This window comes from Sebastes umbrosus, chromosome 7 (assembly GCF_015220745.1).
Source record: "Sebastes umbrosus isolate fSebUmb1 chromosome 7, fSebUmb1.pri, whole genome shotgun sequence".
Taxonomy (NCBI): domain Eukaryota; kingdom Metazoa; phylum Chordata; class Actinopteri; order Perciformes; family Sebastidae; genus Sebastes; species Sebastes umbrosus.
In genome coordinates this window covers 23,126,406-23,247,006 of record NC_051275.1, presented here as the reverse complement: position 1 = coordinate 23,247,006, position 120,601 = coordinate 23,126,406, and the positions used below count along the sequence as shown (strand labels likewise).

The window sequence follows — 120,601 nt, the reverse complement described above, 5'->3', positions numbered from 1 at the left end:
TTGGCTTGGTCAGTAGGTACTTGTAGAGATAACAAACTGTAGAGGTTATACTGAAAATAGCCATGGGGTAAGTCAGGTTCAGGTTCAGATTCAGGTGACTTTATTTGTACCCGTAGGTCGATTTGTTTTGCAGCAAAAATAGAGGATGGCATCCGTATTGACAATAAAGTAGAGCACAGACAAAAGACAGACACACCAAAAACATGACAAAGAGTACTCAAAGGCTTACTGGGATCAGGACCCAGCAAAAAGAAGGCAACAAGAACAATATAAGAAACCACTGAAATATCAGGATAAAAGACACAATGAAACGACAAAAGATAAACTTTCCATAAATATGTGCAAATGTTGCTACTTATTTAAATGAACAATTGCAGTTAAAACAAAGCTGTCCCTGTAGCGCTTTGATCTACACCTTGGCACCCTAAACCTCCGACCAGATGGGAGAGGCTGGAACTCACCACACTGAGGATGAGAGTCATCGTGTGAGATGTAGCTGGCTATCCGCTGTAACTGCCTGGTATACAGGGACTCTAAACTCAGCTGTGACTTACTAATCAGCCGACTGGACCATTAAACTATCTGACTCAGTCTACTTCTGTCCTTCAGAAGCATATTACACTAGACACTAGAGAAAAGGATAAAACAGACTCAATAAAAGCACGATAAAATAATGTCATCATGGTTTTTGCCCCTTCTTGCACACAGCTTCACAATTTGCCTCAAATTTCAGTGATGCGTCCATGATAGTCCCGAGGTATTTATATGACTGTACATGTTCCACAGTTTGACCCTTAATGGTTGTGACTTCAGGTTTACAGGCATGTCTTCTAAAATCAAAGATCATATCTTTGGTTTTTGATATGTTAAAGGTCCCATATTATAAAAAAGTGAGATTTTCATGTTTTTTTTATTATAAAGCAGGCTTTAGTCCTATATAAATACTGTGAAAGTATCGAAATACTCAATCCACAGGGAAATTCACACAGTCCGTATTCAGAAACTCTGTATTTGAAACAAGCCGTTAGGATTTCTGCCCATTCGTGATGTCACGAATATACAATATTTAGATCCTTGACACAATTTTAAACGTAAAACATTCTAAATGTGTCCCAGTTTATTCCTGGTTGCAGTGAATGTGAATGTCATCAGCTGACAAGAAGTACACATGGACCCAAGCTGTTGACTAACAATTTTATTGCAATTCTTTTGCAATTCCATCAAAATGCGCTAAAACGGAGCGTTTCAGACAGAGGGTAAATACAGGTATATTCAGGTTGACAGTATGAGGAAAATAAGTTTTTTTACATATAACATGTTTATGTTCTAGTAGAAACACAAAATACAAGTATGAACCTGAAAATGAGCATGATATGGGACCTTTAAGTTGCAGATATGATTCCTCACACCATTTGACAAAGTCTTCAATTATAGGGCCATGGCTGTTCTCATTGCCCTGAAGCAGACTAACAATTACTCAGTCATCCGCATACTTTAAAATAGTTGATTTTTAAAAGTGCTCTGACACATACTGTATTAGTGTAAAGGATAAATAGCAAGGGTGAGAGCACGTACCCTTGTGGGGAGTGAAGGGAAATCCCCTCAGGGATGTCTCACCTTCTGCGTGTTGGTTTGTCTTCTAAGCAGCTACAAGCTCAAAGATAAATCATACACAAGATATTATGTTAGTTAAAGTCAAACAATTTATTCCGAAGATATACTCATCAATAGTTGCACAGAGTTATTACAACAGATCTGGATTCATCAATGTGTCTCTGACGTCACGCAGCACGGAGGTCAGTTCGCAGAGAATGAATGAATAGTCGTTCTTTACACTTGATATTTATGCACCTTTAGGGTCTGAAGGAGGGACAGGGCGTTCTTAATGGGCAAGACCCAGTACTTTTCCATAGCTTTGTTATGTTACTTTTCTTGTGACCTAGATGACCTCTCACTTCTGCTACTTCTGACTCCATTCTACGTTATCCATTCTGCAAGAACACCCTGTTCCCTACCCCCTTCCTCCCTCTGTCCCAGGCTCGATAAGATATAAAGATGACACTTGTACACACATACCATAAATGCTATTACCCAGTCCTACAATTGAATTACTATTACATATAAAACAGATGTTCTACATACATTATCCCTTTATTAGTATGATCAATTATAATTCTATGTTCTTACACCCTTATGTTATTTACCTCTACTTCTACTTGATTGTATTGGTGTATAGACTCAGACAAAAACAAAGATAGACTATCTTTGTTTCATAAATACATACATTCCTTGCAAGTCATTATCCAATTTCAACCGGTTTTCTGATAGCTAGGCGTCTACCAGTCTGCTAGTGAGATTAGACCCAGTTACTTCATACGTAACACTAGATTTTCTACTTACGCAGAGACATATCTTAAAATACATCCTGAGATATTTCCAACATTTCCTCTTTTGAACTTATTAAAGTTCACCCTTGGCACACTGAAATATCAAAGAACGGTACAATCCTTGTATTATCTGTTCCTGTAACATAATTAAAATGAAATCACACCATCCCTTCTGCGGAACCCTCGGTTTCTTGATACAGAAACTCCATGTTGAGGAACCCTGGCCCTCCCCACGTTCCCTAAACTATAGTTGTTATATGACGGAGAACAAGGAGCACGAAAAGTACTACAACCTTTATATTGTAAAGCAGTAAAAAATAAAAAATAATGGAATATATGTCCACCTGAAGAGTTACCTATTCATTCTTGTAAGCCGTATTTTAACTGTAAAATCAGCAAGACCTTGAAACCTTCTTACCCTGTTGTATCTCTTTCAACTCATTTACATGCAATTTTATTTTACTGGAAATGCAAAAAGTCAACCAGTTACTCAATGTTTTTGACCGTGATGTTGTTATCTCACGTGTCTGTCAGTTGGTCTTCTCTGGTGTCCCTGCAGAGAAGCTTGCATCTACCCCAGGTGCTGTTCCGATGACTGGTGTCCCTGCAGTGAAGCTTGCATCTACCCCAGGTGCTGTTCCGATGACTGGTGTCCCTGCAGTGAAGCTTGCATCTACCCCAGGTGCTGTTCCGATGACTGGTGTCCCTGCAGAGCGATTTCCGGCGGTGTTGGCTCCCCTGTATCGATGCCGCCGGAGATGAGATCGCCTCCTGGTGGTGGACCGTTGGTGGAACAGCACTGTGTCAAGTGCCACCAGACGCAGCCTTTCCCTTTCAGTTGAACCGCTGTGGAGGTCCTTGCTGTCACCTGATGTGGTCCCGTCCAACGTGGTTCCGACCACTTCCTCTTTAACACCTTCAACCAGAGGTGTTCAGGGGGACCCGCCTTGAGTTCTGACCTCTGAGGTGGAGCAGGATAAGGAGCACCTGGACAGGAGAAAGCTGAAACAATAGCATTAACCGACTGATAATAGGGGCGGTACCCAACAGCGGGAAGCACACAGAAAGGATGCAAAGGACCGGGAAAGGGTCTGCCACAGGTAAGCTCAAACGGAGTCAGCCCTGTTGACGAGTTAACGGAAGAGCGAATTGATAATAGAACAACAGGGAGTGCATCAGGCCAGGACATTCCTGTGGTCTTACAGACTTTTAACAACTTCCCTTTAATGGTTCTATTAGCCCTCTCGACCTTTCCCTGCGATTCCGGGTGGTACACCGAGCCATATTTGTGTTCCAGACCCAAAACAGTCTCTACTTCTCCCAAATGTTTGTTTTTAAAATGAGAGCCATTATCAGTCCGAATGAGTTTTGGGAAACCGTGTTTAGGAATGTAGTCATTCACCAGACATTTTATGACCGCTTTTGCATCCTCTTTTCCAGTCGGATAGGCTTCTATCCACCTGGAGAAGGCATCCACTATGACTAACAAAAATCGTTTCCCTCCCACCCGGACACCCATATCCGTGAAATCCATGACCATCTGTTCCCCAGGTCCCTGGGGTTTAGGGTATTTGCCCACCGGTGGTTTGTCTGTAGGTCTGATGTTACACGCTTGACATATTTCACACCTTTGGACATAGTCCACAACAGTCTTCCTTTTCTGCGGGAACCACCACGCATCAAGGGCAAACATCATAATGGCCACACCAGCATGGCATAGCCCATGGGTTTGTTTCAACATAGTTGGAATCCAACTGTTTGGCATAACTGTTTTACCATCCTTTGTCCAAAGTTCTGACACACAGTTAGTGGCACCTGCATCTTCCCAGGCTTTTCTTTCATGCCCAGGAGCGTCCTCCTGAGCCTTTTTCACATCATCTAAAAAGGTACCCAGTTCATCAAACGAATTAAACTGTAACATCATCATACTATTAACAACATAGCCTGCAGCTCCCTTAGCTGCTTCATCGGCGGCATTATTCCCAATGCTTTCCGGGTCACTCCCTTCTGAGTGCCCTTTAACCTTAATCACAGCCACCTTCTCCGGAAGGTGGACGGCAGCCAATAAATCCCTCATGAGGCCTTCATGAGCCATGGATTTATTCCCACTCGTTTTGAACCCTGCCTGAACCCAGCCAGACATGTCCCTGTGTATAGCATTACAAACATAGGCAGAATCAGTAAAGATATTCACAGTTTTACCCTCGGCAATACGAAGCGCACACACCACAGCAGTTAGCTCAGCCGCCTGTGCAGATTGTTTACCCTCCAATGGGGACGCACATAGAGTAACTGGTTGATTACCGGGATTGACAAGTGAGATAACAGCATATCCTGCTTTTAGTCCCTCAGTAGGATGCCTAAAGCAACAACCGTCTGTGTAAAGGTCGAGCTGTGGTTCTGGCAGTGGGAGGGCTTCCAGCCCTGGTCTTAGTTTTACAAATGGTTCTGATTTCTCCATACAGGAATGCTTCTCCGCTATTCCTTCTCCCATACCATCTGCCATGTTGCAACCTTCATGTACGAATGACACATTTGGTTTGGAAAGGATCTGTAAGATCTTGGTCTGTCTTAGTGGTGTGAGAGTAAAACACGAAGAGGTGACGTAAGCCACAGTACTATGTGACGTGAGAATGTGCAATGGATGATGCATGACAATGTGTCCGACTTTCTCTACTATTTTAGCTAGGGCTGCTGCATATCTGACACAGGGACTTGCTCTTTGTTCTGGAGTATCCAAAAGGATACTACAATAGTATAGCACCTTTCTTTCTCCTCTTTGTTTCTGATATAGTACACCGTGAGCAGTTGACAGTTGCTCGGATACGTCTAAATGGAAAGGCTGCGTATAATCCGGAAGAGCCAAAGCTGCTGCCGCCGCCATTTCCTGTTTAAGCCGTATGAACCCCTCCTCCCCTTCTTGTGACCATTCTAACTCAGCAGTAAGGTTTCTCATTCCCGCCATAGTGACCATTTGTCGCAACAACTGTGTGTCCCCCGCGTAATTAGGAATATATTGTCTGGAATAGCCAGTTAGTCCTAAAAATGACAACATTTCCTTCACTGTTTGTGGTTTTGGATGATGCAAAATCGACTCTCTGTGTGCAGGTGACATAGCAGTGCCTTTGGCTGTAATCACTCTTCCCAGGAATGATACCTGCGCTCTGCAACACTGGAGTTTTTCTTTAGAGACCTTATAGCCACAACTATGTAGTCTCAACAATAACGCATGCGTCAAGGACAGACATACCTCGGCCGAGGGTGCTGCCACCAACAAGTCATCAACATACTGTACAATAAAACATCCTTCCGGGAGTTCCAACCCTTTTAGGTGTTGTCTCAATGTTTCATTAAAAATAGAGGGTGAGAGGATAAAACCTTGTGGTAAGACATTATAGGTCAATCTTTGTCCCTCATAGGTAAAAGAAAAAATATCCTGTAAGTGTTCCGCTAGAGGGAGGCAGAAAAAAGCATTAGCCAAATCTATGCACGTGAAAAAAGTGTGAGCCGGAGTCAACATGGAGAGAGCAGAGTGGGGGTTGGGTACTGGTGTAACTGGTGTGGATACAACTTCATTTATGGCTCTTAGATCATGAGCCATTCGGTAAGAACCACTAGGCTTCTTTACCGGGAGTATGGGTGTGTTCCATTGAGAGTAAGATGTTCTTAACACCCCTGCCTGACACAGTCCCTGTATTGTAGGAGAAATACCTTGGGTTGCTGCCAACTCTGCCTCTACCCTCTGTATTTGGTGTTCCCACTCTGTTCGTCTGTCTAGTTCATCTAGTAATTCTTTCGATACTGGTTTACCCATAGGGCCAAGACGTAGCCCCCCTGTGGAGGTCGCTTTACTGCTAACCCCCCCAGCCCATTGTGCAACAGCTGCCTATTTTTGTTTCTCCCCCTCCTCCTCCAATGCCTGTGCTTCCCTTCTCTCCTGTTCCATTTTTTCCCTGTCGTTAGGTGCCCTAGTTGCTGCTCTAATGCCTGGAGGCGTTGATCATTGGTCTCCCTGTCTCTTTTATCTGCTGGAGATTCTTCATAAAACACTTTCCCCCCCCATTAGCGTTACTACAGGCATTTGTATCGGGATAGGTTGTGGAGGGTCGGGTTCATTCGGCGTTCGTGTGGGTTCCTCATATGAAGGAGGGGCTGTAGGTTTTTCTCTTACCACCATCTGGTGTTGAGAAGTGGGGGGAGGATCGGGAAACGGTCCGGGATAACCACCTAAGGAAGGATAGAGCGAGGCCTCGCTCTTCTCCTTTTTTTTAGTCTGTTGTCCCAATTCAGCTACTGCGGCGAGGTAAACGCAATTGGCCTGAGCCAGTAAACTGGCCTGCTGTTCAACATGTTTTTTTTGCTTTTGCTCGTGTAAATATGTTACTATTTTGGACTCTCTTTAGTCCATCAGCCAACTGAGTCTGCTGTTTTAATACGTACTTCTTTATTGCCGGGGTAACAGCTGCGGTGGAATCCTTGGATGGAAACACTTTAGTTTTAACCATTTCATTATACCAGTCATCTAAATCCTTGGCCTTCTCATCTACCTTCCTCGGACTGAAAGTACAGATGACATTTGTCCGCACCTTGGCCCACTGTTGGCCAAAGGTCAGACCTGTTTTATTACAACCACCGAGTTCCTCACATTCTCTATCAAATTCCCCATCCATTTTATCCAGTACTATTTCACACAGGTTTATTCAGTTTATGACAGTAACTAGATTCAGAGTAAATGGGTCGTTATGCCCCCACCACAGATCCCACCAACACAAGCTTCTACTAACGGTCTCCCGTCAGCGGTGCTGGCCCGGTATCTGAGGCAGTTTTAATTTTCCTCTGAATACTAGTTATTAATGTACACTCATACAGGCGCTCCAAGCGCTATTTTTACTAAACTCTAACGTCCCAGACGTTACTAAAAGGGCAACAAACAGTAGTGATATCAGAGTAATTGGGTCGTCATGCCCCCACCACAGATCCCACCAACACAAGCTTCTACTAACGGTCTCCCGTCAGCGGTGCTGGCCCGGTATCTGAGGCAGTTTTAAATTTCCTCTGATGTACACTATCAATACAGTTTATTAGTATTCCAAATACCACAGTACGGATCCCAGATCCTTTTTAACTAAGATCCCAGATCATTAGCGGATCCCAGATCCTTTAGGATCCCAGATCCTTTCAACTATGCAACTTGATGTTTTTAAATAAACAGAGATGTGTCTTACTCAGCAAGAGAGATTAAATTTAGAGCCTATGCCAATATGCAGATTTGATTTAACAGGTTCTGCTTACCTTTTGCCTTGTAGTCAGGGATCCCTTATTCTCTCTCTCACTGAGTCGTCCAGTCTCTGGCTCGCGTCACTCTTTCTGAAGATCACGTCGGGGTCACCAATTGAAGGGAAATCCCCTCAGGGATGTCTCACCTTCTGCGTGTTGGTTTGTCTTCTAAGCAGCTACAAGCTCAAAGATAAATCATACACAAGATATTATGTTAGTTAAAGTCAAACAATTTATTCCGAAGATATACTCATCAATAGTTGCACAGAGTTATTACAACAGATCTGGATTCATCAATGTGTCTCTGACGTCACGCAGCACGGAGGTCAGTTCGCAGAGAATGAATGAATAGTCGTTCTTTACACTTGATATTTATGCACCTTTAGGGTCTGAAGGAGGGACAGGGCGTTCTTAATGGGCAAGACCCAGTACTTTTCCATAGCTTTGTTATGTTACTTTTCTTGTGACCTAGATGACCTCTCACTTCTGCTACTTCTGACTCCATTCTACGTTATCCATTCTGCAAGAACACCCTGTTCCCTACCCCCTTCCTCCCTCTGTCCCAGGCTCGATAAGATATAAAGATGACACTTGTACACACATACCATAAATGCTATTACCCAGTCCTACAATTGAATTACTATTACATATAAAACAGATGTTCTACATACATTATCCCTTTATTAGTATGATCAATTATAATTCTATGTTCTTACACCCTTATGTTATTTACCTCTACTTCTACTTGATTGTATTGGTGTATAGACTCAGACAAAAACAAAGATAGACTATCTTTGTTTCATAAATACATACATTCCTTGCAAGCCATTTATCCAATTTCAACCGGTTTTCTGATAGCTAGGCGTCTACCAGTCTGCTAGTGAGATTAGACCCAGTTACTTCATACGTAACACTAGATTTTCTACTTACGCAGAGACATATCTTAAAATACATCCTGAGATATTTCCAACAGGAGCCAGTTGAAGAGCACACTTTGTTTGATTAAAACCCATTGACTCTGACTCTCTGTGTTCTGATTGTTAAAAAGTCTAAAATCCAGCCCACAAGATTGTTACTTAAGTTAAAATGTTCTAAAAGCCTGTGGGTTAAAATGTTGGGGCATGACACCCATTTTCCTCCAGGTGTTTAAAAAGCAGGTGTGATTGTGGCATCCTCCACTCCTCTGTTAGGCTGATATATGAAACTGCAGCGGATCAAGTGCATGTTTGGTGTTTTTCTTAGTCGGCAACTAAGAGCCACTGTTGTATCTAGGGGCACCATTTTGGAGGCAATAAGAAGCTCAGTTTTACACTCATTACAGTAATACTGTTGAAGTATGATTATTTTATTCCCTATAAAAAAAATGGAACAATAATCTTCTCATTTAGTGTTGTGAAGACTTTGTTGACCTTTGGTCAGAAACGCTCAGAAGATATCACCTCCACAGTGGACTCAGGATTGCGTTGCTTTCTACAGGCGGTGTAGGTCCCTCGAATCAGAAAGAGCACTGAGATGATGGCGTAGTAGCTGCCGTAGATGATGAACTGCAGAGAAAAGCCCTCAGTCATCCTCAACATTATCGTTTTAGTCATGCTATGGATCATCAAACCTGTCTGCATGCAACAGTGAATTATAACCACCAGGTGTCGCCCTCTCCTCACATTTTAGTGTTTGTTATCCAACAGAAATCTTACATTCTTGATTCAGAGTTGTTTTTTCACCCAGAGTTAGTGGGTGTTAAATCCCCTGTGTTCTGCAATTTAATTAAAGCAATAAATTAATACTTTGTAAGCACATACCTGTGTAACTACGTCCAGTCCCAATGCAGCTTCATCAACTACTATGACCGTTACGATGGTCTGCAGTGAAAGGGCCACAAAAGTGTTGATCCCAAAATTCAAGGCGTAGCACTCCATGGATAGGTTGGATGCAATCTGAAATCTAAAATACCAAAGCGCTTATAATTTCTGAATGTCACAGATATTTATAAGCAATACAAAATAGAGCTGAGGAAAGTAATCAACTTTTTTAATAGCCATTTAATAGTTTGGGTCACTTTTCAAGCAAAAGTGAGTGGCAAAAACTCACATTAACACTGTTGGAGATATTCTACAGTGAACTTACGTTGTGATGGTGATGAGAAGCATATAGCAGGACTTGAATATGACATAACCAGCATAGCATGCCCAGATACTGCTGGTGAGCGCCATCAGAAACACAGCACCTGACCCTACGGCTGAGAACAACCCCAATGCCAGCTCTCCCCACACGTCCCAGGACACCTTGATGTGGCCCACGGAGAAGGCCGCTGCAGCACCTGGCCCAGTGGAAGAGAAGGATGAAGTGATTAATCTGTGCATCCTTCCAGTGATTCATTCATTAATCCTATAACAACAACATTTATTTCCTTGAACGATGGCACAAACAGCAATGCGGCTTCTGAAACAAAACCTTATGCACACACATGCCTTTGCTGGCCTCCGCAGCACCTGCCTATTATGATGTACCACTTTCACCCGGCTCTTGGAATCAACTATCAGCAATAATCTGAGAATCCATTACCTCCTAACTCTATCTCCTTAATTGAAGCAATTACTCTTCTTCTTCTCATGCTGAGCCAGGTTGATAGTAAGCCAGCTGGACCACGATGCTGCTATTCCCTTTTTAAAATCAATACACATTTTCCATTTAATCAGGTATCCTGTATAACTAAGACTGGCATGGTTGTTTTCTTTTAATTGCAAGTTTTTATAGGTATATGGGCCATCAGACAAGGCAGCTTTTAATAACATTGTTACATTTTATTTCGCTCCATATAATGTGGTTGTGCTGCAGTCTTCTGCCCTCGCTTGTTAGATTAGTGTCCAAAAGCAACTTTCACTCTCTGATTAAATGTGCTTGTGTACACATTATTCTTAGAAAACTCAAATCTTTAGTTTATGAGTGCTGAATCCTGTTTCCACAATACTGTTTTTGGAGGTTAATGTTTATTTAAAGCTGGTGATATTCTATATTCCCGTTGTCAAATAAAAAAGTATAAGAGGAATAAGCTCTATCAAGCCTCAGCTACACAGACAATACTTGTTAGTAGGATAATTTCATTGTTTATTTTGGTCTTTTCATGGGATTTGTTGACATTAAACAAAATCTATAATATCACCAGATTTATGCTTTAAGAACTGCACTTGATTCTGAATCAGACAGAAGTTGTGATTGTCCTGGGTTTTTGGTTGTCGTTTGTTTCCTGTTTTATTTTGAAAGTCACTCTCCTCTTGTGTCATGCTTGGTTTTACTTCTTGAAATGAGAACCACAATTTTTTTTTTTTTTTTTGTGTCTTTTTCTTTCTGTATGGATTTCTCTCTTGTACACACACATCTACATATAATCTCACCTACAAGGGAGCATGCAGCCTCTACACCTCCATTGTAGATGGATGATGTGGCAGATGGTTCTATATGGTTCCACATTAGCTGGATGTAGTTGAAAACCTGCACATAGCCAGCTGTGGCCAAAGCCCACCACAAGGACCAGTAGATTAAAGTCCTGCATGGTGGTCATATTTAAAACACATTATAATCATGATTGTAATTAGATATCCTACTATCTAAAAAAAGTACTACTATGAATACATTATAGAAATGCACCACATTGAATAATCATATCATTTGTTCATTTGCTGCAATAAAATACATTAAACTATGATACAGGGCAGAATGTGTGCTCAGCAGATCTGTACATAAAGTGTAGTGTGTATTGATTAAAAAAACAAAACAGAAAGACAATGCCTGGAAGAATAGGACTCCCTGAAGCTTTGCCAAAGTAGATGGGCTGCAGAGGCCACATTTTCCCTGCTGCACCAGCCAGCACTGCCATTATGCTCCATCTTCTCTCTCCCTGAGCCAGCTTCATCCTTATCCACCTCTGGTTCCTCAGGCCCGTCTGCTCCCAGAGGCCCCTCCTGCTGGGACTGCAAGCCCACAGCTGCTGCCTGTTTCCCTTTGAAGAACAGGCTCCTCTGGGGCATTGGCAACCAGAAGGAGATGAGAAAAGCCATGCTTACAGTCCCCAGAGTGATGACATTGATGTAGAAGTAATCCAATCCTGTTGATTAGAGTTCATACGTCATCGGCGCATGCTCAAATTGCTCAAGTCTTTTTGAAATGGAAGATATACATTATCTGTCTTGCAGAGTATGCTTCATCATAATGTGGAGAATTTTTTTTTTTTAGTATTGTTTATATTTAGGCTTGAAAACCTTACCTGCCAGAGATACCAGCAGTTGGCCCAGGCTTGCACCAAATGTATACCCAGCCAGCATTGCACTGCGCAGGTAACCAGTGGCTCTTTGGTAATTCTCAACTGGAATCAAGGTGTAAATGTAGGAAAAGTAGGCCACCTCTGTGGAAGTCACTACAGCATAGATGACCTGTTGTGGGGTGGAACAGTTTTAAAGAGATTGCAGCCTATGATTAAGCATATTGTACCAGTAATGTGTAACATAATGCAGTCAATCTTTAGAAGTTCTTCTTGAGTAATATGCTACAATACTGAATTATGTCTGTTTACTTTTTTTTGATAAACTTGTATGTCAGGAAATGCAACACCAAGTGCTGCATCTTTGATTATTCGGAATAAAACTAACGTGTTATGAAGAACATTATTACTACAGTCTTTTCAAACATATTTATAATGTTTTTTTCAGTGGACCTGAAGGAAGACCATAGCGGGCAGAGCCGTGGCAAAGCAGAGCAGGACATAGTTGGTGACCAGGAAGAGCCCCTGTACCACAATGAGGGGCTTGTGCCTCAGGAAGTCACTCAGGAGGAAGACGGGGAAAAGGCAGGCCAGGTATGAGTACGTCCAGATAGGGAACAGGTAGTTGGTCACCTGTAGGGAACAATAATCTTGATCAAGACACAGTTTCTGCCTCTTCATGTCCATGGCATGTATCTCATTGTCAATCAAAACAAAGGAGTGGTTGGTCTCAGATAAGAGCTCCTAATAAGATATTTGATATATGCAGGCTTAGGAGTAACTATGTGTACATGTCTGTACATAGCAGTACAGTATGTATGTGTCTGCGAAGCTTACCACTTCTCCAGAGATGTTCTTGTGTGGTCCAATTAGATATGGTATGAGGAAGGGCTCTGCTGGTCTGCAGTTAGCAAAAAACCCATAGAGTGACAGGACAGCGGTAGGATACGTCCAGCTGGTGGACTTCAGTGTGGTCCAACTGCTCATGCTTTTACCTCAGCAGAATTTCCCAGAGATCGTCTTTTGTTTTTCTTTCCAGGAGCACTTTCCTGAGCACTTTGTTCTATATTTGAAGTCTGACTACCTGGACTATCCCTTGGTTCATTAACTGTTCTTGCAGCTATCAGTATGCATAGTAGCTAGAATATACACACATTGTCTAATCTTTATGATCTGCATGTGCCTTAGTCACAGTTTATGAGCAATAGACTTCAACCTGTTAGGAAACAGAAGAATAGCTGAGAGGTGATGGCAGTAGACTTTCTTTGGGCTTGGCCAACAGTACAATCCTTAAGTCAAACAAGACAGGAGACAATTTAACAGAGAGAAACCTATTATTGGGCAAAGGCAGGCAAAATTGAGCCTGGGAATAAACTGACTCCCCTTCTGCAGAATAAGGGTATTTATTTATAAGAAGTTATTATCAAGTGATTAATCAGTTCTCTAACTGTATAAAAGTAAATTCAAGAGCATTTATATCAGCTCATTCACCATATAAAACCCCAAAACAAGTTAATGAGTTTGTATTCTATGAGTCTCCTGAAGCAGCTGGACTGACATTGGCATGAGAAATATGTAGCAAAATAAAAAATAATTAAAATAAAAATATGTATTCCTCACTTACCTAATATAACCTGCATCACTGACTTACTAGCACAATGTGAAAATAAAGGTGCAGTAATATAACATTGTAGCTTGGGTTATTTGTTTTACTCATATGTATATAACAAACTTGTCATTCAAGTTCTGGGGTGATGTTTATGTTCGTACTGCGCATGCGCGGTGAGCGAGTCTGTCGTCATAGCAACGGTTTGTTGCTAGAGGATGTGAAGTTACATGACAACATGAAACTCAAGCGGTTCCTTCTCAGATATTATCCACCAGGTAATACCAATGATTTCATTTGACTTTAGTCCTTTTTAAGGGAATATGCCACTGCCATAGAGGAATGTTTTCAACTTTGACAACTTGCTGTAACTGTACTGTAGCACTATAGCTCCAAAGTTTAATTATTGTCTCTGCTCTCAGGTATAATCTTGGAATATGAAAAAGGAGGATATTTGAGGACCAAATCAATCGACCTTTTGGATTTGACCCCAGAGTACGTGAGTTGTACCATACAGTAAAGATAAGATATACCGTTATTAGATAGTTAGATAGATAGATAGTAACTTTATTGATCCCGAGGGAAATTCAAGTTTCCAGCATCACAGTTCCATAGTGCAAAACATAAAGGCATATATATAGTAAAAAGGCAGTAAAAAAGTTAGTGGTGCAAAGTACAAAACAAATATACCAGATATATAAATACAAGGAGATGAAGAAAACTGTTAAAACTGAATATAGTGCAAGGTAACAGCTGTGATACACGACTAAGATCTAAAAAAAGTCTGAAAAAAAGATCTGAAAAAATGTCTGAAAAAAAAGTCTAAAAAAAAAGATCTGAAAAATGTCTGAAAAAATGTCTGAAAAAAAGTCTGACAAAATAGATCTGAAAAAATATCAGAAATAAAAGTCTGAAAAAAAAGATCTGAAAAATGTCTGAAAAAAAAGTCTGAAAAAAAAAGTCTGAAAAATGTCTGAAAAAATGTCTGAAAAAAAGTCCGAAAAAATATCAGAAATAAAAGTCTGAAAAAAAAGATCTGAAAAATGTCTGAAAAAAAGATCTGAAAAATGTCTGAAAAAAAGTCTAAAAAAAAGTCCGAAAAAATATCAGAAATAAAAGTCTGAAAAAAAAGATCTGAAAAATGTCTGAAAAAAAGATCTGAAAAATGTCTGAAAAAAAGTCTAAAAAAAAGTCCGAAAAAATAGATCTGAAAAAATATCAGAAATAAAAGTCTGAAAAAAAAGATCTGAAAAATGTCTGAAAAAAAAGTCTAAAAAAAAAAGATCTGAAAAATGTCTGAAAAAATGTCTGAAAAAAGATGTGAAAAAAGTCTGAAAAAATGTCTGAAAAAAAGATCTGAAAAATGTCTGAAAAAATGTCTGAAAAAAAGTCCGAAAAAATAGATCTGAAAAAATATCAGAAATAAAAGTCTGAAAAAAAAGATCTGAAAAATGTCTGAAAAAAAAGTCTGAAAAATGTCTGAAAAAAAAGTCTAAAAAAAAAAGATCTGAAAAATGTCTGAAAAAAAGTCTGAAAAAAAAGTCTGAAAAATGTCTGAAAAAAAAGTCTAAAAAAAAAAGATCTGAAAAATGTCTGAAAAAAAGTCTGAAAAAAAAGTCTGAAAAATGTCTGAAAAAAAAGTCTAAAAAAAAAAGATCTGAAAAATGTCTGAAAAAATGTCTGAAAAAAAAGATCTGAAAAATGTCTGAAAAAAAAGTCTGAAAAAAAAGTCTGAAAAATGTCTGAAAAAATGTCTGAAAAAAAGTCCGAAAAAATATCAGAAATAAAAGTCTGAAAAAAAAGATCTGAAAAATGTCTGAAAAAAAGATCTGAAAAATGTCTGAAAAAAAGTCTAAAAAAAAGTCCGAAAAAATATCAGAAATAAAAGTCTGAAAAAAAAGATCTGAAAAATGTCTGAAAAAAAGATCTGAAAAATGTCTGAAAAAAAGTCTAAAAAAAAGTCCGAAAAAATAGATCTGAAAAAATATCAGAAATAAAAGTCTGAAAAAAAAGATCTGAAAAATGTCTGAAAAAAAAGTCTAAAAAAAAAAGATCTGAAAAATGTCTGAAAAAATGTCTGAAAAAAGATGTGAAAAATGTCTGAAAAAATGTCTGAAAAAAAGATCTGAAAAATGTCTGAAAAAATGTCTGAAAAAAAGTCCGAAAAAATAGATCTGAAAAAATATCAGAAATAAAAGTCTGAAAAAAAAGATCTGAAAAATGTCTGAAAAAAAAGTCTGAAAAATGTCTGAAAAAAAAGTCTAAAAAAAAAAGATCTGAAAAATGTCTGAAAAAAAGTCTGAAAAAAAAGTCTGAAAAATGTCTTAAAAAAAAGTCTAAAAAAAAAAGATCTGAAAAATGTCTGAAAAAAAGTCTGAAAAAAAAGTCTGAAAAATGTCTGAAAAAAAAGTCTAAAAAAAAAAGATCTGAAAAATGTCTGAAAAAATGTCTGAAAAAAAAGATCTGAAAAATGTCTGAAAAAAAGTCTAAAAAATATCTGAAAAAAAAGATCTGAAAAATGTCTGAAAAAAAGTCTGAAAAAAGTCTGAAAAAAAATATGTGAAAAAAGTCTGAAAAAAAGATCTGAAAAATGTCTGAAAAAAAGTCCGAAAAAAAAGTCCGAAAAAATAGATCTGAAAAAAGTCTGAAAAAATATCAGAAAAAAAGTCTGAAAAAAAAGATCTGAAAAAAGTCTGAAAAAAAAGATCTGAAAAATGTCTGAAAAAAATGTCTAAAAAAAAGATGTGAAAAAAAAGTTTGAAAAAAACGTCTGAAAAAAAGTCTGAAAAAAAAGATCTGAAAAAAGTCTGAAAAAATAGATCTGAAAAAAGTCTGAAAAAATGTCTGAAAAAAAGATCTGAAAAATGTCTGAAAAAAAGATGTGAAAAAAGTCTGAAAAAAAGTCTGAAAAAAAGATCTGAAAAATGTCTGAAAAAATGTCTGAAAAAAAGTCCGAAAAAATAGATCTGAAAAAATATCAGAAATAAAAGTCTGAAAAAAAAGATCTGAAAAATGTCTGAAAAAAAAGTCTGAAAAATGTCTGAAAAAAAAGTCTAAAAAAAAAAGATCTAAAAAATGTCTGAAAAAAAAGATCTGAAAAATGTCTGAAAAAAAAGTCTAAAAAATATCTGAAAAAAAAAGATCTGAAAAATGTCTGAAAAAAAGTCTGAAAAAAGTCTGAAAAAAAATATGTGAAAAAAGTCTGAAAAAAAGATCTGAAAAATGTCTGAAAAAAAGTCCGAAAAAAAAGTCCGAAAAAATAGATCTGAAAAAAGTCTGAAAAAATATCAGAAAAAAAAGTCTGAAAAAAAAGATCTGAAAAAAGTCTGAAAAAAAAGATCTGAAAAATGTCTGAAAAAAATGTCTAAAAAAAAGATGTGAAAAAAAAGTTTGAAAAAAACGTCTGAAAAAAAGTCTGAAAAAAAAGATCTGAAAAAATAGATCTGAAAAAAGTCTGAAAAAATGTCTGAAAAAAAGATCTGAAAAATGTCTGAAAAAAAGATGTGAAAAAAGTCTGAAAAAAAGTCTGAAAAAATGATCTGAAAAATGTCTGAAAAAATGTCTGAAAAAAAGTCCGAAAAAAAGTCCGAAAAAAGTCTGAAAAAATATCAGAAAAAAAAGTCTGAAAAAAAAGATCTGAAAAAAGTCTGAAAAAAAAGATCTGAAAAATGTCTGAAAAAAAAGTCTAAAAAACAAAGATCTGAAAAATGTCTGAAAAAAAGTCTGAAAAAAAAGTCTGAAAAATGTCTGAAAAAAAAGTCTAAAAAAAAAGATCTGAAAAATGTCTGAAAAAAAGTCTGAAAAAAAAGTCTGAAAAATGTCTGAAAAAAAAGTCTAAAAAAAAAGATCTGAAAAATGTCTGAAAAAATGTCTGAAAAAAAAGATCTGAAAAATGTCTGAAAAAAAAGTCTAAAAAATATCTGAAAAAAAAGATCTGAAAAATGTCTGAAAAAAAGTCTGAAAAAAGTCTGAAAAAATATCAGAAAAAAAAGTCTGAAAAAAAAGATCTGAAAAAAGTCTGAAAAAAAAGATCTGAAAAATGTCTGAAAAAAATGTCTAAAAAAAAGATGTGAAAAAAAAGTTTGAAAAAAACGTCTGAAAAAAAGTCTGAAAAAAAAGATCTGAAAAAAGTCTGAAAAAATAGATCTGAAAAAAGTCTGAAAAAATGTCTGAAAAAAAGATCTGAAAAATGTCTGAAAAAAGATGTGAAAAAAGTCTGAAAAAAAGTCTGAAAAAATGATCTGAAAAATGTCTGAAAAAATGTCTGAAAAAAAGTCCGAAAAAAAGTCCGAAAAAAGTCTGAAAAAATATCAGAAAAAAAAGTCTGAAAAAAAAGATCTGAAAAAAGTCTGAAAAAAAAGATCTGAAAAATGTCTGAAAAAAAAGTCTAAAAAACAAAGATCTGAAAAATGTCTGAAAAAATGTCTGAAAAAAAGATGTGAAAAAAGTCTGAAAAAAAGTCTGAAAAAAAAGATCTGAAAAATGTCTGAAAAAATGTCTGAAAAAAAGATCTGAAAAATGTCTGAAAAAAAAGTCTGAAAAATGTCTGAAAAAATGTCTGAAAAAAAGATCTGAAAAATGTCTGAAAAAAAAGTCTGAAAAATGTCTGAAAAAAAAGTCTAAAAAAAAAAGATCTGAAAAATGTCTGAAAAAATGTCTGAAAAAAAAGTCTGAAAAATGTCTGAAAAAAAATCTGAAAAATGTCTGAAAAAAAAGATCTGAAAAATGTCTGAAAAAAAAGTCTAAAAAAAAAAGATCTGAAAAATGTCTGAAAAAATGTCTGAAAAAAGATGTGAAAAAAGTCTGAAAAAATGTCTGAAAAAAAGATCTGAAAAATGTCTGAAAAAAAGATCTGAAAAATGTCTGAAAAAATGTCTGAAAAAAAAGTCTGAAAAATGTCTGAAAAAAAGATCTGAAAAATGACTGAAAAAAAAGTCTAAAAAAAAAAGATCTGAAAAATGTCTGAAAAAAAAGTCTGAAAAAAAAGTCTGAAAAATATCTGAAAAAAAAGATCTGAAAAATGTCTGATAAAAAGTCTGAAAAAAGTCTGAAAAAAAAGATCTGAAAAAAGTCTGAAAAAAAAGATCTGAAAAATGTCTGAAAAAAAAGTCTAAAAAAAAAAGATCTGAAAAATGTCTGAAAAAAAGTCTGAAAAAAAGTCTGAAAAATGTCTGAAAAAATGTCTGAAAAAAAGATCTGAAAAATGTCTGAAAAAAAAGTCTGAAAAATGTCTGAAAAAAAAGTCTAAAAAAAAAAGATCTGAAAAAAGTCTGAAAAAAAAGATCTGAAAAAAGTCTGAAAAAAAAGATCTGAAAAATGTCTGAAAAAAAAGTCTAAAAAAAAAAGATCTGAAAAATGTCTGAAAAAAAGTCTGAAAAAAAAGTCTGAAAAATGTCTGAAAAAATGTCTGAAAAAAAGATCTGAAAAATGTCTTAAAAAAAAGTCTGAAAAATGTCTGAAAAAAAAGTCTAAAAAAAAAAGATCTGAAAAATGTCTGAAAAAATGTCTGAAAAAAAAGTCTGGAAAATGTCTGAAAAAAAAGATCTGAAAAATGTCTGAAAAAAAAGTCTAAAAAATATCTGAAAAAAAAGATCTGAAAAATGTCTGAAAAAAAGTCTGAAAAAAGTCTGAAAAAAAAGATCTGAAAAAAGTCTGAAAAAAAAGATCTGAAAAATGTCTGAAAAAATGTCTGAAAAAAAAGTCTGAAAAATGTCTGAAAAAAAAGATCTGAAAAATGACTGAAAAAAAAGTCTAAAAAAAAAAGATCTGAAAAATGTCTGAAAAAAAGTCTGAAAAAAAAGTCTGAAAAATGTCTGAAAAAATGTCTGAAAAAAAGATCTGAAAAATGTCTGAAAAAAAAGTCTGAAAAATGTCTGAAAAAAAAGTCTAAAAAAAAAAGATCTGAAAAATGTCTGAAAAAATGTCTGAAAAAAAAGTCTGGAAAATGTCTGAAAAAAAGATCTGAAAAATGTCTGAAAAAAAAGTCTAAAAAATATCTGAAAAAAAAGATCTGAAAAATGTCTGAAAAAAAGTCTGAAAAAAGTCTGAAAAAAAAGATCTGAAAAAAGTCTGAAAAAAAAGATCTGAAAAATGTCTGAAAAAATGTCTGAAAAAAAAGTCTGAAAAATGTCTGAAAAAAAAGATCTGAAAAATGACTGAAAAAAAAGTCTAAAAAAAAAAGATCTGAAAAATGTCTGAAAAAAAGTCTGAAAAAAAAGTCTGAAAAATATCTGAAAAAAAAGATCTGAAAAATGTCTGAAAAAAAGTCTGAAAAAAAAAGATCTGAAAAATGTCTGAAAAAATGTCTGAAAAAAAAGTCTGAAAAATGTCTGAAAAAAAATCTGAAAAATGTCTGAAAAAAAAGATCTGAAAAATGTCTGAAAAAAAAGTCTAAAAAAAAAAGATCTGAAAAATGTCTGAAAAAATGTCTGAAAAAAGATGTGAAAAAAGTCTGAAAAAATGTCTGAAAAAAAGATCTGAAAAATGTCTGAAAAAAAGATCTGAAAAATGTCTGAAAAAATGTCTGAAAAAAAAGTCTGAAAAATGTCTGAAAAAAAAGATCTGAAAAATGACTGAAAAAAAAGTCTAAAAAAAAAAGATCTGAAAAATGTCTGAAAAAAAGTCTGAAAAAAAAGTCTGAAAAATATCTGAAAAAAAAGATCTGAAAAATGTCTGATAAAAAGTCTGAAAAAAGTCTGAAAAAAAAGATCTGAAAAAAGTCTGAAAAAAAAGATCTGAAAAATGTCTGAAAAAAAAGTCTAAAAAAAAAAGATCTGAAAAATGTCTGAAAAAAAGTCTGAAAAAAAAGTCTGAAAAATGTCTGAAAAAATGTCTGAAAAAAAGTCCGAAAAAATAGATCTGAAAAAATATCAGAAATAAAAGTCTGAAAAAAAAGATCTGAAAAATGTCTGAAAAAAAGATCTGAAAAATGTCTGAAAAAAAGTCTGAAAAAAAAGTCTGAAAAATGTCTGAAAAAATGTCTGAAAAAAAGATCTGAAAAATGTCTGAAAAAAAAGTCTGAGAAATGTCTGAAAAAAAAGTCTAAAAAAAAAAGATCTGAAAAATGTCTGAAAAAATGTCTGAAAAAAAAGTCTGGAAAATGTCTGAAAAAAAAGATCTGAAAAATGTCTGAAAAAAAAGTCTAAAAAATATCTGAAAAAAAAGATCTGAAAAATGTCTGAAAAAAAGTCTGAAAAAAGTCTGAAAAAAAAGATCTGAAAAAAGTCTGAAAAAAAAGATCTGAAAAATGTCTGAAAAAATGTCTGAAAAAAAAGATCTGAAAAAAGTCTGAAAAAAAAGATCTGAAAAATGTCTGAAAAAATGTCTGAAAAAAAAGTCTGAAAAATGTCTGAAAAAAAAGATCTGAAAAATGACTGAAAAAAAAGTCTAAAAAAAAAAGATCTGAAAAATGTCTGAAAAAAAGTCTGAAAAAAAAGATCTGAAAAAAGTCTGAAAAAAAAGATCTGAAAAATGTCTGAAAAAATGTCTGAAAAAAAAGTCTGAAAAATGTCTGAAAAAAAAGATCTGAAAAATGACTGAAAAAAAATTCTAAAAAAAAAAGATCTGAAAAATGTCTGAAAAAAAGTCTGAAAAAAAAGTCTGAAAAATATCTGAAAAAAAAGATCTGAAAAATGTCTGAAAAAAAGTCTGAAAAAAGTCTGAAAAAAAAGATCTGAAAAAAGTCTGAAAAAAAAGATCTGAAAAATGTCTGAAAAAAAAGTCTAAAAAAAAAGATCTGAAAAATGTCTGAAAAAATGTCTGAAAAAAGATGTGAAAAAAGTCTGAAAAAATGTCTGAAAAAAAGATCTGAAAAAAGTCTGAAAAAAAAGATCTGAAAAAAGTCTGAAAAAAAAGATCTGAAAAATGTCTGAAAAAAAGTCTAAAAAAAAAGATCTGAAAAATGTCTGAAAAAATGTCTGAAAAAAGATGTGAAAAAAGTCTGAAAAAATGTCTGAAAAAAAGATCTGAAAAATGTCTGAAAAAAAGTCCGAAAAAATAGAACTGAAAAAATATCAGAAATAAAAGTCTGAAAAAAAAGATCTGAAAAATGTCTGAAAAAAAAGTCTAAAAAAAAAGAACTGAAAAATGTCTGAAAAAATGTCTGAAAAAAGATGTGAAAAAAGTCTGAAAAAATGTCTGAAAAAAAATCTGAAAAATGTCTGAAAAAATGTCTGAAAAAAAGTCCGAAAAAATAGATCTGAAAAAATATCAGAAATAAAAGTCTGAAAAAAAAGATCTGAAAAATGTGTGAAAAAAAGATCTGAAAAATGTCTGAAAAAAAGTCTGAAAAAAAAGTCTGAAAAATGTCTGAAAAAATGTCTGAAAAAAAGATCTGAAAAATGTCTGAAAAAAAAGTCTGAAAAATGTCTGAAAAAAAGTCTAAAAAAAAAGAACTGAAAAATGTCTGAAAAAATGTCTGAAAAAAGATGTGAAAAAAGTCTGAAAAAATGTCTGAAAAAAAGATCTGAAAAATGTCTGAAAAAATGTCTGAAAAAAAGTCCGAAAAAATAGATCTGAAAAAATATCAGAAATAAAAGTCTGAAAAAAAAGATCTGAAAAATGTCTGAAAAAAAGATCTGAAAAATGTCTGAAAAAAAGTCTGAAAAAAAAGTCTGAAAAATGTCTGAAAAAATGTCTGAAAAAAAGATCTGAAAAATGTCTGAAAAAAAAGTCTGAGAAATGTCTGAAAAAAAAGTCTAAAAAAAAAAGATCTGAAAAATGTCTGAAAAAATGTCTGAAAAAAAAGTCTGAAAAATGTCTGAAAAAAAAGATCTGAAAAATGTCTGAAAAAAAGTCTGAAAAAAAAGTCTGAAAAATGTCTGAAAAAAAGTCTGAAAAAAAGATCTGAAAAATGTCTGAAAAAAAGTCTGAAAAAAAAGTCTGAAAAAAAAGATCTGAAAAATGTCTGAAAAAAAGTCTGAAAAATGTCTGAAAAAAAAGATCTGAAAAATGTCTGAAAAAAAAGTCTAAAAAAAAAAGATCTGAAAAATGTCTGAAAAAAAAGTCTGAAAAATGTCTGGAAAAAAAGATCTGAAAAATGTCTGAAAAAAAAGTCTAAAAAAAAAAGATTTGAAAAATGTCTGAAAAAAAGATCTGAAAAATGTCTGAAAAAAAAGTCTGAAAAAATAGATCTGAAAAAAGTCTGAAAAAATATCAGAAAAAAAGTCTGAAAAAAAAGATCTGAAAAATGTCTGAAAAAAATGTCTAAAAAAAAAGATGTGAAAAAAAAGTTTGAAAAAAACGTCTGAAAAAAAGTCTGAAAAAAAAGATCTGAAAAAAGTCTGAAAAAATAGATCTGAAAAAAGTCTGAAAAAATGTCTGAAAAAAAGATCTGAAAAATGTCTGAAAAAAAGATGTGAAAAAAGTCTGAAAAAATGTCTGAAAAAAAGATCTGAAAAATGTCTGAAAAAATGTCTGAAAAAAAGTCCGAAAAAATAGAACTGAAAAAATATCAGAAATAAAAGTCTGAAAAAAAAGATCTGAAAAATGTCTGAAAAAAAAGTCTAAAAAAAAAGAACTGAAAAATGTCTGAAAAAATGTCTGAAAAAAGATGTGAAAAAAGTCTGAAAAAATGTCTGAAAAAAAATCTGAAAAATGTCTGAAAAAATGTCTGAAAAAAAGTCCGAAAAAATAGATCTGAAAAAATATCAGAAATAAAAGTCTGAAAAAAAAGATCTGAAAAATGTGTGAAAAAAAGATCTGAAAAATGTCTGAAAAAAAGTCTGAAAAAAAGTCTGAAAAATGTCTGAAAAAATGTCTGAAAAAAAGATCTGAAAAATGTCTGAAAAAAAAGTCTGAAAAATGTCTGAAAAAAAGTCTAAAAAAAAAGAACTGAAAAATGTCTGAAAAAATGTCTGAAAAAAGATGTTAAAAAAGTCTGAAAAAATGTCTGAAAAAAAGATCTGAAAAATGTCTGAAAAAATGTCTGAAAAAAAGTCCGAAAAAATAGATCTGAAAAAATATCAGAAATAAAAGTCTGAAAAAAAAGATCTGAAAAATGTCTGAAAAAAAGATCTGAAAAATGTCTGAAAAAAAGTCTGAAAAAAAAGTCTGAAAAATGTCTGAAAAAAAAGATCTGAAAAATGTCTGAAAAAAAGTCTGAAAAATGTCTGAAAAAAAAGATCTGAAAAATGTCTGAAAAAAAAGTCTAAAAAAAAAGATCTGAAAAATGTCTGAAAAAAAAGTCTGAAAAATGTCTGGAAAAAAAGATCTGAAAAATGTCTGAAAAAAAAGTCTAAAAAAAAAAGATCTGAAAAATGTCTGAAAAAAAGTCTGAAAAAAAAGTCTGAAAAATGTCTGAAAAAAAAGATCTGAAAAATGTCTGAAAAAAAAGTCTAAAAAAAAAAGATCTGAAAAATGTCTGAAAAAATGTCTGAAAAAAAGATGTGAAAAAAGTCTGAAAAAATGTCTGAAAAAAAGATCTGAAAAATGTCTGAAAAAAAGATGTGAAAAAAGTCTGAAAAAAAGTCTGAAAAAATGATCTGAAAAATGTCTGAAAAAATGTCTGAAAAAAAGTCCGAAAAAAAGTCCGAAAAAATAGATCTGAAAAAAGTCTGAAAAAATATCAGAAAAAAAAGTCTGAAAAAAAAGATCTGAAAAAAGTCTGAAAAAAAAGATCTGAAAAAAAGATCTGAAAAATGTCTGAAAAAAAGATCTGAAAAATGTCTGAAAAAAATGTCTAAAAAAAAAAGATGTGAAAAAAAAGTCAGAAAAAATTGATCTGAAAAAAGTCTGAAAAAATATCAGAAAAAAAGTCTGAAAAAAAAGATTTGAAAAATGTCTGAAAAAAAAGTCTAAAAAAAAAAGATCTGAAAAATGTCTGAAAAAAAGATGTGAAAAATGTCCGAAAAAAAAGATGTGAAAAATATCTGAAAAAAATGTTTAAAAAAAAAGATCTACTACAAATCAATTCATATTGGCACTCATGAGTGTACTTAAATCAACAAGAGTAATGTTTTTTTCTATGCATATATCATATATATATAAGAGCTGAGTGAATTTAATGTTGAGCTGTATTTAATCTCCAACAATGTCTCATTAATACATGTTTGTACCTAAAATTTGACGTAAGATTTACTGAAATGATTATCATTTTGTATTTAATTTATCAGGTTATCACTTTTTAAATTATCCTTATCAGGTGAGTTTAAGTCTAAAAATGTGTCAAAATTTGCATTTTCCACTATGCAGAGCAAACCCAGATGAGTTGCTGGTAGAAATCAGGCAATCGGAACCTCTGATCACAGAGTCCCGGGTTGATCAGGTCAAACAGCTGATCCTTCGACTTCAGCAGAAACAGGGCCAGCAGGACCACCACAGGTTCTGCTTCTTCAAGGTCAGACACCGGACTCATACTTACATTACTGGCCAATAATATATAAATCAACACAGTGCCATGACATCTAGATTCAATAAAGTAGCTCCAAGACATTCATTAATTTTCCATTAAAGTGTATTGATACCAGGACAGGTTGTAAAATGTATGTTTTTATAAAACAAAAGTAGAAAGCTTCGTCTTTTTTATCGGTAAAAACATTTAAGACGTGACAGGCAATGGTTATTATATATTTATAAAGCCCTTAAAGGCAACTTGCCTTCATACATCATGTCCTTAAATTGGTCCTATAGTCATTATTCGACTCGCTGAAGTGATAACGCTTGAAGTCCAGTGTGAAAACAGTAAATTTGGGGAAACTGCTTTTAGTGTTTGTGCTGCAAAAACTTGGAACAGTTTACAAAACACATTAGAACTTAACACAATTATACCTGTAGGTAATTTTAAATCCGTGATTACAAATTACTCTGCTCTTGAATATAACTGTTTTTAACAGTTTTCTGTTGTTGTCTGGCTGTTGTAATTTTGTTCTTGTGTGTATTTATTCTGTTTTATTTTACTCACAAATTCATTGAAAATAAGGGCATACCCTCAATGATTCCTCGAGATTTAAATAAAGGTTGAATGAATTTTTGGCACATATATTTTGCGTTAGATTAAGGGACTAAAATGTACACTGGTGGATTTTGACTTTTGGAAAGTTGTTCTACTCTATTACACACAGGCAGTTGAAAATATTTTGGATGATATTTTTGGCAACATCAACTAACTACAGCAGTCTATTAATTTCCTGATTTTTGCTCTTTGTGAATGTTATTTACATCCATGAAAAGTTAAGAGTTTTAAGTATTGAAATTAGCCAGTGCTCCAAAGAGGCACTAGAGAGCAGCAGTGGTTAGGTTACTAAATCTTAGAATTAGAAGCCAAGCAAGCATGTCAGCAGTCTAATAACATGATGACAACAGGTGCTTCATGAGTGTCTTAGTGTGTTAAGGAATACACCCAACATAATTGGTAAGAGTTCAGGGTTGATTAGGTGTCTGGAGGTCAGATGAATGTTTTCTGTCTGTGTCTAAAACTGGTAAGAGACTTGTTTTGCACAAGGAGAGAAAATCCTACCAGCACTGGTGGGCTGGGAGGAAGAGGTCTTCCCATTATATCAAAGTAATTATATATGGGTATTACATGGGTAACCTTAAAGATGAATGTAGTACATGACTATTTTACCTTGGAGGTTATATTTTCTAATCTTTTTCTGGTCTTTTTTTGGTAGGAGCTCAAGGCACACATACTGCCACTGACAAACATTGCCTTTGACAAATCCGGGTCAAGGTAGGTTTATGTGCACCACACAAAAGTCTGGCACTTTGGAGTTCAGGAAAAGCTACATATTCTTGTTGTATTTTTCTTAACTCTTCTTTCTAATACTCTGCAGGTTTATAACTGGGAGCTATGACAGGACATGCAGAGTTTGGGACACGGCCTCAGGCACGGAGCTGCACACGCTAGAGGGTCACAGAAACGTGGTGTATGCAGTCGCATTCAACAACCCCTACGGGTAATGAGCTGTTTCAGCAAAACTCTCATAGCACCTGAGACCACTGCTCTATTTGACTGTTTCGTTGCTTTATTTTATCTTTCTGAAACATAGAGACAAGATTGCCACCGCCTCATTTGATAAGACCTGCAAACTGTGGTGTGCTGAGACGGGCAAATGTTTTCATACCTTTCGCGGACACATGGCAGAAATAGTATGTATGACCATCTGTTTTAACTGGAAATCATTCAGTTAACTGTTTTTAAGTCAATTGTTGCTTCATAGTCAGTGTTTATGCACATTTTTACACTGGCCAACTGAGCATTTAAATTGCAAAGTTTAATGGTTGTACTGGTATTGTGTTCTAGTGCTTGGATAATAAATAAGTTAGCCAAATCCTTTCTTACCATGTACAACACTAGTAATTGTTAAAGAGAGTTTTGTATCGTGTAGGTGTGCCTGGCATTCAACCCCCAGAGTACGCTGGTGGCCACAGCCAGCATGGATGCCACTGCCAAGCTGTGGGATGTGGAGACTGGGGAGGAGGTGGCCACTCTGACTGTGAGTAATCTTTTCTTTACTTACTATATCCCAATGCCTCTCTTACTCTTTTTTTCTAGTATCCAGGCTCACATCCATTCATTAATAATGCATTGATTAACTGTTCATTCACTTCTAAGAGTAATTAGTCCTGAATTGAGTGTTGTTACCCCTGCTGGTCAGGTCAGGGCCTTTTCTACACCACATATCCACCCATGATATGTAATTGCAACTCTTTAACAAGGCCACTGATAACCCATTCTGAGGGGAGCATTGAGCTCTCTTTGATGTGCAGACTGCACGTGGGTCCGTGGTGTGACTGGTTGGTTGGTTGGTTGGCTCTGTCTCAGTGAGAAGCAGCTCTCTCTGTTCTGTTAGTACTTCACACCACAAACAATCCATCATGCTGACAGCAGTCAATTGAGCATATAATCTTAAGCACGTGCTCATCATTATTTATATATTTCAAGAGTTTAAGAATCTACCTTTTAAGGGTTTAGTCTGTATGTTTATTTTAATAAATAATGTGTGTTTGATGTGCAATTCCATCCATAGAGGGAGAGAAAGAGAAGTACCTTTTTATAAGAGAAAATAATTTAAGCAGTGAGGGATAATGCTCTCTTTTTCCATTTCATCCAGGGTCACACTGCGGAGGTCCTCTCTCTGTGCTTTAACACAGTGGGAAATCAGCTTGTCACTGGCTCCTTTGACCACACTGTTGCTATATGGGATGTTGCTTCAGGAAGGTCAGTCATCATCATTGTTATCGCAATGTATTCATGGATTTCTGCATGTGTGTCATAATCTATACTGTACGGTACATGCATAACACTTATAGATTCTGCACACTTGAGTGCACAACTGAATCATTGCTGCTTTTTCTGTTTTTTTTGCAGACGTGTCCACACTCTGATTGGTCACAGGGGGGAAATCAGCAATGTTCAGTTTAACTGGGATTGCTCACTCATCGTCTCAGGCTCCATGGACAAAACCTGCAAGGTGAGCCCAAAGACTTAAAAATTGTGTTTGTGCATGTGTGTTTTATTTAACTCTTCCAAGTACAATTATTTTGCCAAAAAGTATCTTTCAGACTGGAATTATATTAGCTATAGTTTGTTCATTTAACAATTTAAACTTTTGCAAAACAAGGTATGTGAGATGGATGGCTCTTGTCATTCATATTCACCCTCCTCCATTTCCCACTCTCCGTCTCTCCCCAACTCCGGTCTCCATCATTTAAAAGGAGAAAAATTGAATCCTAATATCTTAATTATGCCAAGATGAGTCATGCTCTGGTGAATTATCACCCTCACGGCATTCCTCTAGGAGATAGTTAAAGTAATGCCACTTAATACAGCTGCATGCAAGCATATTTTATGTGACTGTGTATGTGTTAACATGTATGTGTCCTAGTTTTTGTGCTTATTTGTTTCCTGCCTGTGTTTATGTGTAATTATGTCACTGAGGGTTATGTGTTATGTATTTGCAGTTGTGGGAGGCAGTCAGTGGGAAGTGTGTGGCCACCCTAGTTGGACACAAGGAAGAGGTGCTGGATGTGTGTTTTGATTTAAGTGGTCAGCTCATTGCAACCGCCTCTGCTGATGGTGAGACTAACAATTAATTTACTAAAAGTTTACATTACTAGTAGAGTTATACTCGTATAGTAGTGTATGTATGTATATATATACAAAAAATTGCAAAAATGTAATTACATTTTTTCTACTGCCATGCATCCTCCATATTTCTACCTGTTGTGTACATGCTGGTTTACTGAGGCCTAAATGCAACAAAATCCATATTTTGAAATGTAAAAAAAGTAGAGTACACTAACAAGCCTGCCCATCCCTGTCTCCCGTCAGGTACAGCACGAGTGTTCAGTGCAACCACACATCAGTGTCTCGTGACCCTAGCAGGCCATGATGGAGAGATTTCCAAGGTAAGTCACTGGACCCATAATAGCTTCTGTCTGTGAACGTTATTTAACGTCACCATAGAAAGCCAAAGTCTCACCCCATTTGCGACTAGCTTTTGTTTCACTACACTTCGTACTCTGCAACTATGAATATATCCCATAGGATTAGTACGAGTGTGTCTCTCTAAGGCTTTAGCTTTATAAAGGAAACAGCATTGGCCACATTTACTTCTTGTCAATCTTTGATATTAACAAACATGGCAACAGGAAATACAATTTTACCCATTATTAGAACATTATCTCACTGGCCTTTTTGGGATTAAGTATTAAGATAATGGGCCAGGGGGCACAACCACAAGTTTGTGAATGCACCAGGCAACTAGCAGCTCTGAATGGGTGATTTTTGTGTAACTCTGTGTCTAGCTACAGCTCTCCTGGCCAGTGCTGTTAATAGGATATTAAGTTGCCTTGTTAACATGGGATAACGCATGATGCTGACGTAGAGGGGCAGGAGTTCAGGCTTCAGACTGTTTTCTCTACTCTGCAAGTAGGACATAGGACTGTAGTGATGCTTCTGTTGATCTGACTAATAGAATCTCTAGCTTCTAAACCAGATGTTTTCTAGGTAGCTCTTTATGAGAAAGTACAAATACCCCCTGTCATCTCTGACCATAAGTTAGCATGGTCTGACCTTGCACCCATGCCATCACATGTAATCACACATCCTCAAAAAATAACTTTTACCCTGGTATAACATTGCCTGGCATTAGCTGAGTCCAACAAACTAATGCTCTGGCATGAGGTGTGTTTGTTTTTTTAATACACTATATTGACCTTGCAATTTAATGGGAGCGATTTTACCCATGTACCATTTTCCAGATGCCATGCTCTGCATGAGTGTGTGCGTCCTGCAGGTTCTGGCTCAGAGCCTTTCGATGTATGAGTTGCTTAGAAGTTACCTCTGTTTACTGAAACATCATGCAGTCAGTAATAAGTAGGCGGGATAGAGGATCATTCCAGAGGATTATGACACTAATCTCTCCCTAACAGGACACCTCTCCCCCTCCCTTCCATGCTTCTTAACCATGAACAGGTTTTTATGCCTTTGCGCCAGCCTTGGCCAGAGGCATTATGTTGTCGGATTGTCCGTCTGTCCGTCCGTCCGTCCGTCCGTCCGTCCGTCCCATTCTCGTGAAAGAGATATCTCAGGAACCCTTGAAGGGAATTTCTTCAAATTTGGCATAAACATATTATTCAATGACCATGATTTATTTTATGACATACCGTATGAGCTTTTAATGACATAACACATAACATACTATACTATTTTTTTTTCGACATTTTCATGACTTTTTTCAACATACTTTACTATGACTTTTTTTAATGACTTTTTTCAACATACTTTACTATGACTTTTTTTAATGACTTTTTTCAACATACTTTACTATGACTTTCCGACATGCTATACTATGACTTTTTGTCATGACATTTTCGACATACTATACACGACTTTTTCGGGACTTTTTTCGACATACTTTACTATGACTTTCCGAAATGCTATACTTTGACTTTTTTTCATGACTTTTTTTCATGACTTTTTTCGACATGCTATACCATGACTTTTTTTTCATGACTTTTTCGACATGCTATACTTTGACTTTTTTTATGACTTTTTCGACATGCTATACTTTGACTTTTTTTATGACTTTTTTTCACAACTTTTTTCGACATACTATACTATGACTTTTCGACATTGTATACTATGACTTTTTTTCATGTTTTTTTTTTTACATAATTTACTATGACTTTTTTTGACATGCTCTACTATGACTTTTTTCAACATACTATACTATAACTTTTTTCGACATAATATACTTTGACTTTTTATGATTTTGTTAAAAAAAATGTTTCCAAATGTTTTCTCTATTAGCTTTGTTTTTGCACTTAACACAGACTAGAATGACATGTTCGCACAGAAGATTTTTCATAATCCAAATGCCACATTGTTGAGCACAGTACAGTGCTTCAACGCTGAAGGGGAAGAAACAAGATGGCTGAGTAACTGGCACTTTTTAGGGCCTGGTAGAAAGTTATTTTTGGTCCTAAAATTTTTACCGTGAAGTTAAAATTGCCAATGAGGCCATTTTAATACGATTTAAGTCTTAATTTGGAGATTAAGAAGATGACTCAAATGTCTAAAACAGAATCAACAGTTCTCAACAGAAAATGTAAAAAGGATAATGACTCCTTGAGGCAGTTGTACCAAAGAACATACAACAAAATCAAGCAGCTTTAGTAGGTATGCTGACAACTTTGAGTGTACATCATTTTGTAACTTTTGCAGTGTTAACCCACTATTTAGGAAATGAGGTTAGAATTAGTATGCAGTCTAGAATTGGGACACAGCTTTAGTCTTGTTTATTTATACCTCTTTCCTGATGTTTTTTTCTCTCTCTCCTCTCCGTCCATTTAAACAGTTTTCTTTCCATTTCTGTTCCTGTCACAGCTTCCACTTTCATCTTCTTCCTCCGGTTTTCTATCTTTGTCAGCTCCTTCTTTAGTCATTTTCCATTTCCTGTCTAGGGTCACTCCTTTGTGCTCAGTTTAGAGTTTTAATAAAAACATACTTTACTTTCATGGCCATCTAGAGCCAGCTTCATTTAATCATCTCTTCTTTTACCTCACTATGGGGATAGAAAACCATTCAGGGAACTGTAAACTCTGGCTCTAACACAATCAGCTTCAGCCATGATTTCCATAATACTCTATTGGAAAAAACTAAGTACTGCCACTGGTGCCTTTACCCTCCTTAAGTATTTAAAGTTGAATGACCTCTGTGGAATAATGTTGCTGATGTGGTAAAAGTGTTCTAAACTCACTCACTTTCCCCTCCCTCTTTGTCATTTCAACCACTTCTGGCATAATCTCTTATTCAGCACTCTCTATTGCTCATGTATCACACACCCACACACATACCTCTGAAGAAGACTAACTCTCCTTCCTCTCTTGGTAGATCTGTTTCAGCCCCCAAGGCAGCAGGATCCTGACTGCCAGCTCAGACAAGACAGCTCGTCTGTGGGATGTTCAGTCTGGAGTCTGCCTGCAAGTCCTGGAGGGGCACACCGACGAGATCTTCTCCTGCGTCTTCAACTATGAGGGGGACACAATCATTACAGGTATACACTCACACACACGTCTGACAATCACGTACTGTTAAAACGTACCTTTGAGCAGCGAATTAAACTGCTTTTCTAGATTGAAAAGCGTGCAGCTGTGTCTTTCTGTGCAAACCCCCCGTTCTTGTTTGTGCTCTCCTGCAGGCAGCAAGGATAACACATGCCGGATCTGGTACTGACCCTTCAGAGGTTCAGATGGGCAGATACATGGACACAACATTCAGTTCACCAAGTATATCACTGTAAATCTAGTCACATTGAGGTAAAAATGTTGTATGCTTGGACAAAGCTGGGAGTGGTGATTATCTTAGCTTAGCATAAAGACTAGAAGCAGCAGGACACAGCTAGCCTAGGTCTGTCCAAAGTTAATAAAAATACCCCTACCAGCGCATGTAAAACTCAGTTAACACGTTACATAGTTACAGGACATAACTCCCGTAAGACCACAACTTCTCATCTAATACTTGGCTAAACCGTAGGTAAGCATATTTCCCAAAATAGTTGGCGAGTTCTTTGAAGCTTGTTGTTAAAATCCAACTTGAACAGGCTTTTGTAAAGATAACTGGTTCTAAATTAAGCTGTGTAGAGACTTCTAGCAAGTGGGAGCTAGATAGGGCTGTAAAAATTGACGTTCATATTTGTTCAAAAATAAACCACATAGGTTTGAACTATTCAAATGCCCCTCATCTGTTAGCTATTTAAAATGACACATACATGGACCCCAAAAAAAACAGCGATGTAAATCAGCCAATAACTTATTGCTATATATTCGTCCAACACCTAAATTAGGGGGCAGCTGGCTGGAGGGAGATCGCCTGAAAGTCATTTCCAGTAAATATCACAATATAAAAGTGTGTCTTCTGTTTAAAAAGTACACAAGTCAGAAGATAGCAAGTACTACTCACCCATCTTTTAAGTGGTTACGTCTCCATTGTTGATTGTTGTTGACGTAACGTAATGCGTGCCGTAGGGACACGGTGTCACTCTCTCTGCGGCCGAGTTCTCTGCCATCATTACGGCTGTTGTTGAATTATTCCTCGTTCAGCTTGACCTAACGTTATATTTCATTTTCAATTAATGATAGTGTGACTCCAGTCATGCGGTGCATTAAGTGTGCGCGGGACAGACAGCCGTGGTAGTGCTGCTGTTGTTTTTTACAATTGGAATATATTTTCAAATTCAGAATATTTCACACCCGTAGAACTAGACTCGGCTATCTGAGCTGTAAACATCCCACATTTTTATGTTTTATTGTATTCATACATGATCATTACTGTAAATGTTGCCTATGTTTCATCTTCCTGAGCCCATTATCAAATCATCTTTTGATATTTCTGTTCCCACTGCCTTCTAAGTTTCTATGATGTGTACTACGCAATATTTTCTGAAAGCACAATATTACAGTATGATGAGTGTTTATTCAGTAGCTTCAAGATCATACGGCTGTTGGTTTAATGTAATACTGATGTGGATAAATGTGCTTCTAAAGTGTTCAGTTCTGCTGAATGTTACGAGCGATCAAGACTGCTTGTATTTCACATCACAGAAATTTATTGATGTCAAAAGATAAATACATTCAGTTCTACCGTGACAGAGTTTACAGCTGAATTGTGTGCTTGCTTTCCCGATGCTGATGTAACACTATAGTACCACTAAGTAGAGAAATAAACAGACCAAATCCACATACAAATTCAACATTACAAACCTTACTCTGTCTTCCTGACATAGTAAAAGCTAAAGAGAGCAGTCCACTACTCAAGGTGCAGCAGTTCCAAATCTACAGTATATACAGTACAGCTATCCAAAATAATCAGTTCTCAAGTAACATGAACAAGATAACTTACTTACTTAGAACTCAAGGTCAAGGTCACAACAGAGGTGGTATGTTGGCCGATGAACACGACAAAGAAATGGGCATTTTGCTTACTTTAAGCAAATGTGTACCTCTAAGTGGCTATCAGAAGAAAGTGAAAGAGCTTTTCGTGGGCTTACATTTCAACAGCCTCTTTTACAAAGTAGTTTTGATACAAAAGGTTTGAGCATGTTGAGTTGTGGGGATGATTTAACCTGATTTTCCTATCTTCTATTGGTACTTTGCGTCATGTATGTTCATTTGGAATAAATAAACATTTGGTTGTGAGAATCTGTAAATATATATATATATATATAATCTGGAGCAGTTAAAACCTGCTGACTATAATCTCTTGAATGCTAGTCCATCCCCATCAGGAATGTCCAACCCGTATACCTACAGTTTGCTCTGTTTGTCTCACTAGAGAGGTGAATCTGAAAACAAAAACATGCTTGTATTAAAGGGAGACTGGTCCATTCATGGCTGCCAATAGATAAAAAAAACAAAAACTTCCATGGACAGATTGAGGTGGATGAATTTCTCAAGTATGCTGATCGCGTTGTGCTTGCAGTGACAGACACTTGGTGTGATGAGACAGGATCGGGCAAACAGTTAGGAACATGATATAAGTGTGAGCGAATGAGTGTCTTTTTTGTTTGCAGTATGAGGAAAGTACAGGACCCTATAGGGTCTGCAACAGCCAATCAAAAAGGCTGGACAAAGACCGGCCCTCCTCTTCCTCTTTCTCATGTAGCTTACAGAACTGGACCACAGCGCTGAACAAGTCCGCAATCCGCCACGCCTTCTGAGACATCAGGTGAACCACCCTCTGGAACTGAGGGAAGACAATGAATCCAACATTACCGGAATGAATAAATGTCTGCAAAAAAAAAATCCTGCATCCTCATTTTAAGACCTCATTTAACCGTTTACATCAGCGACACAATTTAACTTCCATTTACTGTAAATTGATTGTAAGATAGCACAACAAAACCGTCTTAGTTTGGGATAAATGTCACAGTATAGTCTGTTATTATAGTATGCTGCAAAAATGTCATAGTAGCTATAGTGTATCATAAAAGGTTATAGTGTATCATATGAAAATGTGATAAAAACGTATAGTGTGTCAGTCCGTATCATAAAAACAGTAATAGTACAGTAAACCATTAAAATATCATCAAGTCATGATATAATATGTCATAATAGGTCATAAAGTCATAGTATAATATATCATAGAATATGATAAAAATGTCACGGTATAGTATGTCATAAGAAAGTCAAAACGTCATAGTATAGTATGTCATAAGAATAAGCTCATGACCTCAGTATCTCTAAAATCCCGTCTACAGCCCTGTAACAGGGTTATAATAATCAAATAAAACTATACAATCGGTAACATTTGAGGGATAAATGAGTCCCCTGCTCTCATGTGTTTGAGTTGAAAGCTGTGCCTACCTTGGCAACCCTCTTCTCTTTGGACTTCCTGAAGTAGAGAGCAGGGAGGCCCAGCTCGGAGGCAGCGATCCACTGCAGGGCCACTCTCAGCTCCGAGTCCACGCACTCAGGCTCAAGGTCGCAGTTCACCACCAACAGCACCCTGAGGTTACTACTGCCGCCTGCTGTCCTCTCTGAAAAATAAAAAGGAGACAGGAATGCACTATTGTTTTTGTGTTTTTCTTGTGTAGAATAAAGGGACTATAACTGCATTTCATTGTGCAACAAAGTGATGTACAATGACAGCAAATGAACCTTGATATTGTAGTAGGAGGGCGTCCCTACATAACACACCTTGAATGATAACTGTGTTGTCTACACCACCAAAGCGCTGTATTAATGCACAGACATTTCAATCTTTCATACTTGCTTGGACATCAAAAGCCAACGTGCCAAACCTTTGCATATGATCATACGGCGCCAGGTTCATAAAATAGAAATATCCTGGGCTCAGTTTTGCTTCGAGATAATCTTTGTTGGAGTGTAAGACATTAAACAAAGATGAACTTTGTGTTGAGACACTTCTGGAACTACGGGCCCTTTTTCAATTATTGATTGATTGATTAATTCAGAGCGGAGAATCGCCTCTATTCAAACACATCCATTTGAGGGATTAATCACAGATAGCTCTACGTTAGTAGGGAGATGTTCAAGCTGACGAAGGAGGTGAACAATTAAGAAATTGATAACTTTGAGATGACATGAGAAGCCATCACTACACTTACCAAAGACATTTTCCTTTGTTCCTGCTAGACGTCCTTTCTCTGTCTCCTCACTGTGAGAAATAAAAAAATACCAATTTAAAGTTACAGGAACAAACAGTATCACTTTAATAGTTCAACATTTTGGGAGCTTATTCACTTTCTTGCCAAAAGTTAGATGAGAAAATCGATACCACTCTTATGTCTGTACGGTAAATACGAAACTACCGCCAACAGCTGGTGAGCTTAGCTTAGCATAAAGACTGGAAACCGAGGGAAACACCTAGCCTGTCTGTCCGAAGGTTAAAAAAAATCTGCCAACCAGCACCTCTAACGCTCACCAAGTAACACGTTATATCTTGTTTGTTTAATCCGTACAAAAAACAAAATGTAAAAATGTAAACCCACATTATGGGTTTATGGCGCAAAAACACAAAAATGTCTATTGCTATTTACTAGGGCTGTTGATCGATTAAAATATTTAATTGCGATTAATCGCATGATTGTCCATAGTTAATCACAAATTTTGTATCTGTTCAAAATGTACCTTAAAGGAAGATTTGTCAGGTATTTAATACTCTTATCAACATGGGAGTGGGCAAATATGCTGCTGTATGCAAATGTATATATTTATTATTTGAAATCAATTAACACAAAACAATGACAAATATTGTCCAGAAACCCTCACAGGTTCTGCATTTTGCATAAAAAAATAGGCTGAAATCATAACATGGCAAACTCAAACCCAACAGGCAACAACAGCTGTCAGTGTGTCAGTGTGCTGACTTGACTAAGACTTGCCCCAAAACTCCATGTGATTATTATAAAGTGGGCATGTCTGTAAAGGGGAGACTCGTGGGTACTCATAGAACCCATTTTCATTCACACATCTTGAGGTCAGAGGTCAAGGGACACATTTGAAAATGGCTATGCCAGTTCTTACTCGCCACATTTTTGTGTAAGTTTGGTGGGTTATTTAGCCTCCTTCATGACAAGCTAGTAACTATAACTATAACCTTACTTATTACTTAATTAAACTCCTGTAGGGCTGTGGGTAGAACAAGAGCACGGGGAGAGCTTGGTCTGTTCAACAGGATCCCCTTTTTAATCACTCCACTCAGCGTAGGACAACTCAAAAGGTGGCACCTCACTTCATATCCCTCCGCCAATCTTAACCATCGCTCATCCCACAAGCACGCAAGGTGCGCCAAACCATATAGCTCCATCTCTAACTTAAAGAGCAGAATACAATATGTACACTGTATAAAATATGTCTTTACAAAAATAAATCTAATCTTACATTCTTCCCCCTCTTCATATGAAATGTCCTCATTTCAGAGTTTAAGAAAAATAAATCTAGTCTTAAACTAGTATGACCAATGGATTCTTCAGGTTTTCTAGTTTCATACGATGCCAGTATCTTCACTCTCGCTGAAAACTGAGCCCGCTACAACCTAAAAATCACAAGTCTATTAAAACAGAACATTATTATCTGTGCCAGAATGACGAAATATGTAATTAGCTAGATGTCATGTGTATGAGTGTTAGTCCAGCAGCTCATTACAGTCACATGACACCTGACCGCTGTGCTCTAGGTGAGAAAATGAGAAAAAGCAATATACCTTCTACAGATTTTCTGTCCTAATAGAAAAAATGTCATTATAGGGCATCAGAGAGACATTAATGAGAAATATTTCAGCTCCGGCCCGCGACAGTGACAGTTACCTGATTACTGTGATCTGAGTGGGCACGTCAGAAAAAGCATCCAGGTCTGCCAGGCCTAGGCTGGACGCGCTGCTGGTTCCGTTCCTGTTAACCAATAGAAAAAACAACAGACAGCGTCACTCGCATGTTATCTCAAGACGTCCGACATGATCACTGACTTGTGAAGAGAACAATAACCAGGCGCAGCGATGCAGATCATGTTGTTCATTAGCTGGTGATTAACATATAAATAGCAGCTGCAGTGGAATCAGACGCTCAAGGTGGGAGAGCTGGTGATTTTAGTCCAGCAGCAAAGCCTGTCTGAATATGAGGATGAGGAGATTTGGAGGTAGTTTAGGCGGGTAGGGTGGACGGGCAGGGCTGGCAGCCGCGCCCTTGTGTGTCACAACATGGATCGGGGGGATGAGGTGAAGTTAAAGTAAGCAGGTAGATGGAAAGGTTGCAAGGAGCAGCGAGTGTTATGGTGGTGCAGACAACTACTAACTAAGGTTAATTAAGCAAAAAGCAAGTATCTCATATCAGGGCTTCTCAAAGTCTGGACCGAACAGAAAGTCAATCCGGACCCGGCCCATACCTTGTGTTAAGAATACAATATGCTATGAAGTGTAGCGTTTTCTAAATAAATGTTTCTATTGATCAATAAATTGTTAGTGACATTTCACAATGTGTAGCTGGAGGTCATTCACAGCGATCCTGTCACCAGATGAATGTGGTTTTAATGTGGCTTACGTATGGCAAGCCGTTTTAACATTTAATAGCTAAGCTTACCTATCCGGTGTGAACATTAGAGATATCCACAACTGCATTTTTGACTAGTCGTAATTACATTGTGAATAGTTCGGTAAAGTTGTAAAGATATTCCCAGATTCAAACTTCTGGGATCAATAACTCATAAGCGAAATATTGTTAAAACACAAACGACGGCTCTTTCTATCCGTAGTCAGGTAGACAACGAGCTACTACCTCATTTTAATCAAAACGAGCCGCGCTCCGAGCTGGACACATAACATTAATTATCATATCATATCTAAATTACGACTAGTTATAATTCAGTTGTGGATATCCGCGATGTGAACTGCGGATATCCGCAACTGAATTGTGGATATCTGTAATGAAAAAAAAAACTCCATACACATGAATGGCAAAAGTAGTTTGAATTGTACTAGTCAAAATGTAATTACGGATATCTAAAATTAGAGTTTTGCCTAGTCAAAATGACGTTGCAGATATCTTTAATGAATATCCTGTCTAGCTATTAAATGTTAAAACAGCTTGCCATACTTACATTACACCGGAGAATTTTCTATCAGCTCCTAAGTCGCAGATACTGAAACTGTCTCGTTTTTGCTAGTACACAATCTCTACAACTAGTTTTAGAGTCAGAAATAACAACTGTCTGCCTCGGTTTTGCGCTGGCCCAATCACAAGAGATGTGACATTAATTAATTGCGATAATGAGTAGCCTACACATACGCAGAGTAGGGCAGGACTTAAGCGAGTTGATCGAAATTTTTTGTTATCGCCAATTGTACCGGACCTCTGACCTTGAATAAAAAAATCAGACGCGGACCTTTGAGTAATACGTTTGAGAACCCCTGTCCTATATCATTGCCACACTGAACAGTTTCCCTTTCCTCTCTAATCTGCACGTCAGTATCTTTAGAAATAAATGCATTTAAATATGCAGTTTAAAAGGCTTATTTTGGTGTTTGTAATATCATTTGGTCCATAATCACAAGCTGTTTTAACATAAAGTGAAAACAGGGCCATTTCTACTGTTAGTATATTTCAACTAGCAAGCACAGAGCAGTGACTCAAAGTAAAAAAAAAAATTGGTGTAGTTGGCTAGAACGAATGACAATTTGATGAAGCAGAGAATGGTGCAGCAAAATGTTCTGAACTAGAGGCTTTTGATGTGAGAGGTCAGAGCCCCGAAACCACTGCAGCCTACGACTGCATGTAGTCGTGCGTGGGGGTGCAGAGGCAGGGTCTAAAGCCCCGTATGCGAGCTATGGAGAGGGCTTTGTGGAGTAAGCTCTCTGCCATACACCGCCTAAGCAGGCGTGGATATTGCAGCAGCGGGGAGTAAAAACTAGCATTGGCACAGGAGGGCACAGGTGTCAGTAGCAATGGGCCAATGAGAGTGGGGTGAGGGTGGGAGCAGCAGCGTTTGGAGCGGCATCAAGGAGCAACGGTTACTGACCCCTCGCTCAGCTGGATAAAACTACTGGTCTCCTCGTGGGGGTCATCCTCGGGGGTTATATGGGACCAGCTCCCCATGCTCTCTTCACTGCTAGCACTCATAGAACGCTTGTCGCTCTTCACTACTGCAGCCACCGCCACAGCTGGCCTGTCCCTCTCACTGCTGGGGAGAGCAAACCGCAAGATGGTGGGAATGGCCATCGAATAGTTTTGCACAGTGTCTGCTGGAATGTGTGGTTACTTTGGCTGTTTTCCTCATAGATATATATATATAGAGACATATAGATATAGATATAGATATATATATCTATATCTATATATATATATATATATATATACGTAGTTGCAGCATTGGTCTTTGGATTGTACGTCAATGTTGCTGCCATAGTTGGAAGGTCAGGACTGGCCTGTAAACACATACAAGTGAATGGGGAAGCTGACTGTATGTTGAAAAACAGTTCAGTTACGTAACTGCTTCCAGTTCATGGATCAGCGGCCGGTCCGTCTGTTGATACCATATTAAAAAGTCAAACTCTCATAACACATTATTACCTTTGGTAGCAAGGGTTTGTTATTGTTAGCTAATCCTCGACCAAAGCTGATGTTAGCATATAGATCTTAATGTCTAACATAATCGTGTGTTTAAAACTTAAAAATGTACGTGTGTACATGTGTGTCTAATATCGCAAACAATATAGCTGATGTCATGTCTTGGGGTTTTGGAACAGTAACTTTAATTCTCAGCAAAATTAATTATTTTCCACCATGCCAGTAATTCAGTTCATGTAATGTTAAGCTTAGCTAACGTTGATATACACTCTTTTGAGTGTCTAGCAGCAAATATAACCTAGTATCGAGATTCTAAAAAACTGGAGACAAAACTGTCTTTTCTTACTCATAGATCATAAATCCTTGAATATTAAAAACAGCTTATTGAAATCGGCTGAGAAATGTAACCGTTATAGTGCTTTTTTATCAAAAAGCAGCAGCTCCCCCATTCATTTGTATGTGTTTACAGGCCTGTCCTGCCTTCCCCAATATGGCGGCGACGCTGACGTATCTCAGCAACAGGCTGAAGCAGCCAATGCGATATCTACGTATATACATCTGTGGTTTCCCCCAATGTTGTTCCTCTGTTCACTACTCATGTAAACAGTTTTCCTAAAACACATTCTAAGTAATGAAGCCAGTATCGGGACAGTATCTAAAAATTATAGATACAGTACAGTAACTTCATACAAATGACAAGCCTTTGGAACTTGAAATAACTTTGCACCACATAAAAATAACGCTAATTTCAATATCTTTAACGCATCAGCAAACTGCACTCTCGGAGGATTTTCAGTGTTTCTCTGGAAACTGATTAAATTAAGTTATAATCAGATGATTGAGGGCTGCCATCCTCGACAACTCCAGAGGGAAATCAGCTTTTATTGACTAGGCGACTGATTGAGATTCCACTCTTACACAAGGGACAAACAGATCCACTCCACTTGTTCCTGGATTACATGTATTGTCAAGTGAAGAGGAGCGTGTCTAGTGACTCTCCTGTGGCCCGGGAGCCTTTCAGCAGTTTTACTCTCATTCACTATTGAACAAGTCTTATTTACTTTAAAACACTCAATATAAGACCCACAAATCACAACTCATTCTACACATATCATATAGATGTTACATTTTCCTCTTCCTATCTTACACATTAGCATCTCTTTCCACATACATTTTCCAGACTGAGACGCACTATGAACTGCTCCAGTCTTCATCAGAATATCCACAAAAATGTCTTGTGGCAGAGTTTACGCTCTCCTGCCTCCTCTGAAAGGCCACTCAGACATTTTGAGTTTCTAAAATTAGCGTGAATTTTGCTTGTCTTGCTAAAATGTCAGTCTGGTTTGAATAAGACATGTAAGACTGACCATGTCTTAATATATATTAATCACTACATACCCTTATTACAAATGAACTGACTTCATATAAACACCATTCTTCAGCTAAACTGCTGCCAAAACAACTTCTCTCAAGCACGCTTTAATCTAATGTGTCAATGTAATCTAAACACCTATCGAGTTTCTTGTGGTTTTAGTGCAGTTTGTACCGATCAAGGTGAGACGAAAAGGCCTCGAGGCGGATAAAAGATGAAGCCACTAAAAGCTTTCTGCGCACACAGTTCATCACCCAGACAGTGTGAGTCAAAGCCGAGCCAAAGGTTTGTCAAACCTCACACGCTGCTAAAATAGATCCCTTTTCACAGTGAATGGATCGTCTGTGTACCTGACATCTCTTTGATCAAACTCTAAAAATAGCTTTATACTTCATTCGTTTAGTGCTAATTTTTCTTCCACAACTTTTAATGTTTACCTTAAAAATAAGGTTTGATTCTTCATTTCTCACTCTTAGACAGATTAATCTCTACTTTTCACCTCTACAGCATGATGATTCTGGTGATGGGTTATAGAAAAAGGTCTGACTCTAACACAGAGGGATTGTGAGCAGTGTACTACCTGCTGCCGTTGGCCGTAACTCTCTCCGTACGCTTGGTAGCTGACACATCTGGGGGTGTTTCCTGAGGTCCTCCTCCTGTCCTTTCAGGGTTTAAAAGAGTCTCTTCATCCCTTTGATCTCCCTCGATGTGGATCAGTGGCACATCTCTGGGGCCCCTCACCCGGGGTGCACTGCTGTCACTAGTCCCAGACCCTACTCCAGCGCTACTTTGCTCCTGGCTGGATTTACTCCGACTACAACTTAGATGAGATTGTTTGTACCCCCTCCTTCTTTCGCCAACGGGCATGTGCGGCTGTGAGTATGACCCAGGTGTACCCCCAGCTACATCTTGCTGGCCCCCCAAGGCAGACCTGCCAATATCTACAATGTCAGCTGCCAGGCGGTTGGCAAACTGCTGCACATGGGGCTGGAAGTCTGCCGCCTCCAGATCAATACTGTCCTCTGGATCAGCAATGATTTTGTTCTTTCTCATCAAGGACTCGATGGAGCTCGACCAGGTCTCGTGAATCAGCATATCGGTAATGTGGTCGGTCTTACCCCTTTGATAGAGGCAGGAGTCTGACTTACACAGTCCACTGGACGACACGGAGTTGGTGGGGAAGATATTCAGCGTGTCTCCGTGCACGTTGCGGGCGAATCCGTCAAAGGAGTTTGCTTTAATGGGCGAGTTGACGGTCAGTCGCGAGTCGGAGGAGCGCCGGTCGGGGACGGAGGACTGTCGTATACAGAAGGGTGTTCTGGGAGAAGGGGGGAACAGGCTGTTGCTCCACTCCTTTGTCTTGGCGATGCCATACTCTCTGTTTTCCTTGTCCGTGTCCCGAAGCATGAACCTGTAGAACTCCTCTGTGATGCTCTCCGTGCTCGACTGTTTGGAAAGGCAGGATGTGGCCCTGACATTAAGGTGGCCGTTTTTCTTTGATGCAGCCTGTTGTACGGCTGCAGTCAGAATGCTGCTGGCATTTTTCCCTGCGTAGTAGTCCAGTAGAAGGTCAAAGCCCCTGCCCTCCGTCTCCATCTGGTTCACCATGAACCGTGAGAACTCGTCTGTGATGCTCTCGCAGCTCGACTGCTTAGAGATTGAGCTGCCGCGGCTCAAGTTCTGACCTAAACGATTGCCAAGGCCCAGGGTGTTGGGTGTGCCTGAGGAGTCTGCGTCTTCTTCTGGGATGCTCTCATAGCTAGACGCCTTCCCACGGCTCCACCTCTCACACTGCAACCTGCTGCGTGGCTGGCCTGTTTTGGAGGTATCCACCACATTAAGCTCGGGGCAGTTCATGATCCTGGCCGTGACCTCCGAGGCAAAGAGGGCAAACGGGTCCTGTGGTTCATCTAGGTTTACCGATTCGTCCACCACCCGGTTCACCAGCCGCTCCATCAGCTCTGGTTGCTCCTCCGTTTTCCTTTTGATCTCACTGAGGCGTGGTGCCCGGTGTTTTTTGGAGGCAGCGTTGCTGCTCTGAGCCTCTTTCCTCCTGAGCACTGTGCGGCACGCAGGGATCAAGTAGGCCTCCGGCCCTTCAGTAGACGTCCCTTTCAGAGCACAGAACCAGGGTTGTTTCCCAGTGTTGTTTTCCAGGCAGATGGCTGCCAGTTCTGTGGCCATGGACACCACTGTAGCAGCCAAATCATCAGCGTAGCAGGTAATAGGTGTCCTGGACTCTGAATCCATTCTCCAGGAGAGCAGAGAGCTGCAGGAGTTGAGAGAGGACTGGGGTGTGAGGGAGGCCTGTCTGCTGTCGCTGCCAGTCACTAGACGTCCCCTCCTGTCGGTGCTATGAACTTGGATTTCACTCAACGGTTCTCTGATGGCGCCGCTGCCCTGCTGGATCTGCTGGTAGTCAGAGTAGTCCTTGGCAGGCAGAGAGGTGGACTTAAACTGACTTTGCCTGCATGATGACTGCTGCTCTTTGCTGTGTGCTGTGAATGAAGATGGAATGAGATCACTCTCCTCAAGCACATATTTCTCCTTCAGCCCAGGACCCATGCTGAGCTTATCTGTGAAGTGTAGTACGCTGCAGTGGTTCTCACTATTAGTGGACTGGCCATGGCCAACTAAGCACTGTAATTGACTTAATGGATCCTTGCTCTCCTTGATGGTAGCAGGCTCCCTAGCACAAGTATCCCCCTCTTGTGTCTCAAATGACCCTTGGTCACATCTAGAGATGTGACAGATTTTCTTCTGTGTCAGACAAAGGATATCGAACAGCAAAGTGTTCACACTGTCCTGCAGAAAAACCTGAAGGCCCGGTGCATCTTTCCCAGCACCCTCCAGCTCTTTTTTCTTTTTCGCCTTCTCTAAAGCATGCTTGAAGAGGCTGTCTGCCACTTCATTTATTAGGTCATCCACCTCTCTTTCATCCATGTAGGATTGCTTTGGACAAGTAATGCCATCTACTATCTTGTTATGCGTGGCCTCCAGCAGGTGGGCTACACTCCTGTAACCTTGCGGCTGAGTCAGCACCTCAGCTGCTTCCCTGTGTAGGACCTCAGCGATGTTGGCACGAAACGCTTCGACACTGGTTCCCTCTGCCACACTGCAGTGCAGCGTGATGGCTGCGGAGGCTTCGGCAGCAGACATCAGACCGCGGGATGCCGTGTAGACGTCAGCGGAATCTGCGTCAGAATTGCCGCACTCCCCCGACTCCTCCGTTAGCTCCACAGCTGCTACAGCACCAGCTACCTGAGCCATGCCACACATGGCTGAGGAGAAGGAGTAGTCGCTTCTCTCCTCTGGTTCCTGCAGCTCCTCCTCGGTGTCTTCCTCTGAGGCCGATTCCATCGCGAGCTGTTCTGTCAGCTGTGGGTTTGTAATGGTGCCGATGACACTGGCGGCACAGGCCAAAGCCACCTCTACATGTTTGGATGGGTGTCCTCCATTGTGGTGGTGGGTGTGAGCCTGTGTCCCATCCTCTGGAGTCTCTCTGACTTTGGCAGTGATATCCTGTTCAGGCACATGAGACGCCTGAGTCTCTGGCCACTCGGCCGCCCCGTCAGAACTGTCCGGACTTTGAACTATAACAATCTTGGGGAGTTCAAAAGAGCAGGTGCGCTGTTGGGAAGGCCCTTTGGTCGTTGAAGGAACGGTGGCGTTGGAACTAGAGAGGGACAAGCTTACAGCAGCCTCAGAAACAAAGGAGGTTTCATCTTGAGAGAGGCGTATGAAGGCATCTTGCAGTACTGACTCGGCCAGATTGGTGGCGTAGTAACCGGCTGATTCCTTAGTATGGAGGCTTGCTCGCCGATGCCCTTCCCTTTTCACCTCGGCATCCTCCCTGTTCTGATGATGGGCCAGCTGTCCCCTCTGACATGCGAGTCTGACACAGTGTTTCTGGGCAGCCTCTACCAAGCTCTCTGTCAGGTCACCACTCTCCGGTTCTGTGAAGAGACGGGGGAAACAGAGAAAGACAGGGAATGAAACATGTCCCCACTGATTAGAAAGCAGCTCCATCAGTTTCCAAAGTGTCACAGCAAGAGCAGAACATTACCCTGTTTTACCCTTCACTGAATCTTGGAGCTGGCTTATGTCTTGTTTGTCATATTCAATTCCCCCTTGGACAAAACTCCAGAGAATTATTTCCATCTAACAGATTTCATTCATGACCGGGGTAACACAATAACAATAAATACATACTTCTTTTTTCTTGTGTTATACATTCTCAGTTACGACAGAAATCTTTCAGTGCTTGCTGCACTCCCTCCGTAACCCCAGGAGGAAACACAGGGTTTAATTCAACTCAATATTTGTTTTTTAAACTTGACGTCAACTCAATAAAAACAAATGCAATATTAAATAGAGTTCTAGTTTGAAGTCAGCAATAATGTCAGAGTAGTTAATATATTTTTTAACCTTGTCGACGTCTTACTTTGCAATTTAAGTATTTTGCTAGTCTTAAACTTCTACAGTATCTAAGTGAGATAAGTAGTGTAGTAGGACTACCATCACTTCCACTGTCATCATTCGATGGGCTAAGACCTAACCAGTGAGCCAGTCATGCCTCAACACTACAGCCATTGTAAACATTACAGTTACAAGAAACTGAACAAAGCACTGTTCGAATGGATGTGGATAATGGTGGTTGTACTTGATGGACATGTGTTGTCTGTTTTTAATTTATTTATATAGCACATTTAAAGTTGACCAAAGTGCTGAACAGTCAAAATATAGCAAAAAAACATAAAAACAACACAGTAAAAAAACAAAACACATGTTTAAAACACAAAGTACAATAATAAAGAAAGGCAACTCTCACAGTGATTTAAAAGCCAGAGAATAGAAATGTGTTTTAAGACAGGATTTTAAAACAGGAGTTTGGGGGCTGCAGCTACAAAAGGCCCGGTCTCCCCTGCGCTTCAGCCTGGATCTAGGGACAACAAGGAGCAGCTGGTCAGCGGACCTGAGTGACCTTGATGGGATGTATGGTTGTTAAAGGTCGAAGAGATAGGTTGGAGCTAGCCCATTTAAGGATTTGTAGGTAAACAATAAAACCTTAAAATCAATCCTAAAACAAACAGGGAGCCAGTAAAGGGAGGCCAGTATGGGGGAAATGTGCTCACGCCTGCGTGTTCCTGTTAAAAGACGCTCTGCAGCATTCTGGACCAACTACAACCGTGAGAGGGAGGGAGTCCAGGGAGGGAGTCCAGTCAGGTCGAGATAAAAGCATGTATAAGCGTTTCAAAATCACTAAAAGATCAAAAGGATTTGACCTTAGCTAACGGCTTCAGCTGGAAAAAGGTAGATTCTATCACAGCATTTATCTGTCCAATTAAAAAAAATCCCTGTTCATTATCACACTCAGCTTTTTAACAGTAGATTTTGCATATGGCTCCAGGGAACACAGGTCCACGTGAGGGGCATCACAGACACTTGGTTCAAATATCAGGACTTCCGTTTTACTCTCATTAAAGTCTAAAAAATTCAATGCTATCCAAGCTTCAAAGATAACCTCAAAATCAGGATCAAACTTCTATCTATTTTTCAGGTCTACGTGTTTTCTTAGTTGCTCTAGGAAGACGCCATCACATGAAAACATGTTTTGGAACAGCCACTTCATGCTGCACAGTATGGGGTCAAAACTTTCTCATACAGAGTAAATGCAATGTATCACAGGAACACTTGGAGGCTACTATGCTACATGGAGATATGCGATCAACAAACGTGGCTGAAAACAAAACCCTCTATGGTGGAGGAGGTAATGAGGCTCACCGTTTCTGAAACCATCGTCCTCGCTGTCATCACCGAGGTGTTCTGAGGCAGTCAGGAAGTCCTCTTCTATGGACGAGATTGAGCGATTGGTGTCGTCATCGACCCGCTGCCTGGCTACTCTGCCCTGCTGAAGCTGTCGCTCTTTTCCCCACTGCAGACCTATCAGGAACTTGTTGATCTCAACAATGATGTTGCCAGGTTGGGTGGAGCGTCTCGGCCCTGAACACTGAACCAGGCACACACCGGTACTCCTCTGCTGCTGCTGCTGCTGCTGCTGCTGCCCGCCCTGAATGGAACAAGCACAGATACCTATTATGCATGCACACACAGAGACACATACTGTATATACACACACACACACATCATGTATATACAAAGCTCTACATGCACACACCAGTCACGTATTAACACACAGTGGACAACACATACAGTCACAAAATATGAGATATAATATTATAAACATCTTAAACCTTCAGTGAGTTTATGTTGCTCTCATGACTGTTTTCCTTCCCTTTATTCAATACATTATTAAATATATCTATTAAGTCATTGAATCTGCTCATGCAAGTTTAATTGTCTGTGCTGACTCCTCAGGCCATGTATTGATTCTAACAATGGTTTTATGCAATGATGTATTTGGTGAGCTTCAAAAAGTCTATGAGATGGTCAGTGGCTGTAAGGGAACATTGCATTTAAAGGGTAACTTTGATGTTTTTCAACCTGGACCCTATTTCCCCATGTTTTTCTGTCTAACTGACTAATAGGGACAACAATTTCTGAAACTGATCCAGTATTGAGGGAGAACGCAGTAGAGGGCAGCTGCTCACGGGCTGCAATACGGTGCTATAGGGAAAAGCTGGCGCCGCCATTTACGTCCACTAAAAGTGCCTGTTTTTGCCATGGCAGACTCTGATTGCTATTATAAGTGTCTGACGTTATGGAAAGAGTCTCGCTGAAGGAGAAGTCTCATTCTGAAATCTGGCGATGTGACATGTTGCCAGAAGAAAACGGTGGAATAGTGGAATACATCCATGGTGGAAACGCGAGTGCCAGCCGGACAGAGTTATGAATATTTAGATGACAATGTGGATGAGGTCGTTGAATTCGATGGCCGCCCGTATTTATTTGATCCAGAGTATACGGATATTCAGAGCTCACAACGAGACTTCTCCTTGAGCGGCGACTTGGACACAATAACAAACAGACTGGATGAAGTGAAAGGTAAGAAAAACGCATTTCTCTGTAGGGTCCTTCCCATAATGTTGTCAGACACTTCAATCTCACAACAATATGAGCCTGTCAGTGGCAAAAACAAGCACTTTTAGTGAACGTAACCTTACATTGATGCTGCTCACTTCACCCTCGCAGGTTGTTACGTCGCGTTATCCCTCAATATAGGACCAATGTTAGAAATTGCTGTTCCTATTGTGCCACTTCGACACAAAAACATGAGGAAATAGGGTCCAGGTCGACAAATACCGAAGTTACTCTTTAAATACCAATAAAAGCAGAACGGGATATTAGTTAGTGGCTATAGTTTTTGTGTTTGGATTTTTTTTGTCCGTTTTAAGTTTCAAAATATTCCTGAAATTAAAAAAAGGTAATCTATTGTTGTTGGTTTTCTATTTAACTCGTGGTTCTAGGCTACAGAGGGTGAGATGTTTTTATTGGAGTCAATGGGGGAGAATTTCTAGATAAATTGAATGAGTTTCCTCCAGTGGATTTTTCCTACATGTAGCACAGAAGGTTCAAATCTAATCACACAAAATTGCGGTACAAAAGAACAGCTTGCACTCTCTGCCTCGCTCTCCCGACCAGTTAATTCAAAGGCTGAAAATGCTTGCAAGCATTTGAAGACATCGCCGCAAACTCACCTGAGAGGGGGCGAGTGGGTGTGTTTGGCAAGTATCTGAGGCTTCTAGGCCACCGAGCAGTAGGATCTCATTTTCTTTCGGCTGGTGGACAGTCAGCAATTCAACGAGCTTTGGCAGGTCTGGAGAGACCGACGCCAATTTCTGCAGGAGACATGCCGAGCACAGGGACAATGCTGGATGATCAAAAAAAAGCTTTTCGTCAAGTGACTCCAAAAGTGAACATAATGCATTCTCCGTGGTTCCAACTCTGAGACACACAATTATAAAATTCTTCCTGTGAGAAGTCTTGAGCCATGTGCAATGCTGCCACCAACCAGCTGCAAATTTTCTAAACAAATCAACCCCTCTAGTTCTGGGTAATGATTTTGAATCCATGGCAACTGAGCCAATGATTGTATGTGAAATATAAAGATCAGGGTTCCTGAGGGGTGAAAAGTGGGCAGGAGAGAAAAGGGGGACGAGGATTCTGCTCACCTTGATGCTTTTGTCATCACGATAGTCCGTTTTCTGAGGGTCCAGATTTACGAAACAGATCTGAGGGAGACAAAGAAAGAAGGACAACACATTAGAGTGACACCGGAGAACCACGGAGAAGCTGAGCAGGAGTAGGACAAAAAGTGTCCCAAATGTCAGATGTGAGAGTGCTGTAAAGGGAAACTTGCTGCATTGTCTTTCGCACTGCACAAATCCTACAAACCAGACAGAATGATAGCTTTCCTCTGAGTGTACAGCAGCTGTCTGTCGCGTCTGAACAACCACTGTAAGCCATCGTCTCTCATTGGCAGAGCCCTCTCTAAGAAGACTTCCTTGTCTCTCGGGTTGCCAGCAGCGGGTGCACATCAGCAGTGATTTTCTTTCCCGACTCTGCCTCTCGTGCTTTTCCTATTCTTCCATCTCCACTCCTTCATTGCGTCTCTGTCACACCCTCTGCTTCCTTCTCTTCCCATCTCACCCACCTTCGCCTCTGGCTGCACGTTTAATGGTGTGTGTGATGGAGTCCACATGTCAGTGCTGGGAGTCTGGGACAGTCCGCCGGCTGCTGTTTGATTGTACAGCGGCACAGCCTCTGATCTAAGTTGGCAGAGCCAAGTTAGTCCTGTGTGGCTAAATGGATAAAGGACGTCACCAACAGCAGGGGGGGGGGGTTAGCTTCCACTTGAGCGCCCATGTGTATGTGCTTTGGGAGAAGTGACATATTTGAGTCTCAGTCACGAACACATACATTTTTATATATGTCTAACTGAAAGCCACCATGCTTGTCATCACCAATCAAACCTAATGTGAGTCACTGAGACTGTCTCGATCTTTTCTATGCAAAACACGCACAGGTGGGATCCCGCCGTCTCTCTTCTACCTCTGCCATCTCCATATCCGCTCTGCCTGCTGCTATCTCCCCCCCTTCTCTCCTCTCTAAACCTGCGAAAAATATATATAGTTTCAAATAATCACATCTTGACACACATCGCCGTTTGAAATAATTTCCCTTGAACTACCCGAGGTGCGCTTGATTCATCGAGCAAGGCTTCTAAACAGCCTCAGTACTTGTGAGATATATATTTTCCATGATTTTCATCATTTCTTTCATTATACCTGTGTTGTATTCAGCAAGATGTATTCCCAGAAAGTCGTGTCAAGGTATAGCAGCCACAATGTCAACGTCTATGTGCTGTATATGCTTTATATTTCTTCATTCTAAAATCATGCCATGTTGTCTTGTCTGTTTTTTCTCCCTGCAGATTTGAAAGTGATGCTGCAATAAATAGGTCAACATACTTGTGAGTTTACATTTCAAAATAAGGCTATAATTCTGCTACGCATTGCATGTTCCCCTCCTTTCGAAGACAGTAAAAGAAGTAAAAGCTAAGATTTAGAAGGAGTGATACCAGGCAACAACACAAACGGTCGAATGTCCTTCAGCTGAAGCGGTAATGCGGCACATTCAGAACAGGCCAATTTCCCCTCCTCACCTCCAATCTCGTATCCTCCAGTCAAACATAATATTTTCCAAACTATTAAGTCTAATGTGATGAAAATTGCCGCTTGAAAATGGAGTCAGTCGAGCAGAAAAAATGGGAAGTTAATGACAGCTGACAATGACAGAATATTTGAAAAGGTTTTTCCTGTCTCATCCTGATCAAACCAAACGTTTTGCTCTCTCCCCTGCCCTTCATAGACCGCTTGTGTCCCCTATAACATTTATCTGAATACCAAGAGGCTTGCTCCCTTGTTACTTTTCCCTCAAAATAACAACACCGTGATGTACAAACAGTTCATTTGCTTGTCTGTTGTTCGGATCAGTTTAGTGAGCGTGATGGGGACCTTTTTGTCAGAATAGCTATTAAATGTCAACGGCACACGCACAGGGACCTGAGATTATTCTACACCATTCACTGAAACCAAAGACAATAGCTTGATTTTACCACTTGCTGACCCTAGTTTGATAAAAAATATAACCTTTAAACTCTGTTTTTAGTAATTTTGCAGAGCTTGTACCTGACATAAATGGAATAATGTTTTATAATGTTATTTTTGTTCTGTATCTGGATGCAGATTTATGCCCTTTATCTAAATGGTAATGTGCTATGAACAAAGAATCACCTTATGCTTTTCCTCTACACTATAATGCATGAACAAACACTAGCCTGCAGACTTCTAATTCAGTACCTAACTAAGTTTTCCATCTCTATCCATACCACAACATATAAATAAGAGGTCTGGCACCCTTGCTCAGGAGCACCTCGGCAGCATCCACTTGTACCGTTATTGGAAATCATCCCGGAAAAAGCGGTAAAGACACCTTCCCCCGCCTGCCAGCACATCGCCAGCAGATAACACACAGTTGGAGGGAAAAGCGAGGCGAGTGATCCACGATTTTGACCTTGAGAAAGGGTCGAAGCAATTTAACCCCATCAGACGTGAGAGCCGAGAGGCAGTTGTTCTAAATTTGGGAAGCAGAGGACCGTCTAGTCATCTCTGAGTCCGTGTGTGAGACGAGCCTAGGGACACGCTCTGATTCTATCACAGACATACTGGACGACGTGCGCTCGTGCGTCAGCCTGTCTCTGACGGACTAACCGCGTAACAAACAGCTGAGGAATATAAAGAGGGTGAAAGGAAAACAAATAAAGAGACAACGAGGGTGAACTTAATAGTTTGATGTGTGGATGAATTGATACCGTGGAAGTCTAGTGATACACTCAAGGGCTTGAATAGAGCTCCAGATGAGAGAGATAGCCTGTCATAACACGTTCGTAACTTCTTACACGTATAAATCACCCGGGTCGGTGTCGCGTGTGGCTACGCTGTTCAGACTCAGACTCCAACACAAACTACACGGAAGCACCAAATCCACAAAGTTATATCTAGTGAAGCCCGTCTGTTAAACAGTGTTGGCCGCGGTCGGAGGACGCGGGGGAGACCATAGCTTTGGACTCCAGGGCCGGAGTCTCTGATGTACTCTGCTCCTCTGCCTGCTTGCCTTCACTCAGCTCGCTCCACCTCACGTGCATGCGCGCACACTACACACTGCAGAAGACTTCTCTCTGAGAATATCTAGTGAATGTACAGTGGACGTTTGTGCAGAAATAAATGCTGCAGCTCCTCCAGACCAACAGAGGTTTCCCGTGTCTTGTGAAGTGACGGGGCTCCGCAGCGAGAAACGTTATCGTCTCCGACCGGGTGCCGGTGTCTCCCCTGTTCCCTCCGGCCGCGGTCAAGAGGCTGAAGCAGGAAAAGCCAACACTAGGATCAGCATTGATTCATGGAGAGACCTTCGTCTGGTCAGCTAACATTACTGCCAAGCAGGTGAAATATAGAGTGATATTGTGGTTTTAGCTGACGTGTGTCGCCTCACTGTTCTGAGCGATGCTCGTTCATGTCTATGTGGAGCGAGCAAGCCCGAGCCCGACGCTGACTTTCGTTGACTTAACAGCAACAGGTGTCGCTGTTACCAAGCATTTCTGATTCTTTCATAGAGTTCCTTTAATATTGTTAGTCTGTCTGTATGTGTATATATGTATATATGTATATATGTATATATGTCAAATTCAATGAAAATAGTTTAAAAAAAAAAAAAGTGGTGTGAATGAATTGATTAAAAATAAATTGTGAAGGGCTTAAAACATTATGATAACAGTATATGATGCCATGCCAATTTAAAATGAATTATTAAATGTTTTATTAAAGTGTTTTTAGGTTTGTCTTTAACAACCTTACTACTACTTTTCTTGCCTGATAACACTTTCACCCCCTCACCCTCTCTGGATTAGTTTCTGTTCCCAGCCAGCCCATCTATTAACCATCATGGCTCCACTCACCTTCCCATCAGGCTGGGTCAGCTGCTGAAGGGAGGAAGAATCTCCACGTGCACCGAACCCCCTCTGGAATACTGACGTCAGTGAAGTCCTTCACTCTGTCACGGTCACGTGAGCTTCTGCACCGGACTGCAATTAACCCGCGCAGCCCGCATCGTAGTCTTTATAGACAGATTTAACATCCTCTGAAATCGCCCGGTCTTCTTCCGACGTGATGGCGTCCACTGCATTTGGCATAACTCTCGCATTTTAACTGACAGGTTTAATCTACTCGATCTGGGACTTTCCCTTTTACCTGACTGTCCTCCATTGTGTGTCCTCCCCTACTTCCGGTCTCTTCCTCCCCCTACAAATCACACCAGCACCCCCTGCTGGCTGAGAGGACCTACTACCACCCCCCTAGGTGTAGGTCAGGGGTCAGCAACCTTTACTATCAAAAGAGACATTTTAGGCAAAAAACAACAAAAAAAATCTGTCTGGAGCCGCAAAACATGTGATCATTGTGATGAAGGTAACTCAGTTTATAGTCTAAGTTTATAGCATATAAGTCTAATGCAGTGAGGGCCAAAGAGCAAATGTACGACGGAGCATTAGGGCCACATTGAGGGGAAAACATTTGAGATTTCCACAATAAAGTCATAATATTACGAAAAAAAACGTAACTTTACGAGAATAAAGTCATAACTTAACGAGAAAAAAAAGTGGTAATATTATGAGAATAAAGTCATAACTTAACGAGAAAAAAAAGTGGTAATATTATGAGAATAAAGTCATAACTTAACGAGAAAAAAAAGTGGTAATATTATGAGAATAAAGTCATAACTTAACGAGAAAAAAAAGTGGTAATATTATGAGAATAAAGTCATAACTTAACGAGAAAAAAAAGTGGTAATATTATGAGAATAAAGTCATAACTGTAAGAGAGAAAAAGAAAATAACACGTAAAATTACTACTTTATAATATTATGACTTTATTCTCATAATACTACGACCTTTTACTCGTAAACTTCTGACTTTATTCTCGTAATATTATGACTTTATTCTCAAAATCTCAGATTTATTTTTTTTCCTCAATGTGGCCCTAATACCCACATAAAGCACGTCTGTTCACCCCTGGCATTAGAACGCATCTCCACATGAGTCTCGAGTGACCACTTGTGATCGGATCTCACTTCCCTGCTCTATATGCAAATAAACACGTAGTAAACACACGGCTAATACAGCAGACGTTGTGACGTAATATTACATGAATTGTCAGTAGTAATATCATACATAGGTTTGAATTAGAAGAGTACATTTAATTAACATCTAAACAAATAGTTGACGTAACGTTAAAATAGAATATCAGTCAGCTGTTAACGATTCCTGCTTCGGCCTCCCTTCTACTTCACTCAGTCGTCGGGAAACAAGACACGGGAAACTTCTGTTGGTCTTGAAGAGCTGCAGCATTTATTTCTGCACAAACTGCAACTTCCACTGAACATTCTGTACACTGTACATCATATTCTCAACGCAAAACTACCTCTCTTCTGCCGTGTGTGTGCGTAGGAAGTGAATGGCGTCCACATGGAGTGGAAGAGGTCATTTCAAGCTGTTAAAACAAACAACCAATATAATACACACAGCTTTATGTGGTTTCAACACTCTGCCGTAAAGATCTGGGTGTCTCTCCACATCGTCTTGCTTCACTACGCGCACAACCCATGAAACCTTACAGCTGTGCTCAACATCGGCACCAGCCAACCAAAGTGAAACTCAAGGTGACTCTGACCACCTGTGCTGATGGAGCGCTAAGATCAAATTGGACAGCAATAACCCTTACAGGAGGGAAATCTGCAAGCAGCTTCAGGGACAACAGGCAGCAGTGGAATAGAGCCTGTTTTAGTTTCACCTTCAGCGAAATGTCTGCAAGGCAACACGAAGGGCATCTTGACTTGTTCTAAAGGGAGAAAAACAACATGTAGGTCACTTCGCTTAGTGTTTTGGAAACCCTACACAAGAAGTAAGGACGTTAAAAATGCTGCAGTTTCTTTCTATGTTATTGATGGTTTTGATTCAACTTGGAGAGAGGTTCATTCTCGACCTTGGAAATAGTGTTCAAGGTCCACTTACTAACATTTCCCTGTCCAAGCTTTCAACCAAAATTACACAGTTTTCACCAACAGATGGAGTTTGCTCAGTTGTCATGAAGATCAATCAGTTGACATGTGAGCTCAGTAGCTGTTATGTTGGTTTTCAAGCTTGATACAGTTGAAAGCTCCAGAAAAAAAGCTAGTAACCTGACCTTGAGTTGGAACTATTTTGTCAAATTACTATTTCGAAGGTCAAGAGTGAGCTCATACTTAACTTTGAAGCCAACCTGAGACGATAAGCCCTTAAAATCATAACACCTACTGAGCAGAGTTGGGCGATGGTTTCTATTTTCATATCGTCCAATCGTGTTTACTCGAGATCACTGATAGGCGATCTGATCGCTACAATATCACAGCATCACGTTACATTTAACATTATTATCTTTAATAGCACAATCCAAATCATGTCCATAACTGCTCTTATGGAGTGCAGAGTTTTGGTGAGGAGGCATATGGAGAACGGGAGGTCAGATCCGAAGAAAAGAGACGGCAAACTTGCTTGTAATTAGGGATTTAGAATTCACTGGTCACTCATGCTGATTAACGGGGCTCAGCAGGCAGACATGCCGCTCCACCAGAAACATCTCTAAATGCACGGTAGGGCACAGATTCTAGAGATTATTTTATAACATCTTAGTTCTGATAGTAAGTTAGTTTAAATCGCCTTAATATCGGCGTAGGAAAAAAAAATCTATCATCCCTTCACCCCTCGATACACAATCCGATCGCCAGTTGGCATAAGCTTACTACTGAGCTCACATGCCCATCCACGACAACTCAGCAAACTCCATTTGCTGATGACTGCCCTTTTTTTCATCGAAATTAGTGTATATATGCAGGTTTTTTAAACGCAGGGAAACAAAAATAGGCAATAGACTCCTTTCCCGTTGCCAGTAGACGAGTATGCTTCTCTGTTTTCTTCTGGTGTGTCACGTTTGTCGTCACAAACAGCACGGAGGCCAGTTTAAATGTTACGCTGGTTACTTCTTTTTATATCTGTTACTTATTCAATCTCTCTTCAAACTCAGTGCTGACTCATTTGGAACGAGCGGAGACGGACAGAATTTGTGGCTGAGATGACAAAGAAAGCCAGAGAAGAAAGTAGAAAATCAACATGACACCCATCAACACAAAAGCTCATTAACTTTGTGCTTAATTAGTTTGAAGAATTTTCATAGCTGTTCTCCTCAATTGCATAATATTTGAATACTGTACACATGTAATGGAATGATTATTTGATTGCTCACGTCAAAATCATCCAATATTGATGCAGGAATGGACGACAGATGAATCCTAACTAACCAACACTGTAGAATTTAGATTACCTTAAAAAAACTGAACTGGATGTCAGAGTTCAGCCATTTCGCTTTAGGAAAAATGATTTTTCTGTTCAGTTGGTAGAAGTGTTGATCCACAGACTTAACAGCAAAATACAGCCACAACATAGCACTCTGTCATTGTTGGAGGCACAGTGTGTGTGTGTGCATGCTCAAGACCCTAACAATGGACACACACACACACACTCAAGGGTTCAATTGTCCCAACTTATTTATGCTTAAAATCCCATTTGGCCTCGGATGTACCAAACTGTCAGGCAGGCAGGCAGATTGCTCTCTTTCTACAACCACACATACAACTTAGAGCTTATGCAGAGACTCAGTCACAGTTCCAATACAACACTGTGTGCACAGACGTGGTCAATACAGCAAACCATTACAAACATTTGGGTCTCCTTTGTCCATCAAAGCTTCATTCCTCCTCAGCAGCCCTCCCTCTCTGCTCACTACTCTGATCCTCCCACACACAGCTGCTGCTGCTCTTCGTCCTTCTGTCTCCCTTTTTTCTTAAACTGTGGCTCTTTTTTTTGCTCTTATTCACGACTTGAAACGCAGTACTTTTTGTTATACTGCACATTTAGTCCTTTATATATATGGCAGGCATATGCAATTACTTCTTTAGAAAGGCCAGATTTGAAAAACAGTGAAGTGCAAAGGGTCCGGATATTTACATTTCATATTTCTGATGTGCAAAGCTAGGAATTTAAATGTGAAAACAATACACCTTTTTAAGCTTAAAAGGTAGTTGTTTTAATAAACAAAATGTTGCATTTAACATCTTTTTTATTCAGTCTGACTCTCCTAAATTCCCTCTGCCTATACAGCCTGGGTTAAAACTTTTTAATAAAATAAGTATTACTGTGCTTTACAAGACATAACTAATGGATGGGCTAATTAGCCTACAAATAAAATGATAATATTCTTATAATCAAACAATATAACCATCCATAAACATGGTGTTGTGTTAGGTTATTTAAATCACAGGTTCTCAATCTTTTTTCAGCCACGGACCCCTTACAAGATGGAGAATATCCCGGGGGGACCCCAATTTGACGTATAGCCTATTTTTTACACTTCTATAGTCTTAGTTTTGCGAAGGAACAACACAAGAGGAGTGTACTAGAAATATATTAGACATGTAGTAAACATATTTGCAGATTCTGAGAATTATAGATTTGTTAGATTAGAATGTATTTCATGAACTATTATACCATAGATTTAAAAAGTATAACTATGAAGCCTTTTGTAAAAAGAAAATTAGATCATAATGATTTAAATGAATGAACCTGAAAACTTTTCACGGACCACGGACAGAGTGCCACGGACCCTACTTTGAGAATCATTGATTTAAATAAAAAAACACAATTGCTTTTAACAGTCTGTAACAGCGGCAGTAGCGGGAGTGGTAACATTGATGAACGGATGATGAATGTTGAGGGCCAGATTGAGGTCGTCAAAGGGCCGGATTTGGCCCACGGGCCGCCAATTGAATAGGCCTGATACACAGTATGCTTGTTTGTGTGTGGTCTTTCTTCCCAAAAGCAACAATAAAGTGTGGCTACTTGAAAGACTACAAACAATTTTAAGGTGAGCTACTATTCCCCAGAGCCCCTCTGAAGCTCTACTGGTGCTGCATGGAAAAGTGTCCCTTATGCTGCTACAAAAACACGGGTTCATCCTCACTCTGAGGTCAGGAAACAAAACAAAGCTCCCTCGATTGTAAAATGTTTTTGACTTATCTCAGAGGCTGGCAACTTTAATTATAATTCATTTTAAGTTTAATTTAATTCAAATGAAGTTTTCGGGGGGGAAGCAACATTAAGGCTCAGTGACTCTGCCATATTCATTTTGTGATGCGACCCACAAGCTACACAGTGCTGGTGTAGAGAGACCAGACAAGCATGCTGATCTCACATACTGGTGACTATAAACAGCCTCATTTCGTTTTCATACATTGAAGTGTGTGCTGATAAAATACATAACATCAGCTGCTCACGAAGCATAACAAGAATATGATGAAATCACATGCTACACATTGATGTTGTCCAGGCATTTTTTACCTCTGACTGAGCTGCTTCCTTTTTATCTGATGCTTCAAGGATTTTACCACTAAATCTTTGAATGCAGATGTAAAAACAATGTGTACTTGATCAACGACTGTGCCTTTCTGCTGCTGACAGAAACGGTATATATTCAGCGTTATGATTAGTGAATATCAAACGTGTGTACACGCACATATATAGTGTTAGTGTTTGGCTGTGAGTTGCTCAGCTTGGAGCCGCGGGCTAAAGAGAACATCAAGAAGCCGACGCTGCTCTGGTTCTTCACGACATGAATAATATGGATATGTTATGGAAAATGTTAAAAATAGATATGTAGTATCTCTGGGGAGTGCATATATTCCCCTGTGGGTCAACAAATGTATACAATCACCAAAGGACCATACATATAGCAGTAAATATGGACAGAAATGTGTTAATAGGTTCATAGAAGAAAAGAAAACGTCAGTAGTCGATGCAGAGTAGCTTCTGTGTCGTTGAAATGCATAAATTTTAATGTGTTGTTTTCACATTTGGAGAAGTGCTAAGATGTGTTTTCATCACAGTGTTTTTCACAATGTTTTAAGGCTAATCATTATCACATTACACAAACCATGGAGGAGGAGAGTGCAAATGAACTGAGATGTCTTTGTTTAACACTAAATCAACTTTTCGGGGATAGTTTAGGCTCCAAATTTTAGCAATATTTTGACGAGAAAAAACTGGCAAGGCGATTTTCCCTTGACCTCTGACCTCAAGATATGTGAATGAAAATGGGTTCTATCACGAGTCTCCCCTTTACAGACATGCCCAATTTATGATAATCACATGCAGTTTGGGGCAAAGACCATGCAATTTCTTGCACGAAGTTTAAATGTGTTATTTTTGCCTATTCTAAAATGGTGTATTTGAATATTTCTGCATACTTGGGTCCCTTAACAGTCCTGGAATTACATAACTTGGGTATCACTGTAAAGCTGAGACTCTTGTGGATTAAATGAGCCCAATGGTATTAATGTGTGATGATGTTAGTCCCCATAGTAGCCACTTCATTGTAGTGAGACCATTTTTTGAAATTTGATCTCACTGTATAAAATGACCTGTGGTGACCTCTAGGATAATCACAGCCTCGTGAAACTTTACAACCACAAACTATAGACCTAGAGCATTCAAAAGATGGATTGCTTTCTTTGATAGATCGACAATAAGGGGATTTCTGAGCAGTTTCCAGAACAGAAGTGCTCGCCATCCAAACACTGAAAAATGCAATTCTTATAGAAAACTCCAAAGGTCAAAAGTTTTTGATACCAAATCACAGCATGGCTTTTTCTATGGCGTTCCTCTAGGTCTTGGTGTCTTAATGTGGTATTTCGGAGAGATTATCGATAATTTTTATCAATTCTTGGGTAGTAAAAAATGGTTAAATTTAGCACCAAATCTGAGTAACAAATGGTATCAACCCAAAAATGCTGCAAGAACTTATGAGACATAAGTGAGCATGGGTATGGCCATCAAATACTTTTATCATAATGTTCTAAGCCTTTATACACTTTCACAATTTACTTAATTAAGTAATTGATTGATCTCTGATTTATGACTAGAACAACTTGACACACGGTGCTGAGCTGCATCACAAATTAATCTTCAGGTTCCCAGCTTTCAGATGATGTACACCACTTCTATGTGACATCTACTGTTGACCTGCTATCTACCCCTAAAGACCCCATGTACCCTTCTAAAAAAAAGGACAAAAATGGGTCTCTGAAAAAGAGGGGTGGTGTGGAAAAAGGTTAAGCAAGTAGGTCTCATTTTTAGAGCACAACCCTGCACCAAAGACTGTAGTTTCTCATAATGTCAGATGGAAAGTCTAAAGTAAAAGGAAGAAGAAAGAAAGAAGGTTTGTCTTCCTGCTCTGATCCTGCTGTAAGTCAACGCTTCCAGTCACGGCCGATGGCATATTTATTCTGTTCTCCCTCTCTCTGGGCCGGGAAGGGACAGGTCATGACACAACCCACTACCCGAGTGTGAAGTGTTTGAATCCGGTGATGAATGGATCACTTCTCCCACAGGGCCTCCAGAGTCAATCCAGGAAGACAGATAGCCAGAGGAATGGACAGCGTTGACGAGGGATACTGCCGGCTTACTAAACCAGACTTTCCGCATTTGAAAAATGTACCGCATATTCTTAAAAAACAACTGCAATCTCAATATGCAAGTGTCACATAAGTTAAAAACACAGATCAATAAAAGGAAATGCAACATGTAAATCAGATGCACAGAGATTATGTAAGTATTTGAAAAATATAAGGTGCCGTCTCCTTTTTTCAAAACGCTCACCCTGTCAAATCGCTCAGGGGTGTGATGAAATTCAGTGTGACTATCACAGCAACATGGCACTTCTCTGTGACTTCATGCATTAAAACATGAGTGAGTGATCAAAGGTGACAACATGACGCAGCCAGAGGTGGGTGATGGAGCGAAACGCAGGAAATCCAAAGCTTTTATCTTTTATTTAGCTCACAGTTTCTGGCCTTCCACTCTCACTATTTTGGACTTTTTCCTGAATACGTAAACAGATTTTTTTTCCCCCCTTCAAACATACATTTCTTAGAAAACTCAACTTAATGGACTAATTTGGGTTAATTTGGATATTGAGGTTTATAGTCAGCTTCAATTAAAATCAGAGTATGCTGTTTTTAACCTTTACCCAAACCCCATAAACTCCATTCAATACTATAATTGCTTTGGTCCATTAAGAAACAATCAAATTCCTCTCCTCATTAGTTTTGTGGCGACTCCTCTTATTTTGGTTTGGTTCAGCGTGTCTCACCCTTTTCTCTTTCTGTTTGCCACACTCAGCCTCCTTTCCGCCTCCCTGTACACTCCAGGCCAGGACAGAGGAATTTATTTCTCACACAGTGTCATCCATCGTATGGTCCCGTTTGATTGATTGGCCGCGAAAAAGGCGAACGGAGAATTGAGAGTCAGAGGAGCGATCCGTCACGTCAAGAGTCCGAGAGCGATGCTGCGGGGAGGACGGGCCGCATCTGTTCGCACTCACATTAAAGTTCCCTCTGATTCATAGAAAACATGCACAAAGTCGGGAAAACAAACGACCACTGTCTTGTTGAAACAAAAACTGAAGATAAAGCTGCTTTGCTTTTGCATTTCACAGAAGAACAATGAAGATAAAACTGTCCACATAATCCCAAACTCAAGTAGGAGTTTGGCCTGTTCTGCTGAGACAAGAAGTGGATGTTTTCAAGTCTCTTTGTTTTCACATTGGCAGCTGTCAAAACAGAATTTCTAGTTAACAATGAGGAGGAAAAGAGTCATGTACATGCATAAATCTACTTTACAGGACTCTATCTGATGGCCAGTGGGGCATGTTGGCTGATGTACAGATCAATTACCCTCCTAAAATACACTGAACTTTAGTCAATGAGTGCTGTATTGCCAACATTTGTATCAATATATACTGGGAGCAGCATTCGCTATAAAAAAATTCTGAAAAAATAATCTCTCTAATACATGATCTGTGTACGTCTTGTCCTAGATAATACAGCTGGTGTCTGGGGGTTTTAGGAACATTCAATGCTCACACTTACAAAGTGTGACATGAGTGTGTGAGAACGGTTGCGCTCTTGCTAAATTACTGCTATTTCTGTTACCTTGATAATGATTATCAAACATGTTTTAGGGAGGATATGGACAGAAAATGTCAAAACACATTTATTCTGCATAAGACAGACCAGCTACAGTCCACGATGGAGGAATTCAAAATAAAAATGAACTCTTGCTCAAGTAATGATTTTGTGGTGAGGACAAACTGCAGAAAGTTTTAAATTGCATCCTTTAGACGAGACTGTTATGGTTGTTTGCTTTGTTTAATTACCCTTTTATTATTTATAATTATTGATGCTGACCTCCCATTAAAACATTAACTGCGCTATGAACTGAGAGACCAGTAGAAGTACCACTAAAACAAAACTAATAGTTTACAGCCATGCAAACGGCTGTGTGAGGCTGCACCAGGCGGCAACCTCCAGGTCTGAAATGTGAAGCCAATGCTGAAGTGCCTTAAACTTGCATTCTTTCTAATAGCCAGCAGGGGGTGACTCCTCTGGTTGCAAAAAGAAGTCTGATTGTAGAGAAGTCTATGAGAAAATGAGCCTACTTCTCACTTGATTTATTACCTCAGTAAACATTGTAAACATGAGTTTATGGTCTCAATCGCTAGTTTCAAGTCTTCTTCAATACAGCATGATGTTCATTTAGTTAATTATGGTCCCATTTAGAGTCAAATAGACCATAAAGCAGGGTATGCTTTAGGGTGTGGCTACCTTGTGATTGACAGGTCGCTACCACGGTGTTGTCGTCTAAAAACTTTAACCCTTTCCCAGTGTGTTTTCACTTCATGAAAGTTAATTAGAACCTTTTTGGTCACCTGAAAATGTCTTATTTAGCGTTTGGTTATACTTAGCTCCACCCTCTCGGGTCACTTCTGGTTGCAAAAAACAACATGGCGATGGCCAAAATGCCGAACTCAAGGTTTCAAAACCATAATCCACAAAGCAATGGGTAACGTCACGGTGACTACTTATGGAAATCCATCCAGTAGTAGTTGAAAGATTGCCTTCCCTAAAGCTAAAAATCATCATTTCGTCTGCAGAGAAACAGATTATCGCTACTTGTTTCAGCATCTCTCCGTGGGAAGATCTCTTTAAGGACCAGACCTCATCCAGATCTGTGAGACTGACCCCACTGCGCCTCTTGCAATTAAACCTGGATCACTAAGCTGAGGCTCTGATCAGTGAGGTGTAGGTCAAAGATAGATAGTGCTGCTCAGAGGCTACAGGTATAATTTCAGAAAAAAACAATGCAAGAAATGGCAAAGAGGGAAGCATAGGAGACATTTTGCAGCTTAAGGCGAGAAAACTGATTACACCCCTGAAAGAATGAAATTCAGGCTCATTATTAGGCTATCACTGAAGCGTGGGTGAAGATGTCATTCATTTTAAGGAACTACATTTCAGTTCATGATGTTATTAGAGAGAACAGATTATGCATTTAACTGTCTTTAATGAGGCTAACCTACATCACAAATCCTGGGTGTGATGCAGTGTCAAGATATTGTATTTAGAGTGTTGATGCAGTTTATATACGTAGTTCCGCGCATGTTGTAAAATTGAATTGTTACACTTTAAGAATCACACAGATGTTGTCCTCCCCAAAAAAGCCTTTGAGCCACTGACAGATGGAAATCCTAAATGCAATTCATGCTTAACTTACAATTTACAACGAGTGAGTGATCAAAGATGACACATCCGAATTGGGCGACAGAGAGGATTAAGCATGTGTGTCCTCCACAGCTAAAAGCCTCTCTCTGTTCTTGCTTTCTCTCTTCATGTATTTTTTTAAAGTCCCATGTCCTTGCCTCAACAACCAACAATGTCCTTAGTAATCCAAACACGTACTGTGTCCAGAATATCCTCGCTAAACGTCAAGTTCTGCAAAACATGTTTTGGATAAATAAAGATGAGTAATTTGTGCTGACACCTATCGCCCTTCTTTTCATTTCTAACGTCATTTCTTATGTTTTTAAAAGCCAATTATAAAAATAGTATGTGATCTTCTGCTTGGCTGTCCTTGACCAAAGAAATTCTTAGTCGACTAACACTCATATGATTTTGTCGACTTATTGATTAGATGATTTAATCTGTAAAACTGAGTTTCTCCACAAAACGCAAAAGCAACACTTTAAATGTTTATGATATACTATACTATGACTTTTTTATGATATACAACACCATGATTTTTTATGATATATTACAACATGATTTTTTATGATATACTATATGATGACTTTTTATGATATACTATACTATGTTTTTTTATGACATACTATACTAGGGCTGTCCTTGACAAAGAGATTCTTAGTCAACACTATGATTTTGTTGACAAATCGATTCGTTGATTTAATCGACAGATCTGTAAAACTGAGTTTCTCAAAAAAGAATCACACAAAAGCACCACTCTAAATCTTGTGTTTACCAGAGATGTGCTCATAAGTTAACTCATTCAGCATGAAAAAAACATAAATAACGCCTAATCGACTAAAGAAATCTTGGTCGACTAAGACCAAAACGACCGATAAGTCAACAAATCGACTAAGAGGGGGCATCCCTAGATTCATTTGCCTTAAATGTTGCATATTTCTTACAAACTGTTGTGATACATGACAACATGCAACGACTAGAAATGTAAAATTATGCTGCAAGCTTATAGAGATTTGGCAAATTGTGTAGATCAAAGTTCATTAAGACTGAAAACACCATGATTAAAAACTATATATAGGAGCAACTTAATGGTTACAGAAATAAGCTCAGTAGTTAGAATCAGAAAAACTAATTACAGGATGTGAAAAAGTCTGCCCCTCCATGTCAGCTCGACTCACAATTATAATTTTGTCATGGTGTTTCAAGATTTGTATCTCTGCTAAATCTATCCCAGCATGCACTGCACAGAAGGCAAGGAGAACCTGAAAACTGCTCATTAACAACCACAACATTGTGTAGTTTTCCTGTTGTCAGCCCAAGAGTCCAGAAAGCAGAAAGTAGAGCAGACGGACGACTTAAGTCCAGCATGGGTGTACTTCTTAAAATCAAAGAGAGAGTAAAACTATGGAAATCCTCCAGAGTTACAGCAGTGATCAAATTAACACAACAAAGACGCCGAAACCATCTTCCTTTAATAAAGTGCCTACTGAGACTAAATCGAGCTTTTAACAATCTTTCAGCAGAATGAAATTGCATAGTTTAGAACATCTACTCGAGGAAATCCTCTGGTATATTGCAAGCAGCAAAGTGACTGTGAGAAATTATATTATGTAAATGTACTTTTCAAACTAATTTTCAAGAAGGCAAAACAGAAGCCAAATCCTCCTTTCATTCACAGAATTGGCAACAATGCCAACTCGTCTCTCACTGAGAGGAACAATTATATAAAATTCAGCATCAGTGCCAACTGACAACACCAGAAGTAACATCGTTAATGAATGAATAGATATTTAAGGTGATATTTCCCTTCCATCAAACCCATGAGCAAGACACTTAAAGACTTTATACCAGACTGAAGAGCAGCGATTCACTGCTCTCTCTGGTTGAAAGCTTCAAGTCTTTCACAGTAATTCAGGTATATTTATGCATATATCATCAACTCCACCTGTCCCAGTGACTCCTAACAAAAACTGCTGATGCTTAATGTTCAGTCATAAAAGGCTATATTTATTTTAGAGATAATACTGGTCAATCACTAATTTCAACAAATCTTCGGTTATTTGCACTATTGTCTCGAAATGCTGGTTTCTCACTTTTGCAATGCTGGCTGGGTGATCTGTTTCTACTACTGTACAGTATTTTCAGTTTTCTAAAAACAGGAAAAACTGCATGTTAAAGGTGCTCTATAGCAGTGTTTCCACTCACTGTTTAAAAAATGATAAACCATCGCGACCCAATTCACAAAAGACCTCGTCTATAAAATCGTGAGAAGAGTGAATTTGTGCATAATTGAACGTACCTGACCATTTTTACTGCTGTTTCCGCATCACATCATACCATCTTGAATAGGTAAACCAGCCATTTCGAAGACATACATGTTTTATAAATCACAACTTTGTGTGTTAAATACTTTATAAATGAGATCAAATAAATGCATTTAGGTGGAGTTAAGAGGCTCTTGTGTTTTTTTCCCCTCTCATCAGTAAAACAGACAGGATGGACGCTAGCCTTTCATATTAGATTCAATGTTATAAGTCGGCTACAATTATCAGACCAACACGAACAGTCGGGCTCCCTCATGTGGCTCGAAGGTGTACTGCAGATGTAATTGTTAAATAAAAGACGATGGAAGAAATTCTGCAAATTTACCCTAATAAAATCTCCTGCGACCGACCTGTGGGTCCTGACCCAGTCTGTGGGAATAACTGCTGTATACGATATCCAGAGCATTAATATAGCATCAAATAACAATTTGCTATGTAAAGATACCTAGCAGAGAATCTAACTGAGCAGAGAATGACGTCGTTCTCCTTCTGTGTGTGTAGTAATCCGAGCTTCTCCGTGCTTAGTTGATATCGCCGTGCCGGTCGCGCATGTTTTAGTGCATATTTGTGCATGTGAGCGTGCCCCACTGGCTAGCTCACAGCCGCCGTTGATAACGTCATCCCGACAGACGGCGCTATTGCGGAAGCGTAGCTCTGGCTGAGCTGTCGCAATGTTGAGAGCCAAAATATTCCCAATCTCGCATTTTTTAATTTTTCAACTTGTTTTTGAATACTTTGTTTTTTTAACATACATCTACTATCTGGTTATCTGTTATTATATGCATATTACTATATTTGTTATGATTTAGGTGGTTGTAGTCATTTTTCTTTAGCAAGCAATAAAAAGCATGATTCAAAAATATAAATTATATATATTTCTAAAGGAAAGAGCATGATTTATTAATATAAGAACAGCAATTGTATTGTACAGCCTAAATCACATCCATTTTCTCCACACATAGGAAGAGAAACTCCAAACTTTAAGAACAAGACCTCTCTACTAAAAAGCAGCAAGGGAGCTCCAACAACCTGCTGCAAAGACATCTCCACCATCTCCATGCCCAGAAGCCACTCAAAGGAAGCAGATTGAAGAAAGTGCCATTTTTAGACATCACATCATTTCTGTCTTAGAAATTCAAACTGTAACCTCGCTGTCATTCGAGGCCACAAAGATTGCCTCCTGCTGCAGCTTTGAGACGCTACACTAGAGATGACTCGGCCCGTCTTTGTTGCCAAAAGGGTGCGAATGTTTCATCATCCACACAGTATGCTACTCACCATGGTGCAGCTGGCCTCCGTGTCGTCGTCCAGCAGGCCCAGTCTGCACAGAGCCTTCTCGTTCTTCAGCCAGTACTCCGACGAGTCCAGCACGCTGTTACTGCACAGCACCTGAAGCACACAGATAAACCCTTGAAAACCACACTGCACAGAGACACACATGGAGCATATGACTACACACACACACTGTCACACATTCCCTTTCATCCCCCTCTGGTTGTCGGGATCAATTGACCTTTCTCCAGGACCTTTATTTCAGGATAAGTGTCCGCGGCTCAGGATCAACGATCTGTCAGCTAACCAGACACCGCACAGTGTATATACGACAGTTGTTGCCTCCTCCCTGGAGGGACATTTTAATGAAGCCTTCAGGGTGAAACCCTACAGTCACCGAGCTGCCTTTGTCAGTGATTTGTCAATTGTCTTTCTCCTGCGGATTGACATACTCACTTGTCGATAACTATTGATTTTGCTGTTTTAATAACCCAATTGCAATGCCAATTTATTTACAAGGGTGAAATTGAAGATTCCCTTGATGCTTATCACAGTGTTAGTGTTAAAATCACACGCTATAAATAAAATAATTCTTACGCAATTACTTCGACATATGACAGATATCACGTGTGTGTTCACACCGTGTATTTTTAGTGACAAATCGTGCCCCCTCAGGGACAGACCATCTGTGCCGGCCCTCGTCCAGGTGGAGGTGACGTAGCCTTCAGCTGATCTCACCGAGGGCGATCGTATCAAAGGCTGCTGGCACCGGGTCGGCGGAGCCTGAGGCCCAATTATAAGAAAGACATCACCTTGTGCCTCTACAGGACACTCGAGTGGAAGTCAGTTAAGATCATGAGCGGTAGGCTAATTAGAGACACACACACCAGCGAACCCACTTGAACACACAGTAAGGGACGCACACAAATAGACCTACACACAATTTGAAAGGAAATTCAATCTAGCCTCCACCTCAGCCCACTGATCTGTGCTATTTCCCCTCCTGTCTCTCTGGCAGTGGGGGATGATAAATCTACTGGGGTGACCCGAGGGCCTGGCTGTTCCTCTTATTGCACAACCCCTGGGTGTCACAGGCACCCCGGAGGAGGAAATGAAAATCTCTTGCGCTGCAGGTAAACTGACGGGGAGGCATATATGATGGACAGGTGCACATGAGCAGAGACAAAGTGGTCACACAGCAGACAGACTTAGGGGCACACAGGTAGACAGATGCACGCTTCCATCCTTTTTTTTTTACCTTCTTGCAGGCGCTGATGGACGAGGCCACGGTGCTCTCCGTGCTGGCTCCCTCCACCTCGACGGCCTCGGAGCCTTCAAACATGGCAGACGACTGGAAGTTACTGCAAGACAAAGAGGGCACGGAGTTGACTTTGTCAGAGCAAGTTCTTGTCAAGCGCTCAACACCTCCATTAAAAAAAAAAAGTCCTGGCTCAGTAATCTGGGCGCAGCCCATTGCCTGTCACATTTGTTCAAACAGCACAGATGTGGCACTCGTCCAACGAATTATCCAGCTCTTGTCGGACAGGAGAATAATTTCAATATTCCGAGCCAAATGGTTAATTCCTTCACAAGGCCAGCAAGACAGCGTCAGGACGGCCTCTAATGCCTCATTCAATAAAATGTACAAGTTTATTGCCGACCAAGGTGACACCTTCCATCATTTATTGAAGAGTGCAAAGAGTTTTAGGTGTTGCTCTTTGGATGTCAAGACCTTTTTATCACATTATTATTTATGAGAAACCATTGTAGCAGCTGCTAAAACGTTTCTTTAGGGATTTCTGTTTTGTCTTCTCATCCCTAGGAGACTGATTCTGTCTAGCATGAGCGCAAAGCCCACTGCATGTTGGACCCCTTAGTGAGTTGTAGCTTTTTGCAGAAGGTTATCAGGCTAAATGCTTTAACTGGGGCTGTAAAACGATTATTTTCATTGTCGATTATTTTCTCGATTTATTGATTAGTTGTTTGATCTATAAAATGTCAGAAAATGGTGAAAAATGTCCATCAGTGTTTCCCAAAGCCCAAGATGACGTCCTCAAATGTCTTGTTTTGTCCACAACTAAAAAGATATTCAGTTTACTGTCATAGAGGAGTAAATACCTGGAAAATATTCACATTTAAGAAGCTTGAATCAGAGAATTTAGACTTTTTTTCTTAAAAGATTACTCAAATCGATGATAAGAAGAGTTGGTGATTAATTTAATAGTTCACAACTAATTGAGTAATCGAATAATTGTTGCAGCTCTATATGCAACTGAGCATTAAAATGTAGGCCTGTTACCATAATTACTATATCAACTTATCGCACAATCGCTCAATAATTTTCACGTTGTTGACTTAACATCTCATCCACAGCTCCGATGTGGGAACATTTTGGGTCAAACTAGTGAGGAATGTTGTTACTTGTATCTAACTTATAGCTAATACACTGTTCTTAGCTTTTTTTGTGAACAAAGGTCCTAACCATGGAGAAACTGTTTGGCAGTATATTACCTGTTCAAGCGGCAGTCCTTAAGATTTAAGTCCTGGTTGATTGAGAATTTCTATTTCAGTGAAAATAATGGAATTGTGCGTTTGAGTTTGCAGTCTGGAGTCTTTTTGTTGATACATGAGCCTCAAATGATCAGAATTGTGTGCATAGTTACATTTTTCTGTGTGTCTACAATGGAGAAAAACTGTAATACAGCACCTTTTCCCAGGAATGTTGCCACAGACACCCAGTTTTTAATACTGCAAATAATATAATATTGCATATAATATGCCATTGTCTCAATCACCATTGTGTTACCTTCTTCAGCGATAGTGACTTCATTTAAATAAAAATCTTTGAGATTGCCACTTGTGCCAAATATTTAATATTTATTTAAGCTTAATTTGTGTTAGCAAAGCCAGAGAGTCCATTGTATTTATTGTTTTGGTTGTGTGGTTTTATTTTATTTATGTAGGATATTTTTTTCACCTTCCAATTGTCTGAATATTCTTAAGAATTAAAGGTTCATTGCTCTTTGAAAGGGTGTACTTCCATCATTATGCCATTATCTAATCATTATATCAGTAGCATAAAATGGTCTTAAATGACAATAATATTGTTTATCACAAATATTTCTGGGACAATATATCGTCCAACAACCCTGGTTATGGAGACAGGCCTATTAAAGTGTCAAAAATGAATGGCCAAATCATGAAATTTGACTTTGACAGCAATGCGACAGAGGATTATAGCAGAACAAACACAACATGTCCTTAATTTGGTGCATAAAACAAAATTCTTCAACAATCTGTAGTGATGATGGGGATGTCTGTCAGACTAAGGCGTGCCTAAACACAACATAGCTAAACTCCAAAAAATCCCAGGAAGGCATCATTATCCTCCGTGCATGCTCTCACTGAGATAAGCCAAATCGAAGCTTATCTGGAATGGCATTAATGAGGATCAATTTGGAAAATAAAGAGGCTGGGGATGCATATTTAAATAGGAGCAGCTGCTTTTTTTTTCTTTCTGTAATCCACATATTTCAAAGCAAATTAAAAAGCATTTCATTTTGAAAGCCCCCCGGGGGATCCCACGACTGAATCTATTTTGCGGTTAATGAACATGCCATGATGTAAATTATTGTGTCACAAGGAAAAAGTGAGTTTACTGTGAATGGATGGACACTGAAAAAAAAATTTAAAAAAATGATGTAGGCTACTAGAGATAAGTGGGTATGATGTGCTCTATATAGGCTGCTGTATCTGCCAGGCACACATCAAAACACCCATCCAACACACACACACACACACACACACACGCACACGCACACGCACACACACACATACACACACACACACACACACACACACAGGGGCAATGATCTGCAGTGAATATGTTGGATGCATGCAGGAAATTGGAAGCCAACAACACTGTAAGAAATTGAAGTGAAAAACACTGTTAAAAAAAAAACAGCATAGGGATGGGGAAAGGAATTTGGACTTAACTTTGTACACAGATCTGATGAATGATATCTATTTTGTTTGATTTATACATGTTTTGTATCTATTATTTTTGTGGGATAAAATCTTTGAAAATCAATAAAACATATTTACAAAAAAAAAAAAAGCAAAGGCCTAATGGTGTGTCTGTGGTTTTAATGGAAATGTTGAGTGATTTCCGCAGAAATAATTGAAGAAGACCAGCAGGGATAAGATTCGTCACGCACGACCTCCTTTTCTAATCTTTGTGCTTAACGACCTCTCCATCACGACGCGGTGATGATTGACAGCTTGTGGTACCCAGCAGACATCATCCTGATGTGGAGGATACAATTAACCCCTGAAACATCTGCCTTTCAATGACTGGTCCTCTGTTATAATCTACTGTGAAAGCTTGTGAGTGGCGCACAAACAGGCAACTTTTGGAGGCAGCCTGTGCCAAAACTGCACAAACTGTACAAAATGATCAATGTGGCAGGTTTTGGGTCCTGATTCAGACTGCAGGAAACCTTTCATTTTTAGCTCGGGAGGAAAAACATAATGAAGTGTGAACATTTCTATTTTTGCACTTTTCTTCCTCGCCACACATTCCTCTCCTCAGTCAGGCCATGCAAGCTGGAGCTGGAGCATCTTGTTTACTGCACAAACAGCAGCTTTATACTGCAACACTCTGCATGGATTTTGGTGCGCTTTTTTTTCAACCCCAAACGCAAACTGACACACTTTACGCAGTAAAAAAAGATCACTATACGCTTTGATTCAACACAACATCACGCTCACTTCATTCCAGTGCTTTCGTTAAATACAAAATATATATATCTATAATAAAATGTTTCAAAAGGCAAATATCACAGCAAATCCATATGTGATATATTGAGATAGAATATTGGAGTTGCACCATAGATGTAACAAAAACACTATAAAGTAGATGTTCACTAGAATAAAAATGTGGATTTCGTCTGTGCGCCTATGATCATCCTCATCCATCATTTTTTTTTTGTTTAATCCCTAGATAATAAACAGTTTCTTACCTCGGCGTTTTCAGAAGGCACTCTGCCATTCTGTCAAATATAGTCCTCAGCCGGAGTGCTTATTATTATGTCCTCTGTTCTGTGTGAACAGGAGGACAGGAGGAGAGCAGCTGACGCGTAAATGTCCCTGGGACACTCTCAGGTCCAGATGTGCATCCTCGACCAACCGAGCACTGGAGGAATCCTCAGACCGCTTCACGGTGCCTGGCGGACTGGAGGAGGACTGTGGTGAACCGAGCCGAGCCGTTATCAGCAGCAGCAGCACACCACCACCACCGCCTGCCACTGCGCGTCTCTCAGCCAAGTGCAGAGTGCAGGCGCACGAGATCAAAACGTAATGAGGCGCACGACGCAGGCACGGGCATGGAGATGGATATGGACAGTGCGCGCGCATGTCGACGCGTGTGTACAAACAGACACAGACACACACGCGCACAGTTGTTTTTTTGCTACCAATGCTAGGATAATTAATTAAATTATCTCCATCACACATCTGGAACAAATGACTGATCTATAAAAGATGAGAGCTGCACTATATCAGACATCATTCTATAATTTCCAGCTGATGTGAATGTAAAGCTTGTGTTTAAATGTTTGACTTGCTCCTCTGTGCCTTTTTGCAAATACATCATGAGACTACAGAGCTGTAGCAGATCCACCAGGTAGCAGCTTCAAGTGGCAACTGTAAAGTTCAATTCTGCAGAACATCTTTTGCTCAGACAGCTTTTTCTGTGAAAGGAGCATAGTCTTAAGCACTTAAAATCTGCTGCAAACTTTACCACCTTTAATAGAGCAACCAAATCCTGGTTAAACCTGTACTCATGTCTAGTTTTTCATGTAATGTTTTTAAATGTGTTGCTTTATTGTATTTATTTATTTTTCCTGTAACCATTCCTGTTTTAATCTTTGATTTTCACAAAAAGCCCTTCAAGGAACAGGTGTTGCAAATTAGCATCCGCTATAAGCACTATCATACTGGCATCAAATAGCTGTTTTTAAGTTGTCTATGTACATTGTATTGGTCCCTATTAAATAAACCATGAATGAATGAATGAATGAATTTCACTTTCATTGCTTCCCCCTTGTTGTTCAGGCAGGTACTCTCTATACCTCTTGTTACAACACAAGGTCAGTGCAGCAGATTTCTATGGCTAACCTACCTTTTGCCCACTGAAAAGCAACAAGCACACAAAAAACAGACATCCCAGGAACACATTTCAAATGCTTGTTTTCCAGCAAAATCAGATGTGCCTGCTGTTACTGTACATGTGACCAAACTACTGTATACAGGGGATAAAGTTAGACACTTTGACGGAGTCGTCAGAGCATTTTCTTTGTTGTAATTACATGGTGAATTTGAATGTCACATTGGCAGCTAGACATTTGAACACATTGGAACATGAATCCTGTTGTTTACAGAGCCTAGAGGATACTGGATTCTTGAAGCCCATACCAATGTTGATGTAAAATAATGAGACGATTTTTCTTTTTTAAAGAGACAATGTGTAGGATTTGGTGGCATCTAGTGGTGTGGTTGGAGATTGCAACCAACTGAGTACCCCTCCGCTCACTCCTCCCTTTCCAAGACTGCGATAACGTGAGCCATTGACTGCAAAACCGTGGTAACGCCGTTCGCCTTGCTCAGAGGCCATCCATACCATAATAACACTACTTTAGGAGCAACAGAAGTCAAATAGGAGCATGGCGGTGCCATGGTTTAGCACTCCGCAGCTCACGTTACCGCAGTTTCACAAGCCTGTCGGAGAACTACGGTGGCCTTCAAGTAAGTAACGTAAAAACGTGAGCCAGTGTTTGGTTTGTCCGTTCTGTGCTACTGTAGAAACATGGCAGAGCAACATGTTGCAGTGTGTAACTCCGTGAAGAGGACCTCTGGTGGACAGGCGAGTATATTACACGCTTTGGCATGATACGGGTTGTGCAATTCTAAAGATGTATTTTATATTTCATGTATTGTTAAAATCAAGCCAGCAAACTAATGAGCTAACTAGTTGTCAATTATCTGATTTGGCAAATGAAAAACTGTCTTTAGTAGCCAGAATCTAATGAATAACTTCCATGACGACCCGCTCAAAAAAGCAATTTTTTTCCATATCTTTGATATCTTCAGAGAAAACAGCACAGGCCCACATCATTTAACCTTCACCCCTCTGAGCTAAAATATAAGGAATACAAAATTGCAACACACACACACCCCAAATTCCCAATTGCCACTTGAGACAGCCGTCATCTCCATCACCTCAGCAGCAATAAAAGAGCCTAGAAGGTAATAGCTACATTAATATATAATCAGGAGGGGGGGAAGGAGTCGTGACCTTCAGTTCTCTATCGGCCCACTTAGACTGTCGGGGGAAGAAAGTGGTGGGCAGAGAATAAAGAAAATAGTGGATATTCAGGAAAAGTATAGAGAAAGCAGTGGCCTTGATGAGATCTGTATGTGTGTATGTGTGTGTGTGTGTGAAAGAGAGAGAGAAATAATGCTTTTGTGGATTTGTATGGTGGCCAGAGTGTACGTCTTCACTCTGCTGAAAGGATCATTTCTGCCAAAGAGAATGCTTATTTTCAGCGTACCCTCTATCTCAAAGAAGATAGATTTTTACATGCTGTTATCAGACACCATGTTATTTCTCTCCCTCCGGACGCCACTTGCTTTCATTCAACTCCTAACAATATCAAAACCCAATTTCTGTGATTTCTCTATGTACTGTTACACAACACACAGGGAACACAAAACATTTGCTAGACCCCGCCTAAAATACAAAACATTTAAATGAAATACCTTTCCTCCTTATATATATATATATATATATATATTTGAGTATTTTGAATTAATAAATATATTCACAAAGTCCTCCATGACTAGCTCAGCCAGTTTCTCCCAAATCTCTCATTATAGATTGTGATATAAATAGCACAAGTCCTGCATTAGCCAGCACTTTTCACCAACTGTTAGTGCCCTCCGTGGTTATGTACTGTACCATCTAGTCTCATGCTTCTCAGCCCAGGGAAACACTCTCCAGCTGAATATATTCTAAAAATAATGATTACCATGAGGTGCCATGGAAGCAAAATTAATGCTTTAACATGGACCCAATGATAAAGCAAATACCCGTTTTTCACATTTTAAAAAGTGTGATACCCGTACAGCTACAGGTCATCACGCCATCAGGTCAACAAACAAAACCAAACTATCAGCAAGGGGAATAAAAGCTTCAGACTCACCACAGCCAGACTTATTGCATAAGCATGAGTGTAAACAACAACTGCAGTCTGTAACACACTGAATCATCCATGTTTTCAATTTGTCAGAAGCTACAATAAGTCTGAGCAGAACCCATTTCAGACAAACTGAATAGTCTCTGCATGAGTGTAAATAAAACTACCTTAAAGGGGACATATCATGCTCATTTCCAGGTTCATAAGTGTATTTCGGGTTTCTACTAGAACATGTTGACATGCTTTAATGTTCAAGAAGCACATTATTTTTCTCATACTGTCTGTCTGAATTATTAATATTGAAGTCCCCCTCCTGAAAAAGCCCAGTCTGCTCTGATTGGCTTGAGACACCTGCAAGGGTAGATCTCAAGCCGTGGGCAGTATACTCTAATGAGCCTGCATGTGACATAGGAAGCTCACAAAAAACTGACTGGGTTGTCTTATTTCACAGTTTGTGGGTTGCTAGGCATTCCAGATACCCAAATGTATGTGTACAACCACTGAAAAGTGAGTTTTTCATGATAGGTCCCCTCTAAATGCTAGAATATTGATGAAGATTGCCAATTAACTGTATGTGTATGACATCATGGCTTGCATGTGTGCACTGCACATTGAACTGTACGCACATTTGCAGCATTGAGGGCAATGATAGAATATTTATAACACATCCTAAACACAAAAACATGTTAAAATGTCCTGCGTTATATGTGGAAAATGATGCGATAGTTTATATGATTATTTATGAGTATATGTGACAAACATGAAGTTCCTTATTTAAGTCATAGAAAGGGGTAACATCATTTAAGTGTTTACTTCAGCCTACTTACTGTTCATTTTATTGGTTATTTTAGTTTGGTTTCTTATTATTTATTACATGTTCGATATAAATCTATCTAACAAATTTACTTAACAGTTAAGAAAAAATAAATGGACCATATCATATGCTCTCTTTTTCTGTTAAAAAAAGACAATCCAGTGTCGTTGTTATATTTCGGATACATCAAAGTAATTAGGTTGCTGATAATCTAGTAATAGATAGTTGAGTAATCTGTTATGTTACTGTTATTTTGATCAAATACCTACTAAGTTCAGTAGAATCATGTGTACGAGACAAAAATAAATATTAAGTATGAAGGCTGGAGCTGAAAGGTATTTTGGCTTTGGCAGAACAGAAACTCCCACATCATCTCTCAGATTTGTGCTGTTTGGTGTTGTGCATGAGTGACCTTAAAGGGTGACCCAAATAGAAAATCAACACAATCCCCTTCATCACCTGCACTGTCTAAATATAGACGTAGGATCAGAGATAAGAGCGTGAAGTGTACCAGCATCACCACGAAGCCAGAGATTGTTACGGGATGATGTGTTGGGTTTTATGCTGTTGCACAGATTTTGTATTTTTGGCATCCTACGGTACAAGATGAAGCTAATAGAAAGATATTGAATTTATATTACTTGCACAGTGACATGGTAAAATACTAAAAAAATATGTGATTTACATGGACATGGTTAATGAATATTGATGTAAACTTAAGTTAAGCCAATACCAGTTACCAACAGTAGAACTTGCCGGTCAGCACTCAGCACATACTGTACAGTATCTGACTGGGCTATATTGATTGACTTTAATGTGGTCAACGTATATCCTCATACAACGGTTCGTATGATATCTTACGAAAAGTTATTCATCATTTTTCATGTGTTTTCCTACAAATGTCCAGCAACACGTGTCGGTTTAGAGGCAACAAAACTACTTAGTTAGGTTCAGGAAAAGATCGTGGTTTGGGTTCAAATAACTCTGGAAGTGGTGTAACTTAAGTATGGAGAGAGAGAGAGAGAGAGAGAGAGAGAGAGAGAGACTGACTTTATTCCTCCTCAAGGGGAAGTTGAGATGTAACAGCAGCAATTCACAGATAAAAAAGCATGCATCATTCACACAAAACGACATGAGGTAGGTACGAAAAACACTGTATTTACAAATCTCTATATAAATGTACATACCAACTACTTTATACTAGATAGAAGAAATAAAAAATAGAATTAAAGTTATATCTCTTCTGTGTGGATAGCTATGAGCACAGCCTAATGTGGTACCAAAAGCCTGAGCTCACAAGATGTATTCTGACTGTGTGTATCACAATTCACAGCTCCTATTCCCTGTTGAATGTATTGCATTTATTGCGTGTGTTTTCAGATCAAACCCAGCTTCAATAGTGCATCGTAACGTGCATGACTGAGACTGCTTCAATATGCTGTTAATAATCTAACAGCATCCGAAGCACCCGTTCTGATGGCGGACTTAGAGGAGACCACGGCCACTTTCTGCACAGATTGGCCTGCTCTGCTGTGCTGTGAAAGCAAGCAGGGTTTGAACTTCTCTAAAGAGCTCTCTTGTCATTCTTCTTTACACAACAACTTCGGTTCCACATTTTGTGTGTGTGCAGCCAAGTACAACATCGTGAATGCCTTCGAGGAGAGACTGTCCGAATGTGTGCTCCGCTATCCTCATTTGTTCGGCTCATTGCATCTCTCTGCTCTTTATAACGGCAGGCTTTTAGCCTCATCTTCCAGTGTATCCAGATCGCATTTTAATGCCAGGAGGAAATGGGGTCACTATGTGATGTCATCACTAACAGGTTTTGAGTGACAGATCAACAGACCTATAGACAGCTCACAAAGGAGTTCCTCCCATACTGTCAACTTCCTTTGTTTCTCTGAGAAAGTAAAAGTCCCCTGACAGCTCTGCGTGGTATTCATGCATCGAGCGTTCAGGCTCAGCGTGCGTTCCAGCAAAATATCGCAGGGCTTCAAACTGGTTTGAAACCGTCGTAAACAGTCGCATAGCAACAGCGAGTCAGTTTTTGTGTTTTTCAAAGGAGCCGACAGACGGATAATAAACAGCCAGTGACAGCTTACCAACAAGGCATACAACACAAACTGTTGCACATGAAGCTGCACAGATGTTGAATGCCAAACACCAACAGGAGACAAACTTCACTGATGTTTAGTCCAACACACACAAAATATGATGCTTATTCTCCTTTGACTCCTTCAGTGTTATCCCCCCTTTTGCTCTTCACACCACTTCCTCTTACTTTCTTCTCCTCCTCATCATGTCCTCCTCTTCCTCTTTCTTCTATTCTCTTTCTTCTTCTTTCTCATCATCCTCTCTGTTGCCCTCCACACATCTTAATCCAGAGGCTTTTCAGGGGAGGAACTAATCCATTGCACACGTTCTTAAAATAAAGAATGGAAGGACAAGTAAAGTGGAGATGAAAGCACAGACTGCTCTCATCAGCAGAGAGGAGACATCTGAGGGAGCTGGGAGAAAGAAAAGCCAAATGAAGAGGGAATGAGCTGGAGTACAGGCTCTCTCACTGTCAAAAACCCCTGTCTCTCTGGGGCTATTTTTTATTTAGTTACTAACTACAAAACAAAAACACGGCACGTGAGAGGAGGAAAGCGAGGGAGATGAGAAGACGTAATGATGAGCTTGAGCGGTTGTGACATGAAAAGATAATTATAGAACATCAGGAGTGCAAAGGGTTCAACCAAGGGTGGGGGTGGGGGTTTTAAATCGTAAAACCGTTTTAAACCGTAAACAGGTCTTATCAAAATTAAAATAAGTCAGAGAGCATGTAACTCTACCTGCAGTTCATGTCTGGCGTTGTTGTAGCTCTGCTTTGATGTCTAGTAGTTCAGATAACGTAGTCGGCCCAGAAGGAAATAAACAGACCTGGTTCACATTTTTACACGTTGTGTGTTCTGATGACTTATTATCAATAAAAAACACAAAAGATTAGAAACACGACTCAAAATAAATGATAAAGTTGCTCCGTAACTGTTTAAAGGGACTGTTTGTAACTTTCAGACAGGAAAAGCCAACACTAGTATCTCCTTCAAGGAGAGACCTTCGTCTGGTCAGCTAACATTACTGCCAAGCAGGTGAAATATAGAGTGATATTGTGGTTTTAGCTGACGTGTGTCGCCTCACTGTGTTGAGCGATGCTCGTTCAGGTATATTTAGAGCGAGCAAGCGCGAGCCCGACGCTGACTTTCGTTGATTTCACGGCCACAGGTGTCGCTATTAACAAGCATTTCTGAAAGTTACAAATAGTCCCTTTAACTGTTTGCTAACAAGTTCATGTCAAGTATATCAATGTTTTGTTCCTGCTGCCCCAACGAGGACAAAACAAAATCCAATTATTGCAGCTTTAAGGATTGTTTAAAGATTAATTTATACCTCTGCGGTTTGAGCAGATGAATTTGGCATGGAGCTTTAGCCTGGTGTTGATATGGGACTTCAAATGTAGGCAGGTTGCATAGCTTCTTCCTCCATAGCTACCACATCATGAGGCTAATGGATATTGAGCCTCTAGCTTGAATCATAAGGTCATGGCTAGATGGCAACCTGCTGAGGATGCATTCTAGATAGAGCAGCACTTGAACACTAGAACACTTGTGATGCACACATACAGTACATAACAACTGGACAGTGCAATGTAGATGGCTGTTCTTGGAAGCAATTAGAAGTAATGGCCTTGTTAATCAGAGTAATCACAGCCCCCGCTCAACTCAGTTATTCCAGATTTATTTTTGTTTAACCTTTCCATCCATCTTCCTTTCCACCTGTGCTCTCATCATAATGGAAACCTGTGATTACGGGACCTTATCATTATAATCGCATGAAAAGGTTAATGATCGACGGAGTCATTGGTTTTGCTTCTCAGCGACATCACTGATTATTAGAGCGTTGGTATTTTCAGTATGTATATAGAACAATGGCAAAATAAAGAGGACCACAAATACCCTTTTTGAAACCGCAGTTACTGTCAGATTCATAATAAAATGTTTATCAGTCGTTGCATTTTTGGATGAAACTCTCCATCATCCGAGCTACAGAGACAGCTTCTGCAAACCTGCCGTCTCCGTGCTGAGAGAAAAACACTTTTTCACAGACTCCATCAGCATAATAAATGTCTCCAGAGATATTTCTGCTGACTGCTTTGCTGCGTTCATGTGTTTATATATTAATACTGATCCAGCATTCACCTCTATAGGATTTTGGAGTTGACTGTAAGTGAGTTTTTCTTCAGTTAATGTCTAGACTTCAATTCTCTCTACGTCAGGGAAGTGGCTGCGTGACTGCTCAAGGATTTACTGTGTTGCTGAACATTTAAAGGTGAGTCAACGTTTTCATTTCTAAAAATGTTATTGTTTTATTTTATTACTAACCAACCATGTTCGTCAAGTGTGGACAGTTAACTGTTTATTTCTGTACTCAGAACATTTCCAAGGCCCAGTTTCAAACATCTGATTGATTTTTTGTTACTGCGGAGGATAAAAGCATAGACTGTATATAAGAAGTGGACGTAGTCATCGTCACGTCACCCATTATTTTGAGAACTGTGACGTTTTGAAGCCTCGAGTTTGGCATCGCCATCTTGGTTTTTTGCAACCAAAAGTGACACAAGAGGGTGGAGCTAAGTACAACCAAACGCTGAACGAGATGTTTTTAGGCGACCAAAATGTAACAACTAACTTTCATGAACTGAAAACACACTGTGAAAGGGTTAAAGTTCTAAAACGAAAACACGGACAACTCCCAGACCGGACAACACCGTGACAAAGTGACCTGTCAATCACAAGGTAGCCACGCCCTAAATCATACCCTGTTTTATGGTCTATTTGACTCATATAAACTCTATAAACTCATGTTTACAATATTTACTGAGGTAATAAATCAAGTGATAAGTAGGGGCAATTTAAAATTGGTGGAGTTCCCCTTTACGCCCTTTATTTGTGTTGCTTCAACAATACCTGGTAGCTCCCAATCTCTCCAAAACCAATTAAGACCTGACATTATAGCCATAAATGTTAACAGAGCTGAGAACTGGCATATTGCTACAATCAGACACTAATACTTGGTTTAATGTCTTATGAATGCCTATCTAGACACGATATCACAATTATCCATCTGCTGTGGCATTTTAAAATTGTATTATGATGCAATAAAGCAGAGGGGGAAGAGGGTTGTTGACTGAAAACTCATCTTTTCAAATATGTCATGTTAACATATCTCCTTTGTTATCATTCAATTTTCTCTCTATAAACTCTTTTCCTTCTTTTGCACTGCTGCTTTAAGCTGCTTGTATTTGTCACAATTCTAATTTAAGTCTTAAGCTCACTGCTGAAAAGGTAGATGATGGATGACTGTAGAACATATTTTTAAGGAGATTGGATGAGCAGGATGGATGGAGGGCTTTAGGGCAGGATGGTGGAGAAGTGAAGGTTGTAGGAGGGATTGATGAAGGCTAGTGAGAGGTGGAGGAGGCCAGGAGAGGTGGTGATAGCGGCACTGAGCTGCACTGTACTACAGTAGGAGTGGGTGTCGGTGACAGATTGTGGTTCCGGTCTGCTGCTGGGAGGATGCCTGCAGGTTTGGACCAGACGCAGCCTTGTTCAAGCCAAGTCAGTGACAGGCATGCTGGGTAATAATATAATAAGTTGTATTTAAAGCTGATGAGAATATCAGTACATGCCATACGCCTTTAAAAGACTCCTTAAGGTGACCTTGACTTTTAGTGGAGACAATATCCGAACATAATATGATGCACAGAAGCTGGAAAAGACGACACAGTGTCTCCTTGTGGTTTTATATCGAGTATTTGACAGAAACATCGCTGTAGTCTGAGTCCGGACTTGAGCTCATTTTCAATGAGCTGCAAATCTCATTGAAAAGATGAGCAGCAGGTTGAAATGATTTCCTGGAGAGTATAATCTCTCCCTCTCTATCTGGATATCTCTCCCTCTTTCTCCGTCTTAGCCCCGGTCCCACTCTTCCTCCCTTCTCCTACAATACATCAGTACAATAAATCTCTCTCTTATTCTCTCTATCCATCACTTTGCTCTCTCTTGGCAGTTGATTAGCGTCTGTCCACCCTAATCTTCCCCGCATAGTGGAGAAATGGCCTCCTGACTTTTTGTTTAGACCCTTTAATCTTGTGGGTAGAAAAACAGATGCAGGCACTAGCGTCGGGCATATCAACTGGAGGAGATATTGCGCCCAATTTGGCCCTGAGTATCATCTACCAGTCTTGAGGATTGGATGTTGATAAGACTGAGGTTCTTTCTTGATCAGAACTACTAAAACCCTGGAATGAAATGTTCCTTTCATATTTAATGATCTTTCAAATTGTGCATTTATATGTATAACATCCTGCTTTGTTTAAAGTCGAGATGAAATGAAAAATGTCATATTGTGCATCTATTTAACAATATATGCAAAAAAGAAATGTCTTCGTATTTTTATATCAAAATCCAATCATCTTTTCTTCCTGTAAAACAAAATATGATGTGTGCTTATGTAAGTTAGCACCAACCAATTTCAACCAATAATTTCATGACATCCATCCATCATTCAATCTGCAACGTTTGGCATCAAGGGAGGCGTGTGTAGAGCCGTAGCTCCGTATTGCGCAGCATTCTAAGCCCGCCCACTTTTCAGCGGCCCAATCAAATGCAAAGGATTTTATTTAAATCCCTCTTGTAACTTTACACCGCTCAAATATTTAGTTTCACTGGGGAATACGTCACAGTACAGAAGCTGGAGACAGTCTTACTTCTGTTTCACTGTGACTTTAAAGGTGCTAAATGCAAGATTGGGAGCATTTCTATTGCTTCCGCATGGCTCTCAACATGACGACAGCTGAGCCGGTAGGTAATGGTTCTAACAGCGCTAACAGTGAAACACAGGGGAAAAACACAGGGGGGAACTGGAGGTTGGTGCTACGCTTCTGCAACGGTGTCATCGGTCGGGATGGTGTTATCAGCAGTAACCGCCGTATGAGAGCAGTACAGGACAGTGAGCTAGCCAGTGGGGCACGCTCATATGCACAAACATGCACTAAAGGACGTTCGGCCGGCCCGGCTATGTCAACAAAGCACGGAGAAGCTCAGATTACAACACACACAGATGGAGAGCGACTCAAGTCAGCGTGAGGCAGCCAATGAGGGTGCAAACCTGTTTGGTCACTATAAGTCTGGCACATGCGTCAGCTGCCACTGGTGGCTGTGTGGATTCAAACAGAAGAGGAAACACAGCCAACATCAGGAGAGAACTTAATTAAAATTCACAATTAACATGAAGAACAAATGGACTACCAGGTACTTTGACTCTACAATTCAATTATTGCTTCTTACTGGCAACAGACTCAGTGAAGGTCAAGGCTGTGCCATAATTATGGAGCACTATGCGCCATAACAGCACTGAGGACTATTGAGAGACAAAAGGGCTCTCTTTAAAAGGTTAACTATGCCATCTGTAGTAGTGTTTAATAAGCACGATAAAGAAGGCAGCGTTTGTCTAATTAAGGGACTGTAAAACGTCATGTGGCACTGATGGAGATAATTACTGTGGAGTGCTGGATCTCTCTGAGCTAACAGTATAGGAAACAATAGTCCTAGTGATCCAATCATCATGATACTCTGTCCTACCGATGCTCTCATGTGTTAAGAAATACCTTTCTTAAGATGATAATGTTCCGAGTGTTTTTCAGTACTGAATATTCACAGTGTAGTATAAGTCTGCCCATGTTTGTGAGCCAGTGTATCATACATTATTTTTTAACCATGCTAGTGGCGTGGCTCTAGGAGTAATGACAGTGATGACCTTCACGATTTGTGTTTTTGGTACTAATTAACAGGCATACTAACAAGCTAAACTAAAATAGCAACCCGATATCACAACGTAACATCAGTACACGTCACTAACGTCACTACAAAACACACGACAAACATCACTAACGTAACTTCCAAACATAACACCGGTCTTGAGGTTGAAACTCCTGTGTTTGTTGGACCCATCCACCTCCCCTCTCACCCACAATTAGCGGTCTTTCTCTCCTTTTATTCTACATCATTACATTGCAGTCAGTACAGACTACATGGCGTGAAATGACACGCCTAAAGAAAGAAGGATGTTCTTATTCTACGCTTTTGCCTTGTGCACTATCGTGTCATTCACACGCCTTTTCGTGCGACCGGGCTGAACATAGTGAACATTTATATCTGCTAAACATCAGCAATGTTAATGTCGTTATTGTGAGCATGTTAACACACTGACTTTAGCTTGGACTCAGAGCTGTGTCTCAGTACAGCCTCACAAAGCTGCTAGCATGGCTGTAGACTCAGAGTCTTATTTATGTCTTCACTATGTCTAATATATAGACATAGAGCAGATCAGAGCTAATAAAACTCAAGGTGTTTTTATGGCTGGATGTCTTTTTTTTATGTCTCTCCATACCTCTCACTGTGACTCTGTGTAAAATCATGCAAATACAAAAATAAAATGTGCCTTTGATTGATGCCAATGTCCTTGGCTCTGATGTTAATTTGCAGTTCTCTACACTGGAAGGCACTCAATAAAAATAGCACCAGTGTGCAATGCTGTTTAACTGACAACTTGGAAGTCCCACATAAAAGACTTTCCAACATGAAAATGTGAAAAAAATGGATAATGGCAAAAATCCAAGACCTGAATCACCTGTTACTCAGGCAAAAAAAAAACGTCACCTTTAAGCCACATCCATTGGTAGCAGTTCCACACACTCCTGGGAAAGAGACAGGCGACAACAAAACCTTTCGGCTTTGCTAGAAAGGGTAATTGGAAGGGAATTAAATGAAGCATCAGATGACACAGGATAAAAGGATTTGTGGGTGAAGTCGGGTCGGGGGGTGAAGGTGAGAGCAAGAACTGGATGTGCATTTACAAGATAATTATAAGACTCAAAGTAATCCAGTCATATCTGAGGATTTCATGGTCCAGCCTCAAAGGACAATGACTAAAGATTAAACTGTGATCACTCCGTCTCACTTTTCCACATGCACACACGCTTCAGACGTATACATGGAGTACTGAAATTTGATCAACCATTCTCAGGCGAGGAAATGACCTCCGACAGATCAATATCATGGACCTTATTGCTAAAAAACCCACTCAATTACCCGTGGAGTGTGGACTGAGAAAAAGGACTCCACCTTCAGACGTCGGTGGAAACTCGCTCCATAATTCATCGCCACCTATCAAATCTGGGATCACTGAAGACCACAGTGAATGGGGGCAGATGTAATGACTTAGTACAGAACAACAACTGGCTATGAGTTGAGTTATGACTGGTCTGGACGAGGCGTTAATGGTAAAGATTTCCACAGTTTAAAAATTCATGAAGAAATGGAAAAGCTATGAATGGCGCGGGGGGAGGAAGAGGAGGAGGGGGGTAAACAGTGTGATCAATGCTCGCTCTTTAGCGGGCTAAATTTAGCCCTGCCTTACACTCCTCCGTCCCACAAGCCTGGCTTATCAGTATCATTCATCAAAATCTGTGACGGGTCGGACATCGCAGCTGCAGTAAAGACGGCCTCTCTGGCTGCTCAAGAGGCATGAAATCACCTGGCGAGGGTGGGGATAACGCAGATGAATAAACTCTGAGTGGGAATATTAATCTTAGGCAAACGTCTTTCCTTAGAGAAGGAGAGAGCAAAAAGCCTCTGCTGCTGACTCATTCTCTGACCCCCTCCTCACCGCTTCATCACACATCCACCCTCTTCCCTCAGCTCCATTTGCTTTTGTTTTTTTTAATGTTCCCATCTGATGCAGCCTGGTAATGTGCTTTCATGTTCCAGTAAACACTTACTGGGTATACAATATTCTTCATCCCTGCCACAGAAGTGGGACGAGGGTAAACCTTGGAGACCTTTTTTTTATGATAACATTCCTCCCGCTGTAGTTTGTATGGTCATAACTTTGGAAAGGGGGTCATCAACAAGATTCAAAACATAGTGGATATCAGCGATCAGCTGTTTTATACTCCCACACAAAGGTTACCTGCGATGGGCCAAGTCTTGAGCGTCTAAAAACGGCTACTTTGAGCAGAGGAGGAAATAACAGGGATGAATCAGACCTGGGATAATTTTGAATGTCATTAAAGATTCAGTAGGCAACAATGTTTTGGCTTCATTGGGCAAAAGTGTTCTGAGAGAAAACTAGACTTCTGCAACTCCTCATGGCTCTGTTGTCAGGCTTTCAAAAATCTAGCCCGTGACGGAAGACTTTGACCAATCACAGGTAATTTCAGAGAGAGAGAGAGCGTTCCTATTGGCTGTGCTCCGGCTGGTGGGCGGTGCTTGGCGTTTCCTCAAGAGATCTCAACATAGCTGCCGGGTCACAAACTTTCTCATTTTACAGCTAAACAGTGCACTATATTCTGAAAACATTTGAGGAGAGAAATAGGCATTACAGTAACAGAATATTGATTCATATTTGATCAGCGCTGCCTAATTTTGTCCGTTTGGTCGGAGTTCGCGAGTGATTGACTCGTGGCTCTCATAGACGGAAGCTGGACGGCAGACTCCAGATCAGCTCTGACTGGTTGTTTTCCTCCGGTCTCTGAAATCCTGCAGATCCCATTAAGAGCACCGAGAGCACCAAGAGGACACCGGAGGACACCGGAGGACATAGAGGCACATGATTTTTTTTCAGATTACCTGTCTCATGCACTACTGTCAGGATATGGAAATTCATTTTTTTTAAATCATATTTGCTCCAATTCTACCTACTGCTGCTTTAAAGGTACGGCGGCATCTAGCAGTGAGGTGGCAGATTGCAACCTCTCCTGTGTGCCAAGCGTGTAGAAGAAATACGGTGGCTGACATGAAAGCGCAAACGGCCCAATCTAGAGGGTGAAAATATGACTTGACGCTGTGAACACTGGACACGAACAATCAGCTGATTGTAAAGTATGAACGTAATCATTTTAAGCCAAACCATGATGTGTTTCCCTAAACATAACTAAGGGGTTTTGTTGCCTAAACTTAAGCATCATGGTTTGACACGCTGGGCTACCCAGTGCGTTAGAAAGAGACGCCAAGCGGTTCTGACAAAGCGTCGGTATGTGACGAGTTGGGATGAGAACGTGTTGTTCATCCTAAAGATCCAACAGTGATCTGCTGAAACGATTTCAGATAATCATTTCTTATCATACAGCAGTGAGAAACCCCCTGACAGTGAAACAGTAAGTGTTTGCTGGAAAAACAACTTATCTGAGTGACTGATGCTTTTCTATCCGCAGAGTGTGTGTTCAGCCCAGCAGAAATACTGCAGACACTGAATGAAAATCACTGTACACAAACACTGTTGTTTAGATAGGATGGCCCTCCTCCACCTCTCCTCTGCTGCCTTTCTCTCCTCGCTGGAGGCAAGTGAGTGCTCCTAATCAGCAATCATTTGAAAGGTCATGAATGAGCCGACTGTGGGAGAGGCTGCGGGCTGTAAGCGAACAGTTTGTCTCAGTCAACTGGTGCACTGAGCTGGCACTTTCTGAGCTGTAGTTTAACTAAATTGGATCGAGACCTTCACCGCGCCTTTTTTTTCCTCATGACTTTGTTATGACCGTTTTTGAAGCTTTTATTATAGATACAAGTGGTGGGACCGTTATTCTGATTCTCTCTTCACACCAGGTCTTCATGTGTTAATTATTGTCAAAGGCTTTTTTCACACGTTGACATGTAAAACACAGGTGTAAATGATTAAATTAATGATGGCTGAATTCCATTTAGCTGCTTCAGTTTCAGGGTCCTGGTATTGTGCATGCTGTGTCACTGTCACACTGTCACGACTTAATGGCACACTCGAATAAAACAGAGCCATCTTGTTCTTAGCATTTCTTACAATGACAAGTCAAAACGTTCGCTTTGACAATGACTTACACGCTCTCAATTTATCCTCATAAAACGGTTCGTCTGCTAGCTTACGAAAAGTTATTCCATATTTTTTGTGCATATGTCCAGCATCAATTTCCACTCCAGTCTTTTCAAAATAAAACTTCTGTCTTCACAGGAAACAACTTGGTCAGGTTTAGGCAACAAAACCACTTAGTTATGATTAGGAAAACATTGACTTGGTCAGGTTTAGGCAACAAAACTTCGTAGTTAGGACTAGGAAAAGAAATTACGCCACACTGGAAATGCCGTAACTTATGTACGTGACAAAAAATACTTAGTTAAGTTCAGGAAAAGAATGTGGTTTGGGTTAAAATAACACCGAAAGTGGTGTAAATTATATACGGAAGTTCCGTGACAAATAAATCAACGTTTTCTTCTGGTTTCACACGGGACGCAAACATCGGTCTCCGGGGTGTTTTTTTTTACCCACCCATCCACTACGACCTCTTCCCTACGCGGCGTTTGGCACTCATTATACTTTCAGACAAACATCAGTAAAACCCTTGTATGTCCTGAGAGTGCCGATCTTCTCATCTAACTCTTCAGCTGCAGTGTTTGTTTGTTTGATCAAACTAAAACCTTGAAACAACTCTCCCACTTTGTTGACACAGCGTCAAAGTGCTCTAAACTTGCGTAAACAATATGCCTACATAACCGTGTGCAGAATGATCTCAGAGCCAGTCTGTGTGCAGAGAGATGCTGGGACAGATGGCTCAGGCCAGATTTAATCAGGCGTCCTACTGTCTACAGCCACAACGTTGTCTCCTTCAGTACAGAGACAACAGTGTCCATCTGATCTCAACAACCACACAGCATCTGCTGAGGCATTCTGGTCTGTGTGTCATTATGTGTGGGTCTCTATGTATATGTTTATGCAGTGTGTCCTCATATTCGTCTTGTGTTGTTTATGCATGAGCGTGCAGAGTCATACAGTATGTACAGTACGTCCGTATTTATGCATACAAGTGCATATGTTCCTCCCTGCTCTCTTAGCCTTGCTGTATCACCAGCTGGGCTCAACATGCAGATTACCACAGAGACATTAAAATCAGTAATCAATGACAGAGAGAGGGACAGTGGAGTGAAAGAGTGACAGGATAACAGGAAAGGATATGGAACAAGAGAAAGGGAGCTGAAAGTGTAATAACAAGAGCAGGATGAACAAAACGTTGGTGTTTCAGAACAGCACTACAATGAGGTTAATGAACTTACTACACTATATCACAAAAGAACAAAAGGGTCTTGTCCCCTGCTCATCCCCAAACACAGCACCCCATTCATCCCCTACACACATCTAATGACCCTCAGTCCTGCTTGTCATTATTCCTGCTCTTCCATGTGGCAACCCTGTCCTGCTGCTCAGCATATAGTACAAGTACAGATCAGTATTTGTACAGATATACATGTTCTCCGGCAGCCCGTTCTCATTCCCAGGGCGTCAAATACCAATGCTTTGTCATGGCCGTCAGCATTCGATACCGTCTCATACAGGTGCTAAAGGGTGCCTTGTGAGTCGGTATCACAAGCCGACGGCTGTGATGAAGCGTCGGTATTTGATGCCCTGGGAATGAGAACGGGCTTTAAAGTCTAGACTTGTTTCCATACATTTCTGTGCCAGTCAGTGAGACAGTTTGCCCATCCTGGTCTTCCTCCATTGGACCAGATGCTGATCTCCAGCCTTCACAATCTCACTCTGGTGAGCATTGTTTCACTCAAACAGGTGAGAGAGGATTGCAAATGGGGGCACTTCACTGGTCTCCTGTGGAAAGGTTGCCAATTCTGATTTTTGCCCTGAAAGACACCGCATCACAGCTTTTTTACACACAAATCAAACTTGGCGCATCTAATCCGCTGCTTCAGTTTTAAAACAGTTTCCTTGACCTGGTGGCAAACTGAGAGGTGTGATGTTGGAACAACACTCACAACGGAGCTTTTCTCGCCTCCCACCATTGGCTTAAAAAGTCACTCCTTTTCATCCCTCTGCTGAAAATTTATATTTTTTCTCCTTCATAGAAGAAAATATTTTGAAGAAATTCAATCTCTCCAGCCATCCTGCTCTGATCCTTTTGTTTGACACTCTAACCCAGCTATACTGCTAAATATCCAAGGAGCTAACCCTTCCATTAGATCTACCCGTTTCATTAAAACTGACGGGTGGATGATAGACATGAAAGAAAGTGCGGGAAGGTTGGCGATGCAGGAAGGACATAAGAAGCTGAGAGCAAAGAAGATAAAGCCGGATCTCGGCGAGGGCAGCGTGGCTGGAAGGCAGAGGTCCATTAGCATTGTTCTGCTTAATGGTGAGGTCATTCATGCGCAGAGAGGACCAGATAGAGGCTGAGAAAGAGACAGAGAGATAATCATTGCTGATTTACACCTGCTGTTAGAAGCCCGATCTTCCCTCTGATTAGTCTACTTCAGACGTAACCCCCTGAGCACTGATTACATGCTGACACCTGCACACCAAGCAACAACTACAACCCTGCTTACCATACGTGCATGAAGAGCTCTTGATTTGAGGCTGTCTCGTGTTTCCGACAAGGGAAAGCGAGAACACTGCCCTCAACACTGGTAGCTGACAGCTCCTAGAACACCAAGCTGAGGTGTCAGACCATATGGGATCACTGCTGAGTACAACTGTCTTTCTGTTTCAGCTTTGAAGCTAAACTGTGTAGATTGCTATGAATATGCTCAGAGATAGTGTGCCAGTCGCTTGACTCAGGATTCTAAGCTGCATATACAAGAAGAGTGCTGACTCCAGTCTAGCTGGTGGTATTAAATTAAATACAGCTCATGTTTATGTTGTCTTTTGTTGCTTATATTGTGAAAGATGAGAACGGAAAGAGTGGATCTGGTACGCGCTGCCTTTGTCAAGGTTGAAAGGAGTAAAGGTATGGTCACACATTAGCAAATGCAGGAAAGTGACCATTGCCTGCCATGGCGATATTCAAACTGAAAGTTCACCAAAGTTGAACATCACGCGAATGCAAAGATGCGAAAATGCGAATTTGCTCCACAACCGGAAGCAAATGTTTTTTCGCCCCTTCGCTCACATAGAATGAAAATCAACGGGTGGCGAATGTTAATTTACTGCATGTGTGACAGTGCCTTAACACAATTTGCTGTCTTGGTTTGGACTACAGAGCCTCCGTGTTTTTGTTTTTTGTTGATTGGTTGATGCCTTTATTCGTGGTGCGAAAGCTCAGAAAACTTTCCTCGTTCGAACCTCGTTTTTGCTGCGTAATATTCGCTTTCTGTGTAAAAGTACTGACAAAAACAATCGTTCACAAAACATATATTGACGTGCAAATTAATCACACGGAAAAAACACGCTACCGGTGTGTAAAGACCTTAAACATAAGGGTTTAAATGTTTTAAGACTGCTGCAGTGGAGGCTGGGGGATAGGTACTTGAGTATCTCAGACATTTATCATAAGCAGTGAGATTAACAGACTGATTAACAGACTGATTAACAGACTGACCGACCGACATCCAGTGCACTTAAGTGAATTGGATGGTAATATCGGTCTCCCAGTCTGTCCAACAATTGCTGGATGGCTTGCGATGAAATCTGGTACACACGTTCATGTTTCTCTTAGGATGAATCGTTATAATGTTGGTGATCCCTTGGATTTTCAAATATTATCAGGACAAAAGTTAAATTTGTCCAATATTTTGGTTTATGACCAAATAAATGGTAAATGAAACTGCATTTATATAGTGACTTTCTAGTTTACCGACCACTCAAAGTGCTTTACACTACATGTCAGCATTCACCCATTCATACACTGATAGCAGAGGCTGCCATGCGAGGTGCAAACCTGCCCATCAGGATCTAATCTAAATACTCACTCACACACCGATGGCACAGCCTTCGGACAATTTGCGGTTCAGTATCTTGCCCAAGGACATGCGGATTAGAGGAGACGGGGATCGAACCACCGATCTTCTGATTAGTGGACGACCTGCTCTACCTCCTGAGGCAGCCTCAGTTGTGCTTTGTGTTAAGTGCTAATTAACAAACATTGTGAACATGGCTAACATTATAACCGCTAAACATCAGCATATTTGCATCGTCATTTTGAGCATGTTAACATTTATTAGCATTTGTTAGCGGAGCAGCAGCTTCAGTCCTCAGTCTGTCTACACAGCATGCATTCAGGCACAGGATTGAATGTAGGTCATCCATGTTTTGGCAGCCCTTTGAGCCCTAAACATTGTAGGTTGTTCCTCTTCATTCACTGTTGTTATCATCATTACTCACTATTATATTTTGAATAGCTGAGGAAATCGGACATGTGGGCTGTGTTTCAGAGGTCTGTAACCAGGTTACAAAAGAATGAAGAAGAAGAGAAGATGAGAAAAGATAAAATGAAGTCTAATGTAATTTTTTTTTCTACCAGTACTTTGTGGCAAATCACATTTACTGGCCATATCTTGAAAAATGTAACTGTTTAGGGCCAGTCACCTAAAAGAATATACCCTGTATTATAAATATCAGGATTCATGATGTGTTAGTACAGACAGATTTTCTTCTTCGCCATCATTTATGAAGACGGATTTTCTTTAAAGTTATTGCAGATACACTACCAATGATTACAGCCACAATACTGTGTCCGCACACATAAAGCCCACTGCAAATTAACCACAGTCAAGCACCTGTGTATCCAAGATGGTCTTCTCCAAGAGGACATATTGACCTACAATTATCTTCTGCCCTACTTCAGTCTGTCCCGGATGATTCAGCCAGAATCGTCTCTGAAGCAGGTGTTTCTGAGCCCTTCATCATTTATCCACCTGTCCTTCTCAGCGCTCCCCTGAAGGTTGATCTGCACGTGTGCGTGATGCTGCTGTTCATCGCTATTTTTTGCATGTATTATAGTCTTTTTCTGGGTTTTCCCATCTGACTGCTGGCCCACATGAATAACACAAAAAAGCTGGGGAAAAAAATGAACATTGCCATTTCCCCAGAAAGTGAAAACAAATCACCTACAGCAGCACAACCCACAGGACATTATTTCAACCACAGCTCCTGCCAATGTTGAGTCCCCAACAACAAAACAACCCTTCCTGCTCCTACACCTTCCCTTTAATATTACATAAAACACACAACGTTCTCTCTCTCTCTCTTTACACCATCTGTCCCATTTGTTTTTCCGACTGACTCCGAGGTTGTGGCACCTGTTAGACAGTACGGGCCGTGCTGCTGCTGCTGATGATGAGGTGTTTCTCTGTGCTCTCTCAGCAGCATGGCATCCATTAGTGCTTTATGACCAGCTCTCTGCCTCAGCAGTCCCAGTGCATGCACAAGTGTTTGCCTTTTCATTTTCCTCTCTCTCTCTCTCTAACCTGAGTCCCCTCGGGACAGCCGCTCGGGATCTGATGATGAATTGCTACAATTAAGTGTCTTAATCACCCCGAGACTGGAGACAGATGTTAGTGGGGTGGAGCAACAAACTGTGCCCCCATGTGGTGGGGAAGGAAATGCTTTAGTGATGCAAGGGATGGCTATTTTTATCATGATGAGTTTTAGACAATTTAAACTTTGTCTTACAGTAATGATCCCTATTGAAAGAGAGTGTAGCAGAAAGGAAAGCAACAAAAATAGAAAAAGCAGAATAAGTAGCATTTCGCATACATTTGCGTTACTCAACTGAAAAGTTTTACCGCCAGAAAATGTGAATGTGGATCCCAGAATTATTAGTCTTTGTATCATAACAGCTAGATATCAATCAAACACGATTCAGTGATGTTCAATAGGTAATGTTTGGAGAAGTTCTACAACTCAGATGGTTACGGTTGAATAAAAAGGCAGCACTATGTATCAGAAAAGCACAAACTCATAACAACATTTGTTACATGACAGGGTCAGATAACGATTATATGTTCATGTGTAATATAAATTTATCTCTATCAAAACCATTTTATACAAAAAAACAACACTTTTTAGCTGCGGTGATAATATAGTGTTTGATATACATCTACAACATGAAATAAACAAAAAGAAAGTAGTTCTTACAGCTCAGTGAAGGTCCGCAGCACAGTGAACAGCGATGACAGCATCTCAGTCGGATTCTCCGCCTACACTCCTGAGTTATCAGTCCAGGTCTTTCACCTGAAACACACACACAGATAGCTGAATGGATAAAAGAGCTTATACAAATACACACATACATGCACACACTATATCAGTGTCAGCGGGTAGGAACAGATGGCTGTCGTTCTTTGAGGCCGTCGCTGTCCAGCAGTTTTCCTCCGCATCATCTGGCAGGTTTTTGGAGATGTAAGCAATTTAGAGCGCAGCAGTGTGTCTTCACCTCTCCCACACACACACTGTACAGACACACACACACACACACACACACACACAAGAAAGTAAAGCATGAACAAACACACACAGCTATTAGAAAGGAATGCACAGATGTGACATATCTCGGGTTATAACAAATACAGATCCTGTTTGTTGTGTTTGATACGAATTCAGACAAAATGCAAAACAGTTCACTTCTGTTAAGTTCACACTATGATTCACACGGACAAGAAGGATACTGAATATGAACAAGAACAAAACTGCATAATGTGAATTTGTGGCTTCTTGTTGTTTGCAAGCCAGCTGACAAGTCTTAGATATCAAATGTTGTTTCCATCTGCAACATTTGGTTCCTTCACACAGACTGATGCAAAAGATGTACAAGTTTAGTTGATGTAGAGTTGTTGCTTCTCACCACATTGGCACAATTTGACCACAGTTTTCACACTAAAACATTCATACTAGTTATATATGTGTGTGTTTTATGTTTTGTTTCCATATCATAGTTTGACTGAAGTTTCAGTTTGATTGAATAATCAAATATTCCCATTTTTCATAGCTTCAACACACGGTCATCCCACACTGGGTGTGAAGTCAGAACACTGTTGCTAGCTTGCACCATGACCTTAACACTTCTAAAGCAGTTCATGTAGGAAAATCAAATGTTTCTTTTTTAAGTAATAAAATAATGGTTTTGCTAATTTTAGTCAATAATCTGTACATTATAGACTAAAGCTGAACAATTAACATTTTATCCACTACTATATGTGTTTTGCTGGAGGCCATGTATCAGTAAATAACTTCTGGCCTGGAGTCAGCGTTGTAGAGAGTAGTATTCTCAAAAATATCGAAGTATCGATAAATATCAAAACTGAAAATTTGATATACTTTACTGTTTCAATACTCATTTTCCACATTTGCGATACACGGGTACCAACTGCGCTTTCTGTTCTCTCTTCTCTCCAACAGCGAGTTGACACACACACACACACACACAAACCGCTATTTATCTTTTAATAAAAATCTAAAATTGTATGCCCCTTAATGTTGTGTTAATTTTTCTCCGTGGTGTCGAAAATGGTATCGAATATCGATATTTTTCAAGGTATCGTATCGAAGGTAGAAATCCAGTATCATGACAACACTAGTAGAGAGCCTTTGGCAGACCACACAGACTCTTGGGCATTATAGATATTGTGCAATAATTCACATGTTTAAGTGTTTGAACCCCTCGAAAAACTAAAGCTAGAATACCTTACAATGGCTGCAATGGTATCAAAGCAGACCCAATGTAAAAACCCAGCCATTTAAATGCTCATGTTGTTTACCTCTACTGTGTATTTTGCTGTTTCTATTGTAGAACTGCAGAAAGCTGTAGACAAACAGGTACGATAACTCCTCTGCTACAGTTTGTTAGTGTGATTCCAGATTATATAGTCACACAGCAGCATGCTGGTTGTCACAGCGCTGTGATGAGGTCATGGCAAAATGTAATGAGGTTGCCACACACATTAATGAAGTTATTGGGCATTTGAATGAGGTCAGAGCACACAATGATGAAGTCATTAGAGCAGTGTTGATGCTTAAGTTAATCTCATATACAGTATACACACACACACATTAATTGCATCCTGTAACACAGTAAGGCCACATCCTCTTGATGATTGCTGAAGACGGATGCAAACTTGATTCATTCTCATTAATGCATTTTATGCAACAGCAACATGAACTAGTATAACACAAGTTACCAGCAGGCAACTCTTGTTTCTTGTAACCGTGATCGTCCCCTGACCTTAACCAGCCTTATTATTGTAACCATGACAATGAGGGTACCTTAACCTTAAAGTGGAAATGAAGCAGTCAACCAAGTTAAGCAGGTTTACTAAATGGATTTTCACTTATATAACAACAATTATATAACAAATGTGAAAAATGGAAGCATTTAAAAAAAAAAAAAAAGAAGCTCTGTTTTATTTTTCGTGGCAAGAAAGCCACCATGTTGCAGTACACTAGCCTGTGATGTCACGAGGTTGGTTGGCTCGGCTAAGTTACACAGATACAACGGTAGAGACCGTGACTGAGGAGACACAGGACAGAAGAAAACAAAAGAGGGGACACTATTGTATTGCTCCTGGATGTAAAGTTTTACAATGTTAAAACGAAGAACAAAACAATCCATTTCATAAACCGACGCTGAAATGGAGATCAGTAACGTTACTGCAGCGCTGGCCGGTGGCACTGAAAGAGCCCTCAGACAGGCACGGATACAGCGTTGGAGGCGGGCTCCCGCTCATTCCTATGAGGATTGCTGAGCCAAAATGGCTCGACTGCACCCTGATCATCTGGCGTTCTTCCGCATCCACTGGGCCCGTTGAGCAGGCACAGTAGCGATTTCTTTAACTCCGCCTCCCAGCCCTCGCTACAGCCGCGGTCTGGGTCTCATTCACATGAACGGAGTAAGGAAAATAACTCCGGATTCAGCTATTTGTGCATTTTACAACTTTTAGAACCTAATGATGTAAATAAGGGCTATTCAAGTGTTCATAATGGGAAGTTGATTTACTTTAAAAAATTAAATAGCCGCTGATTTACAGACCTCTTTCCCAATGTAAGTCTTTGTGAGAAAGTCTTTTGGGCCCTATTTGGCATCACGTGATGGATACAGAATATGTAATTCCACCGTTTGGCCACTACGAAAATTTGCTTCAAGGCCCGGCGCTCTTCGAGGGGGCTTGAAACTACCATAACAAAGTAAAACTCATCGGTGGCGACTGTGCTAATGTTGCCTAGGTGATAATTTGTTTGGTTGGTTATAAATATGCACCACTAAAGCACAGTATCAACTTACATGATGAGATCCTGTCTTGACGAAGGTTACTGTGTCAAAATCTAGGTTTAAGATATTCGTTATTTCAGATTAGAGCTTACATGTTGCCACACAGCAAATCTGGGGCCAGGTGGTGTATAAAAACTATACACAATGCATAGAGAGCGGGAAAAACAGGAGATTCATTTTTGCCATGCGGACCTCTGACAGTTTAATCCGAACATGAGTAGAACAAGATGCTTTGAAGCTTTGGGGGAAACACACATGTAACATCATCAGTGTCTCTTCCTCCAAAGAGGCTACTATTGAAAACACACTATTGCACCCTTAAACATCACCAATCAAGATACAAAGAGAACAAACTTCTTTTATTCCAAAGAATATGCCTCATTTCCACTTTAAGCAACACTGGATGAAGGTGTTACAATGCATCCACACACTCTCACAGCCAATCACTACTGCTGCAGCACAGCAAGCCTGTACCAAACATCTCAGCCTCATCAGACAAGACAATCAGCTCACAGACAGACAGGCCCTGATTGGCCCCTTCAGCCGGTCTCTTCAAGCCCATCTACAGTAAGAGCAAAGACGAAAAAAAACACGTTTGATTGGTATATCCATGTGCAGCTAGGAAGGAAATAAGAATTGATTTGCAATGCTTTATTGATCGCTGCAGGAAATTCTTCATTTTGTAGTGTCTTGCTCAAGAACACTTCAGAATAACGGGCCAACAGGTGAATTTGTTGAATCCCTGCATATAGTTTTACGTGCCTATTCAAGCAGTCCAGTCTGGCCTGAAGGCTAAACCTGCACTGTCTGATTTTTGGCTACTTGGGGGCAACAGAAACAATTTGTGAACACAACACTGACATAGAGTATCATCACATTTGAAGGTTATATCACAACATTTTCCAGCCTGCTATCACCAAATGGCGTATGATCGACATTACTCAGAGCAAGTGCTCCGGAAGTCAGGTGACGTAGTATAAAAGAGCGAGAAAGGGTGGAGGATGGGGTGGATGGGTGGGTCAAACTAACACCCAGGAGACCGCTGTTGGTGCCCCGTGTGAAACCAAAAGTCAACCGCTGAATTACTTACGTTGAATATTGAAATTCTTCCCATGAAATCACGTATTTTCACATCCAGCAGTTACGGCCTTTTAGCTCTGATTTTGGTCTCTACCAACTCCTAAGGCTTCTTAATGCTCCGCTATGTTCACCAGTTAGTCTCTAACTGTGACTGTCTGCTGTTTGGTGCTGAGCAGGTAGCGTGAAGAGGGTTTTAGAGTGTTTTCACTCAAAACAGCTGCCTTCTCCCTGCCGAAAACGACGCTATAAGAGGCAGCTAAACAATAAATTGAACTGAAATTTACTATAAAGCTCTGTAAAGCCGAGGGGAGCTGCAGATTAAGGTGATAAATTCTCTGAGGTTCATCACAATTTCCTCTCACATTTGATACATTCCTATTATAAAAATATTTATTACACTTTCTTTCTGCTCAGTTGGTATGGGGAATCTGAAACAAACTCTTGGTAAATACCCCAACACAGATGACAACATCTGGTTTATGCGCCACGAAACATATGGCAGGGTTGTACATATTCATGTTTTTTATATCCATTTGGAGGCAAAACACCCCAGTCCTCAAGGAGGTAATACACATAGGACTTCAAACTAGCCTTTCAATGGAAACACAAATCTATAATTAAAGATTATAGATTCACTTGCCCGTCACAATGCCAATATTACGTTCCTTTTACATTACATCATTTTGTTTTGCAGCAAGGCAAATGTCAAGGTTAATGAGCGCTTTCGCTGTCCGCAGCTGTCTCCCACAATATTGACGCATGTTCTTATTCACTTCATGAGTTTTCTCACAACACAGCTGCTACAGCCTTGATGTGTCTCAGGTGTTTTATTGCAGTGGCGCAACAGGACATCTAGACCACACTGAGAAGAAGAGGAATTGCAAATAGCACTTAGCATTTGCTTTAACATGTCTGGTCTGGAGAACCGTAAGGGTGGGATCTGCCACATGGGACCTCTACGGTTAATTCAAAGTCTACAGTGAATGTTAATTACAAAGTGATTATAGTTGACTTTTATGATTGGTTCCTATTTCATACTGTCAGAAAACTAAGATTTATGTCAAAGAGATCTTTCAGTCGGGTCTGAGGAGGACGAAGGTTTGAGGTAAGTGGGGCCAGGAGGGCATTGGGACTTCAGTGAGCATCACTTGTTCTGCTTTTTCATTAGGCGCTGAGAAATCAGGATGGCAGCTCGGCGTCACAGAATCAGCCACTCAGCCCTTCTGGCAGTTTTTGTGCTAGTTTGACTTCAGTATGGCGCCAGGTCTCTCTACAGTACCTGCCAAAAACAATCTCTTCTCTTTTCTTCTCTTCCTGTAGTAAAGCAATTCTCCTTTTCCCTCCATGATGGAACCAGTATTTCCCGTTAATTACGTACGTGAGGCAACCCACCACAGTCTCATAATGAACCGAAAATACATTACATTTCTCAATTGGGGTTTGGCAATCTGCCTGGGGGATTCAACTCAACGGATCTGGGATGGCTTCTCCCTAGCACTGGCTGGCCCTCGTCGGGCGCATTTCCTCTGTGGTGGTGCGGCTTTACAGCACTCCTCGCCCGGACTTCGTCGCTTCCCAGGGCCGTGGACTTAGTCCTCGCTGTGCCCTCTCTCCCTGCGGGGAGGGACAGGGCCCCCCTGTTGGCACGACTGCCAACCAGGGCGGACTGTTGGTCTGCAGCGACCCACCGGACCTATCTTGAAACACGGACCCCGTCTCGTTTACCATGCTTTGTGGGTGTGACTTTTTTACCATGTCATCACCATTCATATCTGGGACAACTAATGTGTTTATGATTAAACTGTTTACTAGAGCACAAAATTGTTTACAAGAGCACAAAGTTCTTCACATTTCTAGCCTCTTCATTTTGCTCCCAAAGTGCACCAGATTGACGCACTCAACTTTAAAATGTACAACATTTTCTTCTGAGGGAGCATTTCCCCCTTCGCTTACATTTCCATATGCACCTCCATCTGTGCGCTGTCTCACTTGTTCATTTCTCACTTCACTTGTGTGCTGCATAGTTGCTCTTTTAGTGGCTTATACTTTAACTCATAAAACCACAATCATTCTTCTCTACACACAGAGAGCTGCTATTTGAATATCTCCAACAAGACAACACTACCAGTGGAACCAGCATTTACCCACTGTGATATTTTCTGCCTTATTAATATGGAAGCCTCTTTAAACTCCGCATGTGTGCAATATTAATAAAATACAGTCATCATTACAGTGATAGGTACTTTGTTCACGACTGCTATTTGTATTAACTACTGTGATTTGATCATTGTAGCCCTTAACTGCTATTTAACAAATCAACAGTGCTTAAAACTAATGATCCTTATCTGTAGTCATTTAGTTTAGTTCAGTTTATCAGAATCCCATTAGCTGACACCATGACATCAGCTAGTCTTCCTGGAGTCCTGGGGTAATCCAGACCAGAAACAGGTAAGCTGTCATTCTGTTAATTTTTTTTTTTTTTAATTTCACATGTTAAATTAAACTTAAATCAATAAGTGGTGAGTGATATGGCCAAAATCTTCTATCACGGTATTTGTAATTTTTTATCACGGTGATGGTGTATATCACGATACAATAGTTGAGTTAACTTGAGTTAAAAACAAAGACTCAAAACAGTAAAACTAAAGTTCTTTCAAAATAGATGCTTTGAGGTTCCTGAGAACTATAATTTCAAATGTTTCAGGTTTTAAGTTTAACAGGTGCAAAGAAATACCAGCCCGACTTCACACAAATGTGTATTTTGGAGTATATAAAAGAAAAAAGACTTGACTTTTCCTGCAGGATTTGCTCATCTCTAAATTAAAAAAAGCTGAAAAAACACTGTCAAAATAAACCACAGTGTGCAAATGTGTGGTAATCACGTAACCAGAGTTCTGCCTCATGTTGGGTTGGTTGGTCAAATTACGTTACCTTGCCAGGCAGCTGGATTTGAGAGACTGCAATATCACGAGATGCGAGGATCAAGAAATCACACGAGAATAGCTACCGCGGTTGAGACGGTATTCCCAAATCAGTGGACACATTTCTACCATCCCAGGGTACATCCAGTCATATCGCCCAACCCTATTCACAGCCTATTCCACTATTTTGTTTCGTTCTGGACACAAGCCTCACTTATGAATGTCCATATACTGTACTTCATGTTTAGGCAGCAACCACACAGCTTTTGTTAACACGGTGATGATGATATTAGTGGTAACACAATAAAATATGCTCTGTGTCTTTTCAGGCTGTCAGTGAGTGACAAAGTGGCTCCAGGAAGGAGGGATGGAGTGTGGGGATGGTGTCATGTAAATGACTCATACATACTAACCTGCATGGGGAGCCTCCGAGCCTGTCAGTCTGGAGCAGTATACTAGCAGTGTGTGTACGTTGTCACAGCTTGTTGTGCAATTGTGTGAGCGACGGAGAGAGATGAAGAGTCTCTGGTTGTTCAGTAAGAAGCTGCTTGTTGTCACTACTCAGACTTGGGAGTACTGCGTACTGTCTCTCACTGATGTTTCGTTAAAGGCTCATTATTGGCTTCAAGCTGCACAGAGACTGTAGAAGTCTTATCAGAGAGAGGCACCGACTGAAGTGACACACCAGTGCATTACTGCTGCATACGAGAGAAAACAATGCAAAACAACAGAGATCACTAGATTCCCACTCGTACTATCAGGAAAAATATGTGGGAGGAAGGTGAAGCAAAAAAGGAAATACTCATTAACAATTATTCTGCACAGATTGCTTCTACAGCTAGAGCTAAAGATGTAAGAAGAAATAGCAAAATAAGGCAAAAACAAACAATGAGTCATGAGAAGTCAAGGGGCGGTGAGTTCTGAGCTGCAGTACACGGTGTGTGATTTCATCTCGGTGTGAGCGAACGGCTCCAACAGCCGCCAAAAGCCCCACGGAAAAGCAAAAAAGGAGAGGAGGAGGAAGGATGACGCGCCAGAGGGAAGGATAGGTAGAGGACACGGACAGATGCACTGACATTTCCCACCCATTACCATGGTCCACAGAGTGTGCGCTCGCTCAGCCCACAGACACCGCTGCTCCTGGCCGGCGTGTGCAGCGGTGTGGAATATAGACATGCTGTAAATGGGCACGTGTTTATGGAGTAACTTAAGGCAACGAGACGAAGAGAAAGTTTTCGAACAAAGTGTCGCCTGAAGAGGTTTTAGGTCTCGTAAGTGGCACCGCATCGTGAAGGACGGTAAATGTGCTTCAATAAATAAAAGCACTGATAAAACATACATGGCAAGAGGCAAATGTACTCATGTACATGCACCAGGAGTGAAGAGTAAGCAAATGTCCCAGGTTAGTAGAAATACTGCTGAGTTACTGTGAATATTTTGGATTACTGGTGTAGAAACCCTCTTGCAGTAAGTTAAAAAAACAAATATCTGTTACATAGTAAAACTACAACAGCAGTCACATTGTGGCCATTTTTTCATGGATATAGGAAGCAATGTCAGAAGATGAGCTCCCTATAGGAGTAACCGGTGTTTGTAATCAAACGTGCATAGCACTGGTGGGCAAAAGCTTTGTGCTAGCAAAGCAGCGGGTGGTCATGGTGAGCTGTCATGCTCCACAAATCGATAAAAAAACGAACTGATCAACAACAGGGTGGTCGACACACACTCTAAGGAAATAGAATTTAGTGACTATGCCTTAAAACTTAAAAGTGATACAAGACTTCGGTACGGTTCTAAATTGTATGCCGCACAATTTGAAAGGAAATCATCTGACAGTCCTCTGGTAGCCTACCGGGGCAGACGCTCCTCCTCCTCCGTGGTCACAATAACAATCGTACGTGAAAGCCTACATTTGCTTAAATTTGAATCGGACATATCTACAATATTGTATTGAATTTTGGCGTTACGTTTCCGACTGAGGGCTAACCGCTATTTGATAGCTATGTTTTTAATGGAGAGCCGTCAGGGGCCTAATGTTCACCTGCCCAACACATCCAAAACTAACGTTAGTCTTCGCGGGGAAGGGGAGACGCTGTAATTAGCGTTAAATTAATTAGACTGCAATTTAAATTAACCTTTATCCTGTCTCACCTGAATGATGCATGTAAGGTAAACGAAAAATTAATAAACTGTTTATCAGAGCTTGAGCAGTGCTGAGAACTTCTTTGAAAGCAGCAAATTAAGGGGAAAAAAAACAGTTGCTGTGTGACTGGTTGTACTTATAATAACAAAACCAAAACTCCAAGTCTCCAGTTTTATATTATACCAGTTGAGGAATTGTAAGGAAAAGGTTTCTGGCGGCGGCCATCAAGAGGGCTCACGTAACTTTAACTCTAACCAACCAAAACAGACCCTACCCATTTCATAACAGGTGATAATAATAAGCAAATCTCATACTAATAAGTTATATAATAATGGAATCTGGTGGTCTGACTCTGCGGGGGTCTTGAATGTGGATTCAAGGCCGATCAGGGCACGTTTTCAAGCAGTATCGTCGTTGGCGCCGTCTGTGCTTCGCCCACCAGCAACTATGCGTCGTCATTCCGAGACGTCATAAACATTACTCCTATTGTTAATCCTGCCTATAAAAGGTCTGATTGGTCGAGTGTTTCTCTAACCAGCTTTCAATGAGCACGACACCAGACCAACAGTATTCAAATTATTGAACAGATTGGGGGTGCGGGCAGTGACTCAGAGGTCTGCAACCAGACTCGGGCCGTGCACGATCAATCCGTTTTATTCAGGAACAATAAACAAACAAGAGTGCCTCCACACTTGCCAGGCTATCAAGATTTTTGTTGGGTACCAAATTGAAAAATAAATAAATCAATGTTGATTTAGTTTGTATGTGACAAAAGCATGGAAATAAAGATTTTTTTGTTTTGGCATTCAATGTAGAAGACGAGGAGGGTGGCACAGTAGCTTCCACAACAACAGTCACAAACTACACCTTAATCCCAACTACACCTTTGGAGCTGCTCTGTAACATTCAATCATGTCCTCTATATATGATCTGTCTATAAATGACCATCTATAAGTATCTATACAGTACATGAGAGAGATGTGACAGCTGTACTGTAGGAGAGATCACTGCATGTTTTAACAGCATCAACATGTGATTGGTATTTTAAAGGTGACATAAGAAATGATGCTTTCTTTAAACGGTGACAGACTGTCTCAGTTGCTTCTTATCACTGCTTCTCATTTTCCCTCTCTCTTTCCACACTCTTCAGTGCCATGCCATCTCTCCTGCTGTATACATACTGCATATTTGATAACCCAGTATGTGTTTTATTCTACGTGCCCAGCCTGCCTGTCCGGCACAATGAATGTACTGCATTAAAGAGATTTCTAAAATATTGATTTTTCTTTTTTTTTGGTCTGACTTGAAGGATTTCTGTGTAAGCTGAAATATACCCAGAATGTTTGTTTTTCTCTGTATTACATAGCCGGACTGCTGTGTGTTCCTTTATTTACAGCAGCAGAACTTAACATGGTGATGTTTGAATAGATATGTGAGTATGCACATTTGCAGTGTCGGGTGAGGAGGCAGTTTAGGAAGAAAAAATGTGACGAAACTTGACAGAAGGAATGGATTAAACGCAGTACTAGTAGTGTAGATAGGCTAATTGTAACTGGAAATACATGTATTTTTTTGTATGTTTGTGGGATTGGATCCTTGAGGCACGTTAATTCATCACCAAGGGTCCAAAATATGTACATAAATTGATGCAGACTTATTCTGTTTCAAGGAACCACCAAAAGCAGCCACTGCAAATGCATCATCTATGAAAGATTCTGGTCTTTCAGCTTGCGTCTGACACAGTTATGTAGTCATGTCGTCCTCTGTATCGGGAGCAAATGCTAACTGAACGTAACGCCAAATCATTCCTTCAACTCTCTGACTCACACAAGCCCAGTGTTTGTTTCTTTGTCTGTTTTTCTGTGTTCCTCTGCTTCTTTATCTCCTCTCCCACTTGTGTTTCGCTCCCAGCCCACTCTCTCAGCGGGGAGGAGGGACTGACGCTGCTTAGCTAATGCTCCTGCTGGCTCGGTGTTAGTTTTTGTGTCAATTTTTACTTGTAATTGCAAGTCAACTAAAAAAAAATGGACATTATTAAAGATGTATAGTCAGATATTAGCACATGGCTCACGGTTGGATGTCTGGAGAACTTGCAACGGCGTTGTAACTAAACAGGTGGTCTGAAAAGGACGTCGCTGCTCCAGGATTTGACATCATTAAACCAAGTCAATTTCCACTAAAAAAGAGGCTGCTTATAACAAATAAACAAAAACGTTCCTTTATGATATGTCTCAATTCAAAACTAGTAAAATAAGTAACTCTCATCATAAAAATCCGGGGTGAATCTACCAGGGGAATGTTCAAGAAGAAAAGGTCTTGAAAATGAAGTCAATCAGCTTATGACTCTCCTCTTAGCTAAGTGCCCTCGCCCCAGTTTCTCCAACATGACAAGAGCCAGATGTGTCCTACACAAGCTTAGGAAAAAACGGATCCCTCTTGACTTTGCTTGAATTTGCCAACTCAAAATAACTTTCCATTGTCAGTGAGAGAAGATGAAAAGGAAACATAGTTTTGTCAACATACCACATATTGTATTGTGTATATCCTCAGACTTGGTTACCTTGCAGTCTTACTGGTGCAGTGCTATTCTTATGGTGAATTACAACATCTGTCAAAATGCCTAACTGGCCTCTGCAGTCAGCAGAAAGGTGTACACATTTTCTTTCATGAAGGTGAAAGGTGTGTGGATGTTGAAACTGGTCATGCTAAAAAAAAAAACACACTCAGGCAGTCACTGGGCAGTTATGCAACACTGTTAGTACAGTTTGTGTGTCCTTCAAACATATATATATATACATTGCAGGTGTGTGATTGCATACATGTATGTATCTTTAAACTTATACATGTACATTTCCTGTCCATTATGTATATCCACTGTCTCTACTATTTGTAGGCGACTGCCAATCACCTTGCTACTCTCCTTTGGGGCTGTGACCGTTCACACCCAACTGATATGTCACGGGAAGGCGTATAAATAACACGACATTACAATGACATTCCAGGAGTCATGAGGACGCATTTAAGGCTTTTTGTGTCATTTGTACACCACACAACAAAACTACGGTAACGTCCGCAGTTAGGATGAGGCAACAAAACCACTTAGTTAGGTTTAGGGGCGACTGTGGCTCAGAGGGTAGAGCAGGTCGTCCACCAATCGGAAGGTTGGTGGTTAGATCCCTGGCTGCGCCGGTCACATGTCGATGGGTCCTTGAGACACTTAAGACACTTAACCCCAAATTGCCTGAAGGCATAGCCATCGGTGTGAATGAGTATTTAAATTAGATCCTGATGGGCAGGATGGCACCTTGTATGGCAGCCTCTGCCATCAGTGTATGAATGTGTGTTTGAATGGGTGAATGATGACATGTTATGTAAAGCTACATGACATGCTATATAAATGCAAGTCTGTTCACCATTTAGGAAACGTCATACTTGGGCTTAAAATAAGTATGTAAACTAAGTAAAGTACCTACAGAAACAACGTAACATGAGTACGTAAAACACGCCACTAACGTAACTTACAAAACAAAACACCGGTCTCAAACACTGGTCCCCTTGGTTAAAAGTCCTGTGTTTGTTGGACCCATCCACCTTCTACCCACCATGAGTGTTTTTTCTCCATTTTTATTCTACATCACTAGCTCTGAGCGTAGCATATTAACGCGGATGCGTTTACATTGCAGTCAGTACAGACTACATGGCGTACAAATTACACGGCAAAAGCAAGAAAGGCGTGTTTATTGCATGTTAAATGCCTTGCCAATTATAGTGTCATTCATACGCCTTTTCATGCGACCCGGCTGTCACATCAGTGTGTCCTTTCATACAATACAAGAGCATTTCCTTTCCCTATAAGATTCTGACCATTGGAATAATATTCAGCCCTCTGAAAGACCTTCTTACTAATCCAAATTTCCAAAGGCAAGAGGGGCTAAACTAGATGTAGCAACTTAAATCATTTCTGTAGTCCTCTGATGAGTCCCAAATCAGGAAGACACATTAAAAGTACAGGTTTGTCTGTATCATATTTTTTTCCCAAAGACCATCTTACTTCCCCAATCCAAAGTTGTTGTAAAGCAACGTTTCAATCCAACTGTTACCGTGTGTGTAGTCTGCATTACAACTGGGTGGAAAGAGATTAACACAGATCCTAAACTGGGGTTTTAAAAACACCTCCTAATGGCTAAATGGACTGTGACAAATCTGTCTGTCCAGACAAAGTTCAACTGGGTTTATCTTTTTGTCAAATGACAACAATCGGAGGTGGATGCAAAGCTGTCATAACTGAAAATGAACTGAAAATAGAGAACTCAGACAGACATAATGGATCAGTATTTTTCTTACAGAAAGCTACACTTATCTCTAATCTGGTGTTCTTGCAGTCGCTTGCTATGAAGTGTGATTCACTGGCAATACTAAAAATAAAGAAATACAAATTTCCATATGTTTGAATATTTTGAGTTCACCTCAGCTCAGGAAACTCAGCTGATCCAGTCAGGGAACATTTATTTCTGTGTCCATCTGTCTGAGTCAACACAGTTCACCAGACGAACGAATGCACTCACATGTACTGTTTCTGTGTCACACACACACACACACTCTTTGTAAAGGTATGGCCTAACGAATGTGAGTGTAGACCGATGGGTGGGTGAGTGCCTCTCTGTCTGATGTGGCCTGTCAGGTGCGACCATGCGGTACCCAGTGGGAGAGGACTGAGGTGACTCAGACGGATGCAGCAGTCTCGTTTCCACTGCTGGAAAAGGACGGGGTGTGGACGCAAGAGAGACGCATGATCGAGATGGTGTGTGTTTGAACCGGAGGGCCTCCATCACCCCGCTCACTCAACGAATACCTCTGAGCTGCCGTGTCCACACTAATACAAATGTACTTGACACTGCCAGGCAGTTTGCGATGCGTATCGGCTGGCAGGAGAAAAGGAAACGTAACTCTGTGTTTGGCACTTTGGGGCTTTTCTGCTGGAGGCGTAACTGTAATTAATGTGTTTTGCTCCGGCAGTTTACGTGCAAAAAGTGAGCTTACTTCTCCCAATTGTGTGAAATGCTGTACTCTATATGCACACGTATTTCTGTGGAGTTGTGTGTGTGTGTGTTTGCAAGGCAGCAGTGGGTCTATTTATAGCACAACCTGATGATGTATTTATCTGCCGGTTATGGTCATGGGGCTCAAGCAGCACAGATCCACGAGGCACTTAGAAATAAACAAAGCCTCAGCACAATGCTCCAATCAGGGGAGGAATCGAAAAACAAAATAAACAATGGAGGGTCATTTCTCTACCTGTCAATTTCACCTCCAACTACACCCTTGTCTACGCAGGACATGTTTCAGCTGCATTTTTCAGCTTTCTGTCTCATATGCATCTGATAGAACAGATACTGTTTTATTTTAACCAATGTATCCATCTAGAATGGCGTAGCGGCTGGTAGCTGTGACCCCAAGCATCTTTTTAAGGTCGACCTCTATTTTCTTCCAATTTTGTGCAGGTAAGTATGTGATTGTGTATTGGGCTGTGACTGCAGTCAAATTCTTGACTGCACAGCAGTACTGGAGCTGAATGGATACAGTGTCGACACGGACAGAAGACTGTAGCTGCTGCCTTTGCTTTAAATTTGAAGAGATAGTCTCCTGGATGTTAATAAATTGCAGTGTAAATTGTCAGCCCGTTCGCACGAAAAAAACGTATGAATTACACAATAATGAGCAAGGAATTTAGCGAGCAATAAGAATGCCTTTCTTGCTTTTGGCGTGTCATTTGTACGCCTATGTAGTCTGTATTGACTGCAATGTAAACACATCTGCATAAATATGCTACGCTCAGAGCTAGTGATGTAGAATAAAAAGCGTTGTGGAAGTGTTTGTTTTGTTACGTTAGTGGCGTTTGTAATGTGTTTTTTAGTGTTGTTTGTGACGTGTTTTCCGTACTTATGTCACGTTGTTTCCCTAGGTATTTCACTTAGTTTACGTACTTATTTTAAGCCCAATCATGACATTTTTCCTAAATCTAACTAAGTGGTTTTGTTGCCTCAACCTAACTGCAGACATTCCCGCAGTTGCGTCCTCATGACACGTGAAATGTTCGTGTAATGTCATGCTATTTATACGCCTTCCTGTGAGACCGGGTTGAAATTGTACTCAATGCAAGGTGACCTTCAGCTGGTCATTTATACTGAGTACAATATTTAGCCCTGTTTAGCTCAGCTAGTGTAGACCAGCTCAGGTTGGTCACGTTCACCTTAGTTCAGACTCGCCGACTCCACTCCAGTCTATTTCTATCTGGTAAATGTTAAACAAACAATTACACTGAATCTCTTTAGAAATATTGCAAATGAGAATGAATGTTGGTGCAAGTGTAAGTGGCATTTTGAAATCACTTTGTAATACACACTGCACAAAGATAATTGGGATGTTTTGAGACCTCCAAATTGGCTCCTGGAAACTTTAAATCAAGCTTGAAAAGGCCAATGAGAGCTGTAGCAGATTTAAATCTAGGGAAAACAGGCATTTGTGTGCTCAAATCAATACATCCTCAAATTTGCACTGATATTATACAACACAACAAACGGCAGCAGGTCAGTGTGGTAGCCTACCAGTGTTTCGACTGGAAAATTACTTTTTGGATATAAACACTGTTCCCTGAAGGAGGGAGATGGAGTACATTAGTACACTACTTTTCCAGTTCTTCCTGAGCTCAGTGAACAGCAGCTGTTAAAAATACCCTCAGCAGTTCTGAACCTCCACGCCTGCCAGGGGTCATCAGTGTTTTCATGACTGAAATAACCTCAATGGTGAGTCAGAGAACTGTTGTTATGTCTGTAACCTCGTGTCTTATGTTGGATTTAGAATTAATTGTTAAAGGGATAGTTCGGGTGAAGTGAGGTTGTATGAGGTACTTATCCATAGTCAGTGTATCTACAGTAGATGCCAGTCAGCACGCTCCCAGTTTGGAGAAACAGCAGGAATACCAACACGGAAGCAAAGCAATCTCTTACTATGGACGGTGTCGGCAGTAAAACGTTTTTAGCCGCCTAAAAGAAAGGCACACCTAAAAAAATCTATATCATTTTAAGAGTATGCTATATTTAGAATATTTTCACCACTTTACCTTGCCGTCAGACAGCCCTTTCCGATGGGGAGCCGAAGCCGTTGTATTCATCTGTGCTCTCACCAAAGCCACCAGACTCCATTGAAAAAAACAGTAATTTGACCTCGCAGAACACGGATGTTACTGGTCTACCGCTGCCTTGATCGGGTAGTTTGTTTGCTATTGTGTGACTTTGATGAATTCGAACTATCCAAAGTCACACAATAACACAAACAATTTGGCTGATCGAGGCAGCGGTAGACCAGGAACCCCCGTGTTCTGCGAGGTGAAATTACAGGTTTTTTTCAATGGAATCTGGTTGCTTTGGTGAGAGCATGGATAACGGCTTCAGTTCCCCGTCGTAAACATAGACTGTATAGCTGTCTGACGGAAAGATAAACGGGTGATAATATTCCAAATACAACGTACGCTTACGCACGGCAGTATATTACTTTGCTCCACTACTGTGACTATGGATAAGTACCTCATACAACCCCACATCAAAACACCCAAACCATCCCTTTAAAATTGATCTTTCACATGTGCTACAAAGTCCAAAACAAATCAATTAACATAAATACATTTCCAATAGGAGCACTTTCTGTTTATTTTACTTTTTACTCATCCATTTAAATGCAATGTACAGAGACACAAAATAACATTTCCGCTAATTTCCATTTATTCATCTACACCTGTCACCGTCCACCCCGTCTCTCTCCCTCTTCCTCCCACCATGCGTTGGTTTTAGCCTTCTTTAATGGCCCCTCTGCATTATTTACACCTCTGGGCTATTTTCAGACACCTTGAATTACGTACATACAGCGTCTAAATGAGGCCTGCCAGCAACTAGGAAGTGTTTGTGATTGCATTACTGATTCCTCGCATGTGTGTTCAACTCCACATTATCTGACAGCTCCTTTTGTTCTTTCTCTGGACAGATGTGTTGGGCTGGATACATGGATAAATGGAGTTTGTGGAGTGAATTAATGTATTTTGATGTACAGTATGTAAATATCTGTCCATCTGTTTGTGAGTGTGCCCGGCAGCCTGATGCCATGCGTTCCAGTAAGACTGTAGAGATCAATTGTCTCCGTGTCCATTAGTGAAGCAGTCTGACCCGTTGGGATAAGCATGGAACCGGATGCCCCAGCAGCACTATAGCGGCCCAGCATAGCGTGGGCTCTCATCCATTTAATCCCTTTTCTGTCCCTTTGTCTCTCTCACTCTCTCCTTCTGTTTCACCCTTTCCTCACCCTCTTACATTTTGCATCACAGCACATTTATCCCTTCCCAAGCTTCGCCTCCTCTTTTACACTGATTAAATGCTCTCCCCCGCCGTACAGTTTAGGCTTTTAACTTACACATAAACACAGCGCAATTCACGATCAATGAAAGGATAAGAGCAAAAGGCCTTGCTTGTCACTTCTTAACAGGATACAAAAAACATGAATCACATCATTGGCACATCTGCTGTGTCAGTGCGGTTGATGAACTGAACTGAGATGAGCTGCGGCACAATGCAGCTGAAGTGGGCAGTTTTTTGACAGTACGTGTGTGGTGTATCTTCATCATGTTCGTTGTTCAGCATTTGCAAAGCACAACGACCTGTAACACAACATGACATAGTATCCTCTTATAAAGTTGTTCATTTTTTTACTCTCCACTAACTTCTAATTGAAATATCTGGCTCTTTAGCTCCATTATGTTCATCAGCAAGTCGCTTACTCTGCTGTTTAGTGCTGCTCCGGTAGTATACGGTGTTTACCAGCTGCTGCTGGACACAATGTCGATGAGAGCGGGCCAAAAAAACAAAACTATTAGCTGAAAGATGCTCAAACACTCTGTAGAGTTGAGAGGAATTGCAGAGTTGGTTTATAATTCCGTGTGTTTATCGCTACAAGACCCCGTTCATGTTACACATAGTTATTTCACTCATTGAGTATGTTTACATGCACACTAATTACTGAAACTGAATTTTCCGATTAAGACATGTGGGATATGCTGATATTATTCAGTGTTTTAGGAGCATCCTTTCGACAGGTATACGGCGTTTTAGGATATGCATCTCAATTGGGGTTTTTATGGCAGTTTGTTTTTTTGCAGACAGTTTGCAGAGATCCATGCCCAAAAAAAGCCCACATTTCTGGCTGGAAGGAGAAACACACCTACTTTTAAACATTATGAAAGACGTGGATATAAACAGGTTTTTGTATATGTGCAAATATCACAACGCCGACCTTTTCAAGAAGGTGGCTGAAGGAATGAAACGGAGGCTGTGTTCACACGGTCGAACACGTCCGCCAGCGGTTACATTATTCGATGTATGCACGGCTGCATGTAAACGGGAATATTAGTGGAATATTCATTTTCATTAGTCATGTAAACAGATTAGTAGGAATATTGTCTTTTTTGGAATAAAGGCAAAAACTGGAATATTTTGTGCACGTAAACGCAGCCATTGTTAATGTAAAAATATTGATAATTGCAGTTTCAAGTTAAATTTTAATGAAGACATTTATTTGTAATCCAGTATTTTTACATGGTTTACTTTGGTAAAAGTACAGAGGTACTAGAGACATAATGTACTTAAAGTATGTGTGTATGTGTGAGTGTGTAAAGTAAAAGTTATTGTCAAGAATGACCTCTTTTAAAATGTTACATTATCAGCACATCTACTTAGCATTTCAATGTAGATAGTACAGGTATAACTACTTTATATGCTGCTGGATGATTTTAGTCTGTCACATTTAGTCACATTTTGTGAGAATAACTCGTTATAATAACTTGTGTTTTGCGTGTAAAATCTTCAGCTAACTAAACACAAATTTCTTTCAGTGTTACAAGCACCTGAGAAGTTTGTTTTCCAACCGACAAATCCATGTTCAAAATGCAATTAGCTACTGGCAACTGTATAGCACTTTATTGTCCATTCCAATAAAATAGTAAATCGTGCATATCATTCTTAATATCAGAAAGAAAAAATACGTGTTTAATGTGGCTGAAGTGATATTAATTTGGCCTCAGTTTTCCTGTTCTGCATTTGCCAACATCTGGCACATTCCAAGTCTCTCGAGCTCAAATGAGGTGAATATGACGACCACTTCACATAAAATCACGATGCATTAAATTGGCTGAGTGATGAAAACGATAAGTGTCCCCGCGGGAATGTGTTTTGATAATGAGTGATAATAGGTAAGAGAGACGGGAAACGACAGACAGTGTCCATTTGCGTGCCGAAGAGCAGCTTGCTGCAGGGTAACAAAGCTCAAACTAATCCACGCTAATGTTTAATATCACTTAAAAGCCTGTTGAGGAGAGGAAGAGGAAGACAGAGTAGCGGATCAAAGGAGGGAATTAAAATGATTGGACAGAAACAGTGATTGAAGTTAGTCCAATCTAAGTCCTATAGCTCTTTTTTTAAGAGATACATCAATCTAAATATAACATAGGTTTTATATGTCTGGTCTGTGTACATATTCTGGAGATGAGAAGATAAACTTTCAAGCATCAGTAAACAGTGGTTTGTTCTGTGTTTATCTGCTAAATAAACAATTTCTTCTGAGAAAAGTGGAAGATGAAGGTATAGATGTCAACAAAATGAAGCTTCTGCTATTGCAAAAACTGCTATTGATTTGTTTTTATTTAATATGATATGACATTATGCTATAATGATATAGAAGTGATATGTTACACCAGACACATGTAACTAAACATGTGACTGTATGGCTGCCAGAGGGAAAAAATAAACATCAACGCGAGTCCAACTAAACGTCACATGATAAACAAAATCAGTGACGTCCTCGCTCTCATCTCCAACTCTTTCAAAAGCCTCGTCTCCTCTTCTCTGTACCCTCGTCAAAGAGATTAATTGATTACATACTGTAGATTTGGCTCATTAGCGGGCTACTTGCCCTCACATGTGAGGTTTAACGAGCTCTGCAGCAGGGGTGGAGGGGTGGGGGGGGCTCAGCCAAGAGCTCGTTAAGGTTTGTCAAGGCCCGTCTTAATTGCTCCATCACGCTGTTTGCCCAGTTTCTGTGGTGACGTGCTGCTTCATCGACTCAACCAGGTGTTACATCAGACTCTGCCCACTATAGCTTTAGCGCTCTCTCTCTGACCAAATTTACTAGCCACATGTACGCGCACATATGTTCATACATCTGCTTAGATGTGCTATGACACACTCGTATACAAATGGAAACCACACATACGGCATATTTTCATACACACATTTTTTGCCTGCATGCAGTAGGATACAACTTATACCTGCCTCAAAAATGGTCACTAACCCAGTAAAATAATATTCAAGCCAACATTTAAGGAACACGGTAATTATCGGCAAATATCTACCAATGCCAAACAAGCAACAAACAACATGTTTACCCTGAAAGCAGCATGTGAATATAGTTTGGTTTTGTTGCCAACTTGGAAGTCCTGAATAATGAATCTTACAAATGCAACAGAACAGCTCCAGCTAAAAAAACAGAAAATAAAAAAACAACAACAATCACCTGATGGCAGGAAGCCCAGGACTGGCTTACCATCAACATCAATGGGAATTTTGGGCCAATGGCTAACTGTCAAGCCAGGGTTGTTGGTAGTCCTAACATTTTAAGACAAGTCAATCAAGCAGCAATGAACCCCCTCTTGTTTTCAGTAACTGTTCTTTAAAGCGGGATTATGCGACTTTTTGCTGAACAGCCATTGTGGTTACATGTGAAGGTAACATTTCCCTATATTTCCCAAGACTCCCCTAAGTCTGTTGTGAAAATGATGCTACCTTAGGCCTTTTTTAAAGCAAACATTTTGACTTCTCATAGTAAAAAAAGGGGTGTCCCCATAGACTGTATATAAGAAGTCGATGTAGTCACCGTGATGTCACCCATTGGTTTGTGGACTACCGTTTTGAAGCCTCAAGTTTGCCATTTTGGCCGTCGCTATCTTGAGTTCTTGCAACCAGAAGTGACACGAGAGGGTGGAGCTAAGTGCAACCAAACGCTGAATAAAACATTTTCAGGGGACTAAAAAGGTTATAATTAACTTTCATGAACTGAAAACACACTGTGAAAAGGGTTAAAGTTGTAAGACGGAAACACGGACAACTCCCAGACCGGACAACGACGTGGTAGCGACCTGTCAATCGTCAAAAAAAGGTAATAAATCAAATGAGAAGTAGGGTAATTTTCTCATAGACTTCTATACAATCAGACTTCTTTTTGCAACCAGAGGAGTCGCCCCCAAGTATCCCAGTAAGCCGTAACAATGTGACAGTGAGCCAGCATGGACAATACAAGGACCCTGAAACTGACGCAGCTAAATGGAACACAGCCTCCATTAATTTGACCATCCATGGGCTGAACAGACTAACCAGTCGCTGCTGGCATTAAATTGATATAAGTATATGAGTATTATTCAAGGTGTGTCAGTGTCTGGAACAAACTGTCACTGGAGGTTTAATGTGTCTCAGAGCCTCTCGGTGTCAAATTTCTTTTTGGTTGGACTCTTGAGCTTTTGGTCTGACCACTTCATTAACAGCAGGTTAAGAAGGCTGCTGACAGCCTGTTGGTCTCTGTAGGAGGAGTATCAACAACACAGTCTGTTCCTCTGTGTAACACGTTGCTGCAGGATTGATCACATTAAAGCTGTGATTTTTGATTGTCTCATTTGTACACGATGATTCTGCCACATTTGCATTAGCAGATTATGCCCAAAGCTGCATCGACAAGTGACAAAATGCCACGTGAAGAGATGTGAAAAAGTAGGAGTGATACTGGGAAAGAAAAAGCTTTGCAGAATTAACAAGCAACGTGTCTTAAAGTTTTTTTCTCCAGAATTATGCAGCCTGATGTTACTCTACACGACATGTGAGCAAGAAAATATAACCAAGCTTTGATTCACTACACCCCTCTGGAAATGATTAAGAAGGACTACAAATTAGGGAAACATTAAATTATAAAAGGGTAAACACTTCCCAAAGTGTAATGTGCGTGTGTGTATGTCTGTGTGTGTGTGTGTGTGTTTGTGTGTGTGTGCGTGCTTGTGCTGCAGGAAGCCAAGAGAAAACTCTGAGGCACAAGACAGTGGAAGCAAGGCTTCAGAAATGCGTCGTTCCTTATTACATGCAAAGCAGTAGACACATAATCGCAGTGATAAACGCTCTAAATCCATAGATTTGCAAGTTAATTTTATGTGCATAAAAAATTAAAACACACCCGTAGAGAAGATTACTTATTGGCAAGCCTTGAGGCTTAAGTTGATCCACTAAACTGTTGTGTGTGGTGAGATCAATATCTATCAAACCAGCATGACGACAGCGAAGACGGGGTGCATAAAAACGTGATCGGAGTGTGATGAAAAGACCGCAGGTTACCGAGAGAAATATCATAACTGATGACATCCTGATTAAAATACATGTTAACGGCTCATGAACTCTGAATACATTTTGCTTGTCTAAATGTGATGAAGTGCTAAACGGATGACAACACCTCAGGAATTGTACCCATAATCCTTAGGACATACTGTACAAATCCTCAGTTACCAAATGTAGGCTTCAAAGCGGCAAACCAAAGAAATAATTCCTCACAATAAGAATAAATGCACTGACTTTAAGCAACCAAAACCAGCTTTAGAGAGCAGTTTATGAATAGCAGATGGGCTCATACAGTGTGTTTATTACAAGGAAGGTACAAAAATTCAAATATCACGTTCCCTTTAAAAAACAAGGCTTCTGGTACATATGAAAATAAATTAAGAAATCATGTTATAAGAAGAAAGGGGGCGGGAAAACACAGAGGTTGATTATTAAACAGTGTGTCAGATTTAGCGACATCTAGCGGTGAGGTTGCATATTGAAACTTGTCCCGTGTGCCAAGCATATAGGAGAGCTACGGTGGCAGACACAAAAACATGAATGACCCTATCTAGAGCCAGTTGTTGTAAGAGTAGTGTAGGTCATTTGATGAATAATCTGTGTACGTCGGAGGTGAGTGGTGAAGCAAGAGAGAGGGCTGCGGCAAATGTGTGTGAGCGAACAAGCGAGCCTAATTGTTACACACTGTTCCTTTAACAGGTGGACTACACAGGATAGACACAAAACAACACTTTTAATCAAAGCAAACAAGAGGAAAGATATAGAGCTCCACAGTGAGCGCCCACTTATTGAACGACTTCGGCTCCGGAAGTGAAATTCTCATCCATTTCCTCCACTGACGTTTCAGAAAATCCTTGTATAAAGAGTTTTAAGCATGGAGCCAAGCCAACCAGCTACCAGATTAAAAATCACGGATGGACAAATGTTGATTCAATATTTTGATCGATTGACAGCCATAGTAAAAATCAAAATCCTCGATACAGAATATGAATGGGATTTTTACCTCTGGAACCTTTTTTCTCTCTCACACACCACAGGGACCTCAAACCAGGTGACCATCTCCTCCCTGACAGGATATCACCCAACTCCCGCACAAAATGGGAGCACTGTGGAGCCTACTATTCATAATAAAGAGGCGGAAAAGAGGTAAATTGATTGGTCATGTTTGAAGCCAGGCCCATCACACCTTCTGATGATGTACTGCTACCCTTTCCCAACCGTGTCAGCCACGGTCTCTGGCCGATGAAGATATCAGTCAATTGCCACATATTGTGCACTTGCACCATGAATCCATTATTCACAAGACCACAGTCCTTGAAATTTTTGCCCGAGACGAATTGAAACAATATCTAATTAGTCTGATTGTTTTGCCCTCTCCATAAGAAGGTCAGAGCGTTTGGTCAGACTGCCTCGGGAAGCTGGTATGATTCTCTTAAATCCAGGTTCTCCCCGCTCACTACACAATCCTTCTGTACCTAATTATATTTTGGACATGACTCCAGTAATGTGCTTTTGATAGTGTGCACCACACTGTGCCCTTGTCTTGGTACTAGAGCTCTAATTTGATATAGCACACTCACTATCACCCAAAATTGTCACTTAACAGCCTCCTAGCTCCGAGCTTTTGATCTTCCACTTGATCAATTTTCTGCCCTGTCAACACCCATTAGTCAGTCACAGCCTCTTACATGGGTGTCGGGAAACAGAGAGGGACGCTGACAGTATCACTGAACACAGATCATATGCCAGTGTAAACACTTGGACAAGACAGACATGGCATGACTAACACAGTCACAACAAAGAGCACACAGCACAGAGAGGAACTGCACAGAACACAACTGAAACTGGTGTTTTCCTTTGACACATTGAGGTTATTCTCTCTACTGCGCCAGCCACTTTATTTGGTGAAAGGAGGCACCCACATATAAGCTTTTCCTAAAATCCCACAAACGGCTTTATTTATGTTTTGCTCATTTTCCAACCTTGTAATTGCACAGGAGAAAAAAAAGTTGTCTTCCAATTACAGAATAAATGCCAATGAGGCAGAATAAAGATTAATTCTTACCAGCTCTGTAATCCACCACAGTTAGTAGCTCCTTTACTCTGGTGTCTCTCTTTACAGCTATCTGAAGGCAGCAGGTGTCTGTTCCACCTGCAGCCTCTAATTGGAGTGATTTTGTGCACTGTCAAGCCACAATTACGCACGGCTGATCCGCTGGTTACGATTGTTTTTACAACTAGCACCAGACTGTTGCAAAGTTAACCACAGGAACCTTCATGCTTGTGTGCACATTAAACATTACACAACATAACTGAAACGCTTGATCCTCCCCCGGTGTCTTCATCGAAAACACTGGATAACGGGGGCAAGGGCTACGCGTGTCATCTTCTTTTTAACGAGTATCGCCTGAGCTCCGCAGTTTTAATTACAATACAGGACCACCCGATTCGACTGTTATCAAGCCATTCTATCGGTCGCTATAATCACCATAGATGTGGGTCATTACTATGTTGTAAAAGTGAAAGTGAAACC

The 120,601-nt window shown here is 39.9% G+C and overlaps 4 protein-coding genes across 8 annotated transcripts; 1 reads left to right on the top strand and 3 right to left on the bottom strand.

The window, feature by feature from the left end:
- Positions 1-2,710: 2,710 nt before the first annotated feature.
- LOC119491623 lies at positions 2,711-6,201 on the bottom strand. Its single transcript, XM_037775769.1, has one exon. The coding sequence runs from the start codon at positions 6,199-6,201 to the stop codon at positions 3,061-3,063; it is 3,141 nt and encodes a 1,046-aa protein (XP_037631697.1). The 3' UTR covers positions 2,711-3,060.
- Positions 6,202-8,969: 2,768 nt separating this feature from the next.
- slc19a3b (solute carrier family 19 member 3b) lies at positions 8,970-13,293 on the bottom strand. The gene is made up of 8 exons (XM_037776056.1): positions 12,757-13,293; positions 12,373-12,552; positions 11,926-12,091; positions 11,451-11,766; positions 11,057-11,208; positions 9,789-9,981; positions 9,464-9,605; positions 8,970-9,208 (listed from the first exon to the last, which is right to left on the bottom strand). The coding sequence occupies exons 1-8, from the start codon at positions 12,904-12,906 to the stop codon at positions 9,080-9,082; spliced, it is 1,428 nt and encodes a 475-aa protein (XP_037631984.1). The 5' UTR covers positions 12,907-13,293; the 3' UTR covers positions 8,970-9,079.
- Positions 13,294-13,719: 426 nt separating this feature from the next.
- Positions 13,720-34,771, top strand: daw1 (dynein assembly factor with WDR repeat domains 1). Of its 3 annotated transcripts, none has more exons than XR_005207650.1 (14): positions 13,720-13,803; positions 13,948-14,020; positions 24,716-24,860; positions 26,134-26,192; positions 26,296-26,418; positions 26,512-26,611; positions 26,851-26,958; positions 27,577-27,683; positions 27,834-27,936; positions 28,427-28,541; positions 28,797-28,873; positions 31,863-32,025; positions 32,170-32,287; positions 34,632-34,771. XR_005207650.1 is itself a non-coding variant. In XM_037775972.1 (13 exons), the coding sequence occupies exons 1-13, from the start codon at positions 13,764-13,766 to the stop codon at positions 32,202-32,204; spliced, it is 1,248 nt and encodes a 415-aa protein (XP_037631900.1). In that variant the 5' UTR covers positions 13,720-13,763; the 3' UTR covers positions 32,205-32,872. The 3 variants fall into 3 exon arrangements, 1 of the variants encoding a protein (XP_037631900.1); XR_005207651.1 differs by having other exon boundaries at positions 34,540-34,663; XM_037775972.1 differs by lacking the exon at positions 34,632-34,771 and having other exon boundaries at positions 32,170-32,872.
- Positions 33,554-95,435, bottom strand: LOC119491759 (SPHK1 interactor, AKAP domain containing). Of its 3 annotated transcripts, none has more exons than XM_037775968.1 (12): positions 95,329-95,435; positions 69,533-69,635; positions 68,281-68,391; positions 50,053-50,112; positions 49,579-49,719; positions 47,705-47,990; positions 42,501-45,876; positions 40,001-40,162; positions 37,798-37,881; positions 36,097-36,146; positions 35,333-35,505; positions 33,554-34,712 (listed from the first exon to the last, which is right to left on the bottom strand). In XM_037775968.1, exons 1-12 carry the CDS (start codon positions 95,370-95,372, stop codon positions 34,560-34,562), a joined length of 4,743 nt encoding a protein of 1,580 aa, XP_037631896.1. In that variant the 5' UTR covers positions 95,373-95,435; the 3' UTR covers positions 33,554-34,559. The 3 variants fall into 3 exon arrangements, with proteins under 3 accessions (XP_037631896.1, XP_037631897.1, XP_037631898.1); XM_037775969.1 differs by lacking the exon at positions 95,329-95,435 and adding an exon at positions 73,296-73,646; XM_037775970.1 differs by lacking the exon at positions 40,001-40,162.
- Positions 95,436-120,601: the final 25,166 nt, after the last annotated feature.

Bases quoted from the DNA above. Each gene is read 5' to 3' on its own strand.
- LOC119491759 (XM_037775968.1), bottom strand. From the start codon at position 95,372: ATGCTGTCATCGCTGTTCACTGTGCTGCGGACCTTCACTGAGCT. The intron at 45,877-47,704 runs GTGAGCCTCATT...GTCTCTTCACAG, and splicing joins GGACGATGGTTTCAGAAACG to AACCGGAGAGTGGTGACCTG. The intron at 34,713-35,332 runs GTAGGCACAGCT...GTCTTCCCTCAG, and splicing joins AAGAGAAGAGGGTTGCCAAG to TTCCAGAGGGTGGTTCACCT.
- LOC119491623 (XM_037775769.1), bottom strand. From the start codon at position 6,201: ATGGGTAAACCAGTATCGAAAGAATTACTAGATGAACTAGACAGACGA.
- slc19a3b (XM_037776056.1), bottom strand. From the start codon at position 12,906: ATGAGCAGTTGGACCACACTGAAGTCCACCAGCTGGACGTATCCTACC. The intron at 9,606-9,788 runs GTAAGTTCACTG...TTGGTATTTTAG, and splicing joins CTTCTCATCACCATCACAAC to ATTTCAGATTGCATCCAACC. The intron at 9,209-9,463 runs GTATGTGCTTAC...TTTTCTCTGCAG, and splicing joins GACTGGACGTAGTTACACAG to TTCATCATCTACGGCAGCTA.
- daw1 (XM_037775972.1), top strand. From the start codon at position 13,764: ATGAAACTCAAGCGGTTCCTTCTCAGATATTATCCACCAG. The intron at 26,193-26,295 runs GTAGGTTTATGT...AATACTCTGCAG, and splicing joins TTTGACAAATCCGGGTCAAG to GTTTATAACTGGGAGCTATG. The intron at 26,959-27,576 runs GTGAGTAATCTT...CATTTCATCCAG, and splicing joins AGGAGGTGGCCACTCTGACT to GGTCACACTGCGGAGGTCCT.